The 124,131-nt window shown below is 40.3% G+C and overlaps 4 protein-coding genes and 1 long non-coding RNA gene across 7 annotated transcripts; 1 reads left to right on the forward strand and 4 right to left on the reverse strand.

Annotated features, from left to right (window-relative positions):
- Nucleotides 1-38,460: 38,460 nt before the first annotated feature.
- On the reverse strand, nucleotides 38,461-45,669 carry RGS13 (regulator of G protein signaling 13). The gene is made up of 4 exons (XM_071435601.1): nucleotides 45,334-45,669; nucleotides 42,684-42,745; nucleotides 41,270-41,436; nucleotides 38,461-38,583 (listed from the first exon to the last, which is right to left on the reverse strand). Exons 1-4 carry the CDS (start codon nucleotides 45,408-45,410, stop codon nucleotides 38,461-38,463), a joined length of 429 nt encoding a protein of 142 aa, XP_071291702.1. The 5' UTR covers nucleotides 45,411-45,669.
- A 10,070-nt stretch (nucleotides 45,670-55,739) lies between these two features.
- RGS1 (regulator of G protein signaling 1) lies at nucleotides 55,740-59,223 on the reverse strand. The gene is made up of 5 exons (XM_071435655.1): nucleotides 59,062-59,223; nucleotides 58,604-58,687; nucleotides 57,906-57,967; nucleotides 57,166-57,329; nucleotides 55,740-56,503 (listed from the first exon to the last, which is right to left on the reverse strand). Exons 1-5 carry the CDS (start codon nucleotides 59,163-59,165, stop codon nucleotides 56,318-56,320), a joined length of 600 nt encoding a protein of 199 aa, XP_071291756.1. The 5' UTR covers nucleotides 59,166-59,223; the 3' UTR covers nucleotides 55,740-56,317.
- A 31,831-nt stretch (nucleotides 59,224-91,054) lies between these two features.
- Nucleotides 91,055-97,674, reverse strand: RGS21 (regulator of G protein signaling 21). 2 transcript variants are annotated; one of them, XM_071435656.1, is made up of 4 exons: nucleotides 95,629-97,674; nucleotides 94,129-94,205; nucleotides 92,715-92,881; nucleotides 91,055-91,732 (listed from the first exon to the last, which is right to left on the reverse strand). In XM_071435656.1, exons 1-4 carry the CDS (start codon nucleotides 95,742-95,744, stop codon nucleotides 91,529-91,531), a joined length of 564 nt encoding a protein of 187 aa, XP_071291757.1. In that variant the 5' UTR covers nucleotides 95,745-97,674; the 3' UTR covers nucleotides 91,055-91,528. The 2 variants fall into 2 exon arrangements, with proteins under 2 accessions (XP_071291757.1, XP_071291758.1); XM_071435657.1 differs by lacking the exon at nucleotides 95,629-97,674 and having other exon boundaries at nucleotides 94,129-94,801.
- A 4,812-nt stretch (nucleotides 97,675-102,486) lies between these two features.
- Nucleotides 102,487-111,766, reverse strand: RGS18 (regulator of G protein signaling 18). Of its 2 annotated transcripts, none has more exons than XM_071435659.1 (5): nucleotides 111,421-111,766; nucleotides 110,643-110,744; nucleotides 107,596-107,657; nucleotides 106,401-106,567; nucleotides 102,487-104,101 (listed from the first exon to the last, which is right to left on the reverse strand). In XM_071435659.1, the coding sequence occupies exons 1-5, from the start codon at nucleotides 111,537-111,539 to the stop codon at nucleotides 103,847-103,849; spliced, it is 705 nt and encodes a 234-aa protein (XP_071291760.1). In that variant the 5' UTR covers nucleotides 111,540-111,766; the 3' UTR covers nucleotides 102,487-103,846. The 2 variants fall into 2 exon arrangements, with proteins under 2 accessions (XP_071291760.1, XP_071291759.1); XM_071435658.1 differs by having other exon boundaries at nucleotides 107,596-107,660.
- Nucleotides 111,767-112,675: 909 nt separating this feature from the next.
- On the forward strand, nucleotides 112,676-114,979 carry LOC139594005 (uncharacterized). Its single transcript, XR_011680486.1, has 3 exons — nucleotides 112,676-112,819; nucleotides 114,379-114,543; nucleotides 114,761-114,979. It is a non-coding gene; the product is annotated as an uncharacterized lncRNA (long non-coding RNA).
- The last annotated feature ends 9,152 nt before the right edge of the window (nucleotides 114,980-124,131 follow it).

Raw genomic sequence — 124,131 nt, forward strand, 5'->3', positions numbered from 1 at the left:
AAAAGCATGCATTCCAGAAGCTCTGTGGAGTGAAATTGCCAAAGCAAAGAGCGGGCAGGCAGTGCCAGGACGATGAACGGGTGTGTGCTGACTGCCTTCCAGCACTTCATTCTTCACTGGCGTGGAGATCCAGGGCCAGGTGAGCTGTGAGCGTTCCGGGGCTGCGGGACCGCCTGTGACAAGGAAAACACTGCCCGGGGCTGCGGGACAGCCTGTGACACGGAGGAACACCGCCCGGGGCTGTGGGACAGCCTGTGACACAGGGGAACACCGCCCGGGGCTGCGGGACAGCCTGTGACACAGGAAAACACCGCCCGGGGCTGCGGGACAGCCTGTGACACAGGGGAACACCGCCCGGGGCTGCGAGACAGCCTGTGACACAGGAAAACACCGCCCGGGGCTGCGGGACAGCCTGTGACACAGGGGAACACCGCCCGGGGCTGCGAGACAGCCTGTGACACAGGAAAACACCGCCCGGGGCTGCGGGACGGCCTGTGACACAGGAAAACACCGCCCGGGGCTGCGGGACGGCCTGTGACACGGGGGAACACCGCCCGGGGCTGTGGGACAGCCTGTGACACAGGGGAACACCGCCCGGGGCTGCGGGACAGCCTGTGACACGGGGGAACACCGCCCGGGGCTGCGGGACAGCCTGTGACACAGGGGAACACCGCCCGGGGCTGCGAGACAGCCTGTGACACAGGAAAACACCGCCCGGGGCTGCGGGACAGCCTGTGACACGGGGGAACACCGTCTGCACGTGCGGGCCTGGCACAGGCAGGCTTGGAATAATACCGGGAAACTCAGCCTTGGCCTTCCCCACGCTGTAGCCCCTGAAAAGGATCAAATGGTCTGCAAAGCAGAACAGCACATCCCCACCTGCCACCTGACTGCAGATTTCCCCAGTTTGGATGCTGGTTTCGAGTTTCTTTTACCTGATTCTCAAAGCTGAAGGGGGGAAAATGTGCCAGCTATTGGGAAGTGGGAAACTTCAGAATCTAGCAAGCTACAGTAAGGTTTGGTCTAGCAATTATATTTTGGGAGCTTACCCGTAGCACACCAGAGATCCAAAAGATGTTTAGATCCTGAAAAAATATTTTCTTGTTGGTCCTAGAGGAGGATTGCAAGGGTAGAGCTGGAATATTCCCCACATCTGCCAAGTTGTAAGTTGGCAGTAGTGAGCATATGGAAAACTGCAGCATGAATCATGTATTTATCTGATACTTTCTATTTCAAACTTTAAATTGCTTCTTTTAGAAACACGTAAAATGGAAGTACCAGTTAAGGAAGGCAGTTATAACGTGTAATATCTTTCAAGTGTAGAAAAAACAGCTAAAACATTAAGCTGAATATGGAATTATGGGCTTAGATGACCTTATAGAAAATTCTTATTGTAACATTTGGTTTAAAAACTAGATTGAAATTGTCAGCTGTGTTAGATATATTTTGGTTTATATATTTATTATACTTTTAAAGAATGGATATTACTGCTTTTTCCAGTAAAAGAGACACTTTACAAAATACTTTTTCACTTCACCATGGTGAGTTTTCTGGCTGGGACAGTTACCTTTGCAAGGACATAAATTACACATCTGCATGATAAAATGTGTTTTCCATTTATGTTCAAAGACCAAGAAAAAGCATCTGACTTCCGACAATGTCACCAGTGTGCTGTGCAAGGACCCAGTCAGGGCTGGGATGAAGAAAAGAGGCGGCTGGGATGTGGCCGGCTAAGTTCTCTCCTTGAGAACTTCTCTAGGTGCTGTGGGCATGAAGTGGCCCTGCATGGCTGCACTGCCTGCAAGAGTGTTTGGGCTCACTGAGCAGTTTTAAAGGTACCAAACCCAGGCATTACTTCATCTTATCAATTTCTGGTTTTCCAAAGCAAGATGACAAAATTGTTCGGGTTGTTAGCTTGCCTTTCTGAAGGGGCGTCTGTTTCACACCAGAGGTCCCATGCATTGACTGGGCAAGGGAGATTTGGCATCTCAGCCTTGTCCTGCACTGTCTTGCAAAAGGATATTGAAATATTCCAGGAAAATTAGGAATTGAGGTCGTAAAGAAAAGCCCTGGGTTGCAAGTGCAATACAGGTTCGGGTGTGTTAGCACAGCACAATGTGGAGTGCTGCTGGAAAATCTGTGTCTCCAAGGTGTGATTCCTTTCGTAGGAACGGGGGTGAGTGGCTCCAAGCAGTGCCCAGGGCGGCACTGCAGATCTGCCTCTGGGTATGCTGACCTCTGCCCTTTGGAAAAAGGGAAGCTCTTGGTGGCTGAGGACAAACGCAAACATAGTGTTCAAGCGTTTCCTTTACATCCTCCTTAAGGCTTCCATATATTTCTGTCCGATTGATCTCATTGTCAAAGGGCAAGGCTGAGGGAAAGCGGTGGGAGAAGAGAGCCCAGAGCCCAAACTTTGCTATTGAAGTCGGTGACAAATTTGCCATTGCCTGCAGCAAAATCTGATGTCAGACATTTAACGGCACAAGTGCTCACCCTGGAGATCACACTTTGCTTTTCAGAGCCTTTCTTGAGAATGTTCTGTTCTTTTTCTGCTTATACAATTCCTACAGGCACCAGGGATGGCTGGATGTACATGGGACTGTAAAACAGGCAATAAACATCCCAGGGAGAAGATTAGGATTTTTCCATCTCGGTCATGTTCTATGTCGCAATAGCTACGCTGATCTTTTGAAGTCGTCAGCAAGTTGTTCTCACTGAATGACACTTAAATCCATGTCTGCATTTTGTGAAATGCCAACACTTGTTTCTTTCTTTTACTTGGCTGGTAGGACACAGGAAAAGTGGTCCAGAGTTTATAGCTGAGTTTCATAAAGCCAGGAGGATAGAACATGCTTTTGCATGGTAGTTCAAACCGTGCATGGGAATTATTTGAGGGATGTCTTATTGAACCCTCAGCTATAAGTAGCTGAAAAATCATATTCAAAAGAAGGAACAAGATGTTGAGCCATGTCTTTTTGTTTTGTAATGCAAATTGCAAACAACACAGGTGAAGTTTCCTGGTTTTTTATTTTCTTGAATGTACAGCTGTATAATCCTGTGCTGTGCTGTGAGATGATTCATGTAAGCATCAGAACAGGAGATCAGCAAAGCACACCACATTGTGCCCCACTGTTCTTACCTCCCTTTCAGTCTGTGTCTTCTCTGAAGTGCAAGGACTGATCTGCATCAGTGCAGAGGAGCACAGATGTGCCCAGCTACGGTGCTGGTGAAGACTTTGTGCTGTACATTCCTCAATAACAGCAGCCAAGCTCAGGCTGTGTCAAAGGGCACAAATTTCTAAATGAATGGTTATGAATATTAAAATTGCCACTCTTTCTCATTTTTTAATAAGTCAAGAAGTTCACTCAAACCTTAGGTCTAATACTAATCCTATTCATTGCATTCTGCCTTTCTAGCTCCTGTTAGAATTTGAATTACATGTAGTAGGAGTGTTGTTTTCTTTGGATTTTTTTTCCTTGCGTTTTAAATTTTTGTTTGTTTGTTTGTTTTGTGTTTTTTTAATTGCTTGGAGAAGTCTCTGACTCTGGCCCTGCAGGCTGTGCCTGACAGGCAGTTGTACTTCCCCCAGTATTATTTTCCAGCCATAAAGCTCAAAAAGTGCAAATCACTAGAAGCCATTTCTGGATCTAAATTTAGCACTACTATGGATTAACATTGGACCAATCATATGCTCAGCCTTTCCTAAATAAAAAATAAAATATATCTCATTACAAATGGATCTTTTTTCACTTAGCAGCAAAATCCTCTGAGTAATGTATAAACTAGACAGGGTTCTCTGAGAGCTCATCAGTCCCAGCCCTCAGCCACCTTGTTTTACATAAACACTGACATTAGTTTATAAAAGTTTTAAAAATAGAGCTGAAATTTGTCAAGTGGATCAGCTGGGACTGGGTGTCTACATACAGGGTTGCTGTTGTGTGGATGTGTACATCTCCATTTTACTGATGCTGCGAAAAGAATATGAATTTAGGCATTGAGCCTAAATTGTGATTCACCCTCTGCCCCTGGGCATTTGGAAATACTGGTTTTGAAAGAGATACTGGACAGCAGCAGGCAGGAATTGGAACAGCAGGTTCCCTGGGAAGCAGGGATGGCTGTCGTGCTTGTATCAGATCTCCTCTATACCTTCTGCAAAAAAAGCTGAAAAGAGACCTGTTAATATAGTTTGCATTCTAAAGAACAGGACATTCTCAAATTCCTTATGCTTTTTGTCAATCCAGAAAGCAAGCAGCTTAGCAAGAAGCAGGTTATTTTTAACCATGAAGTTTTCTTAGCAGATAGAAGCTGGGACACCATCTCGGGTGAAGAGACATGATTAATCTTGTTTGAGGTTAGCCAGGTAATGCAGAACACTGACTCCGTGTCCTTTTCCACTTGCAGCCTCTTTTGCCCCCCTGCCTTTACAAAGATTGTATTTGTTAACCTGGGTGTACAGAGGGACATTAAACAATCAAATATGTTTGTTAAATCTGGATGTGGGCACCATCTTTATCATGTTATCTGCATGTAACACAGTCAGCACACAGCCCTTCTGATGACTCTTTAATCCATGTTAATAAAAGTCTCTGCAAATACCTGAATGGCGTTAGTCAGACTTTGATTCAGAAAGTCTCTGTGGCTTAGAGAATCACTCCCTTTTACAACTTCCACAGGTGGATACTGTCAGGAGCATAGCAGCAAGAAAGCTAGAGGTCAGAGCATAGGAGTATAACTATTTGTGCACCACCTTAAAAGTTCAAATTTAGATAAGCATTGAAAATAAGAAGTAAAAACAAGTACTTCTTTTGAAATGAGATAAAATTTCTTTCTCATTTTGCAATGGGCAAAAAAATGTTAAAAAGCCCACTTCTTGGGACACCCTGATCTCCATGCTGGATAGAACTAGCAGAAGTTTAATTACACTTTTTAGTGGAAAACAAAAACAGTAGCAAAATTTCAAATGTGTCAGTGGAAATTTTTTCATTTCTTTCAAATTATTTTAGGGTGATATTTTCTTTTTATCACTTTCAGCGCTGCTGCATAGGCTTTTCGGTGAAGAGTAGAAAGGTAATGAATGTCTTTGAGATGTGATAAAGACTGCATGGCAATGGAGAGGAAACACTGTCTGAGCAAATCTGCTTATCAGAGTCAGGAGGCATCTCAGGAAGGGCAGCCTTACACCCTTTTTAGTCATCATACTGACAAAAACAACTTCCAAATTTGTAGGGCAAACTCTCTGGAGTCAGAAAAGGCCAGAATGAAGGTTCCCTGTACAAGGCTATTAATCCCACAGTGGCACCCTGTGGGCTACTCCCAGAGTGAAGGCTAGGAGAGAAAGGAAAGACAGGATGAAATTTGTCCTCATCAAAGTGTGGAAATTCCCTCCCTGTCTCTGACACTGGGGAGGTCGGAGTATAACCAGGGTGTTTTAGGGGCAGTCTGGGAGACAGACATAGCCAAGTACCTTGACAGATTAGTCATTCCCTAAATGTTGCAAAATAATGTCCCAATCCTCCAAGCCCTGTAGGCAGGTACATGGTTCCCCAATAACTTTTTTTTTTAATTAGTTCAGCATTCTAACAGGCCTTCAGAACAGAGCAATTCATAGATGACTTTAGGTGAATCATTCAATGTGGAAAATACAGGTCCAAACCTATACAAATATGTGGAGAGAGTGATAAAAGAATTTCTTCTGTCTGAATAAATGTTAGGTAAAATTCCACAGAAATTAGTAAAGCTGTCCTTGCTGATATTGCAGTGCTAGATGTAGTCAGAACACTTATTGTCACAGCAAACAGCAGTGATAGGTAATTTTGCATTAAAGAAATTTTGCATTTTCTGGGCTGCTTGCAGTGCTAGAAAATGTCAGTGCAGGACTGTACATCACTACGGGTTGCACTCAGAATTTTGAAAGGCTGCAAATAACTTATTGACTGTTCTGGCAAACTCGTTTTTACAAGAGTCAGACTGTGACACGGCCTCCAGTTAGGAGCTGTGATGAAATCTCTACATCAAGCACTTGGTATTTCTCAAGAAAGCTCTTCAAGGATTGCTTGATGCGTCATAGAGAAAAGACAGCAAGAAACCTGTTTTAATAAAAGAATCAACAAAAATGTACCATTTTTTTCCTCTGGCTATAAGTACTAAAATGTACCAAATAGATAATTTAAAGGGAAAAAAGGAAATCTTGCCAGTTCTTAAAGGATGGGACAGGTTAATTGGAGGTGACAGAGAGGAGAGTTGAACATGTCTGTTCAGCCCTTCTCACCTCGCAGGTTCTTTTCCAAGATGCACTAGTGCAGAGGAGGGGATGCTCTGTGATGTTGGCTGTGATTTCACCTGCTCCTTCCGGGAAGCTTCTCTTAACTCTTTCAAAAAAGAAAGCAACTGTGTGGCAGGTTGTAAACGCACACTTCAAAACAGGATCTTTCAGTACTTTTTCTGATGCATGTTGCTGTGAGGTGTGGCACATGAGCTGCAGTTCAAGCTCTGGAATGGTGAACTTATTTCACATTTAACATTAAACTGGTGTTTAGTTGCTATGGGTTTTTTTTTTTTAATCAAATTGTTTACCTAATGTCTTTGTTTTAAGTAAGTTTGTTTTTCTGGTAGTTTTCCAACAGAAATGGTTATTTGAAGAATGGGACAACATTCCTGGCAAGTTTATGACTGAGAAAGATACCAGGGGACAAGAGGGCTCACATTAGCTCTCTGGGATATATGTGAACATATTAGGAATCATAGGATGCATAGGGGTTTTGAATTGCAAGGGGTAATGAAAAGAAGAACAAAAGTTATCTGGAGGAAATTACCTTCTGCTGTGTCCTATACCAATATCCATTGAATAACTAATGCCCAATGTATTGATTATGTTCTGCTTGCTTTGCCTCCAGGAGACATGAGGACAATTTTTTTCTGTGTATTATTTGAGGGATACTTCTTTGCATAAGTATTTTCTTTATTTCAGACAACTACTCCAAGCCATACACAATAAGCAGTGAAGAGAGATTTGGAACTGGACACAGAATAAACACAGGGAAAGCTTCTTGAAGCTAGAAGGTATTTTTGCATTGACAGTTTCTCTGCAAGTAAATGGAGAATAAAGAAGGATGTGGTGAGGTTCTCTGCTGGGTTTGCAGCAGGTATTGCACAACTGCCCTGTGTGCATCATATAGGAATAGTACTTTGAATCTTTGCTAAATATTCTTCTACTAGTACTATCTGCCAGTATTATTTAATTTGCTTCTAATAAAACAAATTGAAACAAGACGTTATTTTGTTACAACTCAAAATGCACTCAAATCGAGCTACTTTGTTTTCTTTGCCAGTTTGCATTTACATTTATAATGCATTACTAGACAGCTCATTTTCTTTTTTTTTTTTTTTGGTGCTAAATACAGCTGAGAAATCAACAGGTTTCCATTAAACTACATCCCCACGTTTTTTTTCCTCCCTCATCGGAGGAAATCTAGTGAGACTGGGTTTTGCTTGCCTGTCTGCTTTCTTTTAAGTTTCTGAGTGAAGAATCAACATATATTTGTAATGTTGTTACAGTGAGTCCTTTCTGACCTGGGGAAAGTGGATCAGTGTCCTGGTTTAGGGCAAATTTGGGAGAAAACCTCTAAATGGGTTATTCTGTTAAGAAAATTCAAGTGGCCCCTCCCCCAGCTGGTTCAGGAAAAGATTTCTTTGGAGGAAAGTGGAAAAAACCTGTTTATTTAGCAGGCAAAGCATTCACCAGCACAAAAAAAATGAGCAATATAAAACAATAAAACCTCTTGCTGCTCCGAAGAGATTACAAACTCAGAAAGTCCCTCTGTGGGCTGTAGCTCGGCTCACTCAGTCTCTTATCAGGCCCTCCAGGGCTGGAAATGTTGTGGCCCAGGCCCGGCCCAGTGGCCACAGGTGCAGCTGCCAGTGTTCTGCTGGGTGTTCAGTCCAGAGCAGGTTCAAATAGTTCCAAGAAAAAGAAAAAAACCACAGTCCAGGGAAATTCTCTGCTTCAGCAAGCTAAAACTAACTAAGAGCAAAGGAGAGTTCTGTCCTGCTGTCTGCCCATCTGCCGACAGCATAATCCAGGAGGAGGAATGTGGAGGAGTGAGTGCAGTGTCTGAAAACAAACTGCATGCTTCTTCTCTCCCCTCTTCACTCTCTGGAACAAGTCTTAAAGGTGCAAAACTTATTATTCAGCATAAAGAGAACAGATGACTGGGGATACAAGCTTCATATAGCCAACCCGGGACAATCAGGAAAGACCATGTACAGTCAGACCTACAACATGTCTGCTGTAGTTTGGGCTGGCTGTCTTGTCGATGGAGCTGGGTTACTATGATGGCTGTAGAGGTGAAAAGCATTATTTGTCAGCTGTGGCACATGTGTTTGTGTAGCTTTCCTGCAGGATCTAATCCAGCCCGCTGGCACCTCTGGCAAAACTCCTACTATGACTGGACACCCTCTGAGCAGAGTAGCCCTCAGAAGCATGCAGATTGTTCTCAGAGTGTGATAACAACATTTTGTGCCCTTTGGAATTTAAGGTAGTTTTAGGGAGAGAGAGATTGCAAGCTTCAATGATTCTGTTTCTGTAACCATTTTGAGACAAAATCCTCTCTAGGTAGAGATATCCATTTGTGTTGTTTACTTTGTCACAGTCAGCCTTTGCTCAGTCATTACCAGGCTGAGTTTTCATCAGCTCCTGGATAAATTGAGTTTCTTTTCTGCTAGTTCCTTAGTTACTCCAATGCCATTTTCAGGGCTCCACAAGACACTCCATTTTCTAGACATGCATTTTCACATGCATTTTGTGAACTACTGAAACATTACTTTTGCTCCTGTTGCCTTTTTTCATTTTTCCCTAACCAGATTTTGGTGAGTAGTTGAAAGTGCATGCACTTAAGAAATGTTGCAAGTGCTCAAGACGCAAGACAAAAAACATTACCAGGCAATTAGAGTTTGACACTTAATTGCTGCCCTTTTTGGAATGTCACGTTCAGAGCCACTAGAAAAATGTGGTGATGGTAAATCTTCCATGGTTTTTTTGCTATTTCCTGCCTAGTTCTTGCTGGGAGCGGGCTGGGATGTCCATGGGCAATAGGTCTGTACTATGGGTACTAAAGGACAGTAGTTTGGACTTATCTAACATGAGGAAGGAGACAGTGCAAAGAAGGGAAATTACAATGACTGAAGAGATGAAACCTCTAGGGGATCACTTGATACAAGCAGTAAGAGAGCAATTAGAATAAAAGCAAACCTGTCTTCAGCCAACAGGTAGTGACCACCTGGAACTGGCTTCCATGGGAGGCTGTGGGGGTGGGCCAGTCACTGTGTTCAAGTAAATTTATAGACAACAGATCCACAAAGAGATGTTGAAAAGGATGGGGATGCTCTAAAATCCCTATTGTAATAGGTGTGAATGCAGAACCACTGTGAGTGGAACAGAGCAAGAAAACAGTTGGATTTTTGTGCTTTCCCTACCTGCTTACTTCACCACCACTGGAGACTGAGTGCAAGGATAGAAAAGGCAGTCCTCTGCCCCACTGTGGCATTTTCTGTGCCCTTATAAGTTTTATTTATTGCTCAGACCACCATAAAATTAGAGGTTAAACAAGCATTTACCCTTGAAAACTCTACAAGTGAGGAAAGGAACTTGTATGTGTGCAAGATTTTGCTAGACTCAGACCCTATACTTTATTTGGTTAAAGAGGACCACAAACATTCACACAGCTGTATAAATAATCACGTCTAGTTAGTCCTGTCAACTGAGCCAAAAGAGAGATTTTAAGTGCCAAGGACTTTGAGCCAGGGTAAAATTAGAAAGAGATGTTCTAAGTATGTTTAGAAGATGAGGCATAGATAAAATCAGATAAGCAAAATTATTTAGTATCCTGTCACTTGTAAAATGTTTATCAGTTAAAAATAAAAGAAGTGAGAAAAATAAGTTAATCTTTTACAAGAAACAAAGCCACATCTGATGGCTGGGTTAGGAGCCTGTGTTTAATAAGCAGCAGGGGATGATGACAAACAGTCCACAGCAACTGCTGACAGCCATCCTGTTTTCAGCAGTTTGTGTACAGCTCTCCAAGAGATGCTACCTCAGAGGTAGAAAATCTCAATGTGTTGTCTTAGCTGGGGGTAATTATCTGGAAGATGAGTAGAAAAACATGAATGACTCAGCTGGATACTGGAGCTGTTTGGAGGTGTTCCAGCTGATTGGTTTTCTGATAGAAAAGGCTGATTCTTTCAAAGGATAACATCTCACTAAGATATGTAATCTCAATAAGAATGTCTTTTGTGCTGTGCCCAGACTATTCCTCAATTTTGCCAGGCTCTCTGACAGTCACCAGGCAGGTGGTACAGAGGTGAGCTCTTCCCAGCTTCCTCTGCTGGATTTTCAGTGGCTCCTTGCTGGTCTTGCAGTGAGCATTTCTGTCCTTCCAGCCACATCAGCTGACTCTGTTGTCTGTCCAAGTCTACCATTGCAGATGATATTTTTTCATATGTCTGAAATATTTTGCAGGCTGCATAGAAAATCTTCCTACATTAATATACAAAGAGCCTGGAGGCAAGAAAAGCCCTCAGAGAAAATACAGGAGATGTTTTTTTTCCTCCAGCAAGAAAAATGTCAATAGGTTCTTGTTTATTCATTTGGACATCAAGAGGGATTTTCAGTGTTATTCTGAAATATTGCCAGCTGCCCTTAGCAGTACACTAATATCTAATGGCGTATGCTAAGCTTCACCCTTATTTTGTTTATGAAACGGGACTTGTGGCACAAAAGATCTTGAGGAAGGTGCCTATACAAAAAATCTATTAGTGAGTTTCATAGCTTATGGCATTTATCAAATCTAATGATTCAGGCTACTTGTGGGGAGACAGGGGCAGAAAAGAGAAAAGAAAAAGCATCAGAGGTGACAGCAGGGCAAACAGGGACGTGCCAGGAAAGCACCTTGCAACACCAGGCTCCTGCATTTCTTCTTTGCCAAATCTGCTAATCTCTTTCAATACCTCATTTTTTATCAAATACGCCTCTTAAAAAATCACAGGATTGTGCCTAAAGGCATGTCATAAGTTGGGATGATTTTGAGTGTTTTCTGAACCTAAAATGTCACTTTAGCTGAGTGTTTTACTGCTTTTACAACCATGAGTATCACTGGAATGACAGGGCAGGAACAATCAACCATGTGTTCTTCACTGGGAAACAGTTCCTTATTTCAGTTATAACATTTGTAACTTCTTTGGCTCCGAGGTATACAGGTTCTCCATCAGAGAGATTTATTTTGTGCTTGGTAATTTATTATCTTTGTGTTATGGAAGTCAAAACTTTGCAACATATGAGGCAATGAAAATGTTGAGCTCAGCAAGTCATATTCTGGGAAAAAGACTGGAAGAAATGTCAGCCATGGATTTGCCATTCCTGGAAGGCAAGGCAAGATTTTACCTCAAGGAGAAACAAAGAAGTCACTTATGTTTGTTTATCACAGTGTAAGGACTAATTTACTCAGAGGGTGGAAAGTTTGGATTCATCTTTGTCTTTTCCATATGAAAACTACTGTCCTAATAAGGAAGGAAGAAGAAAAATGGGGCAATTGCTTGACAATTAATTCTTGCAAAAGAGAAAAAATATGTTTATAGAACCATGTTTCTATTATGGGATGGAACAACCAATTGTGAATTCAAACATGAACCATTTCAGCCTCTATAACTCCCAGATGTTTCTGCTGGAAGAGGCCAGCTCAGCCTTACTCCCTGTGCAGCCGAAAAAGGGATGTAGAGGGCTGGGGTTTCACCTGACAGCTAAACAAACCAAATGGTGATTTGTTTCTGCAGGGGGTGGTCTTGCTTCTCTGGGTCTGACCTTCATGTAGCCTCTGGATGTGACCCAGCTGGCTACTCCACTGCCAAACTGGTGCTCTTGTCCCTTTCCCAGTCACTGCATCTGACCTGAGAGGAATAATGAGAAGAGGGTTCAGGGTAAAGCTCCTGTCAGTGCATCTTTATGTCCTGCACTGCCTTTGCTGGATGACATTATACCCTAAGAAATGTAAAGATTACTCCTGTGCAAACTCATTGCCTGGAGTTTGGGACCTACCAATGATATTCTGAGGGGCAGACATTTAGAAGGAAAAATAGGTATTTTGTTGATCAAGTGACTTCTTTTTGGTGAATTCAATAAGAATGAAGCCAGTTTTCAGAAGCGTGTTTTGTAGCAATGAAAAACAGAGTTGGGTTGAAAGATTTGAAGTGGTCCCATGGCACAATGTTTTGTTTGCATCTGGATTAGGGAAAACATTTAAAAAAACTTCTCTGCCCTGTGAAACATTTCCTTTTAACCCTGAACTGATGGACATTGGAGAAGCTGGTTATTATTTCTTTCCTTTACAAGCAGAAAACACCAGTCTTTCCATATTTCTGATCAGCAAATTTCACCATGGATACAGATGACATAAAATACTCTTTTTTCTTTTCATTATGTGCACCATTAAAATACACTTGGCACAGTTCAGAGTACTTGTGAGATAGCCAGGTTTTAACCTTCAAATAAAAATATGCCTGTGTTTCTGATTTATTTGTCCTATTTATTAACTTTTTTTTTCCAAGATAACAAACTAGCTCTTGGGAATATAGCAACAGGTCAGAAGTGCTGTGGCAGGAATCCCAGTGCAGTGCAGCCTACACAGATGTTCCAAGAGCAACTGTCAGCCTCAGTGGGGGCTGAGCAGAGGGGTCAGCACAGGCAGGCGACAGCACTGCTTAGATGGATCCTGGCTGGCCAGAAAGCTGTCAGAGCAGGTGGTGGTGGTGACCTCAGCTGCATTTTATTAAGAGATGGAGCTGGGGACAGCGGCTGTAAATATTATTGAAGGACTTGGCATGGCTCAAAGGCATGGCTAACAGGGTCCAATATGAAAGGAATGTTTTTGTGTGCATGCTATATGGGCTGAGCACTACAGACAGGATTGCAGGTACATTTCAGAAAGCAGGGGCTTCAACAGCACATCCCATCTCTGGTGCAGGGTTTGAGCTTGTCATGGGTTCTGCTCTGATCAGACTTCAGGGGCAGTGGCTTAGTTTTAGTGCTGGTTTATTATAATGTTTATCATACACAGGGCACAGCAAGTTGTATTTGGGGTGCTTGTTAAAAATACAAGCAGTCTACTTGTGCAGTGAAGATTTAAGTTCTGAAGCTCTCACATTCCTGCAGTCCCTGGGAAGGAACAGGAGAGGCACAAGCTCCAAGAGGCACATACATCTTACATTTTTGGAAGATACTTTGGAGAACATTAATATTATTTTGATCACATGCATTCCAAAAAAGAGATAAGGAGTCTCACTGCAGGAAGATGCTAAAATAATCCAATCTCATGTTTAAAAAGTGGAAAACAAATTTCCCAGTATGATATTTAAAGGCTCTTTGGGCTGCTTGAATTAAATGTTCCTGTCTCTCGCAGTGCAGTATTGAAAGGATTGACAACAGGTAGATTTAAAATAGCAGAAAAAAGGAAGGCAGCCAGAGCTCCTTTTCCAGAAAAGTTTCTTCTTGCAAGTTTGATGGGAAAGAAGGAAGAAATAACAAGGGTGTTGTCTTAACTTCTTTTCTCCAAATATATTCTAAGAATGACTTGAAAAATATTCCTTCTCTAAGCAGGCAGTGAGGGTGCTCTTGCATCTCCAGGCTCACTCTAACAATGTGAGAATTGCTACAACTGGAATAAGATCAACTCCTTGTCAGGGCTTTTTTTAAACTAGAAGTTCCTCATTAGAAGAACAACTTGACACCAAATTTGCAACCCAATATTTTGTGGAAGTGCCAGCTTTGTGGGATGTGTGTAAAAGTTGTAAGAATATGATCTATCCTCTAGAATTATTGCTTCCTAATTTTAATAAGGCAGCAAGTGCCTCAGAAGGTATCAACAACTACCTGCAGATATTCATGCAGGAAGGTTTTCAGTGCCTGCAAGAGTGTAAACAGCACTGTATAATCTGGTTTCTACTGACTGTATTTTAGCTTGGCTTTGGTGGTATAAACATGGGAGTTTTGGTTGGTTTGCTGTAAATGGATGTCATGGGGATGCTGAAAATTAAAAAATGCACTGTTTCTGTCATGTGTAATTTTCTTCTCATTGTGTAGGATCGCTAACAGTCAAACCTATTATGCTGTACAGCTTTGCTGCTTAGAGTTATTACGTATTAGTGGCAAAGTTGCTTAAGGAATCCAGGAGGGCCTTCTCCTAACAGGAGCCAACCTCAAGGACCAGATTTCCAGTTCTCAGGAAAAGATAACTGTTGTCTTATTTCCAAAACATTTGTCTTCCATTTCATCTATGATTGTGTGGTACTTCTGATAGTATAAGGATAAAATGTTTCTAAAATCATGGGATATTCAGGGGAGTTGGAAAAAGGTTGGGCCTGATAGGCCCTGGGAAAATGTTAGGGTAGGCCCTGGGAAAATGTTAGGCTTTACTGGATCATGCGAAACTGCACCTGTATAACCATTTAATGACTATGATAAATGATATGATTGTTAAATGCAATGATTGTTTGGTAATTGGATATAATTATTGTTTTATTGTAACGAGAATCATGAGAAACGATGTTTGGGGGATTTGATGGAAATTACAAAATCCATGCTTGGATGAAATCGATGTATACAGTAGAACAATATAAGTTTAATAATTAATATGTAGTTATATAATGATAAGGGTATAAAAATGTGTTCATCCCGAACCCATGTTGGAATTAGCTTTGGGTCTGTACCCCTGACACCCAGAGTTCTTCAATAAAAGCACCTGCATATAATCATTCTGTGATTGTGTGTTCCTGAACACTTCTAGGAGACATTCTGTGTCCTGAACCTCAGCTCATCTCATAACCAGACAGAAGAGGCTTTATAAAACCCTATTCCACAGAGATATTTTTTGAATAACAGCCCTCTGATACTGGAGTAAAGTTGAAAACTAAAAGCATTGTTTAGTTTAGCTTATTTTTGCATAGTTGTTTAAGATGGTTAGATAATACACTTTTGTGCAAAATCACGGTGTTGACCAGAAGATTTACAATGGTCCCACTTAACATCTGCATAGTTTGTCCGTAAACAGGGGAAGCAAAGGAAAAATTATGCGGAGTCGCTGGCTTGTTTTCTTCATGCAGCTCTAGGCTCAGTCTGAGAGACATCTTCCTTTCTGAAACACAGGGAAGGACATGAAGAGCATCATGGTGACTGTTTGGAGAGAAGAAAATTCTTTCGTATAATCTCAGAAAATTCAGAAGTGCCAGGTAGACAAGAGAAGAGGACACACTTGGACTGCATTAAAAAACCAAAAAGACAAATCCCCCCATGCCAGCAATAAGCCAGATTTGAAGAACTGACCCTCAAGGAAAGAAATTTTAAAAAAACCAAACAAAAAACCCTAACAAGACTTCCAAAACCCCACACAAACATAAAAAAAAAAAACCCCTAAAACCAACTGTTGCAGTGTGTCGCAATTTCCTGTTTCAACTATCCAAACCTCCTCATGTGCGCCAACCTTTCCTCCTCCCCCTTTTGCCCTCCTGCCTAAGAGCTGTCCATCAATCTTAGCATTCCAACAGGGCATCCTGTGGTTGGCAAAATTTCAAAAGATGCCCCCAGGTCTGGGCTCATTGGCTTGTCCAAGTGTCTGTATCTCGGGACCCTTCCCCCGCTCACACCTGGTTGGCCCTCACCTGTCCCTCCCTCCCCCTGTCCCCGGGGCTTAAAAGGACACGAGACCATGTAGCTGGGTGTCTGCCTGAGAGCTGTTACCACGTTCGGAGGCCTACCATGCTGAAATAAAACTCTGGATTTAAGCTCTACGGCAGAACCCGCTTCTTTTCTCTTCACTGTCGTCTGATCATTTTTCACCAAAGGTAAACTGAGTTCCTATTTTTCCTGGATTTGTTCTGGGTGCCTAGCTGCAGCACCCAGCTGGCCAAAGGTATCTTTGCAGTGAAAACACCACAGCTGCAGCCTCTGGTCCAGCAGCGAGGCCAGACAAAGCCAGGCAGGACACACCCAAAACATTCACGGTCTAATATTTAATACCCAACCCCCCCCCCCCCCCCCCCCCCCCCCCAAAAAACCAAGACAATGACAGGATAGTTTGCAGGCAGGAGTTGTTCTTCTGTTCTGGAGGAGGGTAGAAAGGGTGCGTGTGGCAGAAATTATTCTTCTGTCATTCATGAGAGCAAGCATTCACAATTTGTCATTGTCTAGGGGGAGAACTGCTTGTACACCTAGTGACAAATAAAAGCATATTTAACTATAGTAGTAATAATAATAATAAGCAAGGTGGGCTTTGTTGTTTTCCAAGAACAGCCTCTCAGACATGACCCTGCCACACTGGCTGAGGATTTAAAGCCATTTCAAAACTTCTACAGTCCAGAGGCCCAGAGTCAGCAGCTCCTAAGCTGGAGGGGCAATTCCCCTGCTGGAGTGTCTTCAGGGAGGTTCTCTTATCTGCCAATATTTGTAAACATTTCCTTACTCCCTGTGGATTGAATATAGAGCCCTCATGAATAATCATTGCCATAGAGATACTGAGACACAAAATGCAACCTGTTCACAAATATTGTTGATGACTGTAAGGAACTAATTCCAGGAAGACCATATTGTTACAGCCCTCTGCTTGCTGTCTAATTGCAGTCCCATTACCCTGTGGCCAGAAAAGCATTGTGCTTGGTCTTTTAACTCTCAGAGAATGAGTCAGAGGACTTGTTTAACCCATAAAATATAACAACTTTTTCCTGTTTGTGATTTCCCGGCTTTATCTTGGTAATCATGGTGTAAACATTGGCCATTATTTCCAGGTAAACTTCTCTGATAAATGTTACATTGCATAAAATTAATATTTTTCATTATTAACCAAAATATTTATTTAATCCTCCGTTCATAGGGATGATACTAGGAATCTTACACAGAAGGATGCATTCAAGGTCTGAGTGACTTCCTCTAGCATGTGTGACTAGCTTTACTAGCAAACTCAAAACAAAAACATGGAACTGCTGCAGTCCTGTCAAAGTCTGTGAAAAAAGTCCTTCAAATGCAGCTGAAGAGAAGAGACCTCATTTTCTGGATGAATACAGCAGCTCCTGCCTTCAGCTGTCTGCAGGGATGAGAACTCAGCTGCCAGCACCCAAGACTCTATCAAGATGTGCAGCGTATCAGGTCAGGATAAACTAAAATTGCTGGGTTAGGCTGTGAGATTTTAGCAGTTGTTTCATTATCAGCTGAGCAATCCTTGCAATAGGAAATGAAAGCCTAAATAAGTTAGGTTGCAGGACACAAAATGGTCCTTCTTCTAATAGGGGAAATATAAAATTTGGAGGTAATTTATTTGAGAACATAACTGCAAGGCAGCAGAATGGTAGCACCAAAATGTAAGAGCTAGAAAAAGGAAAAGAGACATTGAGGAGATCAGGAAGGATGCTGGTTAAAATGTGGGCTATGGAAGAGTGCCATAACTTCTTGTTTTCAAGTCTGTGCATGTTTAGAGTGGAATAGGAAATGGGATGCTGGTTTTGGACTAGTAAATTTGGCAAGCAGTTCCTTTGAGGATGAATTGGTTAGTTTTATAATGCTTACAGCCAGGGTTTGCCGCAGAGTTTTGAGCTGTACATCTAAAAGGAGGGCTGTAGGTCTTATGTAGCAATGTATCTGAACCACTCAGACTACAGGGTGCACCAGCCATTTCGCTTGTAACTCTTCCTTTTCAGAATTTTATCAGGGCTCTCTGGAATTCATCAAGGTTATTAGGACATAAACTGTGCTAAAGTAAGAAAGAAGAAACTGAGAAACTGAATTCCAAGATCACAAGAAGGAGATAACAGAAAGCTGTGAGCCACCTGGACTGTAACCAATCACATATTCTGAGAATTGCATACAGAACATGTGGACAAGCAAAGGCTCCAATAAGAAATGTGTGATCACTGTATGCAGTAGGCTTAGAATTTATAAATAAGTGCATAATGTAAACAATAAACAGCTTCTGCTTAATTATGTTGGTTAGTCATATAGGAGTCCTGATTTCCCACAGGCTTAGTGTGCTCTTGCAAAGGAATTTCTTTTTTTCTCCACAGAAACATTTTCCCTTCCTTTTGTGAGCTAAAAGGGAACTTAAGGAATAGGGGCAGTATTTACGGATTACAAAAATACTATAAATGCTACAAATACTGAAGACTGAACTAAGTGAAAGATAAGCAGGAGAAAGTATACCCAATTCTGTTTGTCCATCTCCATGCAGCTCAGACTGTAGGTAAGACAGTTCCTTTGTGTAGGACACTCCTGAGCTGAGCAGAAATTGCAATAAATCTGAAAAATCTGCAGTACAAACTGAATGTACTGAACCACAAAATTTATGAAAAATAGTGCTATCTCATGTTCTCTTGTAAGTTCAGGCTGTTTCTTAGCCTGATGCCAGAATTTAATCAACAAGGCATATTTTAGAGACTAATTGGATTTGAAAGAAAACATTTTCATGGGCATCAGATGCACTTTTTGTTCCACCCCCTTTCTTAAACTGATATTGAGGATGTACTACTATTACTGGAAATAAATACACTATTTTTAGACAAAACTATATTACTATTTGGCAAGACATACTGTAGCAGTCACATGTGATGTAAAAATCCCAGCAGCTCCTTAAAATCGCTTTATTACCAGCCAGTATTGACTCAACCATGTGCACACTTGTCAGTTAGCTGCTAAACTCCAGTTTTTTGGCAAAGGACTGCTTCCTCTGTAATGATTTCTTATGCTACCTTTCTGTTTCACTCTGCCTCCCTAAAAGCTTCCAGCTTTGTGTATGAGCAAGTAAGAAAATGGCTGGAATTCAGGAAAGAGCAGAGTGACCAAATATCTAATTAAAACGTTGTGCAGTTGTGATTCCTGCCTCTAAACCAAAACAAGTTGGAGCTAATCAAATATGGGTCATACAACTATAAACACAGACAAGAACCCAACTTTTGGCAGCCGGTTTTTGGAGAAGTTTGGCACAGTTTTCTTGAAGTGAAGTGTATGAGCCATTGCTACTTGATGGATTCTGTGATGGCTGTCCTGTGATGAAACTTGTATAAAGAAAACAAGGACAGGCTCAGATAATCACATTTTAATCTCCTGTTCTGTATTGTCTCTGAATAGAGAAAGAATTTGGCCAGGGCTTTCCACCAGTTCATCTTTACTGAAAACTTGTGCTGAATTAATTGGCAGGCTCTGTAATGCTTTTCTACTTTTGCTGATAGTGATTACAAATCAGCAGAGAAGTGACTACAAATCTTCGCAATTGCAACCTACAGATTACTACAGATTGCTCAACTGCTTTACAAGAAGAGCAGAGAGCTGTTTTCCTGGAGAGAGAGACTGCAAGCAGGAAGTTCTCCTTTAATTAATGGTCCCTACTGGAAGGGCTGGTTCAGGTTTCTCTAGTATTTCAAGTATGTTGTTATGTCAAGGAGTCTTGCAAACCCAAGTCTAACACCATGTTTTCTTGGCACACCAAGGATATGTACTTGTAAACAAAATGCAGTTCTTCAAACTAGACAGAAATATATGTTGGAGAACACCATAGACAGGAAATACCAGGAAAAATATGCCATAATTTTGTGAGGATGTACTGACATCCAAAATTGGCTGTACAGGTAGTTTGAGTAACGGTAGCCTCATTGAAACAAGTAGCAGTTCCTGCCCCACAGCAGGTGGGGTTAAACAGCTCATTTAGCAGCTGCTGCTGCTCACAGTCTTCGTTCCCCATGGGTTTTGGGCTGTCCTAAATGGTAAACAGGTGATTTGATAACTGCTAATTGAGCAAATAACTGCTGTAATATAAAGATGCTGAAGGTGGAGGAGGTTTTGTGTGGTGGATGTATTTGGAAAATAAGAAAATTTTTAAGTTTTGATGTAAAGGGTTTATTTAAGCTATTGATAAAAAATATAGTGTTTTAAAATTTGAAAGCTATACTGAATTACTTTTCTAATTCACTAAGAGGCTATTTGCATCAAATCATCTGAGCAGCTGAGCCTAGAGCATTCCTCCAGTACAGAAGGCTAGGTATAAAACCTGCAGGTGAGCTCCATTGAATTCTAGTGCCATGGCTTTAAGTAAATATGTTGAGTAGTAAAATACAATTTAAGTAAATAGTTAAAGTAGGTGATCAATTGAATGATCTTTCAGAAGTTCCCTGCAGTGTGGGCTTGAACCCCTTCAGGGAGAAGAAAAAACAGAACCTGATTTTTGTTTCGTACATCCTGGGTGGATGTCACGTCCCTCAACTCTGAGGGAAGCTGTACTTATAACAAAGCTTGTGAACCCAGTTCAGCCCATTGGAGGTTCTGAGCAGCAAAGTCTAGGGAGTACTGAGGTGACATTGGTGTGGGTATTTCAGTGCCTAGAAAACTAGCACTGGTGGCAGGCAAAAACCACCTGGCTCTGCCAATGTGCTGAGCTGCTGGCAAAGGGCCTTACACAGACCCCTTGGGTTCAGTGGGTCTGGGCCTGCTGCAGGGCCATGAGTCCGTCTTTACCTGTTGCTTTATAACTTGTATATCTTCTAGCACAGGCAAGAACTTCTGTCTGCTTTGGTAATGAGCCGGTCAAGCTTATTTCTGCTGGCAAAATACTCTAAGGTTTCATACTTAAGGCTCAGTACAATCTGTAGGCTCATTAGAAGGCTAAGGTATGTCCAGCCAGAGTATGCAAAAAATACCTCTTATCAGTTCTGTTTCTCTTGTGCATCTCTATTCACTTTTAATAAAGCTTTAATTGTCATGTCTCTCATGTCACTGAGAAATTAACTTGGTGGGCAGGGGTACGGATTTGAGCTACTACCTGGGAGACAGGAGGTACTTGCTGCTCAGTAACTTATTAATGATAGTTAATAAGTTAATTAATTAGCTAGTTGAGCTCAGGTGAGTTTACAAAGCTGATGCTTTGAGTCTAGCTAGCAGCATTTTCCAGCACTACACAGACCTGTTTTAAATTCATCTTTGTGCTGTTTCTGCAGAAAGGGCTTTTAGCCATGTTCTACGTGTGCTGCCTTCTGCTGTGTGCCCTGCACCCAGGGATGTTCAGCAGAAGACAATGACACTAGATGTGAGCCCATACCTGCTCTGGAAGCTCCTAGAAGTGCCCCTTTGCTCCTTGGCTCTTAGTGAGCTGCACTGGCTGCTTACCTGTGGAAGGCCTTATGTTCCTGAAGCTGTTTACCTAGACCCTGTCAAAACCAGAAATAACAGAAAACAAAACCAGGGAAAATGTTGGTTCTTCACTTTTATCATCTAATATGCTTTCAAAATCCAATCCAGAATCTGGAACGGTCTCACTGAAGAGCAGCAGCTCTTTTGATTGCATCATAGTCTACATGCAATGATGTCTATCATAAAATGCAACACCTGCTTTAGACTCAATTTGGGATGGGTTTGCTACAGATACCACTAAATTCATCACAAGGCAGTGGGAATTTTATGTCATTGTGTGAGCTGTTATTTCTACAACTACTCTGCACAATAGGAGCATCTACCTTTGGGAAGAATGCCATTAATATTCTTGTTTCATATCTTTTCAGCTCTACTTTCCAGGCTTGATTATCTTCAAATTTGTGCATCACAACAGGTAAGTCAGGTTAAGCCATGTTATGTGTTCTTTATTTCTGTCTTCCTTTGTCTTTAGTGTTTGCATTTTGTAGCCATAAAGAAGGAGAGTGGAGAAGAAAAAGAGAGCAGGTTACACCACATATTTTCTTGCATAAAAATTGGGGTTTTAATGACTTTGAAAATCCTTTTACAGATTACACAGTTTAAAAGAAGCCGTTGGGATATGCTATTTAGAAGTATGAGGGTCTTTGGTTGTGAAAAGTCACCAATTAAAATGCTAAAATTTTTGTCACTAAGATTTGTCTTGAGGAAAATGTAATGTTGGAGCACATTGGAGTTGGAAAACTAATGTTGGAGTACTTTAATCTGAAACATTATATTGGAAAGAATTATAGAAAGGGGATGTAGATGAAATGGTTTTTGATACTGGAAATATATACAGAAGGAGGTTGTGGTTTTATGTCACAGAAACCTAGCTTGGCTTAATCAATTACCCCTTCTCATTAACCTTCCTTGAGGGAATTTGGCACTTGTTTCATTAGTTATGGTTGTGCATAGTTATGTTTTTTGTTATATTGCTACCATGTTGCAGAAAATAATATCTGTAAAGAAAAACAGGGCAAAAAAGTAAGTGCCACAGAGGATTGATGTCATGCTCATAAATCTGCAAGCAAATTTTAATTTGGTCTAAACTATTTTGTACTTCTGGTTTTGGTAGAAAAGCAATGTTGGTAAGCTGGAGCAAGTTTTGTGTTTGTGAGATTTTTTTTTTTGTGTGTGTGTTACATCTGATAAGATCTCTTTGGCCTGCAGTCGGTACAGCTTTGCTTGTCAGGACCAGGTCACTGAGAAGTCAATTGCTGCATTTACTTTTCTTCTGGAGACTAGGCTTGGTACTCCTATCTTGTTCTCTATGTATGGATTTGTGTGAAAGTTCTCTCATAAACTGCCTTTAATTTCTTTGTTTACAATATAAAACCAAAGTATCCTTAATCTGCCAGGAGTCTGGAAGGATTTAGATCAGTAGTGGCTATTAGTACCATGTCCTGGGTCAAGGTGACTAAAGCCTATTTGTCTCTTAATTATGTCTTTCTGAATGGCATCACTCACCCTTTCAAACAAATCTTCCTTTTCTAAAATATATTCAAATATATTTTCGAAGTCTTTCTTTTCAGAAGCTAGAAGGGAAACATGGTTTTAAATGTAACCAAAATCAATTGATTGCAGTGGAAAGCCCCAACTCTTGTCTTATTTCAATTTTACTGTGGTTTTGGTGTCTCAATCTGACACACATTGTAGCCTGGGCAGAGTAGTCAAGGCCCTGTCTTTCCCAGCTCCTGCTGCTCCTGGCGTACTTCTGGGCAGGAAGGTGAGGTCTCTCGTTCAGGAAGCTTTGTCTGCCGTAGGGCCATGAGATGCAGCTGGGCTGCTGGGATCTTTCACAGGGGAAAATAGGCAAAAATTTGCACAGCAGAGTTTTTCCTCAGGATGCAATGCTGGTGCAGAGTGGAGTGTGATTTTTACATCATTACTCCTGCGTTATTTTACATCTTTTTGCAGAAGCTATCAGCCTCTTGTTCCTTTCCCCTAGTAAGAGGTTTTCTGTAGGGCCAAGCCTGTTGGGCATCACCAGGTAGCTAGTGCTCTTTCTCCTGCAGATGAGGCTTCAGGGGAGGCAAAAAAAAGCCAAACAGAAAACCTTAGAGGGATCACATGAATAGTGTTCTGAAGAAACCATTGAATAAATGTTTGTGACAGAGTTCTCTAAATGTGCAGTGCTTTTCCAAGTACCCTGGGAGGAAGCATGCCTCAATGACTAGGGACATTCATGGCTCCATTGAAAGATGGGAGAATGAATAAACAACACTTTATTTAAACAAACAAAACAAGAAAAAAGCAAAACCCACCTCCGGGGAACTAGGAAGCAATGGTGTTTGCTTTGATCCTTTATTTGCACAGTGGGTAGACATTTTAATCTCTCTTATTCCAATTACAGTGGCAAGTACATGCTGCCCATTTCACTTTTGTTGTTGGGTTTTCTGTTCCAAGTATTGTAATTCATGTAGGATTGCCTGGAAATGCAAAGTTTGTTCTTGATTTAACTGACTTTGCTCTCAGTTGCTTTTCGATAGGGCTTTGGCCTGTATCTGATGGAAGGGACAGAACAGCCCTGTGGTGTGCTGTGCATGATGAGGAGATAACTGGGGCAGTCTTTACATCTCATCTAAAGCCTCTGAGGATTCCTGTGGTTCAGCATCACAGACGTTAAACTTGTGAGGATGGATTTATTTCAATTACACCTGTAATCTGATCTGTGCTTCTAAAGGAGCATGATGAGTCCATGTAGTAATGGTGCTCTTTTTTTCCCCCACTTTGGGGGGACTCGATGATATAAGGATTTGAAGCTTGACATAAAGGAATTGAAGCTTAGCATCAGAGTGTTCACCAGATCCACATGATAAGTAATGGAACAACTTGCTATGGGAAAATATCTCTTGGAGATATGTGGCAGTTAGAGATGTACCTGATGAACCTCAACTTTCTTGCCTTTCCTTCCCTCATTGGTTTCTCACCCTGCTAATAAGCAAGATCAGTAAATTTGGTTTCCTGTGTTATTCTGATTCTCTGGCATAAACATATCCACAAACCAACGGCAACATTCCTGTGGATGTCTTCATTACTTGCTTGCATTCTTATCAGAAATGAGTGTCTTTGCTCAGCTGAGCCCTTCAGTGGCTACAGGCACTAGGTATATTAATGCTTTCTCCTTATCAGAAGCTGTTGGTAGCTTTCTTTTGAAAGACGAAAATGGCAATTTCAGTAGTCTTACTGGTTTTGATAAAAATCAGTGGTATCTGAGCTGCTGCTGGTGAAGATTTCTTAGCTCTTGTGGTGAAATTGTTTTCCAGAGTTGAAAGGAAAACACTTTTAAAGCCTGTTGCCTGGACACTGGGGTGGCTTGAACCCCCAAAGTCCTCCATTTGGTTTTTGGAGGTCTGTCTAAAATAACAGTTTCCTGGCTGTCTCAGCTCCCTTCTGTTCAGCTGTGTGTAACCAAATTTAACAGGGACTTTTTCTTCCACATAGCAGCTGAGGATGAAACCATCATTTCACCAAGATTTTATTATCTGGAAGCTCCCTGTGGCATAGCCCAAAGCTGTGTATTGTGGGGATTTAAGACATCAAGCTCTGGCTTTGAATGAGCACAGGATGTACTGGTAGCCTGTTATTTAATGTGATTGGCTCCTGGAAACACAAGTGGGTATCCAAAACTGATGGATGTCATTCCCAGCCTGTACTCAACCTCAATTAACACTGTTTCAGTATTTTAAATGCTTTCTTAATGAAATTTGGCTGGTAGTGATTGCATCTCATGAGATCCCCTGGAGAGCTTGTGCTTGCAGGAGAAATCTTTCTGCCATTGACAAGGGGATTACAGGGCTTACCATGGATGAAAGGGGGGGGGGGGGGCTGGAGGAAACTGCTGGGGAGATTTTGAGGGCCTTCCAGAGGTGAGCCCTGGAAACATTGCAGCTGAAATTAAGCACAGCCTCAGCCACTACCAGCATCCTGAGCAACAGGCATTTTATCTGATTTTGAAAAAGCTGATCATTTTGGGGCCTACAGAAAAACTCTGCTTTGTAAATGCTAACTTTTTTGTCTGATGCTAATAATCCTGGATCTGTCTTGGATTACTGCCTAACAGACCACAACTTTGGAGCCAGTGTATCATAGCAAATTAATCGAGATGTTTGCTTTGTAATAGTCACACTTTCTTTCTTGGATTGATGAGCCAACACTATGCAATTTCAATTTATTGGAGGATATGTTGATATATTTAGTACTTTGATAACTTGCCAAGGGTTAGGTGACTGAGTTTTCCAGCAGCATTAGCACGTGAAACTCTGAATTCCTTGGTTTTGTTCCTTTGAACTGTTATTCCATGTCACTGGCGCACTGTGTTAGCTGATACACTGCAGCTATTTGGTAATATTCCTGGAATATGGTAGAAGACAGTTTATTCTGAGAAGTTACGAACTAACAGTGACATATTCTAACTCTGCAGTCCTACTTCTCTTACTCATTACAGCTTATTCCAGCTGGCACCAGAGGCCACATGCTTTTTGCTCTTTTTTTTTTCCCCTGGGAAGTTTTTGGTGAAATGTGTCAATTCTCCAACCTGTGGTACCAGCACATCTCTCAGGAGATGCTGTCAAAGCCCCTGCACAGTTTCATGAGGAAAACGTGCTCTGTTCAGACCTCTGCATGAGGAAAGGGATCTTTGATGACAGTGGAGCAAAGGTTGACCTCGAAAATGGCACACACTAGAGGCAGGGATGAAAAATGAGATTTAGGAGACTGTGGGCACATTAGAAGAAAAGTGAAACATTTCAAATATAGAAAAGTCCACTGTATTTACTGACAGAGCTCCCAGCGATGTGTGGAGACACCAATAAGGAATGCTTTTAGTTTTACAAAGCATATTTTGGCTGGGTTTTTTATCCTGTCCCTGCTTCCTGTGAGCAATGCAAGAGTGATTGACTATGTGAAAAGCTATGGAGTAGGAATTCCTTGGATGAAAATTGTTTGGTGGCAACAACTTTTGCCAAATTAGACCCCTGAGTTTTATATACCCTCTGAAGGGGTATTTAAATGCCTCTCTTTAAATCATAACTAGCGTATTGTGGCAGTGAAAGGCATTATTTTAGGATCAGCTAGTTCTAAGCCTGTGTGCTTTTTGGAAGACATGTAACCTCTGGAAAGGAAAGGATTACATCTGAAAATACCTCTAAGACTGCTATCAGGACAGAAAAATGCTTCCAGGCTCCTTGCCAAAGCCTGGGGTTGCATCTGTCCTTTTAGAGTATGTTTTGTTATGCTAGGGAGATGGTGTGCTCTTGTATGTGTTGTCTCTTCTAACTGGAGTAAGAGAAGTGACCTTTCAAAGGATAATTAATTGCATTTTCCTTCCTATTTTGTTGTTAGTTTCCTACTGAACCTAAGCTGTAAGTGCAGATATCTGCAGGCTCAAATTGCACCTTCATCTTCTCAAGGCAGCAAATTACAAATTTAAAAGCTAGAATATCTATTGATAATAAATAAAGGGTTAAGTGGGAAGTTATTTTTCCAAAATACCTAGGTATTGTGCACTTGTGGAGGAGTTCTGAGTAATAAACAAACTTATAGTTGCAAAATTTCTGTACCCAGTATATAATCAGGCCATAGCAAAGTCTGAGAACTCATTTTCAGGTCATTTTAATGTGGGATTTTTTTTTCTTCCTTGTTTATTCTGGCAGCAATGGATGGAACTGGGGAGAGGCCAGGAATTCAGGTTCTATTCCAGGCACTAAAAGACGCTTTCCCATATGATGATGGAGCAAGCTGGTTTCTGTAGCAGATAATTGGAGCACTTAGGAGAGCAGGCAGCCAGTGGTGTGAGTGCTCAGAGGAGCTCTGGTGCCACTGTTTGCAGGAGCAGTGACCAGGTGAGAAGGGCTGGAATAACTGGGTCAGAAACACTGTAGAGTTTCATGGAGAAGGAAATGGGCACAATTGCCATGCAAGAAATAACTGGAAGAAAAATCCACAGAATATTGAGCTGACAAGCGATCCAAATGGAAATGATAATGGTCATGGAAAGAAGGCCCTAAACATCTAGGGAACTTGCATGGGAATTTTGAAAAGTTTGCTTCCAAGCTTCTCCCTTCAAATATGGGTCCTAAATTGTCTTAATATGCTCATCAGTTTGCGGTGTTATTTCTTTTTGATGCTGCCATTTTCTGTATGACTTCTCAATTTCTTCAGAGAGTTGAGGAAATGTATCAATGGAGGAGCAGAAGTTCAGTCTGTGTTTATAGAAAATTTCAATACATGCCATTTAGACACAACACTACTCTGACTCTTACTGAGCTTTCTTCATGTTTGAACTTAGAAGTTTTTCCCTTTTGCACATACATATCTGTATTAATACACTTATTTATGAGTAATAGCTGGCAAGTTTCCAGCATGTAGAAGTGTCTGAAAAAACCTTATGCAGAGCTACATTCCCTACAGTGGTGAGAAGGCAGAGATAAGCTGCACTTCTGATAACAGCACCTTTTCAAGGAATTACTAAAAGAGAATACAAGTGACGCATCTTTGTACTTATTTGTGTTAGAACTGAGTGAGGTGCTTGATTGGCTGCTGAGCATTCTGCAATGTGTACCCATTAGGGCTTTGGCAACGTCAGCTGTGAGCTACGTCACCTTCCTCTTGCTGAACAAACTCTTTACAATATTCTCAGAGGGAAGGTAAACACAAGTTTCATTCCAAACAGGTTGGTTTGGCTGCCTTATATGGATTAAACTGTGACAAAACCAAGGACAAGCTGAGCTTTTGGCAGTATTACAGTCTAAGAGGGAATGAAGAAAAAAAAAGAATTTGGCTTATAAGAGTTTTAGGAGTCCATTATCAATCACTGGAAAGAATTTCTATAAGGAAGTTGTGGAGGTTTAACAGATTTTAGGTCATCAATGAGAGTCTATGAGCAAGTCTAAGAATTAGACTTAGATGATTGCTTGGAGAGTATTTCCAAACATTTTTGGCTTGGTTCATTAACTGAGCCCTGCACAGTCCTCCAACTTCAATTAAAAGCAGAGACATCAAATGTGCCTATAATATTTGAAGTCTTATGCCATGCAGAATATTAGTAGTTGTAACAAAATGCAGACCATTCCCTGTGCTTTTCTTGCTTAACATAAATATTTGTGTGGTCTCTGTATAACACATGTATAAATATTAAGCATGTTAAAAATCAGTCTTGCTAATGGCATGCCTAACAGCTCTGATTCATGCCTTGAAGACTAACAGTTAATTGTCTATTATTTAAGCAGCTGTTGAACCATCTTAGCATGCTGAAGCCTTCTGATGCGCTACATATTTGTAATAACAAATAAAGCTGCACTGATCTTCAAAGCAGGTGGCAGAGATAAATGGTCTCTCTTGAAATTTGAACACTGTAATAAAATATCAGATTTTTCTCCAGGCAGGTAAAAGTAACTTATAAAAATTAAGGCAAAATACATGACTACTTGTGTTGAGAATCCAGAAAGGCACACACAGGAGCAAAACAGTGTCAATCAGCTTGAATTAGCTGGACTATTCTGGACTTTTTTTTCTGAAGATAGATGCTTCTAATGGTGGGGAGTAGAAAAACCAAACCAGAAAACAAAAACTTCCCCTAGATCCTTGAGAATGTACTGGTGGGTGGAGAAGTTGATGCAGTAAGAATTTGAAAGGTAAACAAAGTGTGTGGGCTTACTGCTTTTCTTTTCTGGGTTTTTTTTTTTTTTTTTTTTTTTTTTTTGGTCCACATACAGTACCTATTATACATTCCCACTCTGGACACAGTTCTGGGAATGCTTTGACATCGTCTTCATTAGATGGAATTGTTTTCATGCTTTTTTATGCTATATTACTCACAGGAAGAGGCAAAAAGGTTACAGTAGCAGGTTGTGCAGGTGTGGTCTGGTTATAAAGATACAACTATACTTGAAGTAAAACTTCTCCCATGGAAGATGCTGGATTTGAGAACTAAATTCAGAGTTGTAATTAAACAAGGAATGTTGCATATCTTTAAATGTTATCTTCAACAAGGAATGAGAGGAGAAACAAGAAAATTGAGTTGAAACAAGTACAGAAGCAAATGATGGTTTAAGAAACAAATAACTGTTTATCTAAGACAACTACATCTTTTTATACACCAAAAAGGCTGTGATTTTTGTCAATGCTCTTAGTGAAGTTACTCATTTTGGGAGTCCAGTTGGGATTTTTGTGTGTGTGAAATTAGCCACATGTTCCTTGGGAACTGCTGTGACAGCTGTTGTCCTGCTTTAAGCAGTGCTGGGTAATTACTTTCTTTCTGGGAGCTGATGAGGCCTTCTAAGTGCCTTTGGGGGCGTTCAAACATATCTCTGACAGTAGTGTTACTTTTAAAAGCATGAATTAGAAAGGGAGGGAAGGGAAGCACAAGACCCACAGCTCTGTAACAGAAATCATGAGCTGTGTCTAGCTGTTGGCTTTCCCTTCTCTCTGGGCAGTTTGGGCTGAACAGCAATGACTACAACGGCTTCCAACTGGACTTAATATTAAAGCAACTGAGAGATATAACTGGTCCTTTTTGCATGTTGCAATCAAGCTTTGCAGGGGCTGGAAAGGAGAAATGTGAAAGGGAATAACTTGCCTGTTTCCTGATCTTTTCTCTAAATGCTATTCTCTTTGTGAAGCTACCTTTCAAATCTTGCTTCTGTATCACTGTATTCTTCTTTTGCTCTACCATTCCATGTCAGGGAAAACCTCTTGTCCATGCTCTTTCCTGATCATTATGGATCAGTACCAGTGCCAGGCTGATACAAGAATAAAATATAGATGTATAAATGATAAAATTGCTACAATATATAAAATCGCCTAAGAGAAGGCTCTGCTCTGCCTGTCCAGGCAGGTCTGCTTTGTACATCCATTAACAGAGCTGTTTGGCCAAGAAAAAGAAAGAAGAATGGTGCTTCAAACAGACTAAAAATAGCAACAGTGGAAAACGGACCAAAATCAATTTTACTTCATTGAAAACCAAAGGAATGCTGAATTTCTATAATGGTATTTTCCATTGGATTAAAATTGCACCCTTTGCAGCATTGATCCTTAATACTGTTTTCATTGCTTCAGTGATATTATTGTACATCTGGACTAAAGGTGAGCATTCTTGGATATTACTGGTGCAATGTGTGCTGGTGCATTTGCAGGAATGGACTGTGCACAAGCTGGGAGGGTGAAGCAAATTTCTTCTATCCTCCACATGTGCCAGTTTTTAAATTGTTTGAGAAAGTTTTGTGCTAGGCTAAATGGGAAGCAAGGTCTTTTTATAGTTTTGTTTCTCTGCTTTCTTAGCTCTTATTTCTGGTCTTGCAGGAGTGGTATCCTAATTAAAACATTCTGCCTTCTGAAGCCTGTTGAACATATGTCAATTGTGTTTTTAATAAAAAAAAGGTCAAATAAAATGGAACGAGGAAAGTCTGTTGGAAACTTTAAATTTCTGCTTTCTGTTTAGATGTTTGGTGCAGTTTGCGTCTCTAAATGCCTCTGTATAATTAAATGATTAACTGTTTTATGGGTTTTTAAGCTGCACACATTAAAAATAATTTTCTAGTAAAAAAATACAGAATTATGCCCTCTTACTGAAATAGAAACTGGAATTTAAGATGGCTTGATGTGGTAATGTGGATATTGTCTTTAGATGGAAATCTTAGAAGTATCTGTCTTAATAAAGAGCTTTATTTATGTGTCCTAATTGTTAACCTTGTTTCTTTGAACATTAACAATTACCATTAATGTCATGGGAGTAACCCCTCAAGCTTTCCTGTAGCTGATGGATTCACTAAATGCAAGACTCAGTTGCCCTTTCTCGTGGGTGCAATGTTTGTCTGGTTGGTAGCAGGTAGAGCCCCAGACTGCTGTGGCGGCTTTTCCATTTCCACTGTCTTGTGAGTGCTGATAACACCCAGGTGTCCTGCCTCTCCTGAGATATCTGGAGGGGCTCAAGTGTTTGTTGTGGCTTGGAGTGTGCTGTCTAAAGGTGTGGCCCTGGCCAAAAGGAAGGTGGAGGGGAGAAGGTCAGGTTGGGGTGAGCTGGCCTCACCCTGACTCCTTTCTGCTGTTTATTTGGGGCAATGTTCCCCTAGGAAACCCGAAATGCCCCTGAGTCTCATTGCTTCTTACCTCTTTTGATTCTTCTGTGTGTTGGTTTTTGTTTTGTTTTTATTTTTTTAAAGCAGCATGTACTAATGGCCTGGGGCTTTCCATGAGGACTACCAGCATTAACATAATGTAAATACATGACAGTTCAAGTCCTCTATGCCCAGAAATCCTTTCAAGTTACATCACTGGTAAAGCCTGACAGCCTCAGAATTGTGAGTGCTTTAGTCAAAGCAGCTGCTCAGAAATGGTTGTAAACTTCTGCTAGTGGGGTCAGGTAGCTCTTGGCACTGGAAATGATCTTTCTTCTGCTAATGTGAAGTGCAGGTGGAGTAGATTAATACCTTCCTACAAGTGCAGGTGTACTCCAGCTGGCTGGCTTTGCTTGCAAACCACTGAATGCTGGGTAGAAAACCTTGGTTTTCAGCCAAAATGGCTGGCACACCCAGTGCAGGTATGAAAATTGGAAGAATTCTTTCAAGATCTGTGAAAGAACTACTATCTGGATCATTTAGACAATGAACTTCATGCACCACTGCACAATAATAAGTAATTCCAGGCTAAGCTGGTAAAGGCAAAATTATTAGCATAATCTGTTAAACATTTGCCTATTGAAACATATAAAGTCTTTGCTAGAATTCATCTTCACTGTTTAATCTCCTAAAAAAAACTCCCTGAAGATTTTGCAATGCCATACTTTGCAAGTTTATTAGAGAAGCAGAGCTAGACGGAGCATAATTATCTTGGTAACTTTTTTTTGCAACTTCCCACTTCTGTAATTGACTCTAGAGGTAGATTCTCCCACTCTTCCATACTTAGCAATGTAAAATACCTGGTTTAAATGTCAGTGAACTGACATTTAAGTGTACTGCAATTGCAAAGACAATACAGGTTTATCATCCTCTGAGCAATTTTATTCTGCTCTAGCACAAATTGTGCTGAAGGGAAGTAATTGCCGTACTGAAGCAGCAGCAGCAGAATTTTCACCAGAGTTGCCCCACTGTAATTTGGTTGGAGGAGCTGTGGAACTGAGAGCTTTGCTGTGCACTGTTTTAGTGGTGCTTTGGGACACGTTACCCAGTCTGATTATGACAAAAATGTGGTGATGTTGGAAGGATCTGTAGGGTTAGAATGGAGAGAGGTCTTTAAAGTAGCATCAGGTTACTCCTGAGAGAGTATGAACTCATCCAAAAGAGCTGTGATAGATGTTCATCTGGAGCCAATGCCATGTGGTTCCAGAGTTATTTAAAAGAAACATCAAAGCCTTTACAATCCTGAAATATGTGACTGTTAAATATGCTTTTAAAAAGGATGTAAAAATATAGAAGACAGAAAGGGAAAGAATTTGCAGAGATACTGAGATAAATATATAAATATGTTCTAGGAAACAAGAGCAGGGTGTCTGCCAGCAGAAACTGTTGTAAAGGTACAGCTAAAATGAAAAACAGTGAGAGTGTGAAGAAAGTAATGAGGAATAAACAAGTAATGTCTGCACTGGCATGTGAACTGAAATGAGATTATATGTATTAGTTATAAAATCCTCTTTCATTATTAAAAAGATCATTTCAGCAACAAACGCAATTATGAGTAAAGAAAACATGGGCAATGTTTCACAGGCTAGGTATTTCCTCCTTTTGAAGTTTTTTCATTAAATGTGGAGTTTTTTTGAATTATTATATTAAAACTAAGTAGGTATTCACTGGTAAAGTAATTAATAGAAAATGTGAATGGTTACTGATGTTCAGAATTAATGTAATCTGCCATGGTCCTGAAAGACTCATTAAGAACTGACTGGGTCATATATTGTGAATGAAAAATCTTTAAGAATTGCAAATGTCTGAAAACTGCTTTTACAAATTTTGGGAGTTCTTTCCTTGAAATTTATGCAAATAAAGTTGCAGCCCTGTTCTCTTTTTCTTTTCAAAGGCAAAGTAGAGCATGTCAGGAAGGAAATAACTCCATGAAATAGTTGAGTACATAACAATTTCTTTGGGGGTCGGGGGTGATGTGTGGATATCTCATTCTTGTTGACTCACCAGTTTGTTTCTGAGGTGATTACTGGAATCAACACTTGCATGTGAGGAGTGTGGGAGGAAAACCTATTTGCCATGGCTGGTGCAGTGTGTAGTGACAGCCCTCGTGATGGATGTTCTGGGCAAGTTTTGACGTAGCAGCCTGAGACCCAAGAGACAGGCAAGCCAGGACACTAGACAGGGGTAGTAAACTAATTCTGTGAGGAGCTGAACAGATGCAGAGGCCGTTTGCATTTCACAAGCACCAGGAATGCCAGCAATCAGAAATGCAGTCTCCAGCTGGGGTTTGGTGTTGAAGCTCAGGCCTGGCACCATGCTCTCACTGCCATGGCAGAGCTGGGCAGGAAGACAATGCTCACACCAAACCTTTGGTACCCTCTTTTAGGGTTTGGCTTCTGCATTGTTTCCCACTGAGAAGTACAGGCTATGGACCCGTGGGATCCTGCAACTTATGGGGGAGTGGGGTTGTGGAAGAGGAACTGCAGCCTTGTTCCTGGCCTCATGTAAAGCCTCAGGATTTCCCCCTTATCCTCAGGTCTGTGTACCTAATGCAGAAATCCAGAGAGGACATGGCATTGGAGAACTGTAGTTGGGAAGGATGGCTGTAGCTCATTGGTGGAGGTTTGCCATGGTTGAAACCCCCTGTTTGACTGATCTCCACAGTGTGGACCTACCCCATTTCTCAATTTTGTGAGGTGCATGTCCTTACAGTGAGGAGTGGCTCCTAGTCCCTGCATAGTTGTGTCATATTTTAAGTTCAGTGAAATCTGAGGTACGGGAATCTTGAGACAATTGTCATGGCAGTTTTGGAGAGAAAAAGAAGTTTATAGATGAACCATTCATTGAAAGGCTGCTGTAAGATGCCAGTGGTAGGTAAAGGCTGGCAAATGTGAAACCTTCAGCTGATAGATTTAAGAAGCAGGCTTGATTCAGTTGTGTAAGCACAGGCCTCTGGTCCTACAGAGATGCTCTAGGACCTCTTGTGGCATCCACTTACTAGCAGGGCATGCACAGGATGTCCAGTGACCTGTGGCAGATGTCCTGGTCCCAGGAGAAGCCCCACACATCCCAAGGAGTTCACACACTATGAAGCGTTAGTGCAGCTCAGCCAAGGCAGAATGTGTGTGCTCGTAATGCTGAGCAGCTGCAGAACACGTCACAGCATCCCATTTCACATCACAGCTCTCACAAGGACATGTAGGCACATGAAAGTCAACAGAAAGGCACTGCCTGGGATCCAGAATATGACATGATTGTCATAATGTCCTAATAATTTACATTCCTTTCTGAAGAACCCATTGCACAATTTGGCTGCAAGTGGCTGAGATCATGTTTTGGGTGTAATGAGAATTCACAATTCTTAGAATCTGTGTACATATGATGTGTAGTATCTCAAAGAATGCTGGACTGCATTATTTGCTTCCTCAAGACACAGTTTGCTCCTCTTGCATCTTTTTATCTTTCTTTGTTTCATCCAATTATTTTTTCCTTTTTGTTTAAAAAAAGTTAGAATCTTTTGTGTATTCTAATCAGACCTTCATTTGGGTCTGCTATTTTAAATTTGAATTTTTTAAGTTTATATTTTCTAAAGCCTTTTTAAAATTTGAGATTTAAAATCTTAATAGCAAAGCTTCTCAAAACTACTGACATAAATTAAATGGTTAATTCTACTGAGATGACCGTCTCTCTGAGGCTGCATCCTAGGAGACTGTAGGTAAACCTGTGTCAGGATGCAGTCTTTGCCCAAACCAGCTATGTTCTGTAGCCATGGGTTCCAGCTAATCAGCACATGCAGCAAAATGTCCTTTTTGGAGGACTTCTTCCATTGCTCTCTGTTAATGAGCGTTAGCTCAAACATCAGTTTCTGAAGGGCCCTGTGATTGCAACAGTACGTACATTTGGTAATACTTGGAAATGCTGCAGTTATTTCCCTTTCCTGTGAAGATGTAAGTTCCCAAACATCCTCATCTGGCCTGTAATTGGTGATAAACATCTCTGTTCACAATTTGTTTAGATTGCTTGTCTACTGTACCAAGTTCTGTGTAATGGCTCATTGCTGCACTTAGAGTGAGACTGCCTAACATTCATTTCTTGTGAGTTGAAAGAAGGGATATCTAGAGTTAGTATGGAAGTACAAAAATAATGAGAACTTGAGAGAAAATCCTCCCAACAACTTATTCTCTGAAATTGTTGGAATGCACAGTGGAGAGACATTTTATGTTGTAATTTACTACCCATCTGTACCAAAAAAAAAATAGGCTATGTTATTTCTAAAGTTTTATTTTGGTGACTCTAATTATAAGCAGATTTTTACTTTGTTTTATAGACCTGATCTACAATCTGCATTTTTAATTCTACACTTAATTATCTATACACAAAGAGTTGATGTAAAATTCATGGAAATAACAGTATGATAGAGTATAAATTTCACAGCTGTTATTAAGAAAGTAGGCCAACATAGCTCATATTTACAATGGAAAAGAGATCTAATTGTCAGCTCTTTTGAAAACAAAACCCAAAAAAGCCCTAGACCATCTGTCCAGTATGGGTTGTTTTTTATTATTTTCTTAGGGAGCCTCCATTGGTCAACAGTTTCCAAGGTTGAATACGTTTAATTTCTGTAGTGGTTTTATTAATCTGCATTTTAATCTTGCCAAACTTAATATTTGAAGACTCACCTCTTTGATTTTTTTTTCATTCTTAATTATATGAGGGAAGAAGGAGAATTCTGCCAATTTAGCTATTTTCAAGTTTTTTATCTTTTTTAACAGTAGCTTTGAATGATTAATGTGAACAAATGCCTTTTAGGTTTGTCTGCCAGTGGAAAAGTATACCTGAGCTCGTTCAAGTGCTGTTAATGAAAATGACAAAAGCAGTGATTTGTTATTGCAGCTGCCACTAGTTACTGTTTTATAAATCATATGACCTGATGAAATACTGTGTTATTGCCCTTCATCTGGTAACCCAAAAGAAAAGTCAAGCAAGAAAAAGATCTCTGGCTTTTAACAACAAATCTATTTTGGGGAAAAGACCCTCTTTTTTTTCCAGCTGGGGAGTGTCGGATAAACATGGGGGAGAGGAAACCAAGCCTCAAACCCCAACAATTTTATTTATTTCTAGAAGGAAATATAGAACTAATAAGCCCACCAAGAATAAGAGTTGGTAGATTCATGATCTGTAAGATACCCACTAAACATTTTGTGCCATAAAAACATGTTTGTGTGTCCCTCTGTGATTTCCCTCAGTATTTTCTGTGGGTAGGTTTTTTCTTCCTTCTGGATAATCTCCTTTCTGCAGAGAGGAAGGGTCTCTCTATCAGCCTAGGACCTGAGCAGCGCTTTGAGTGACCCCTTTGGAAAGCTGTGCATGCTGAACCTGTTTGGGTATGCAGAGTTATTATTCTTGGTCGCCACGAGGCTCTTCCACTTTGACACAGATATCAAGGTCTTCTTAATTTCTAAGTCAAACAGAAGTGGGAAGCCTTTCCTTCATGTGATCCTTGTGTATTTTGCTGAGGTATTTTTTTTTTTTACTTCTGCTCAGGCTGGCTTTTGTCACCTATTTACTTTCCTGCAGGAATTTCTTTTTTTAAGAGATCGTATAATTTTTTTATTTTGCTGTGGCATCTTGCAGGCATAATCAAACTGAAGTCCAATTCTCTGTATACCCATCAGGAGTTAACAGCAGCAAAAGCTATGCTATCCCCAGCTGGATTTCCTGGGGAGTCTTTTCTTGCTGAGTGGTTTTATGAGCTGTATAATCACATATTTGTATGATAATCCCTTTATATGGGGTCACTGCAAAAGGAAAGGATTATCTGTTATAGTAGCACTCCCTTTACTTACAACACCAAATTCTCTTAAAGCTTTCTGTTCTGGTGGAGGTTATGCTCAGACTTACTTTGTATTCTGCTGTGGACATATACATCAATCCTGGCTTGAGAATTCAATAAAAAAATGACAGATGTTGAGGCCTTAGATAACTGATAAGTTAAACATGTCCACTTCCATCACACGTTGTCATTAGGGCCCACATATAATTACAATTTACCAATATAACTTCCTGCAAAGCCAGACATCATATTGTACATTTGATATTTATTGATTAACATACTTACCTGTCATCAGTAAATCACTGTGTCTCTCTGCAGGAGTAGCCTGTGCTGTGCACCACAATAATAGTGCTGCTTAGAGTCCAATTTTAATGAGGTTTGAAATTATCGGATTAGTTATTGATGTAAAGCAGTGTGGCATTCACATTCTCTGAACAGAGAGACATAATTCTCTCTCTCTGGGTTTTTTCCTAAAGAAGCACAGAGAGAGAAGATAAAAACAATTCTTATCTCTATTCTCTACTCCTGTAATTTTACACATGTCTGTGTTGCAGGAGGATGTTTAAGGGTCAGGCTTGCTTGTATCTAATTCTCAGGGCGTCTGAAGGGAAAGTAATGTGTTTGTGTGTCCATACCCAGAAAAAACAAGCCAAAATACCAATGCATTTTATCTGTGAAGAAAAACCCAGAAGACACTGGTATTATTTTAGTATACTGTAGATCAAGTGCCTTCATAGCACATGTTTTACATGATAATCAGCATAAACTTCACCCTACACCAATGAATACACATGAATACTATACTCCATAGTTTAGGCAAACAGCTGTATTTTATATTTATCTTTTTACTTTGAAAAACTGTAAGACTAAAACAACAGCAAATGCAGCAATGCAGATGATTTTTTTTCTCCTGCAATGCACAGTCAAATAAACATTTATTTCCCAACAGCAAAATGCTTTTAAAAAAATATTTTTAGTTTTCCCTAAACCCCAGTTTTTAGGGTTTCATTGTGGGGCAAGGAAAACAAAACAAGGAGACTTCCTTGGGGATGGGGGAAGATAGTGCCTTGTGAATTCTAACATCAACAGAACAGTTTAATAATAGGATTCCTCTGCTGCCTGATTTCTCCTGTCTTCTTTAAACCTTAAACACTTGGGTGCCAGAAGAAACCCTTTTACATTTTCAACCATTCTCTTCAATTTCCCATTGAATTGTTGCCATTAGTTTGAAGACTGTGTTTGAGCTTTTGGTAGAACTGTGATTCAAGCAATCAGGGGTAGGAATCTCTTTCCATGTGCCTGTAGAATATTCTCTGTGCTCCATCAAAGCAAGACTGTGTTGGCTCTTGAACAATCCTCATAATTGCTTTCCTTGCAGGACTGTCAATGTTTGTCTGAAACAAAAGCAGGAAGGCCAGTTCAGTCCTGACTACTGTGGTTAGTGGAGGTCGAGAGCAGCGGTGGAGTCTGTGCTGCTGGGCCTGTATGCAGAATATGGCTCCAAATGTGAGGGAGTTTAGCAGGATGAGTTTGGTTTGCTCACTACTTCTAGGAAGAATAAGAGAACAGGGACAATTCAGACAGGAGTTGTCCTGTCAACATGGTTTGGATGGAGTGGCTGCAGTGGAAGGAGCAGCTGAAAATTGCTGGTATCCAGCCCTGCTTTCCTCTGCTAAGAATTGTTCCTAGAGCTAGTTAGGTTCCAGAAAAAACCTGATGAGTCCAAGTGCCTGGAGGTATACAGTACCAGTGGGGAAAAAAAAAAAAGACTAAAAGCGTTATGGCCTGAGATTAATTGCATTTATATATTGTTGAAGATTGCAATGCAAGAGGTTTTCAATTACCATCTGTATGGCAGTTGTCTTTTGTCAAGGGGGCAGTTTGCCTTCTCTCTCTCTTTGAGTGACCACATTCACATCTCCCTCGAGAGGGGACATCTGCTGATAACAGACTATTGAATATTACTGCATGACTGATAAGAACTAAAACATCCCATTGTGAGATGCTCCACCCAGAGGGAGGAGCCAAGCATTGCTACCCGGATATAATCCAGAGGTTTTTGAGACACCGACACGGCTTTCTCCACTGGATTTCCCTGAGGAACAGCATCTGCCTCTTCTTCCACTGGATCTTCAGAGGAAGAATACACCTTTTCCTACAGGACCCTCTTGCTCCAACAGAACCACACCTGACACTTCAGGAGGACTGCAGACACATTTCCAATTGGATTGCTACCAACACCCCACAGGGTGTCAGGTTGGGTTCTCACTCTGTCAGTGATGTTCTAGTGTACTGCATTGTTTATTTTATCCTTTTAGTTTTTTCTTCCCTATTAAAGAACTGTTATTTCCTGCTCCCATATTTTTGCCTGAGAGCCCCTTAATTTAAAATTTATAGCAATTCGGAGGGGTGGGGAGGGTTTACATTCTCCATTTCAGGGGAGGCTCCTGCCTTCCTTAGCAGACTCCTGTCTTTCCAAACCAAGACATATATCAACCTTTTTTGGGAAAAGTTTTCGTTCCTTGAGTTTTCCTGCTTCAATTCATGGTCTGTAGCAAATAAATTGAAGCTCTGCAGGTGTGTAACAGCAGAAAGGTCTGGTGGTCAGCATAAACACCAGATAAAAGGAACCCTTTGAAAGTCCATCAGCTTATGATGAGTTCTATTGGTTGTGTTCAGCTTGACCTTGTCTGTTAGTGTGGAGAGGAGACCTCTAAAGATTTGGTTGGTGCTGATGTCTTTCATGGGTTGAGATCTTCCTCCTCCAGAGGTGTCATTTGAGTGGCCCCTTTTTAAATGCTGCTTTAATTTGAATATAAACTGTGTTTCATATCCTCATGAGCATGTAGTTTTTAGAGTGGTACATAGTTTTTGTGTTAATAGTGAATATCAAGAAATTGTGCTGTCCTGAAGCTCTAGAAACCAGACAGCCAATAGAAAGATTCAAATACACACTATTTTAGAAAAAATTGCACAGCTTATTTATGACTGTCCTGATTTAAGCCCTTACATTTGATTAATGAATTTGGGGTTGGCAATATTGACATTTCTCTCTTGTAAATGCAACTGTGTTGCTGAGTTCCCTATAGCTGCACGTACTAAAAAAAAAATACTGAGAAAAAAGGACAAGAATGCATTGTTTTACCACTTGGCACTTAAAACTAACAGAGGGAACTTTAAAATTTGCTCAAGATTTGGGCAAGAGGGAGTGGTTTAGTAATTTAAAGCAGCAACTGCTCTCAGCCAACATTTGGAAATCCAGCTGATTTGGGTTTGGCTTCTCCTCCAGTGCCAGCAGGGAGGCTGCATTTTGAGACTCTATAATAATTTCACTGTTACACATAAACCAGAAAATAATGAAGCATGATTTTTTAGTTATGTCAGCCTGCAGAGGCAGTGGCAGTAAAAGCCAATGTTCACTTAGTTTTGCAAGGAGAGTAATAAGCAGGAATGTTTAAGGGTCATAGAGCATGTTTGGCTGAGCAGGAATGACTTTTTTCTATAGCCGTTTGTCAGGGGGAAAAAACCCAGATACTTTACATACAAATTTGCTTTTTTCTTAAAAAAAAAAAAAAAAAAAAAAAAAAAAAAAAAAAAAAAAAAAAAGTAACGTGTCTTGGAATCTTTCTTTTCACCCATTTTGCAAAGGGGACAGCACTGGGTACAGTTTTTACTTTGCTCAATTATATTTACTCTTGCAAAGACCAGACTGAGATATAGATATATAGATAGATATAGATATATGTAGCAATGGGATAATCCAAAATATAGTGAAGTGATATCAATGGCTTCTGGATCTGATGTTAAAAAAAGAAAAAAAGAAAAAAGAGATCCATTAATTTGGTTCTTAACTGAATTGTGCATTTTGCTTGTGTTCTTGGTGGATGTAGTTGAAATATTTGCCTGTAGGTGAGATGTAGATTCAAATACTAAAATTCTGTGTGGAAAAGAGTTTGAGGGGAGGATGGATGCAAGTTTTCACTCTCTTTGGCGCAAGAGGAACTAGGCATTTCTTGTTGGTCTGCCGTGTGACACTTCAGGCATTTCTATGAAATAAAGAGCTCCTGATCTTGTAGTCACCTTTTTGGGAGCCTGGGGTTGGATGTAACTCGTGAAGAGCTTCCTGGCCATGGAAATCCTTTTCCTCTGTGATTTTATCTTCTCATAAGCTTCACAGACAAGCCAGAATTCTATGTTTTCATCACTGTGTTCTGTCTTCAAGTAGGTCTTATAGATTATAGGCACATCTATAAATATTTCAGAAGCCAAATTTATACTGCCTGTCTACATGCATTATCTTTAGAGTGCTTTGGAGGTAATAGGGACACTTAAAAAGTAGTGCCTCGGCCCTACACTTCAACCTTGTATTTTCCTGCACATGCAGGGCTCCCTAGTAAATCTAATCCCACAGTAAATCTAAGGTAGGCAAACACTTTGTCTACATTTCCTGAAGAGCTGCAAATCCAGTGGGTTTAGAGTATCTGGCTTTTTATGTGAATCCACCTTTCCATTTTTGGTGTCATAGAGCTTTTAAATTAATTAAAATTCAATGAGTAGTGTTTTTAAGTGCAGTGAAGGAGGCATTTTAAGAAGGACATCATTCTAATTACTGCTGGAAGCTCAAGGTGTTTTATTTAAAGCAAACTTTGTTGCTGGTGCAGCATTCTGGCCTTTCAAATTTCTGAAGATATTGAGCATAGCCTGTCATCTGGCAGAGGGGGTGATCACATGTGTGCCTGCTGCTCCTGCTGTCATTTTGTCTCTTTGAACAGTTTTCTGTTGAGGAGTTTCTCCCTGTGCTGTAACATACTAGGTTGTTTAAGATTTTAACAGCAAAATCTTTTAAGTTAAAAATGCTGTTAATCTTCTAGCTCTGTAATTTTTCTACAGTAAAATACTATAATGCCAGTCCTCAGGAGTAATTTTTAGAGGATTTTGCTGTGACTTTTTCATCACTATTTTAAAAAATGTAATTCAGCAGTGATGTTCTGGACTGCTGCCCATACGAGAAATCTGGGAGAGCTCTGAGTCCCATATGAAGCAGAGGGGGATGGAGTGGGAAAGTTCAGAATTCCTGCTGCATCTACAGTTCTTCCCATCTGTGAATATTGGACCTGCCTTCCATGGCATTTCCCTGAATAGATATGCCATTATCTGGTCTCTTTGGTGTATGCAGGGTTTCTCAAGTGAACTTTGTCACTTTTCTGCTAATATAAGGTGCTACTCAGTATTCTAAGTGGGGATGTGGCAGACAAACCATGCTCTCATTATGTGTCTGTACAGAAATTACACGATTGCAGAAATGGCAAGTTTGGGAAAGCATTTGCAGCATGCTATGTTTATTTCCAGTGTGATGCGTGCTAGGCACGTCACAAAGTTGTTTTTCATTAGTTGTGTATAAGGCAGCATATAGTATGCAGCATGAGTTACTGATTTTGCTTTGTGGGAACTTGTCTCAGCAATCCATCTGGGACACAAACATGCAATTACTTACATTTGATTGTTACCAGATTTTCAAAAGACTGGGACCACTGTAGCACTTCCTCCAAAGACACCCTTTAGAAAAAAGGAGGTCATTATTGCAGGGTTAGCCATGGCTCAAAATAAAAAAACCTAATAACCTTGTTGAAAATCTGTTCCCTAATTTAAATATGAGGTTTATGAATCTTACATTTTAAAAGGCTTTCTTGCATCTTCTAGTTCTTGTGCTTACTATGTTGAGACAAATATTTTTCTTGATGTAACAAATGCAGTTCCATTTCAAGGTCCTCCGTGTAATTCCTCTAGAGATGGCATTCACTTATTTAAACTGTGCTTAAGAGAAACACAAGAAAAGTACTGCCCTTCTAGACAGCAACTTCTTTGGAGACAGAAATCATCATAGAATTCAGGAAATATTGATGTTTGTATTTAGTAGCCAAGTCTTTGGGGACACAAGATCTTATTGTAGTGTTTCAAGGCCTTTAACATCAAAGTTGACTTATCATCTGAGAGCTGAATATAAGGTCCAAGCATAAGGTAAATATTGAAAGGTTAATGCAATCTTAGCTGGAAGAGACTTCCTTCTCCCACCAGTTGTTTACAATGCAGTATGACACATTATTACTAATCTACACAGCCCTTGGAGGTGACTAGAGTCAGATTTTACTTTCATGTTTGCTATTAAACAGTAAGTTCATAAGCTTGTGGGAGTCTCATGCCTGATTCTGGGAAAGAGCATGGAAGTAGTGAGGTGAGAGACTAAACAATTTAAGGAAAAACAAATGTTTGAGGGCAGTATCTCCATTTGAGTGCATGTAGTTCCATTTGCACCAACATATTTTCAAGCATTGAAGTTTTAGGACACCAATGCTGGTAACTTGGAAGAGATGCTTATACTTATGTTAGTAAAAGAAAGGACAAGGGATGTATTCCAGTGGGTGCTTTCCATTATGCCTCAGCCAAATTTGGAGTACGGTCCCCTCTCATTGAGTATTTGCTTTTCATGGCAGCTATAATTTTTGTCAATATAAATTTTGTCAACAACTGTTTAGTATCATAGGGCTTTTTAAAATTTAAATCAAAATTTGCTTTGATATGAGTGCTGCATGATGCTTTATAGATTTCTGCTGCAGAACAACCATTACCTGCTCTGTAGCTTTTTTAATTGGTAATGATTTATAGTTTATTTATAACTTGATACAATTCCCTCTTTCTCTGAAAAAGTACATGACTAGGTGATTATTTTCTCAGGCTTGTGTCAGTTTGACATAGTCAAAGAAATATAGAGTAAGAGAAATGCTACCACTATTGAACTGTGGTGTCAGTAACTCTCTAGTAGCTCTTGCCACTAAAAGATTTTTTTTTTCATTCTTGTGAGCTATTAGCCTTCTCTCTGTAAAAACTCATAAAGCATGTGGTTATGGGGAGTGAAAATCTCTAGATCTTTGAATCATTTTTTTTTCTCCTTACAAACTACTTCTGAGTCATATTTGCTTTTCCTGATGCAGATAATTTTTCACCTGAGGCAGATAATTTTTCACCTGTCAGCAACAACGCTTGTATACAATGAGTGACAATCTTGTCTGTCTCACTGAACATCATCAGGAGAGCCATCTTATTTCCATTTCTGATTATTTGTCTTTAGCATTAATCTGTGAAGCAGAAAAAACCCTGCCTGATGGAGCAGCTGACACAGAGGAAAACCTTTTTTTCCTTTTTACTTTCCTTTAACAATCAGGAAAATATGAAGGGCAGCAAGGGAATAGGTTATGATGATCTGTATTAATGCCCTTTTAGTAGCTGTTGCTCTGATAGTAAATGTCTTGCTGCTCTGATTTAATCTGCAATGTGATTGGATTTGCTGAAGCACATCTATTACACTGAAAAAAAAGCCAAAAAACCTCTCCAAAAATAACTAAGGCTTTGTAGCTGGGACTCAAAAACTGAAACTGTAGTGTCCTGTGGGAGCTATTTCTCACTTATCCTACACCCTCCACTGTGAGTGGCTCCCCTCCCCACCATGGTGCAGAAATCCTCATCCAGTAGTTGAAAACACTGTCTGCATTTCTACTCCTGACTTCACCCAAATGGCAGTTTCAGGGGTTGTCAGGTACTCCTTAGTATTGCCGTGGGGCATGTGTGTCAATAAATCAATTCTGTGTCTGATCTGATAGCAGCAGAAGGCAGTTTGGATGGCAGTACTCCACCACCCCAATGGGACATGTCCCCCAAATTCCTGGCAGTGCTTGGCCCCCACAGAGCCTGGTGGCACCCAAGGACTTGCAGGAGCCACTTGGCCATGTCTCTTATGCTCTACATGAATATTCAGCCTTTGTCAACAGCCTGAATTCTTTTAAAAGATGGACCAAATATTTGGCTTTCTAATTCCTCCCAGGTCCAAATCTGGACTTAATCCGGAGGTGAGTTTGGGCTATGCCTATGTAACATTAAGGGAGTTCCTGGTGGGATATGCCAGTGTACATCAGTGTGCTGCTGAGGAAGGGGCTGCCAGAAGCTGCTTGGCTGGGGCAGCTGTGAAGGTGTTGCCCTCTTTTGCACGATCCTAAGCTTACAATGAAAATCTCCACTGTGAATTTTGAGGGGTTTGTTTCTCCTACTCAGCTGCATGGACTGCAGAACATAAGATTCTTATCCTTACTTACTTAGAACTGATCCCATTTTCTTCTGGTCTGAATATCTTGCAAAGCCAGCAAGTATTTGGACTCATTCTCCTAAACATGGAAAATACGTGGGTTTTGAATCTGCTCTGCTGAGCTGTGGCTTTCTTAAATAAAAACTTATAAATTATACATATAGCAGTGCAATCAGTTCTAGCAGTATTCTTATTTTGTACATCTGATCTTTATCTGTGAGTCATTTCTGAAGCATTTGACAAAAATATATTTTGTAAGATGAGAACTTAAAAAAAAAAAAGGCAAAATACCAGGCCGTCCAGTGGATGTCTCTCGGGGAAAAATAGAAATGTTAATAATTTTCCTCTTTGCTTCTCCAATTATGAAAGGGAATTGAAGGTTGAGCCTGACCCAGAGGAGAATGAAACTAGAAGTCTTTTTTTTTCCCTGAAAGCTCTGGGTGACCAGGATGAAAGATCAGAGCTCAATGTAAACTGGACAATGCTGAATAAATTGTTAAGTGTCTGAGATTAACATTGATATTTGTCCAACATGTACCTCAAAGTCAATAAAAGTCATATAAAACTTGCCTTTATATAGATATGATATCCATAAGAGAGGGTGTAGTTTATTAGGATGAGGCAGTTGTAAATGTTTGTCTAAAAAAGACAAAATAAAAAAATCTGTTGTGACATGGGGTATGTTTAGTGCTTCTCCTTTGGCTTTCAAGCAATGCCAAATGCTGAATTTACATTGGACTGTAAGTTTGTATAGGCCTGCCTGAAATCAAAATAGCCTTATTTATTTAAACTTGGAGTTTCTTTCAGATTTGGGGTTGACTGGCACATATTATAACTCTGACCAATTTTTTCCTTCCAAATGAAGCACACAGTAAAACATAGGACAAGGTTCTATCTCCCAGCTTTCTGAAACTGTGAAATACTTCCTTTGCCTTTAGTATTGTTTTCCTTGTTTCCCTGAGGTCTATATTCAGTTTTATATCAAATGAGGGTCTTGCCTAGTACATTTACTGCAGGGTATTGAAATGTCATAACTTTGCCCAACTGCTACATTGCAACTCCTGCTCACATTATCTGCAGCCCTGTGGGACTACCAGTGGCTGCTGCCTGCTTCAGAATTATCTCAACTATGTTCTCTGCTAGGTCTCCGTGACTTTTGAATTGTTCCACTAGAATTTACACATCTCACCCTCTGCCTAGAAGTAACTGTCTAAAACTACACAATATTCCGTATTTAAGATGAAATTATGCATTAAATTCTGGTATATGGTTATTATTTATCACCTTATTTTAGGCTATATTGTTGAATGCCCTCTATTTTGGGTGTTTCCACGTTGCAATCATTCATCTTCTATCCACTGAGATGTAACTGAAATGCAGCCTTTTTGGCTTTTTTGAAATCTGGAGAAATTAATGTAGGTTTCTTACTATACAGAGATTCTGAAGAAATATTAGATGAAGCAATATTAAGTAATCTAGTTCAGCTACTTTCTGAATTCAAAGGGACAATTATTAATTTTTTTCTCCAAGTGATGGCTGCATGAAGTGACTCTTGTGTAAGGAAATGCTCTTGTTCTGAGGAGCCATTTTAATTTGAGTTAGAAGCTTTAAACTTGTTGAGAACACACATTTTCCAAGCATACACATCCAGGGCTTTGTGGTTCTCTTCTTTTTTAGTCAGACTCATTCCCTAATAGACCAATGAACAGAGCATGCTGATTTTATCTTTGCCAGTGCTCATTTGGACCATCTTTCCACTGAGCCATAGTCTATGTTTCATTAGTCTGACACTGTGTTTTTGCTGACAATGATCTTAACCCTAGAACAAGACAGGAGCAGTACAAAAGCTACATGATACCCTGGAGCAGGGTGCTAGTTTTGGATCATTGAACTCCCACAAGTGCAGCCTGTTACCTGTCACAGTCCCTGTCAGCTGTTGTAAATGGTAAATTACATCTTAACTACTCCTTACAGCTTTGCAGGGTTGGTTCACATAACTTGACTTGGATGGTGGAACTCTTCTCACCCAATATTTATGAAGCGTAGTGTCGTTTCTCTTTGCTTGTTCTAAGATACTATTGCAACAAGGCCACAAGTTCTTTAATGTGTAGGAGCTGTGTGTTACCTGCAGGACTCGTAATCAAACAAAAAGCCACATGGCTACAACTCTTTTGCAGAAGGAATTGCCTGACTGATGAGAAATTGTTCTAAGTGCTGGAGTTATTCATGTCTGTAAAAGATATAAGCAGTGCTGATCTGGAAATGACTGTTTAACTGTTTTTATATTTTATATTTGAGAAATCTCAGGAAAACTGATGTGGTACATTTAAAAAAAATCTATTTGCCTTTTAAATTACAATGCACATTTTGATTTCTGAGCACCCTTGTTCTGTGCCAATGAGTCTGTAAACTACTAAATGCCACAGCTTTTAGTGTACAGCATAACTTTCATCAGAGAGTACTGCTATATAAAAGTTCTAACTGATTGCCCATGTAGAGTTCACACAGAATTCACAGAATCACTGGGTTGGAAGAGATCTTCAAGATCATCGAGTCCAACCCAGCCCCCAACATCTCAACTAAACCCTGGCACCCAGTGCCACATCCACACTCTGTTAAACACATCCAGAGATGCTGACTCCACCACCTCGCTGGGCAGGCCATTCCAGAACTTTAACTCCTTCCATGAAAAACTTTTTCCTAATATTGAACCTATATTTCCATTGATGCAGCTTTAGACTGTGTCCTCTGGTTCTGTCAGTGCTGCCTGGAGAAAGAGCCCAACCCCACCTGAGCACAGGCACCTTTCAGGAAGCTGTACAGAGTGGTAAAGTCACCTCTGACTCTCCTTTGTCCAGGCTAAACAGCCCCTGCTCTCTCAGTCGTTCCTCACAGGGCTTGTGTTCCAAGCCCATCACCAGCTCTGCTGCCCTTCTCTGGACCTGCTCCAGCGTCTCAACGTCCTTCCTAAACTGAAGGGCCAGAACTGGACACAGCACTCCAGGTGCGGCCTCACCAGTTATTCAGATTATTTTGCACTTACTATTACACAGAATATTCACCTATATAGGGCTAAATCTGGGTATACATCAGAAACATTTCTAACATGAATGCCTTTGCTATGCTGAGAACTTTACATGCCAAGAGAAAAAACAGGTGTTCCCCCACCTATGCTACATTTTCCTGATAATATTTCAAAATGCAAAATCTCATACTTAGGAAACAAGCCAAAAGAAGTTTCTGTTTGATTGAAAAGCTTCGTTTAGTAGTGGCATTTGCCAGGGTAGCTTTCCAAATTCCTTGACCTGCTTTTTTGTTTTGTTATTTTCTTAGTGTGCATGGTCTTAGTACCCACTCTCCGTATCTGTGCTGCTCATAATAGTGCCTGACTCCTCTTTTATACATATCATAGGTAAACATTGGCTGTGGTTTCCATCAGAAAAAGCTCCTTTGGGCTCGTATGCTCCACTGATAGAAGAGCCTGTTTACAACAAAATTATCTTGACATCTCTACTGATCAGCTCTAATGGCATGAAGCTGTACTTTATTTAGTTCATTGAAATCTTGCATGAATTGTCCAAGTCCTGTGACCAATGTTTCCATTCTTTTATCAAAGTTCTTTTTATGAAATCTGCAGTCCATGTTGAAATGAGTCAAAGAGCATGAGTACCCTTGCACTGAAACCAGCTTTCTTCTTACAGGCAGCATTATGACAGCACTTTGGAGTGCTCTGGGAGAACCTTTTTCTGCTCGGACCCATCAGTGTCAGACTTTTGTGTGCTCGTACCTGGCCAACCTGCTACTGCACAGCATCTAAGGAATGTTAAAACTTTTTAAACTTATGTGAGCTCCTCTGTCATTTTTCTTATAGCTGTTGCCCAGGTTCTGGCTTCATTTTCAGTTGGGGCACATCTATGTTTTGCTCACTCTTCTCTAGCCAAGTGTTTGAAAGGAGCTGTGCAGTGCAATAGCACTGAAGTTGCTGTTTGTCAGTGGGAGACTGATGCTGACTGACAAGATTTACAGTGATGCTGGGGCTTTGAGAGTAAGCACTGGCTCAGCTGCTTGCTGCAAATTAGTCACAGCAGGGGATCTTTCTGGAGGGCTTTCTGTCCTTCCTGGGGTGGTTGTGACTTGGGATCTCTGGGAATTCTCCATTGCCTACAAGGCGCAGAGTGACCCTGTTGGGAGAGGAAGGTTGGTCATGTCCCTGCTCCCTCTGACAGCCCAGCTCTGTGCTGTGATATCCTTCAATCTTATCTCTCTGCTCTACACCATCTTTTTTTCCTCTTACAGAGCCTCCCAGGCAGAGCATGAACCATGTAGGACTGGAACTTAAACTGAGGAACTGAGGTTGAGCCTCCAACAATGCAGTACACTCATTTATTTTATTGCAGCTCACCCTACTGGTACACAGGCTTTGTGTATGAGATGTGCATACCTTTTCCCACAGCACTGGTTCTGCTGGGGAGGAAATGTGTGTGGTGTGCTCACCTCCAGCAGAACGTGGTGGCAGAGCGGGGCGGCATCACATGAGACCTTGGCCTGTCCTTAGGGAAGGGCAAATATCACTGTGGTCTATTTTCTATTGATTGCTATTTCATTAAATCTCATTCTATATTCATTGCAACTTTACACAGGATTTTGGAGTAGTTTGTTCCATTTCCCTAATGGGAATGGGCAGGAGCAAATTAACTTGAGCTGATTGTTCAAATAATCACAACAGTGAGATGTTTCAAGTTTGTTCCATGCTTCCTCATACTGCTAATGCTTCATATACAGGCAACTATATACTAAAGTATCTGAGGGCCAGAACTTGACATGTTAAAATGTCTATAAAGAATCTCATTTGTAGAACTCCTTAAATTTAAAATAAGAAAAAAGCACCTTATTAATAACTGTGACTCTGGAAAAGTTACAGAATGAAAATCCCAATTCTGTTAATAGTCTCTCATGATTTGTACCAGTATTTAACTATTTGATATACATAGATTTGAAAAAACCTTACATGGGCTTATGCACATTCTTTTGCAAAAGCCTAATTATATATTATTTTTTACTCTAAACTTTATTTGCATTAAAGGAAAGGTCATTTAAAATCTCATTTTAAAATGAACAATAATGAACTATTTAGGATTTTTTCCTATCTGCTGATGCTCAGGGGACCACATACAAGATTATATCTTTGTGAAGTTAAATTGTGCAGTGACTGAGAATCAGTAACCAATGACTTTGTGTTCAAACGTTTTCTTTTCTGTATTACAGGCATTAAAAAGTGCTGTGATACTGCTTAAATTGAAATAAACTCATCCTGGGGTTTTCTCCCTAAGTTTATTTTTTACTATTAAACTGAAGAAAATACTTCTGCAAACCTCTGGTGCCTTGTACAGAGGGTGTTATTTAGGTGCAGGATTTGTTGCAAATTTCATGTTTTGTTGTATCCTTGACCATGCTCTAAAGAAAAATTTGAAACTTAATGGGTTCAAAAACGATTTAGCAATGTGTTTCTCTGTCAGCTCTTACCACTATGATCACTTATAGCTTGATACCCAGAAAGTTACCCATCTACTCCCTTTCCAGAATATTTGCAGCCCATAAGAGTGGATAGTTTAGTTTTTAACCAGGTGTGCTGCTGCACTGTAAAATTACACGATTTAACCTAAATCCCACCCTTCCTTGTATTGCATGCAAATTCCACTAGATGTCATCTGGTGCCACACTGAAGGAGAAGGTTTGAACCACCGTGTCCATCAGCTCGGCCTGGCCTTGGGGAGGGTGGGTGCGGGTGCAGGCTCTGGGCGGGGACACTGCAGTGACACCTTTACAAATGGTCCCTTCTAGCATGAAAGATTCCTGGTGAGACTCTGAGACCTGCAGGTAACTTCTGATGGGGCCTTTTCCCTTTGGATTCCTTGTGCTTCCGGGTGTAGGGCACAGAACAGCCCTAGGATCATGAAGGGATGTGCTACACAGGAAGCAATTATTGCTTAGTTTATTCAGTGGTTAAGCTGGATGTACTTTCCAGAAAGAAAATAAGGGAAATGGAGAAGTATCAAAACTGAGAAAATGCTTTCTTGCTATATATTTGAAAATAGCCTCATAAAAAGTTAGGTTATCTCTGCAACAAATTTTGCTCACAGGGATGCAGGGAACAGTGTTCACAGCTTCAGTCTTTACAGTAGGTCAAAACAACCAATAAGTTGTCTGCAGATATAGGGATGATTAAGTGGCTTTTGTTTCTGGGTAGAAGTTGGCATTGCCTGCTAATAGTCACTGCCTGAGGAATTTGAATAATTTCTATATTTGTGGCTTTAGGTTTTATCAATAAGGCTGGACAAATCTGACACTGTGACCCATTTCTGTAAATTCTCTTAACCATTGCCCTGCTGAGTGAGAGCAGAGTGGAATCTAGATAGCACTGCTGGAAACCTGACCTCAGTTGTTCTCTGTGACCTTTCTGTTCCTTTTTTTATTTCTAAAAACTGTCAAACTGTCATGTCATTGTGTGAGCCTGATGGTCTGTGGCTATCTCAGTAGGAGAGGAAATCATGCCATGAGAAGCTTGGACAGTTTTTACAGGAATTTTCACCCTACCCCTTCAGTCAGGCTTCTCGGAGGTGTGCTGTTGTTTGGATACGAAGCACTGTGTGCCCTGAGACTTAGCATTCACACTTCCACCACAGCTGAGCAGTGAACAGGGCTTCTTACACCCCCTGCAGGTGTGTTCTCCTTTGGAAGATGCCAGTTCTTCATCTTGTCATAGTTCAGTGACAAGATTCATTACTGATTATAGTGTGGGCCAAGTCAGAATGTTTGTCCATGTTAGTCCAGGGCTTCCCTTTCCTCCCGATGTTTGCTCTAGTGCCTGGAGAGTTCCTGGCTGGACTTTGGGCTTTGTTTGAACACCCAGAGTGTGTCCACAGTTTCCTTTAGACTGGCATAAACAAGAAGTATGTTTCCAAACTCATGGCTGTTCAAATTCTGTTCAATATTTAGTCTCTCCTCTGTATCTAAAGCTGTCTTCTTGACAATCATGGTTGACAAACCATTTACCACAGTAAATACATTACAGACTTTTTCCATAGGTAGTACAGAAATCGTAGGTTACTGAGTTATTAGTGTTACGCAGAGAGTCTTGTTTTATTTTTAAAGTTAGCCCTCTAATAGCAGAAGCCTTCTGGCCACAGTGACTTGAAAAAAACCCCAAACCTGTTGTGACTCCAGTGATGATGAGTTTGTAGGCAGTTGCTGCTGACACTTTAGTACTTTGGCTGTGTCACGGACATGAAGAGAAGCATTGCTAATCTGCTCTGTTTCTTTCTCTCTCTGAGCACAAGACTAGAGCTGTCCTGAAAGGTTTACATTTCTGCATTTCATGCTCTACTCAAGGTATTTTTAATTTCATTAGTGAAAGGAACCATGTTACTTTCACAGGGAAGGTCACTGAAGTCGTTTAGAGAAGTGCTCTAAGGCAGTGTGGTGCTTAGGCTGTGTGGTGCTTGAAGAAATTGAAGGGAAGTGCTCAGCAAAATCTAAATGTTGATCATCTTTGGCGTCTTTCAAGAGGGTAATTTCTGGGGATGTTTTGAGAAATGAGGAGGAATGAGTTTATTTTCAAAATAGACACACTGGTTCTTGATTGATTTAAATCCTCTTAATGATTAAAACCTTTGAGGCTTTATCTACCCAAGAAAAGCCAGGAGATAAATTTAAGTCCCCTCTGACTTTACTTCTGAGCATCCAAGGCAATTTTTAATCATCCAATTTATATTAAGCAAGAACTTGTTTTTTGATTTCTGCCTCTGTTTAATGACTAATGATTTAATTTCAAAAAGCTTCATCTGTAGACATTACACACTCTGATACAACAAACTCATTTCTATGAAAGGAAGATGAGAGCATCTAATTTTGTCTTTTCAAACTCATTTCACAACCATAAAGAAGGTGACATGTGAAAAGCCTGTTGCTTCAGTGTGGGCAGGGATGGGTGGCACTGAGGAGTCTGTGGTGGTGAATTTGAACTGTTCATCATGATCTCAGCTTTAATTTCCTTCCTGTTTCACTGTTCATAATAATGCAATGTTTCCATGGGTGGCCTGTTCAATATATGGGAGAGATTTATACTATGCCATACCATATTTTTATTTAGGATAATATTAAAAATATCTGTTTTGGGTAATTAAGTCTTCCAAATAGGAGAGTTCAAAGCTAGTCTGCTAAATACACATTCAGGGTCTGCTGGACTCTTGAGTCCTTCCATAAAGAAAATTGAAACAGAGAGGAGTTAATTCACTTCAAATGTGTACCTGAAGATGGCACAGTGATTGATTTTTCCACTGGAACACTAACAAACAATGAAAATGTTTTTTCAGGAGTAAGATAGAACACCTAAAGAAAAGTCTGAGTCAATACTGTTAAATCTTTAAGCTTTCCATGTACTTCATCCTGTTTTCCTGCACTGCTCTGTAGCTGATGGCTTACCTGATTCAACCGTTTTTTTTTAGAGACAGTGAACAGAACAGCAGATTTCCATTCTCTCATGGTATATCTTTTCCAAAGAGGGAAAGTGAAATCCAATTTAAGAAAAAGGCCCAACCCACAGCTGTGAAACCAATTTGTGATGCTGGGGCTGTTTCTGAGCATGAGTGGACGGACGTGAGTGCACCCACCTTGTACATGAGCCAAGGTGACAGAAAGCATCTGTGTGTTCTAAGTCATCCACATCCCTCAGACCTTGTAAAACAACCACTTTGGACAGGCCTGCTATAGAAACAGACATATAATTCTGGGCTTCCAGCATCCTAGAGCCAGGCCTGAATTTCTGCTGTTACTTGTTTGGTGAAATGCGGTGATGTTGTATGGGATGCTCTAGTGGGCTGGAATATCTCTAGAGTTAACAATCTGGGCAACTGATTTTTGCTGTTGCTATTAGGTTTGTATTGCAAATAAGGTGAGAGACTTGAAAACAGGCAAAGTTATTGGGTTGTGCAGAGTGAAATAGTTTCTTTTTGAAGAAGAAATAAATCTTTTTGCTCTCTCACGCTACCAGATTATGAAGTAGGGACAGATGCTTGTGGAAGAAAGTCAGAAGTCCGTTCTTCCCTCCTCAGAAACTCTGGTCTATCCTGACTGTGTAATACATGTTGGTGCAATTGCTATGACAGTCTCCTCTCCTACCAACAAGCCATTCAAAAATACTTAAAAACCCTAACTATCCATGCTATGAAATATTATTTTAGCCAGAAATTTCATATGGGTGTTTGGCTAAATCATAGCAAAACTATGAAACCACAGAGGGGAGCAAAGGAAGATCAGGGCCATAATAATTTGAGGGATTTACAGTCAAAAGAATAATGTTACTTGAATGCAGTGTCTGTTTGGAGGGTAGCTGATATTTCAAAGGTCTCTTTTATCTTCTATGAGCTTGAAGTTCTGCAAACAGAGGCATTTGGTCCATGTAAACTGTGTTAGAGTAAACATGGTGATGCACCTTGTGTGGGAGGCACTGTTGTTATTCCTACTTCACATCAATTAGATTTATTCCTAGTGATCCTGGAAAATTAAATCATTTAAGAGTGCCAACTGGAGTCTGGTTTACATTATTACAGGAGCATCCAGGTGTTGCAGTCAGACTCTCAGGAACACGTTACTTAAAAATAGTACTGTGAGTCTGGGGTCTTTTCTTCTGTATTTATAAGCTTTGAAAGGAAGATGTAATTTCCAATGGCTTCCAGCTACTACAGTAGGTGATAGTGGGGGTTGACGCTTTTCTATGTTCCTTCCAGCTGTTTTGCATCTGACACAGATTTTGGTTCTCCCCTAGAGGTCCAAAGTCCCCAGGGGGTGGCAATAAGAACATGGTCTGTTCTGGCCAGGAGGTGATGTCTCTGAATTTATAGCTTCTCCCTTTGGTACAGAACAGAGTGGAGCTCACAAAGCTCATGTTATTCTGGAAAAATGGAGAATTTGCATGGGTGAGATAAAATCTTGTGTTGCCAACCATGCGATACCAGTGTCTCATGATGGGAACTCATAAAACCAAGACATTCTTTGACTTATTTTCATTATAAGCTCCAATGTCACAATGGTCCCAGCACTAGAGTTTTGGGAGTGCTGATGCTCTTAGTTACATATTTCAACCATAATCACAACTTTTCTTTTTTAGGAGTTGTGAGGATGGATCTGTGTAAGTCAGTATCAGCTGCAGAGAGAAGTGGTGAAGGTAAAATTAGTATTTGAATATGGACATGAGAAGTAGTAATACAGTGAGACTGAAGGGAATTGTGTGTTTCGATATGTCAGTAACTACAATGGAAAAATCACTTCAAATAAGATGTAAAACCAGTATAAATATTTATTTTAACTGTATTTTAACAAAGAGTTACTTATTATTTTTCAATAAATAAAACAGCAAAGATGCTACATACCTGCCTGTTGAATACCAACTTAATAAAAATAAAGCTTATACAAACCTTATATAATTTAAACCATATAGATTTTAAAACATGTCAATTTAGAATATATTTGCATAATACAACAGCATTGTGGAACTCACACCTATTAACACTTCACAGATTTTTAAAAGAGATGTCATTGTCTTGGCATTTTCTTGTTATGCCAAAAATTGTCAGTCATCTTAGTTTTTCTTCTGAACTTAATAATCTTTTCCCAATGCTCAGCTCGGAGGTCTTGCACTTTCTAACAATCAGCAGTTCTTTGGGATCTAAGACACGGTTCAATGTTCATAGTGCAGGTCAAACCTTGGTTTCCACATCCTGCCTTGACTCCGTGGCGTGTAGGAGGAGGGGATTTTCTCCCTGTGCTGCTCTTACCCTTATAACAACCTCACCAGCTTTAATCCTGCATCCTGTTGCCTGTGGAGCTGTTTGCATCTCGCAAGACAGGGATTTTCCTTGGCAAGATCCAACCACTGTGGAGGATCTCTTCACAGGATATTTGACAGAGTCTACTTGGCTCTTGATGCCTCAGATACTTTATTTTGAAGTGTTGGTTTGCAGCTGGTTCAAAAGATTCAGGTAGGATTTGGATTTTAAAAATCTGGGATACGAATCTCTTTCCATAAGGATATACACTGTTTTCTGGGCTTCATCAAAACTTGTGTGAGTTGGGTCTTGAGCCTTTTTGGCTGTTGCTTCCCTCATCTGATAGTCAATATTGATCTGGAATATAAAAAAAAAAATGTGGTTTAAAACCTAACTTTGAATGTAGTCTCTTTTCTATATCTCTTTGTCAATACATGCATTTGCAGCCTTAGAATTCTATGACAGCTCATTGTCAGAATAATTGTAAATTGGGGGAAATCAAATATCTGTATCCCAGTTAGGCACAAAAGTTGTTGCTCACTATAGAAATGTAGTTTGTTCTGGAGTCAGAATTAATACAACTCAACTTTCAGGAACAACCTCCAGTTAATAAAAGAAATCCTGTGTTGAATGTCTCCAGTTCAGATGTGATCAACATACAGAACTTTAATTTTTCCAGAAGGTCAGCATATTTTGAAAGACAAGAACTATTCTGTGGTGCTTCCACTCACAAACACAAAGCATCTCCAAATAGCATCAGCAACTCAAGCTGGGCTGGCTCAATGAAGAGCATCATGTGCTGAGGCCTTTGCTGAGCTCTGCTGGGGGCTCTCCCAGCACTGGCCTGCTGCCTGTGACTCTGTGTGAGGTTTGAGAATGTTACACTGCAAGTAGCTGTGATTCAAGAAGGGACCTGAAAGTGTGTCTGTGTCTTCTAATGCCACTGAGTGAGTGTGTGAGCATCTCGATGGAGCTATACTGCTCCCTTCCAATTCTGCACAGGCTGGCTTTATACATACCTGCTTAATGGCATCTGACTGAACAAACTCCTCGTAAATCCTCTCTGCTTTGCCATGTAAGTGATCAGACTTGGTTTTCTTGTAATCCTCACAAGCCAACCAGAACTCGATGTTTTCCTCACTGAACTCTGATTTCAGGAATTCCCGAAAGACACCTTGGCCACCTAAAGCCAACACAAATAATGAATCATTTACTGTATGACACTTGTGACCAGGGAGGAGAAAATAAATAGCAGGATTTGTATTGAAATCTGATGAAAAATCTTGCCAAAATACATTGATCTTCTCTTCTTCAACATACAACTGACATTCTAATATTAAGGCTGTTGGGAGTCTTCATAATTATGTTCAGTGTTTTTAGATCTAGACTGTGGGTCCTGATCCTATAACAATGGATTGTAGTCCTTCCTAAATGAATTGTCTTAGGGTATAAGTGGAGAGAAAATTCCAGATTAAACTGATTGTCCTAAATTGATTAAACTGATTATCCAAGGATTGAAGACTGATCAAAATGAGCTATTTGGGGGTTAATAGCTATACTGAAAATGGAAAAAGACCCCAAAACCCAACTTGGAAGCCAAGCTGTAGCAGTGTCCAAGTTACACTAGAGTTGCAAAAAACTAAATGTACCTGCCCATTGTCTGACTCTATACAATGCTACAGCTTTACCTGTTTGGTGAGATTAGATAAAACTTTGTCTTTAGAGTAAGAACCAAGTCATACTGAGGTAACGGACTTACTTTGGCTGGCCAAGAGCTTTTCCAAAGACTGTGACCACTGAATAACTTCCTCTGCAGAAAGCCTAAGGTGACAAGAAAAAGAAAAGGCTTTAGGGAAGAAACCATGGGATTTTGTTTGTATGTCGGAAGGAGTCAAAGTTTATAATTTATTATCCAGGTATTATATTCCAGATATTTTACTAAATTTATGTCTTTGTCATAATCTGAGATCCTGGAGACAGGCCATGTCAAGAAAAATAATCAGAGATGGAAAAAATATGGAACTATGATGTTATCTTGAATTCTATTCCCAGGAAAATAGTATTTTACTGTAACGATGATAAAATTATTTTGTACGTATACTTCTGTTTCCATATTTTTGCAATAAGAATGGTAATACCCTTACTCCTCATTTAAGTGAGCAGCATTTTTTCTTATAAAACTTTAGAGAACAGTTACAATGTCCCTCTGATAAAAATGGATTTAAGTGAAGTGTCTTCTCCCTCACTGTTTGATGCAAGCAGATCAAATCACTAATTAAAAATCCTTAACTCCATGAGTAGTTTCTAATTACTAATGTTCACCTCTCTTGTATTTTGAAAATTCTAGATGCTTTTACAATATTTGTTGTTCTAGAAGTAGTTTAGAAATGAAGTAATTTACTATGCACTAATTTAGCTATGATTGTATTTTATAACTCAGTGGGTTTCTGTACTTACATGACATTTCTAGAGCTGGAAGTCTTGATCCCAGATTCAATATGTGGCACCATGCACTTCAAATAACTTTTGAGATCTGCACCACTGAAACAATGAACAGACATTTTTTAATCCATTAGAATTGCAGTAGCACTTAACTTCTATTTAAATTTTCTTCAAACTTTCAGAGAGAGCTCCATTCTATGACTGAAGTCTGGGAAGTTACATATCCAAGTAATAAAAAAAAAAAAGACAGAGGGCCCCAATTGTATCCAAATTCTGTTTTGGATTACTTAAAGTAATCAATTAATTGGTATGCCTCCACTCAAGCTTTTTAAAATGATGTTGCAGTCCTGGGCTTTTAGCAGGTTTTGATCATTTAGCCTGAACCACAGCACTAATTCTTAATCTCCAAAATTGGTAGATTGTTATTTGCACTTCTAATACATTAAGTTTTATACTAAGCTGTATATACTTACAAAGCCTTTTGCTTCTTTTTATGGACTTTGCCTTTTGCAAGCTTGCAATCTTCTTTTCCATTTAATTCAGTCATGTTGTTTTGGAAGAAAAAGAATCCAGGCATTTTCCTTGGCTTTAACGTGAAGCACCTCTGGCCATGAGGATCCTCCAGCCCCAAGTGACAGCTCCCTGCCTCTGCTGCTGCCTTTTATTGACGCAGGCAGCCCTGGGAGCTGGGGTGAGCAGAGCTGTTTATCATGTATCTTCATCACAAACTCTGGAAGTTCCCCTTTCAGTGCTCAGTGACGTGAGTCTTTTTGAGAAAAAAAACAGACAGCAGTGTCTCGTGGTTGAGGTTATACCAGATGAGGCTGAATTGCTTTGGGGTTGTTATGTGTCACTGTGTATGTCTGTTACCAAAAAAAAAACACCAACAAAGCCCTCTAGAACTTTGAATTCTTGTCCCTTTCTGATGGGACTTGCAAGTCAGAAGTATTTTTTGGTTTGATCAACAGAACTTGCAAATACTGCAGTTTTTTCTTGACAAAATTCACTTGTTGCATGCCTGTGTCCTGCAATTTCATACTTGTCAGTTGGTTAGGTGGGCTCAGCAGAAGACAAGGGGAAGGTACTTTAACATACCCCAGTAATAAAGTTCTATATGCAACAACCTATTTGCAAGTCCCCTGTTGCTCTTCAGACTAGAACATTACCTTAGACAGGTTTGGTTGGACAAGATGTGTGAAAATATTTCAATGTGATTTTCTCAGGAAGGGGTTTTGAAGCAGCAAGAACTTATTTAATTTGGTTTAATTTTTGCAAGTCAGGTTCTTAGGAAGCACAATGCCATAGTTCAGGAATATGTCCCTAATTTTAAGTGACTTGGCATGTATAAATATTAATTCGGTTAGAGCTATTGTTGTAAACACAGTGTGAATATTACAAGCTGTTTGAGGGAGGTGTGAGTTGTTTGTACATACTTAAGCTCCACTGCATAAAAGCAGCCATGGATATAAAGACAAAGAATTAAGCATAACTCTCTATCTGTCCAGGATGGTGATTTAGACGTTGAAATACTTAATATGGCCCCTGAGCATCTCAATTTCTGGTAGTTTGCTTGGGTTCTTTTTTTCTGTGATGTTTCAATTTTTTTTTCCTTTTTGGTGTTTTTTTTTTTTAATTGTTGGTTTTTTGTTTGTTTTTTTTTTTTTTTTTTTTACTAAATAACATGGGCAACTTCGATTACTTATGAATAGCTCGTGAATGATGTGTGCAGGGCTGCATATGACGGTGATAACTGCTGACACATCTCCAGCTTCCTCTAGAGCTGCGGTGCCAAGGGCTGGGAGCCCGAGAGCCGCCTGCAGACAGATGTGCAAGGACCGCCAGCCTCGGGCTGGGTTTAACCACAGCAGCTGCTGGTCCACTGAGTGCTGGCAGTGACACAAATGTGTCTGCAGGAAATATTTATCTCCGGGTGAACACTGCCCTTTGTGCCAGGGCAGAGGTGTTTACTGACTGCTCTCACCCCCCAGAACAGGGCGCAAAAGAAAGGAAGGAAGAGATGTTATCAGTGCCGGATTTGTTTTCGTATCTAACCTGCTCCATTTTCACGTTCTGCCCCCCTCAGCGTCTCATCGCGCTCCCTCACTTAGGAGCTGTCCTTGGTGGGATGTTCCATTGCTGGCAAGGTCAGAAGGATGATGCATCCAAACCCTACTCAGAGGAGGGCAACAAAAGGGTAAAAAACATCAGGGAAAATAATTTCCCATCTCATCTTCCAGAGCTCTGGAGCCTCAGACTAAAAGTAGGGCAATGTCTTGAATTAATAGCAGCCGGTCATTATAAGTAATCCACCAGTGAAGTTCTGTGAGAGTGAGGGTACAGGATGGCTTTCTTTTTTGTACCTGTTATCAATGATGGGCTGTTGACAGTTCATTTACTAGACGAGGAATGTCTTTTCTCCATTTAAAATAAAATTACTGTCTTTAACTTTGGGATTTGTTAAACATATCAATGCATGCAACAGGTGCTGAGTCAGACCTTCCTGTAGAAAGGAATTCTCATGCTACTGAGTCTCATTGCACTTCACCTTCTTGCAATAAATATTGTCTTGAATAAAGGAAAAACAGCATTCTTGTAATTTGCATCAGGGTAATGCTGCTGTCCCACAGCATTTGAATTGCTTTCCAGGTCACACAATACTTGAATTGCTTTCCAGGTACTTTATTTGTTGGAGGAGGCCAGTGGTAGTATGGGATAACTCTTAGGTGACTTGTTGCTTGCAGAGATACCACACCACTGGACCCTAGGGGAGGTGGTAACCTTTGCTTTGCAGTCTTGGTGCTACTGGACTCAAATACAGTCAAAAGTGAAGTAGGAATAGGTTGAATGCTATACTGTGAATAAGGAAAAAGTTGTGCCTGCCAAGCAGACCACCTGGAATTAGCTGATGTCCTTATCTTCTGCTGTTCTCATATCCCAAATTAATAGTGCTCTTAACACACTGGGGAGTCCTCTCCAGTATCCACATCACTCTACCCCAATCTCTGCCTTGCTGCTTGCTCTCCTTATCCCTGGACAAATTCAGTAAAAAAAAAAAAAAAAAAAAAAAAAAAAAAAAAAAAAAAATCAGTGCTGCCTCTCTGGTTTAACCTAAGCCAGATCTATTTGTAAACATATGTAATAATTCATGTAGAAATGTACAAATGAAGAAAGAAGACTGGGTCTTGTGAGTGTCTGCTTTGGAGAAAGGATGAACATTTGGCACATAAACTCCTAGCTTAGGGTCCTAGAAAGTGTAAAGACAATGTAAAACCCCAATATCCTCCTACCTTCCTGTAAATGCTGCTCAAACTCTGCAAAACCAAAGCCATTAGCAGACGTATCAATATGGGACTATGATTATCAGTCCCTTTTTTCCTATATTGTGGACAAATCCTTTCTTCCTCTGAGTAACTTGGATCTTCAGGCATCCTTTTTTTCTCAATGGAATATTTCATTGACTCTGATTCACTCTTTTATGCAAAACCTACTCATCTTTAAGGTTTTACTTGTAAAGCCCAGTGCAAATTTCCTAATCTCAACAATGGGAAAACCTGTGTATGAGACTGACGGAGAGGGAACTGAAGTGAGAGGGAAAAGAGGAACCGTAAGACTCATAGGGCTGGCAAGAATTTTTGTTTTATTGCTGGAGTAACATTCTCCTTCTACAGACCACAGAAAAACCAGGAAGAGACCTGTATGGAGTTTCCTAAGTGAAAAATTCTTTGCTAACTCTGACTTTGTTAAGTGGTTCTGCTTTATGAGAGAGTTGGACTAGGTCACACAGGTGGATTAGGTGTTGACTCCCTACAGTTTTCATTATTCTATTGTCCTGAATACTCTGACTTGACATTTCTAGTGACAAAAGTGCTGCTTATTGGAACTTTAAACTTTAAAAATACGATGCTTCAAACCCATATGCATTCATCCATACTGAATATTGGGTCACTGTCCTTGTTTCCTGTAGACAAAAATGTCTAGTGGGATTTTACATGATACCATAAGGAATAGTCATATTCTGACACAGCAGAAAGTTTTTCATGTAACTTCTTCACTCCTAATTTTCTGGATTTCTTTCAGTTTCATCATGGGATGGTTGGTAACAGACCTGCCTTTTTCATCTCCCACAAACTTAATCAACAAATATACTTTTCTCTGTTTCATGCATGATAGCCAATTGCTTCTTGAAATACTTCCTCACTTAATAACTGTTTTCTTTTCCTATTATTACAGGAAATTGCAAAAATATTTTAAGCCTTACAGTTTTAGGGTTTATTAGAATAATACCATTATTTGCTACAAAACCCTCTTTGTCTTAAGGCTGGCATTGTCTTAGTTGATTCTGTCCAGTAAAAGGACAGAAGGAAACTTTTTGCAGGAACAGCACCATAACTGGCTGTCACCAGCTGGTTTCTACTCTTTTCCAGATTTCTTGTAGGTTTGTGATGAGTAATTACTCCGATTTTATGTGCACAGAATATGCTTACAAATATTTGCTAATATTTGGCCTGTTTCTGTGCATCGTTTTCTGTTCTTTCTGGAGACCACTTGGTAGAGTTGAAGTGAAAAAAATGTGAGAAAATTTCCGAGGTTCAACACTGGACAGGTTCGGTTAAAGCAAAGAGGGCAAAAAGTTCCATGAACTCCAAGTCTCATTTGCTGGTCAAAATTATTTCTAGCTTCTGCTTCTGACTTCTTTTTTGTTTCTTTTTGGTCACTCTTGTCTGGCCTTACCCTCACTCATTCTCCATTTCAGCCCCACTTTGTTTCTGAGTTGATCTGTTTTGGCTTAGGCACGTTGTTGTCTTCCATGTGTGGCCAATTTTCAGCTTTGCTGCACTCTTGCTGTTGAGCACAAACTTCCCTGGAGTTAATCTGACCCCATCTGTGCTGAGCTCGAGTGCCCAGTCAGGCAGTGCTGCCCCACTGCAGAACTGCCCTTACCCGTCATGTAGCTGAGCGTTAGCTTAGCTGTGAAAACAAGTGATTTCTCTGAAATGTATCTGTCTCTTATGTGACCTAAAGAAATCGGCTACTGATAATCCATCTCTCTAGCACTTAAGGGAAATAGAAACTAGTTTCTGTGGGAGAGGAAATAGCATGCATTAAAAAAAAAAGGGTGGTGGGTGCTTTTGAGCTGCAGTGATATTATTTTGAAATGTTAACATTTTCTCTCATATTATGTAGTCAGTCCATAACAGAGTAGCCATTGTAGCCATCATGAATTATTTTTAGAATTAATTTCTGCTACAAGCAAAAGTTTTTTGGAAAGAAATCCTGAAGCCGCCAAGATCAAAATCTTGCTACTGGTTTTAGCAGACTCATTTTTGGTGTTGGACTGATTTGATTGAGAATTGGATCTTTTTGAGGGCTATTTGTTTGGGGGTTTTTTGAAGTTAAGGTGTTCCCCATGTTAGATTTTGTTCCTGATTAATTCAATGAGTTCTAATTTTGCAGCCAGTAAGGCATGAGTAGGGCTGAATGGCATCAGACTCCTCAAAATTCAGGAAGAGTTCTGGATTTGAAAAATAAGTGGAGCCTAATGCCATCCTGCATCAAGGAATGCCACAAGCTAAACATTGAGTAATGATCCACCTCCTGAGAGTGTCTTGTGGCACTGGGTCTATGAGAGACCTGACTCTGAAGGACAAGGGACCAGAGCTTTGCTGAAATCTGTTTTTAGCTCTTTCACTTCCTCACTATAAATTGGCAATGCAGGAACATTCCTGCAAAATTCCAGTTCAGCCCAAAATTGCCCCATCTGTCTCTGAAGTATCTGCAGAATGCTTTTAGGGGATTTTTTTTTGGTAGGGTTTCCCCTAGCTTCTGAGGGAACCTGTGGAGTTTGGGGGTTTTTTTCGGTACCAAGACAGTGAAGGAGAAACGTGGCAGGAGCCAAGTCATTGTGGAGAGCACACAGTGATGTTTTCCCTGTTTTTATGAATCACATGGGGATTAAAATACAATCCAGTCCCTACATCCATTCTTGTAGGCCTACTGGATCTGTAAAGAGATGACAACAGGTCTTTCCATTGTCTGTCTCAACCTCTAAATGTCTCCATGGGTGCTGTGTTCTCAGCTTTTGTGACTTTAGTTGTGTCCCCAACCGCTCTGACTGCTTCACATGGCTGTTGTAAGTCACCATTACATAGTGGAAGCCTTTGATTTGAAACTTTGTTGAAAAAAAATTTTCTTATGGTTATTATTTTTTCTATGACATCTTTGCAAACTTTCATGACTTGACTTTACAGAAAAATGTTATGAATATTTTATGATAAATGTTGTTGGCATTAAAGGTTGTGTTTATATGACAGTCAGTGCAAGGAATTAGATGTGTATTTCCTCACCATACTAAAGCACATTTCACTGACGTGTATATCCAGTAATTCCCTCTTTTTTATGACCATTTCTTAATTAGACTGTAGCAAGCTTAAACAGTTTATCAGAAACCTGATCCTTTTCTTTCTGGGCTTTTCTATCTGAAATAAATTAACTGTTGAATTTCTGTGAAATCAGGGGACTTTTGGTTCTCACCCAGACTGGCTGACACCTGGATGAAGAAAGGAAAAAAAAAAAAAGTGAAAAATCTGCAGTACAGAGACTTCTGGGTGCCGAGGGTGATGCTTCCTGTATCTGCTGTTCGGTAGGGCAGGAAGCGTTCATCGCTCACCATCTGGGAAATGCACACATTTCTCATTATCTCCTCCTTTTCATGAGTCCCACACTGCACTGAACCAGCACTTGTTTCTCATGTCTTATTAAGCAAAACAGACTGAGACCAGGGCCTGTGGCACTGGGGTGTGAAGCAGTTTGCTGAGTTTCCACTGTCAGCATGGAAATGTGATATGTGAGTACAGTACAAGCTTAGCTTTCAAAGCTGGAAGGCTTCAGTTACATCTGAATCTTAATGGAGAAAAATCAGAGGCTTTTTCGCTCTGAAATGGTAAAATTCTGTATCGTTCAGTATTATAATAACAAACAATTTGATTGAACACAGGGAGCTGAAATTCAAGGTATCAGTTTAAGAAATGTTTTTAAGAACTTTTAAACAGTAGAAATATTACTTGAAGCTTTTAGTGGAGTTATGCTGATAAAGAATTCTCTGAAGAATTGCACTTTTAAGTGTCTGTTTTATACTTGGTGTTATGAATTTCCTGGTTGAATTTTCACTTCAGTGCCCAGATATGGCTCCCTTTAACAAAAAAAAAAAAAAAAAACCCCCCAAAAAAAAAAAAACCAGAAAAAAACCATCATCACAAGGCTGGGTTCATCCAAAGATTGCATTTTTACTGGACACCATTTGAGACACAAGCAGGATCTGTCCTGATACTCAGGAGAACAAGCAGATGCATCAGGGGACTATCTTGGCAAAGCAAGGAACTTATGATGGTGCTCAGATGTAAAAAAAAAACCCAAACAACAAGAACAAAAAAACCCCCACCAAACAACAACAACAACAAAAAAGCCTCAAGCAAACAGACAAACAAAAAAAAGCACCACAAAACCACACAAATTTTAAAAACCCACCACAAAAAAAAATCCCAATAAAACAAAAACCCAAAAAACCCCACCCAACAACAACACCAAAAAAAACCCCAAAACAAAAAAATACCTCAAACAAAAAAAATCCTACTCAAACGCCAACCAAAAAACTCAACAGCATACAGGGAGTGGAAGAATGGATGTGCTAAATAGAAGGGAATTTGAAGCATTTTCCAGATCATGGATATACAGAAAATAATCTTCCCTCTTCAGGGCAGTGAAGCAGGCAGCCTGCAGTGCTGGGTTGTGTCCATCCTTGAATATTTTCCAGACCAGACTGGATAAAGCTGTGAGCAATATGATCCAAGCTCATAACTGATCCTGCTTAAAGCACTTAAAGCAGGGGGGTTGGACTAGAAACCTCCTCATTTTGTTCCCATCATGATTTATCCTGAGATTCTATGTATAACTAATGAATAATGGCTAGCATATAGAAGTCTAATTCAGTTAGAGGAGAACTACTTGGGAAAGAATGGTAATTGTAGAAATAAATACAGGTTTCCTGATTGACTTTTTTGGATGACAGCTACACACTGGAAGTGCAACATTCAAATCACCATTTCTTCTGTCTCCTTCTGAAAATACTTGCCTGGTATATAGGTGAAGTAGCAGAAAGTTGCTTCACGAAATGGGAAAACTGAAGATGGGTATGAGGTCTCAATTTAAATCTATAAAGATTTAAAAGCTGCATGATCTCTGAGAACTAGCTCTTCTTGTGATGAACCAGAAAGGAAGAGAGTTTAGCTGTATTTCCTGTCATTTACTTTGAATCTCACCTGCTTAATTTCAGTTCTATGGAACTGGAATATTTGCAATAGAAAGACTTGAATTTCCTTACGTTTATTTTATTTGCAGTTTTCGTTATGTCACAGGGACAGACCCTATCCATCCTACTGGTGAACCTCCCTCCCTTCCATATGACTTGCACATGACACCCCCTGAAACACTGGGATGTCTGGAAACACTCAGGCTCAGGCTGAGCAGGGCTCTGAGGTACCTGGTCCAGTTGAGGGTGTCCCAGCTTATGGCAGGGAGCTGGACCAGGTGGCCTTTCAAGGCCCCTTCCAACACAAACTATTTTAGGATTTTATGCAATGCCTACACTGGACTGGCTGTGCTATTGGTGAGCTGATGGCACCTCTGTGCATTTGGGGATGTTCCAGCAGCTAACTTATCGTTCCTGGGAAGAATGGGGGCAAAGGCTTGTTATTAAAATGCAAGTCTACTGTAGTTCTTTGAAAATAGAACTCCTCCTGGATCATACACCATTTAGTTAAAGACAGTTATTAGTAAGAAACAAATGTTTGTTTGTGTTTGTCAAACAAACAAATGTGTGACAAGACAAATGTTCCTGAATGTATTCACCCATGTCACTAGTGCCTGTGCTTGGCACCTGTGTTCAAGAATGAGTGCGTGCTTAACAAAGCCTTTAGTGTCTGAGTTTTATTGAGAACAGCCTGATCCTTCACACACCTTCTCCTGGCAGGGTTAGGAACAGAGTTTACGTACGTGCCCACAGTTTTGCCAAAATAAATATATGCACTTCTTTGTGTCCCTGTCTTCTCTATAAAGTATGTGGGAAATGACTGTGCTCTAATTTACATCTAAATTGCAGGACATGGGCCCTTGTAATTCAGAACTACTGCTCAGTTCCTTGTTAATTATCTATCTGGAAGCCCACAGACCTTGGCTGACAAAAGTAATGAATATAACCTTTGTGCAAAAGAGGAGTTGTCATACACTCAGACTGGATTTTCCTAGTATGTGTCATTATGAAAAACCAAACTCCCATGTCCCACCAGTTCCCCACCTGTGGTGAAAACTCCTTATTTCAGCCTTGTTTCTCTGACCTCCTCCACAGACAATTAAAACTGCCATTCCTGCAGTGTGGGCTGCCTGGTTTGGAATTCCCCACCAACTGTGTTCTGTACATGTCAGTAAACCAGGTGAGCTTTGATAGATGTGACCACTTCCCTTTAATTTTGAAATTAATTTGAAGACGAACACAAAAAAAAATTCAGTGTGCAAAGCAAGATAACCAAATCTGGAGGGAAGGTTTTATATGAGCAGCAGGAAACAGAACCCACTGAGTTTCATGACAATAATAGTTCTGAGTTACTCTGAAAGAGTCATGAGACACTGATGTACATGTTCTTCCAACCTCAGCTGTGGGGCCTGGAAACCACAGGCTAACAAACATTTAGAGAGATACCTGATCTGCTGGCTGGCACTGCCCAGGCAAGTGCTAAAAGGAAGCAAGAAAAGACCTCTAAAAATATTTTTCTTTTTTTTAAGAATGTAGATACTTGTAAAAACATGTGTGGGTATTGATATGTGTATATAGAACTTGACATTATCTCCAACAACCCTTTAAACATAATATTAGAATGGTTTTTCTCTTTCCACATGTGATATATAACACCAGAATGCTTGCACCAGATCTGATTAGTAAATACCTGTTAGGAAGTATCTGTAGATATTTACGTGTGTTTTATCCATATTAAAAGCCACTTTGTAACTTCCAAGTCACAAAGTTTCCTCTCAAACACAGTTTATTCTTGGTTTTCATTTAAATCATGTCATGTTTTACACTCAAGCACTGAATTGGAACACCCTGTGTTCAGTGATGGACAGAAGGACAAAACCTGTTGATGTTAGAAAATAAAATGCAATAGAATTATTATTGTTCTGTATAGAAACACAGGTGTAATTTTTTTTTTTTTTTTTTTTTTTTTTTGCTCTGTTAAACTTTGTGTGGGAAAGATGTGTTCTAGACTTTTCTTAATATACAGGTTGGGATCTATGACCAAAATAAGTAAAGACAATGGTAAGAAATAAGAAAGCTCCATTCTGATCTGAATAAGACTTCACTTGCCTCAGGACACAGATAAATAGTGGGAAATTAATTATAAAATTTCTCCTATCAATACAAAATGGGCTTTGCCTTCTTTGTTTGCCTTTTTCTAGTGAATTGGCATGCCCTGCCACTCATTTCTCATGTAATAATCAGTTATGAATTATTAGCTTATTTCCAATGGGAAAAATTTTCCTATGGTAATGTTTTTGTTTGGTTACATTTTGCTTAGAATCTTGCATGTGGCAGCTTCCCCCTCACATAAACAAATATTGCTGCTTGGAAAATTACAAAATAAGGATGTTTAATGACTACTGGGCAGGGATGAAATGCTTAAAATGACATTCTGCTAATGGGGCCATTCTAACTTCAGCCCTCTATGAGAGTATGAACAGAACACACTAAACAGAAAGCTACGATGAACCTTGATGAGCATTTAAAACATCATTCTGTGTTCTTATGGCTCATGCAAATAACCCTGTAAAGTCAGCTGCTAATAAAAGAGAGACCTGACAACACCAACTTGCGTCATTTGAAACTCAGAATACTGTTTGCATATTCTCTTTTTATAACTTGCTTTGTCTGCTATTGTAGCAAGATTTGTATTTTATAAGCCAACCTCCTTTTGACTCCTCTTACGTTCATTGAATAACCAGGACCACTTTCACTTGTCATCTGCTTTAGTCTCTCTGTGGGTTGCTATGGAGCATTCCAAATATTAGGGAACTGTGGAACTGCATAGCCCAAGGCTCCATGTGGTTCCAGTCACAGAGCAAAACTACTGGAAAATTATGATCCCTGAACCCAAGAGCCTAAAACTGGCCCAAGGCCTCACAACACTACAACACATGGATTATATATTTTATGAAGCTTATGGCTTACGATGGAATGAGGATGCTGTTTACCTGACCTGCCCATTGACAGGCTCAGGTCAAGACCAAACATGTTTTCAGACCGTTCTGCTATTTCTGCAAATGCAATTTCTGTGAATTTTGCTTTCTTGCTTTCAGTGACTCATACTAACACCTGTTTTCTTTTTGCCTAACTTGTGCTATGCTTGGACTCACAAAGCAGTAGGGATTTCTTGCCTGATTTCCCAGTACTGTATATGCTGCTTGCATTTTCAAGGGAAAAAGTGAGGGCTGATGTGAAGAAAAAGCATAATTGCCTAAAACCTGTATATTTTTATGTATCACCTTGGACTTGTAGTTTATCTGTATTCTTGTCCCCTTAGACCATCAACTTTGGCTTTTCATTCTCTTCTTTCTATGAAACATCTCTTCAGTGCTCGAGATTATTCAGCTCAACCTCTCTCTAAATGTCAAGATAATGGCAGTGTTAAGAAGGGCAGTGGGGGAGGTAGGGCTGAGAGGGACTGAAACAATGGAGATGATAAAAAAGAAAAAAGCAAAGGATTGAAAGACTGAGAGGGCACTTTTCCCATACAATCTGCTACTGTGCTGTGGAATGAGTCCCAACCCTGTACTTTCACAAGGCAGTAATTAAAAAAAAGCTCTCACATTGATTTCTCTCCCCTAGAATATATAGAATATATATTCTTACTATTTTTTATATATTCTTAATAGAATATATAAAAAAACCTCTCAGTTTTAAACTCCTCAGTCTCCTGAGCAGGGCAGTGAGATCTTGTTCCCATCGCCTGGCTCCAGGAGTGGTACAGAAACCCCAGCCTGCAGAAAACTGTTTGATCCAGAGTTTATGCCAGAGCTTTAAGGCACTCCTCTCGTGCATGGTGCTTCACCTGGAGCAGCTGTGGCCACCAGAGCATCCGAGTTGCTCTCCCCAGGGGTTGGCAAAAGGAAACCACTTCAGAATGAGTGGTTTTCCTCTGTCTGGGCAATGTTTATCAGCTTTTTACAAAGATAGCTGATTTCATTGCTACAATGGCTGACAAGATGTGGTAGGGCGGGCATACCTGAGGTTTAGGACAAACCCAGTGCCAGGACTCTTTGGAATAAACTTGAAAATCTGTCACATACACACAGTGCCTGTCTAGCAGTGGCCCATTCCCCTTCTTTACTTCCTTCTACATAAATGAATCTGCCTGCCTTTGGTAGGGTCTCTGCTGAGTATTTGTTTATTGCAGAATATATTGCAGAGGCAGATGAGGAAGTTTTATGCAGCATTCACAGAACTGTAGGATGCTCTATAAATACGAATACGTGACTGTTGTGAGCTTACCCTGACCGTGAAAAAAATTGATCTTATTTCAAAGCCAGATAAAAGGATCTCTAAGAAATCTGTGATGCTGCTACAGTAGCATTAGGAAGTGTATTAATCATTCTTACTAGACTTGGAGTTTTCCAGTGTATTTAATTAAAAAGCTCTAATTTAAAAACAATACTTGAGTTGTACCTGTATTAATGAGAAAACTCTCTCAACATAATTTGAGATAAATTTTCTGGTTCATTATCAAAACTCCAGCTCAGTAGTTCCATAATCACGGTGGAACCTGTCTAATGGTGGTTTTTCACTTAAACAGGAACAATTTGGAGTTATACCATGCAAACACTCTTATTTTAACATGCTATCCAGCCTGTTTGCCAAGGGTATAATTTTTTTAACACAGAGTTCTTATTAGTTGTTGGCTATTTATATAGAGGTATATTCTGCATAATAGAGATTTTTATTTCTTTTAATTTTGCTGAAGTTTTACTCTAAAAATTTAAAAAATCCCAACACTAACAAAATTACAGCCAAGAAATTTGGATGCTCTGTTCTGGGGTATATTGATCTTAAGTCCCAACTTGTATACCACTCTACATTTGCAGTGTAAAATGTGCTTTGTATATTCTTGGGACAACTGTTGAGAGTAACACAGGACACGCCTGGTGCCACTGATACAGGTTTAAAAAAAAAAAGCAAACAAACTAAAAATGGTAGATGGTGCTAAATTCTTTGTGCCTTGGGCCTGCAAAAGTTGAATCCATGTGTTTTTAAATTGTAATCTGTTTGAAGATTTGTGAAGAACAAGTATCCAAAAGTGGAGATTCTTACACAAACTGCCTTGTGAACCTGCCTGAATATCAAAGCACATTAAAGACATTTGTAATTGGTGACAAAGCAGCCTTGTGCAGATATGAGAGAAGAAAGCATGCCAGTCTGCTCCTTCAAAATAATTAAAGGATTGGGAAGTTGTGTATTTTGAATTCAAATCCATTTGTCTGGTTTTATTTGTAAGCTAGGGTTTCCTGCTATCTGCTGGCCCCAGTTTCCCTGCCAGAGAGCACACTGCATGTGTGATGCTGCAGAATTACATTTGCAGACAGGAAACCTAGAGCTTCAGAGGGGCTGAATCAGTGTGCTGGTCACACATCAGCATTATTTACTGATACAGCAGTGAGAACAGGACATGACACAGAACAGAACATGATGGAATAGATCAACTGTTGGGTGCAAAAATAGCTGAGAAATGGTGTTGAAGTGATTAGAAGATAGAGTGTGGGGCTTTCGGTGTTAGAGCATATGTGTAAAACAAATGAAGTTTCTCACCACCAGAAAGGGGTGATCGGCTTAAAGTTTCATTGCAGCAGTACCAGAGGTCACATAGTTCTGGGCTGAAACTTGAGTAAGCTGGGTCTAATTCCTGTGGCTACCATGGATTTCCTGTGTGAGTTAGAGCAAAAGTTGCTCTTGCTGGGTTCTCATCAGTCACTGGGGCAGGGTGTCTGGAAAGTCTGGGCAGCACTGGCAAGTGTGACCCAGCACCTGGGGCAGCCCTGTGCTCTCCTGAAGTGCTGAGTGAAGATCCTGTGTTACATGGGGGGTGTCAGGTGTCAATACACCACTGTGTGGGCTATGGAATGGAGTCTTTGATCTTTTTTTGACACCAAAATGAGGGAAGGAGATGTTGCTTCTTGTTCCATTTAATTTCTGTCCTCCCTACTGAGTTTATTAAATAAGCTTTCCAGAGGCTGTAGAAGATATAAAGCGACTGTGTGAACTCAGTAGTAGTCTTCCAGTAGTCCTTTTCTGAGAATTCACAAAAATAATTCAGTCTCTCAAGTAATAGCAGAGAGAAAAAAAAGATAAACAACAACCAGCCAACGTTGTCATTGTTAGTAGAGGTTTGAAAAATAGAATAGTGATGTTATATTGAGGAAAAATTAAATTTAGAGTATCAGGGTATAAGCATGGGTTGCCACTGTATTCACTTACAGGGGAGGGTGTTTTAAGCTCTTCAACAATTATCAATTTTTATTGGTGGCATAAAAAGGAGCCAATTTTTTCTCTAACTTAGCGGGTAACAATTTGCCATCCTGGCCCTGTTTCCATACACCTTAGACACTCGAGAGTTCCTTTTACAAGCATGGAATGTTTCTCCTGTGAGCCATGGAGGAACTTGTCTTCCCACCTTGTGTCTGGGAATGGAGGCACAGCCCTAGATCATGTACACCACTGCAAGGAAGGCAGAACCTGGCATCATTTGTATACAGGAATGAAAAGTTAGAAAGTGCTTACACCTGTACTGGCTATCCATAAGCTAAGGGACCAGAATAGAAATTGGAGGAAAAGGATTTGTGTGGGGTTTAGCAGCTGTGCTGCACGTAGTAGAACAATGCAGATCCAACAAAAAACTTGTTAAGGAGAAAATGTGAAATGAACCTTGGCATAGTTTAATGTAAGCAAAGACCAGGTTTGAGTTTTACTATCAGCATATTTGGATGTCTGCATTTCACACAACCCCCAGGCTCTGAGCTGGTTTTGTTCAGGATATAGATGTCTAGCCTGGAACAGGAATGCTGAGCTTAAAAGGCTATAAATTCAACTTAATGTGGATCTGAAGTGAATTAATAAGTTTTGTGAGGTTGCCAAAGGTACTTGGCCTGGGTTTGACTGGATGTTTCAAAGACTTTAGGTAGCCTCAGACTGACAGACCCTGCATCGCAGCTCACTATCCTCTCCTGTACCTTGATTTTGGGGAATACCTTTTAAAGTGTGTTTTCTCTCTTTGCTTTATTGCTCCTTAGATAATTAAAAACACAAAAGTACTCTTTTTCTTTCCTTCCTTGTTTCCTTTTCTAACGTAAAACATGACTATAGTTGCTTTCCTTAATTTACACTCTCTCCTGCCTTATTCAAGAGGTGAATGTGGGGGGCCTGTGCTTCCTCTGTGCTGTTGCCATGTCCCATCAGTAAAGCAGAGCATCAGAGAGCTCCTGGAGCTCTTCTGCCTGCAGAGCTTTTTTATAAATCTCACCACGAGGTTACAAGCATCAAGTGCAATGAGTAAGAGAGTCCCTGGCTGATTAGTCAGCCTTTTAAAATGAAAGCAGACAGCTTCCACCCAGCCCCATTGTAGGGGGCAGGAAAAAGGAAACTGGGGAGCAGAAGTCTGAGGCAGTGCGTTGGAGGCACACATCCCACAGAAGCACATGCTGCTGCCAGACAGAGCCAGCCCATGCTACCCACCGCCATCCCCTCGTATGACCAAACCAGGGTTTGCTCATCCAAACTATTTATTTATCTAACTGAATGCATCAAATAAATCCATTTATTTATTAAATTGATATTTATAAACCCCTCCCCTTTACATGAATAAAGTGACAGCATATGTTCACAGCAATAGACCTTCATAAGACCAAAAGATGTAATCTTTTCTTCAATTACGTTGTAAGTCATTTTCCAGAGGGGGGAAAAAATTCTTAGGTTTATTAATAGTGTGGTGGACTGTAGTTCATGCTAGATACTAAACCAATAAGAGTGTGTATTTTAGGTATGTGTAATTCAATTTTTAATGACTGACTTTAACAAATATTACAGCAGTTAATCCTGAGAAAAAAGGTTCTAAGATATCTTAAAGACCTGGTCTACTAAATTTCTACCTCACTTATTCTAGTGTTTGAATCTGAGAATGAAGTAGATGTTAAGCCTGACACTGAAGGAAAGATCTTTATTATATTTAAATGACGTTTCTTTAAAATGCATCAATTATGGTACTATGACTATGAGCCCAAGCTCAATCATGTAATTGTGATTCATGAACACAAAAGACAATTTATCAAAGAAAGTAGGACTGATCAATTTTTAATTTAAACTTCTGTGATTCCAGTGTATGTGACATTTAGTTGTGCAGTGTGATGTGAGTTGTGTCTGTTTGGACTGTGGAGAGGGTGAGGAGGGTTAGGTTTATTTGGTTTGGTTTTTTTACCTGACTGATATTTGCCAAAAAAAATCATGAAGTCCCCCTAATACCACTCATTGTGGGAACAAAGGTTTTGGAAAGTGAAGCATTTTAATAAAAATAGTTAATGAAAAAACAAAGAAAATCTGTAGACAAAGGATTAAGGGGATTTTACTCCTATCAAAAAATGAAGCAAATATTTGCCACTGCCCCACAAAGGCTTCCATCTACAGAGCCCTATCTACTTCCACCTACAATTTTTCTGGGAAAAGTGACATCTTTTGGAGAATATTTATACAAGACTATAAAAGGAAATATTTTAGACTGGTCAATGCATTTTGAGTGTTCACACAAATCCATAATTCCAAGAAAAAAATAATTAGACCAAAACACTGCAGCATCAGTTCTTGGACTTTGAAAGCTAATACCTCCCTCCTAAGTTTGTTGTGTCTCCCTCCCCACAGAAGTATGGAAAGGTTTAAAAAATACATATTCACCAAGTCACAGAGGCTTTGGAATTTCTCTGCTTCCCCTTTCTTTAATGTTCGCCATGCACCAAACCCCAGGGAAGGGAATAAAGCATTTACCATGGGCAGACTTGCAGAAGTACCTGTGAAACATCTACCTCTGGTAATACCAGAGGCTGAGAAAAGAGAAAAGGTACTCAGCACACTAAACTGACACAGGTTTTAGTCTTATAAATATGTGTAGACACAATCAGGTTTATTAAATTTTGCCTTGGACAAGACTACGTAAAAGTTTAAAGGAAATGCTAGTCATTTTTGATATTTATGGCTTGGAGTTTTTAAATTAGACACAACGGGAACAGACTGTCCTGGTTCAGAGAGCTATGACTCCAATTGTAAGTGAACTTGTAAAATTTAGATGCATTCATATGTGTTCCCTTCCATTTTAAATGCATCATAACCTGGTCATCTTTACTTTTATATTAAAGCTATAGTTTAATTTCACACTCCTGATAATAAGGGGAAGATAAGATGAAGTCTCTAAGAAATAAAATCCCCTGGTTCGGTGTCTGTAGTTGTTCAGCCCTCAGACCTTCAACTGACTTCACTGGGAGCTGCAAAAATGCTCCCAAGAAATGCTCCCTAAGCAAGGCCGTGAATCATTGGCATGATTTTCATGTTCTTACAAACCCTGCTGACAATGAAACAATACAGCTGCCAGAAGCTTAAGACTGTTTCTGGCTGTTAACAGCAACCAGTACATATCATAGAATGAATGTCCAACAGCCAGGGTGTTCTGTGTTCTCTCTTTTTGAGTATTATTTGATTAATTTTGGTACATTCAGCTTGCATGAAGAAAGAGGGACTCAAGGGAAAACAGATGACCAGCACAATGCTGCAACTTAATGTACCTTGTGAATAGCAATAAACCAGCAACTGGTCCTGCTAGTGCTGAAGTCCATGTGACGAGCTCTGAGATTCATGGGATTTATAGTACAGTGAGACTAGATGTCAGATCACAGAAGTGTTGAGAAGATTAAAGGGCTAAAAAATAGGGCTAAAGAAATCCATATAGTAGATTCAAAGGTTTTTAAACCCCTGAAAGGCCTAGATGACCTAGTTTGACATGCTGCAAAATAAAAGCTTTACAACTGTATGCAAGTAAAACATTCTTTAGAATGTTATCCAATTTGGATTTAAAGCTTAGTACCAGTCTACTGTGTCTTAACATGGTTTTGTCATTAGACAGTGTCTCATTCTAGTTTGAACTGGTCCTGTTTTTTGTATTTCTATTATAGGCTATGATCACGTCATTTGTTGATCTATTCCATGACAAATTAAATTGATTTAATTTCTTTGTTTCTTTATTGGTAAGGAGATTACTGGGCCCCAATTCTGGTTCTTTTTGTAAGCCTCCTAAATTTGGAAGTGATGGTTTTAACACATGGAGATCAAAACTAAGCATGGTATTTATGTCCCACTTGATATGCAAGGATGTTAATGTCTCTCTGCATGAATAATCAAAGTACAAAAATGAATTCCATCATCACATTTGGAGTGCACATACACATGCTGTATTGCATTTGGGGATGTTCTCATTCAATTTTCCATATTTTGAGATTTTTACAGAGTAGTTCATGTTTTTGGAAAATATTTTTAACAAAGTTAAAATGTCTTATTGAGAGTGTTTCAAAAAGGATGCTCCTTATTTGCCAAGGTTGAAAAGAAGAACCCTTGATTTCCCCATGTCTTTTAAAGAAGAAATCTCTTGTCCTGATTTTTAAAGACACAATAGAGGTTTTTGTTAATTTTTGATGGGGGACTGTGTACATGTTGTCATTCCTTGGTGAGAAAGCGTCATTAAGTCTTGTGGAATATGAAGTCATGGAAAAGGAGAGCTATGATCAAAAATTACTGCATGCATTTCAAAATTTCTTCCTCATTCCAAGAGCCGGAGAGTGTGAGGCAGCTGCCTAAATATAGGTTCATACTGTCACTGCCAAGTGCCCTAAAATTTTGAAGGTACAGAGTTGTCAGCTGTGACATTGAACTTGCAGTTTCTGCCCTTCTGAAATAGCAACTAGAGGCAAGTAGGAACCCATTCAGAATGTAAAATAGCACTAAATAGCTTTAGTAAATAAAAAATAATTCTCCTCCTGGATACTTTTGGTGATGTAAAATAGGGTGTTGTGTTTCTAATCCAAGATTGGGCCTTGTGATCTGTATTCCAGGTGTTTATTGTTGTTATCCCGCAGTTCTGGCTGAATTTGAGCCTGGCACTGAAGGCAAACAGGATTAAGAACTGAGGCTTTCAGTATCCAGATGATGTGATAGCTGTGCCAAGTGGATGGCTCCATCATTTCTCAAGAGGTTTTTACTCCTGGAGCACTTTTATGTACACTCTTGACTCGTTCTCTTTGGAAGCTTTTGCCTAAGGGTATCTGAACACTGACCAGTCACTTCTCCTAGGACAGAGAAGCAAATCAGTCTCTCTGCATGTATAAAGCCTTGCTGTCCTCTGCTGGTAACTAATACAAACCTTTAAGTTTTTGAAAAAACCTTTAGGCTTATCTGAGCCCACTTTTCTACAAACTACTGTTTGTTGTGTCCCTTTAAACCTTGGTAAATTTGGTGTTTGTTTTATTTTTGTGCTTGTGCTTGAGTGACTTAGGTCAATGAGGCCCCAGTGCATCTCTGACTCCCCTGCTGCTATTGCCTTGCCAGAGGTCTGCAGGCAGCAGGGAGAGAAGGTGTGAAGGAGAAGGGTTGTGGGTGCAAGGAATGGAACCTTATGTAAGGGTGAGGTGGTAGGTGGAAGCAGGGTGAGACTTTGTCATGCTAAGAATAGAAGGCGCCAGTTTCCACAGAGAAAGGAGGCTGCCCTGGCCTCTGGGTTCTCACATCAGCTTGTTAAAAAGGGTGTTGCAAATGCTGTAGTTAGATATTTTCTCCTAGAGTGGGAAGGAGATGTCTTTGAGCAGCAAAGGGGATTGTGCCCCTTTGTGCCTGGGCCAGGATGGGCAGGTGAGGAGTGGTGAGGAGGAGATCACTCCAGGATGACTCAGGCCTGCAGAACAGCTGGGCACGTTGGCAGAAATTTTCCATGCAAGTCACCACCTTCTTTCTGTTTTTGCAAGATGGCCCTTAAACCCTACAGTTGTGGAAATATTACAAGTATACATCTATATATAGATGGAGAGGCTCAAGTGTGGGCCAGAGTGCTATCTCCATCACCCTCCCCCAAGGCAGATAGACCAAAAAAAAGCACATGAGGCCACAAGTCCACCCCCAGGCTGAGTAACATTCACCCTCTGTGGGCAGAGCCAGGCGTGGGATCGCATCACCAGGGCCTCAAAAACCAAAGTGCTCCAAATCAAGGAAAAAGGCAAGAGGGGGCAATGGGAAGTTGGGGGACAAAGGGTTTGGTGTAAAAAAAAAACCCAAGCCAGAAATGAAAGTGTGTTCACAGAGGAACCCACACCTCTCAGACAGGTACCTGTTAGTCACAAGATAAGCAGTAGCTGGAGTGAGGGAGACTTGAGATAGCTGTCCTGGGCTCTGGGCTCCACACATCCCAGCTTAGTTTGTTATCTCTGGTTATTTCCAAAAGAGGGAGGAAATATTGCAGTCATGATGAAAATTATTTTTATTCTTGTTCTTTCCTCTCCAACCTTAACCTGAAAAAATCTCAGGACAGCCCTTTTGTAACATACACTTTTAAGTTTTTTTTAAGGAAGTCTGGGGGTTCACTCATTGTTTTCCCATCAAAAAGCTTTTGTTGAAAAATCCTGGCCTTGACATTAAGGAACAGAAATTTTTTCAGACTGTTCATTCGTATTCTAGGATCTGAACTTATCAGGCTCTTGCTGACAAATGAGGTACAAATAAGTTGAGAGCCAAAAATATTCTCTATTACAGCAATATCTGATGAAATATCTCTGCGTCCCTGCCACCTTTCTGTGCCCCACTTTGCAGACGGTTTGTGCATAGTGTTTCACAGCTTCCTTATCCAATCTACTGAGACAGTATTGAGCCCAGTCTGTAGCATGGGAAAAAGCCCACCCAAAAATGGTGTGTTTTCTCAAAATGTTCTCTCTGTTCCTCAGGCTTTTTCAGTGAGGATTGACTTTCTGCTCAGCAGCTGGGAGGTGAGCACATGTTTAAACACTTTCTGAATTGGCCTTCTTTCCTGAGGAGAGGACATGTGATGTGGTCTGTTGCGAGAACAGAGTGATAAATGGGTGCTTAGTGTGTAGAGGTTAAAGAAACTGTTTAAGAAACCTTCCTTTAATTAGCTCGATATATCTTCCCTTTCTGCTGCCTCTCTTGCCATGAGTTACGAGTTATTTAATGTAGCATCAAGGCACAGGCTTATAGCTCCCATAAATTATGGATATTTTGGGAGATTATTTGACAGGTCACAATCAACATTGCCTTATAGAGTATGCAGGAGAGTTTGAAAACCACGAGTCCCAGGTACGTGAGTGCCTCCTTAGTGGAAAAATGTTCTACTGCTGTAACAGCCTGGGACACTGGGAACACGGTGGTGTGAGCCTTCAAAGGGCAGCTTCTAAAGTGAGAGAAATAGTCAAAAAGTACACATCTGATTATTCTGGCAGGAGCCAGTATCCACCTGGGTGCTTCAGGAGAAAGGAGGTTTACTCCCTTAATGGCTACCTTGGCACTCTTTTGTGATCTCTTCAAATCTGAGGCAGAGAGGGGACACAGGCACGGGGCTGGAGAGATTAGAAAATGTGACAGGAAGGTACCTACACAGAGAATGTTCTTGAGGGGATGTAAGAGCTTTTGTTCACTTCTTCTCTTACTTTGTATTTTAGTCTCAGGCTGTACCAAACTCATAACCATTTGGTATTTTCATATTTCATCGCTAACCTTAATCAATAGCTGCAATGCACAATCCCAGTGCTTCTCCCTTGGGACTTCAGCTGGGAATGGAAAAGCAGGATGCTGAAGAACCAGCTCTCACAGAGACAAAAACCTTTGCTTCAAATTTCATGGTCATTCATGCCTGATTTCTGTGCCAGTTTTAGGGGTTTTTTACACTAAATTTGTGCTTACTGGTTTGAAAGAAACAGAAGCACACCTGAGTTTAAGCTGGGATGTGGCTAGCTGCTTCATATTTGAAGCATTAATTTGAAAAGACACAGAGCTTCCCTGTACACATAATAAATAACTTGTGAATTCCTGTTTTCAAACACAAGAAATTCTCCTTCCTGCTCTGTGTTTTCAAATCAGTCAAAGCTGTAAGAGATTAATTTGTCCATAAACTTCAATACCCTGAGACAGTCTTCAACCAAAGCACAAAGTGTAAACAGATGGTTCATCTTGTTTAAGGGAAGAAATCTCATTTCCTGCGGTGCTGTGTAAAAGAAGGCTAAAGATGGCTGTGGGAGGGGCAGCCCAAAAGGTCCTGGAAACAGTATTGTTTGTCACACTTTGGAGTCTCTAAAAGGATGCAAAAGCAGGAGAGTACAGATGAGCTAATTAGCTGCTGCCTCAGCCAGACCAGCTAAAATAAATGCTTTTTCAGTCTGGTGCCTCCAGTTAGCTTAGCAGTATCTGGATTTCTGTGTTTTGCTTTCCACAAGATCATATTTACCATGGAAGCTCAGTTACACATCTGTTCACCTTCCAGAGCTTTCCATGCCATCCTCTAATTTTCATCATGAGACCAGAAGCTGCTGTCTTGTTTGTGTCCTCCCTCTGTACCTCATACTGGCTTCCTTCTCCTTGAAAATCTGTGAGACTGTAGGGGCAACATGGGCTCCTCTGTTGGTTGCCTCTTGTGTTGCTGTTACCTGCAGTCTCTCAGCAGCTTCCTGAGCTGTCAGTCCTACCTGACAGACAACCCTGGAGTCTTCTCCCACCGTGGTGCCTCAGAAAGAGGCTTCTATGTCTCTATAAATGTTTTTACATAGCGTTGCAACATTGATATCCAGTATTCACTGGAATACATTTAAAATTTTCTTCGAATGCCAGGTGTTCTAATTAATAGAAGGATGCAGATGGTTCAGAACACAGCTCAAAACCCTAATGAGACCAAATGCTAACTGTTCTAATTTAATTTTAAAAAGTCATTCAGTCTTAATGCCAACAGAGCTATCTGTAAAGCTGCCACAAGGTGGTACCACAGTATTTTATAAGATTTTGACATTTTTGTATTGAAACAACTATTTTCTTAGTGGAGGTGCAATGTAGAAGAGATGAGGATGCAAAAAGATGCCTTTTCTTTGAAGATAATATTCCTTTAGTGCTGCAGAGGGGCTCTCTGCAGAACTTGGCACTGCAGAGGCACCAGCAATTGGGTCTGTCTGAGAGCACCAATTTAACTGGGCGGCAATGTTTGCAGTGTACTCTCCTGCCATAATTATGCAAGATGGATTGTTTAGGTGTTGAAATTTAAGCAGATTAATGTTTTCCTAACAATGATATCTGCCTAAATAAGTAAATTACAATGTCTGTCCTGATTTTTCCCCTTCCTTCTCCCACATGTTAGCCACTCTAAGGTTCTCTGGTTTTTCAGTTAAGGACAGCTGTGCCTGGATTGAGCAAAGACATTCCCCTGAAAATGCCAGGATGTTTAAGTGCCAAGAGAACAAGGAACCTGAATAATTCTTCTGTCTGGGAACGAAACACCAGCTTGGTGTCCATGTCAGGTGGGGTCAGTGTCCACTGGAGTACAGGTAAAAGGGAATTCTTTTGTGGTGGAAGTCCAGCAGCTGTGCCAGTGAGGATTACTCCTCTGGTCCATATCTGAGTATCCAGTCTCATGGGAATTCTGTCCTTTCCCTTGGAACCAACACTAACAATCTTTACAAAGCTTCAGAATGTACTGTGTAGCTGTGAGCCCATTCCTCCAGTCCCTTGAAACACCTTCCATGTGACAAGACACATCCTGTAGTTTGGTTTTAAGCTACTTTAAAACCCATGCTTCACATCTCCTTGACTGAGACACCATATTTATGCTCTTCTCTTTAATGTTTCTTCATAAATCAAACCTCTGTAGCCGTAATTACCCAGTCACTGACTTCCTGCATCTCTCAGATAACTGAGGTGCCTCCGATTTAAAAATGCCAATGGTATGGAAATTTTAGATAGCAACAGTTCTCTGTCTGTTGCATGCTGATAGGATTTTGAAAAAGAAAAGAACCCTAAATAGTTCCAAACTGCAGCATTCTAGATATGTATTGAATTGTGGGACTCTGTGTGGTTATGTACCTGCAGATCCATCTGAACTGCTTTCAATCCTTGAAGAGAAGCTCAGTAGGTTGTTCTTAATGCAAGGCCATGTCCCTCTAATAGGATTTCTGGAGTCTGTGCTCTCATTGAAACCTAAAAGGGCATTGTATAAACGTTATCTATGGGCTCAGATTGATAGCTTTGGTAGGAGTTAATACAAATACGTGAATAAACATAGTTCCTACACCAAGGCACAAAATGTCTTTCAAGAACATTGCTTTGAGCTAACACCTGCCCAAGGGGCTGCATTCCAACTCTATGAGGTATCATTCTGCCCAAGGGGCTGCATTCCAAGCTCTTTCCTCAGTTATATTGGCTTAACATTTATAAAGCATTATAAAGCATTTCTATTTCTCTGTCATTATCCTGCTGCCACTGTGCAGCTTCTCTACAATTACATTGTACCCACCTCCCTTTTTAATGCCAGTGGATTCAATTTGCATATGAATTTCCCTCGCTTTTATATAATTGAAGAATTTAAGAGATCTCTAGTGAGCTGTAATTCCTTTTGTCATTTCTCTTTTGTTCATATGGTCTGCCAACAAAAGATCAATCCCTCAGTTAATTTTAAATACACAATTTTTTTAAAAAAATGAGTAGTAACACAAAATAATATTGAAATGCATTACAGAAATAAAACACGAGATACAATATTCTTGTACAATAAAATCAGACAATTTTGTAGCACAGACTGCAATGTTTTGTAACACTTTTTGAACACTTTTGCTCTGTAAACACTTTGGTTAGAAAGAGCCCTTTGGAAAGTAAATTTCATCAGACAATTCCTATGCATAAAACCCTCCTTATATAGAGGATAACAAAGTGTGAGTTAATTCATATTTCCACCCATTCTAAAAGGAAACAAACCACACTGCTCCCTTTAAGAAAGAAGCAAAAGGGTTTATTTTTGTAATTATTAAACCCATAGGTACCGTTGCCCTGTAAAATACATTTTTAGGTTATAAAGTAATAATGGTGGTAGGCATGTGTTTTTATTAATTTGCTTCACAGAAACCTGGGGAGATTTTTATGAGCTTTTTTTAAGAACCAGAATCTTCCATTTGTGCCCTCCTTTACCATTCCTCTAATTCTAATTTCGGTCCAGTATACAGACTTATTACCTCACCATGCATGGCAAACAAAACCCAGTGTTAGTCCTAATAAAAATGGGAGAACAAGCTTGGAGGATTACCATTAGCAGGCGATTGCAACCATCAAAGATATTTTAAAAACATCAAATTATTCTCTATTTAAAATTTATGCCAAAATGCAATATTTCTATGAAAACAAATGTCTTTGTGACAAAAAAAAAAGTATTGTCACTGCAGAGGGATCCACATAAAGGGTGAGAAAAGTTGGAAAAAGGGATAAATATCAGGAAGTATAAAATAGGATCCAAGTACAGTTTGTTCTGGTAATTCCTGTCTCAGAAGATATAATTTCCAATACTGAGTCACTATCAACAGTGAAAAACATTTGGGGCTATAAAAGGTGTCAGCATTAATGAGTCTGTCTAGTTTGGAATATGTTGTACTTGCCGTTTGACATGAAAAGATACTATGTCACAAAAAAACCCCTTTTATGCCATTTATCAAGCTGCAATTTTCATTTTATTCCCCTAAAAATCTCAGCTCTGGCAAGAAATTCAATAAGTACAAGAGGTTTCTGCTAGGGCCATTTTATCCTATGACAACAGGCAAAATGACTGCACAGAGATCAAAATGTAGTCCGTTTGTTCTGGAAATTAACTTCTAATCAGTTTGAAGCTATTCCCATCATACAGTTGCTGATGAAACTTCAAGATGAAGTGGTAGCACTGTGCAAATTCAAAACGGGCTTGTAGTGAGATCAGTCCCTTCATGGTGAGGAGCCTGGGTAAGAGACCAGGAAACAAAGTGCAGAACTTAGGAAAATGCTGGTGTTATGAGCAGCAGTGTCCTACTACCAGGTAAAATGCCATGGGCTGACATCTCATTCATGTGATGTCACTTTACAGTGTCAAGAGCATTTCTCAGGTTCTCTGTTGTCCGCCCATTCAGCCTGCATTTGCCTATGCATTTTTTCTCTTGAATATAATGTTTTACATAACAAACTAGTTCAGCCTTTCAAAGGAGCTTCCCCTGTTCTGTGACGTGAAGAATGAGCTTTCTTGAATTTGTAATATTTCCACTTCTTCGTGTTCTTTCTGTTTTAGATAATCAATCTAGAAGTAATTGCCCCTGGAACCCTGGGTATTTCCCAAGGTTGATGGCAGAAATATCTATAAGCAGATGAGAATAACTATTAATAACATTGTTTATGAGTGGTGGGGGCTTAAAGATCAAGGCCTCTGTAGCCTGTAGTTAATGCAGGGCAGGTATTCTATATTTTGGCAGGATAAAACATAATGCATTTTAATAAAAGTTTTTTTGCTGCTGGAATTTGGTTAAGAATTGAAAGGTGAATCCACTGCAGCTCAGCCTTTGGGTGATTAACCAGTGTGGGAGACTGGGCTGGGAAATCTCCCAGTATCCTGTCTTGCTGTATTCCCCATGCAGTTGGAGTCATGGAGGGGTTTCTTCAACATTTTTTTGTCCAAAATACCAAATCATTTAACTTCATTATTTCTTCTATTCTCTCCATGAAAACATGACATTTAGAAGCACAGCATATTTAAAATTATTCAAGAAATAATTTATTTATGGATTGCCCTCCTCCTTTTCTTCCCTGGTTTATGAGCCTGTAAGTTGTAACCACTGTATTAGGAAAAAAATGTTTTCCCTACAGTTTTTACTGAGTACTTGCTTTTGTTTGTCTTTCCAGGACTGTTATGCATAGTAGGGAAACTATTCATAGAAGTAAAAATAACCTCCATGCAAACCTAAATGGAAACAGATATGGATTGAGAGACAAATCCAGCTCTACTCATTTTATATGCAAATAACCTAACCCATGCAATACAGGAAAAAAATTAAAAGGCAATGTCTCTTTTAGTACAGAGAAATTATGATATTGCAGCTAGAAACCATAGCAACAGTATAAAAAAAAGTAAAGTAGGGAAGCATTTGATCTAGTATTGACTCATTTTTCTTCCTAAAGATCAAAGCATCCAGGGCCTTCTTTGAAATATGTAATAATACATTGAGTCTACTTTCCAGGGCCTAATATTGTAGAAGTTGAAAAGCTGGGAAAAAAAATGGAAAAGAAACTTTGCTGGGAGGTGTTTTTTTCTCAAAATGAACAGCTTAAGAATACTTAAAGTAGAGCTTTTAGTGATAATTTTAGTGCCACTTGTCAGTTTGCCAAAAACACTTTCTGTTACTAAATAAGTATTTCAAATAAAATTCAAAATTACCATATCAAACAATTACCCTCTTCGGGCAGCACATTGTTTACTGAATGAAGGTGAATATGCATGAGGATCTCTTTTTCATTACTCCATTTCATTTTGTCTTAATGAGCACAGGCTACTTCTTGAGTTACATGAGACCTTTAATTGGTGTGAACAACTGTGACAATGCCTCTCTTCATGGTTTTCTCCCTGCCTCGCTTTTCAGTAAACCAAAAGGCAGAAAACATGCTTCAATTCAGATACATAATGTACTTTAAAATTCCACCAGCACTGCAGAGTGTAATTATCCTCCAGAAATAAAGATACTAAAGTGATTTCATTAAGTTAATTCCCCTGTATTGCCTTTGCAGGAATCAGATTACAAATGGTAGGTTTCCCTTTCTATGACATAGCAGTAAAGTCTAGATGTAGCACCTGCTCTCCCCAAAATCCAGGGAGTTTTTTAATAAAAAATGGTTAATTTTGGCATGTAGTCTTCAGAATTCCTGGAACTTTTATATACCTAGTTCAGGTTGGATTTTCTTGTCTTGTGTCTGATCTAACCCCCGCAGAGGTGAGCAGGGGCCCCTGGCTCATGGGCATCATTCAGATGATTTCTCACAAGCTGGAGCATCTCTAAAGGTGTGTGGTGCAGAGAGAAGATAAAAACCAGGAAATCACTTGCCAACTTTGACATGCACATGTAGGGAAGTTGTCAAATGGAACGTTTTGTAACTGCTGCTCACTGGAATGGTTTGGCCACACCGGTGTCATTCATGTTTGGATAAATTGCAGACATTGCTGAAGCTGTTTCTGCCTCTTTCTGTGACTGAGGTTCATTTCAAAAGATGGATCGTTCAGAAGGGCTGGACCAGGTCAAGAATCAGCTGCAGACATCTCACCAAGAGAGCTTTATATACAGAAAGTAAGGGCAAAATGAGAATGGCGATGTTTTCCGGTGGAGAGCTCCGGGAGGAAGAGGATGAGCAGGGTGTGGGTGAGCCATGGGGACAGGGCCCTGGGCTCTGACATGGATCCAAACACCTCAGGAGCAGAAGCCTATTAAAATGGCTCACTGAAAATCCTCCTCAAAGGTTAGGAGCTTAGGTTCCTAGAGTGATGGTTGTCTTGCTTAGCAGGAGACACTGCTCCAGGAATTCCACCTCCTGATCTTTTTTGTTTGGATCAAGATCCAAACAAAAGCCTAAGAGGTTTCTTGTGCAAAGCCTGTAATTATGTGTGTCTGTTCAAGTACATTTTTGCATTACAGTGTTAGTAGAGAATTTTCTGGCAAAAGAGGAAATACTGAGTTTTCATCTCCAAAATTTACAGAAATGTGTTGAATTTAACAAACCTTTGACAAGACATATCAAAGAGTATCATATAATCCTGTCTGCAACTGGAAATATAACTACCTGCCTTTCGTTTGTGGTCCTGAGCTTCAAAACAATCCTGATATCCATCCTCTGTTGAGGGCTAATTTGCATTTATTATCTTGATGTACATGTCTATTATTTTTCTATGCATATTTTATAAATATAAAATATATTAATAGAATGAAAACATAGACTATATGCCTTAAAAATTAAACCTGGAACAGTCCTGTCATGATGTAAGCATGATGAATATGGTGGGATCTCTGAGTCTAGATGCTGTTGGATCTTTAGGATTGGCACTGTGTGAAAAAATTGGGATTTTTTTTTTTTTAATGTGTGGTATTCACTTTGCATTTTTTACTCTCATTTATATTGGTAGGATTTTTTGGTAAACCCGCCTTTTTGTGCTGACCAAGATTGAGTCTTTTTGGCAAAGTTCAATCTAAATCCTCTAAATCACACTTCTGTCCTTGGCCTTTCATAAGTCAAATTATCAGAGCTTGAATGCTAAGCTGTGACCTTTTTTTGGTGATGTAGGAGTATGAAGCAGCAGTTTTAAATCTAGGAAATAAAGAGAAATAAAGACTACTGCCTCCCATCTTTCACAGGTGGGTGTTTTCAAACACTTTCTGAAATAGATCTTTTATAATGCTTAATAGATAAGTTGCATCACAGAAGTTTTCAGAAATTTGATTGCTAAAATCCAAACCATTTCAATATGCTGTAGATGCTTCTGTGTAATTGCATATGATATGGGCAGATAGTTCTCTGAGAGTTTGAAAAATTACTTGTGAATGGCAATCAAATTGCCTTTAAAGAGATATGAATTTATAGTGATAATTTCTTTAAATTCTCCAAGTTTCATCTCATGTTTAGCATCTGAAACAGATTAATAAAAATGTTGTGAGGCTTGATCAACAGCAAAAGTTTCATTAACTTTGTGAATTAGAAGTACCAAAGTTTTCATTAAGAGGTTATGAAAGAATTAGTACTGTTAATTCACCCTTGAGTCAGGGATATACCCCCTAGAAGTGCCATTCCTTTACATTTCTCATAAAAACATTATAAATTAATTGAAAATTTGTTAAAATCATTAATGGTTCTTCACATTACCAGTGTAATTATTAAAATTAATGTCATATGTGAAAATGTCAAGAATTATCACCTCTTTTGACAATAATGGTGCTGTTGATAACAGAGGATCAGCCAGACATAACATGGACGTCATGTTTTGTGATACTGTTTTTATGCAATTATCAGAATAATGGCACACATCATTTTTATCATGTTTGACTATTTTATATATGCTTGTAACTTCTCCTTAAGCTGTGTTTTCAAATGGCCAGGAGCTGGAGCTCCATCATTCTGGCATTTTCTATCTCTGCTGTAGTAGAGCCAGAAGTGGGAGGATTTATAGGGGCACAGATAGAATTGTGAGATTTCATTACCACCCATTTGTTTTCAAGCACTTTTTTATCCTCAGGTTCCAAAAGATTGGGAGCACAGAAATTTTGGGTTTCTACTTGCTTGACCTACAACGAAAAGTGGTGTGATCCCACCTCTTCCTTTCTGTGGGAATTTTCTGTTCTGAAAACACAAACGGGATTTGTAGGAAGGGAAGATGACTTGCAACACTTTTGAGTAAATGCCATAATTTGGGCCCTCCTGGCTGCTGCCTGTGTTGTGACTCCAGGCAGCAGAAATGGCCCTGAGGCTGCAGTTCAGGCAGGAGGGGCGATTGTCCCCAGAAATGTCACTGTGAGATCAGAGGCAGCTGTGGCACGGCCAGAGGAGCCCACATCCTCCTTGCAGCTTAACCTCAGCCTTCCTATTCGTTTCTCTACTAACCAGCAGTACTGGGGAAGAAAGAAAAGAAGAGAAAAAGAAATGCAGACAGCAAAAATTAAAACTAGGTGATAGACTAGAAGTTGGATGTCAAAGAATAGATATTTTTCACCCTGTCTGCTTAAGATGTGTCAGGATTTTAACCTCAGTTCATAACTTGAGGAGTGTATTCAGACTTTCAGGGTACTTAATATCCTTTACGGTCTAAATAACTTGGTTCCTTAATGTAGTTTGATAAAATAGGATATTTTGCATAGAGGACTGTTCTGGTTCAGGGCAAATTAGGGAGAGAACTTCCAAAGGGATTTCTCTAGAAAAGCAGATTTAATTGGCCCCTCTCCCAGCCAGTTCAGGAAAAATACTTCTTTGGAGAAAAGTGGAAAAAACTGTTTATTAAACAATAAAACCTAAACAACATTAAACAATAAAACCCCTTGTTGCTCCAAAAGAGATGACAAACTGAGAAAGTCTCTCCCTGGGTTGCAGTTCAGCTCACACAGGCTCTGATCAGTCCCTCACTGCTGGAAATGTCGCGGGCCGGGCCTGGCCTGGTGGGCCACAGGTGCAGCTGCCAGTGCTCTTCTGGATGTTCAGTCCAGAGCAGGTTTCAAGAGGTCCAAAGAAAAAGGAAAAAAAGGAAAAAAACACAGTCCAGGGAACTTCTTTGCCTCAGCAAGCTAAAACTCACTAAAGCAAAGGAGAGCTCTGTCCCGCTGTCTGTTCATCCACAGACAACACAGTCAGGAGCAGGAACGTGGAGGAGTGAGTGCAGTGTCTGAAAACAAACTGCACACTTCTTCTCTCCCCCCTTCACTCTTGGAACAAGTCTTAAAGGTGCAAAACTTATTATTCAGCATAAACAGAACAAGACGATTGGGGATAAAAGCATCACATAGTCAACCTAGGACAAGGATGTGGTGGTGTGTAGAAGGTATGAGCAGAGCTCCAAGCAGGGAAAGATTCCTGGAGATTTAGAGCACTCAAAAGCATCTAATTAAAATTAAAGACTTTTTTTTTCTTCTTGAAAACTCTTATTGCTGTCTCTTGTATTTAGAATATTTTTCCATAGCAAGGATTATTTCTTTTAAATATTTTTTCTTCAGTACCATGACACAACTCTCTTCCTTTCATCTAAATATGTGCAATAAATCCTCCAAGAGCAGTGAATTTGATCAGTGTGTGCATCTGTAAGTACCTGAAGATTGCAGGTTCCAATCATACCTTGCTGGTTTGAAAGATAACACCATTACTAAATCCTGATTTACATGTTTACTTTACAGCCTAAAACGATTTCTTATGCCTACTTTTCTACTTACCTGTATTTTATTGAAATGAAATTAGTAAATGAATTTCATTGGTAGCAATTAATGAAATTATTCCATCGTATGTGGGGGGACAGTACCACCAATATATTTGGAAAAGCAAAGAAAATTAATTAATTGAAAATGCACAAAGGAAGATTTACTCAGTTGTAGTTTTCTTCCCAGATGCCTATGCAATGACTAAAAAAGACATTTCAATAAAAAATTAAATTAACACAAAGAAACTTGAAGACCTTCTTATTGAAGACAGCTGTATTGTGAAACAATAATTTGCTCTGAATGCCAAGGACATTTGTTATAAAGCAGCTGCCTATTTATTAAATATTATCATAGTGTGTTATCGACCATATTTCTACATCTCCTATTTTGAATTAGCATAAAACAAGTTTAAAAGAGGATTTAAATATTTTTGCAAGCTTCAGATAAGGTGACAAATGAAGGAGTAAATGTATTCAGGTCTCCTGAAAGGGATTTATTTTGGAGCCTGTACTTCTAAAGAGGAATCAACAGCAAACAAAGAAACCAAAACATTATGCTTAAAAATCTCAAATTGCTTTGAAAAATGAAGCAAACACTGGAAAAAAACAACAATGGCAAAGTTTTTTATTAGGAAGGTAGCTCAAGTGTCTAGCATATTCCATCCTGCTTCTTGAATATTTCTCTACTGTTATTAGAAAGCATCATGTGCAATTTGTACTTAAAAACAAGTTGGCACAGGTGATTCTTGAAAGTGGCTTCTGCAATCCCTTTAATAATGAACAATTATCTGTACTGAATTGCAATGGGAGACATTATAAATTCCTAAAGCCTCAATGTTTTTCCTCACAGAAACGGGAGCCATCTCTTCTGATTTCTGTCCTGGTGCTTCTTCACCAGTTCCTTGTACACTTCTGACCTCAGAAACCTGGGAAAAGAATCCTTCGCCATGAGACAGTAGACTGAGCTCTGAGCAGCATCAAAGCAGCTGAGGGTGGGCTCAGAGATGTTCTGGGAGATGTCATTTTTGGTATGGAAGTCAATATTTATCTGTAGGAAGAAAGGAGCATGAAAGTAGTGTCAGTTTGCTCAGAAAGCTGAGGTCTGTTTGTGTCCAGGACACAAGCTGCATTTGAATTTCCTCCCAAATAACCTGACTGATGCAAATAAACAGGAAGCTCATCCCTTCCTTTTCTAGCAGACTGAATTCTTCATTTCATTTGGCTCTTAAAAAGATGGCATCACTGAAAAAAATAAGGGAAAAACTTGCTTTTCCTTCTCATCTTTCTGCCAAGCCAAATCCTATGAAGTACTGATTACCAAAGAGTAAATTAAAGGCAAAGGTACTCAGCATCATTTTAGACTTTGGCCCTATATATTTTTAAAGGATTTTTTGTTTTTAACAATAATATCAATCAATCATCTTATTATTGATTGATATGATTACATTTCAATCATCTGTAATACGTGGGAATGTTTAAAGCACTCTTGCTAGCAAATGCAAAAACATCAGTGTAAATGTTTAAGGTGCAGAAAGTGAATAATGATTAATAAGCAATTTATCTTTCACAGTAAGCCTTTTGAAATAATTACAAAATTGAATTCTATGATGGAAATTTTTGCATTCTCTTCATGTCAAAAATACCTACACAAAAGAACAAATGCAATCATAAACCTATTAATGTTCTGGTACATTGAATACAGAAGAGATGGTGCTTACTGCATTACAAAAAATGATTAGAGAAAACAAATTATATTGAGCATAAACTTCCTTAAAACTTCTGGCAGAAATTTCAGAAGACGAGGTAAACTTATTCCCAGTGTGAAGAATGTAAAGAATGTGAAGTGTAAACCATAACATCTTTGCTTCATGGAGTTGCACAAGGTGTTTACGTGGTAAATAATGGACATTAAAATGGGAGTTACAACCAGGATGAATTGTATTTTTGGTCATTCTTTGAGGTCTGGATCTGAACTTTCCACTTCATCGCTATCCTCAGTACCCAAAGCACACACAGGAAAAACTGTTTACCTCCTTTGGAGCATCAGCTTGTATAAAGTCAGAATAAATCTTCTGGGCTTTCAACGCAATCTTAGTGGAGGATTTGGTTTTCTTGAAGTCCTCACAGGCTAGCCAGAACTCCACATTCTCCTCACTGAATTCAGACTTCAAAAATGTCCGAAAAGCTGCCAGGCCCTCTGGGGGAAATGCATCAGATAGTGGATGGAGGAAAACTGAAAGGCCAGTGCAATTTATGTACGTGCATACTCACATGTGTGTATGTACATATATATTTTTTTTTTAAATTTTTTTTTTTACAGTATGTGTATAGTGTAACCTATGTTTCTGCCACTCTTTTACATGTCAGGCAGCAATCAGGTTTGAGAAGCCGCTGCAGGGGAAACAAATAGGAGATTAAATTACAGTGCTGATAAGAGGACTACTAAGAGAGTTTTTCAGTGAGTTGCCAACCAAGGATTGCTCCCAACAGCTGCCTGCTGTGGTTTGGTCTCTTTAGCACTGGTACATTTGTTAAAAGGGGATTCCAAAGGATTTGTAGTGGCTGGGAAATCAGATATTTGAGGCTGACCCCTTGGCTGAGAAGCAAATAGAAATGTAGGTCACACTGTGCTAGTGTGCTTCCCCCACGGCTGAGGTTCCCTGCCCAAATGGGGCTTCCATCTCCTTTCAAGGAAAGATTAAGACCTGGATAAAAGATGGACTCCATGTTACTTTTGTTACTTCTTTGTTCCTCTTTTTTCTTTTTTTTCTTTTTTATTTTTTTTCACTTTGAAGGGGAAAAAATGAAACAAATAAAGGTTTGTTTGGAATAAATGGTTTTTAAATTAATCCAAATCAGAACCTCTGAGTAAAGAAAGCTGACAGTACCTAAATTTAGTAGTGTTAGTCAAGTTAATGCTATCCAGGAACAGGGTGGAGGCATCCCAAGGTCCAGGCCACAATATTACTGCTGGGAAATGGGGCAGGGGCAAGGAAATTTCCAAGCTGCATGTGGTTTGTGGTGTCAGGTATGTAGAAATGGCATTTCTAGGAGAAGTGACTTTAGACATGTCATTTTTTGTTTGACTAGAAGTCACTGCACAACGCACATATTTCTCAGGAATATCTAAGGAAACGTTTGTAGGTTTTTGTGAAAAAAATTATTAAAAATGAAACCTCTGCAAAGGGAATTTAGCAGTTACTTTAATAAAAACTATTTCATAGCATTTCTGCCTGCCTTTGAGCCCTGGACAGAAGGTATGTTGTGTTTGCAGCTTGGACAAACCTCTCAGGACAGCCGCTCCCCCACCTCCATCAGCAGCTCTGGTCAGTTCAGTGCATGTGGGGAGCTGAATGGAGAGCAGTGTGAAAACCTGGCAGGAATATTTGGTAAATGGGATGACAAATGTTTTAAAAACACATATGTTTTTCCATCCCTTCTTACCTTTATTGGATAGTACTGTATCCACAGACTCAGACCAGGCCATGGTTTCCCCAGCGTTTGACCTGTGAAAACAACATCTGCCCTTGAAAATAGCATTGTGGTCTCTGCCCTGTGCAGCCTGGGGTGGCTGAGAGCCTACAGTGGTGTGGCTGGCTGCTTGGGAGAGGGGCTCAGCCACTCCTCCTGCCCTACACACAGCAAAACAGGGATATTGGCACTGCTTACTTGACTGTTCATCCTGGAAATACTCGTAGTGCTTGCAGCTGGTGGAGCTCTAATAAAGCATAGGAGAGGTAGGAATGTTCTAGAGTGTGCACTGAATTTCTTCTCGAGTTCAAATGGATTAGGCATTAATTTATATGGCATTTTTTTTGCTTGTAATGACAGGAATTATCTAAAAATATTACCAAGCTAACACTAATAGGAAACATGGGCCTCATATGAGCTTCTAGGGGGCATAAATAATTGAGTAAATTCATAGCTTTGACTCTTCCCCTGCAACTTACTGTAGGCTTCTGCTAGACATGAGGGTAAACACTTTCTTCTGCATAAAATAGTGCCAGTTTTCTTAAAACAAACAAACCCTACCAAAAAAAACAACCAACCAAAAAAAAAAAAAAAAAAACCAAAACCCCAAAAAACTAAGTGTTAAAAACAATCATAAGCACTCTCAAGTTCCGTAAAAAACATTTGATATTCTTTAGGGGGCTCTGAGAGCTCAGCTGTCAAAACCCTGCACTCTGAATTATAGAGGTTGGTTTGAGAGCTGTGTTCCACAGCTGCTTCTCAGCATCATCAGTAATGGTATTTTCTAATTGCAAATTTATAAAGAGATCATATAATAATTTCAGGATATTATGTGGCTGTAGTTATAATTATTACAAGGGATGGTGACAGTGACACCTTAAACAAGCAAGCTTTCTTGTAGCTCTCCACTTGTATACAGAGTGCAAAATCTGTATTTAAACAAGAAAAAAAATGTGCATATTTATAAGTATATATAAAGACATACATGAGGGAAGCTGGAGTGCAAATATAGAAAGTCTGTGAAAACACAAATGAAAACCAAACATAGCATTATGTTGTATTTTGTGAGACATCATGTGATGATAGCATTAATCAGCAGAGAATTTGTTTTAGCAACAATAAGAAACTTTTATCAAATATATGATAAATTTTCAGGATTTTTGTTAAATATTTACTAGCTTTCTTGTAAAGCAAAAAAGCAAAATGAAAGACCAGGATAAAGCAGACAGTTTTGCTTCTTGTTCTTATGGGTAATATTAGTTGTTTTAATATTTATTCACCAGTCAGAATGATCTCACTGACTGTGTGGGATTTACTTGAATGGAAATGGCAAGCAGAATTGACAACAAGGAATCAGAATAGTCATATCCCCTTCAAAGGGTGAAGGAAAATAAAGCTGTACAGATTATTCAAACTTGGTCATCCCGTCACATAAATTTCCTACCGTTAAAATAGCCATAAACAGCAACTCACTTCACTGGCATTTTTTGTTCCACTGTTTGTCTGTCTGACTGTCTCAGGGAAGGCAGAGTTTTGTATTCTGACTGATCTTCAAGCTGAAGATACTGCAGGAACAATACAGTTAGCATGTGAATAATCAAACAGGACAATGCACACTGACAAACCTTCTCAACATTTTCTTTAAAACTATTTCTTTCAGAAATGTGGCCTATTTTTAAGCAGTGCCACTCTCACCTAATAGTGGCCATAGTACAAAAGGAATAGGGGCAATGGCAACACATTCCTGCCCAGGGTCATGGGTGGTGGAGCAAGTCCAGAGGAGGGCAGCAGGTGGTGAAGGGCTGGAGCACAGGTCTGATGAGAAGCAGCTGAGGGAGCTGGGGTGTTTAGCCTGGAGAAAAGCTCCAGAGGGGACCTTATTGCTCCCTGGAACTGGCTGAGAAGGGATTGTAGCCAGCTGCTGGTCTATGTAATTTGTCTCTTGCTCTTGATAATTATTCTTTCATCCCCAGCTCTTGGCTCCCTCTGTATAACCCTTGCTGTCCCTCACTCTCCTGAACAAGCAGGCTTACTGATTGATTTCTTGCCTCACTCCAAATCTTGTCCTGAGGCCAAATCCTTTACTCAGATTACCCAGATTCCTGGTTCTTAATGTCTCCACTTGGCATAAACTTCCAGTGGTTCAGGAACTGGGATCTCCGCTCTCCCAACTTGCAGATTTAGGGATTTTTGTCTTCTCAATTAAAATATTTTACACCTAAAAATATTTTATACCAGAGCAGCCTTAGGAGTTTAAGTCTCATTTGATTTTCCTCTGTGGTACAATCATGAGCAAAGCTGACTCCTGCCTGCCTGAGAACATCTTTCTTATTTTTGCCATGTTCATCTTCTAAGAGCAGAAAGAAAAACACAAGCACCACATGCCATGTTTCACCCTTAGCAATGTTAAGAGGTTATTCCTTATCCTTATCCTTTGTAGATCTGCAAAAGAAGTTTCGGGCCAATCTATTTTATGAACTTCACATGGAACAAAAACCGGTGAATCTGGTCAATTGTGCTCCAGGAAGATGAAATCAGATGGAAACAGATACGGAGAGGTGGGACAAGCAGGAGAATTGAACTGTCTTGCAGGAGAAGAATGAAAGATGAGTTTGTCTCTAAGATGAAAGCAGAGAGGAGCTATGATTGCCCTCTGAATACAGAGAGGTAACCTGCTGAGAAAAAAAAAAATATTTCAGCATAATGGTTATACTGACAAAAGAAAAAATGTATAGAAGCAGCCAGTGAATAAATTCAGACTGAAAACCAGAATAAGACTTCACAAACTGTTGTTTTTTGCAGTCTCCCAGTAGAACCTTTTTCCCTTTCTATTCTTCTGTACTTTGAAGATAGAGATTCATATAATTATGAGATTATTTTAAATTGTTGTCTTCATTAATAGAACACTAGAAATTATGACCTAAGATGCCCTTTAGTCCCACATATTACTAAAAATATTCTTGGCAGCAAAATATTAATACTTTCTGTAATTCCTTAGCTTTGCATCTGCTTGCTTCTAAACATTATAGCAGAAGAACAGAAATGTTAATTGGTCATTTTTTCTTATTTAGAGAATATCTTGTGTGCCAGAGTGGACCAAAAGCCTTTCGTGCATTGTGCTCATGAGACTAACTTCAGCATCTTACAGCTGGGGAGAAAACTTTCAGCATCTGCACTGACATCAAATCCTTTGTGCTTGATTCAGTCCCAGGTTTGAGCTTTGGCAAAAGGAAATAAACATCATATAAAATCCAACTGATATTTATCTGTGGAGCTTCTGACTGGGCAGAGCGTAAACAGCTACAATTTGAATTTTTTAACAGTGTCATGCCAGAAAAGTCAGTCCAGTCCAGTTGTTGAGGACAGAGGTGGCACTAAATTAGGCAATTCATAATTTATGGCTGGCTCTGTTGATTTCTCTGTGTTTACCCTGTGCCTAATCCCAGTGGTTCTTCTATTTACCCACCTCAGAACTGTGACAATAAATTAATTTTTTTTTTGCTTTTTTAAAAGCTGTATTAACATTGTTATATCATTATTCCATTAACTCCTGTGAAACTATGAGAGAGAAGGTTGAGGACCTGTGCCTATTTTTAATTAAAATCATCAGATAATATACATTTATTTCAAAACAAAATTCCAGATAGTGCCACACATGCATTTTTAAAATTTCTACCTGATAGCCTGTTATCTGAATGAAGCAGACATGAACATCTCTTCAAGATTTTTCAGGACTGATGGATATTTTTGAAGTCAGTCTTAGCAGCCACAGGCTAAAACCCAGTAATATTTTACACACACAATAAATGGATGGATGCAGTCAGATTGCTTTTGCATTTTATGGGGTACTGCTCAAATCCACAAAACCACAAAGAAGCTGTGAGGGACTCTCATCACTGTGCAACATTCTCAGCAGTCAGTGACTGCTCAGTCTATGCAAGCTGAAAATGTTTTAGGTACGCAACAGGTTAATAGAATTGTTGTGATATTTGTACTGGGGCAATGAAAATAAGTTCACTAACCAAAGTTAGGCACAGCCACTTCTTCCCATAGAAACCAGATGGTTGTATTTTTCTGTACTTCCTCTGCTTGGAACTTAATAGTGTCTGGAAGGAAACTCTAATATTTCACTGAAATGTCATAGGAGAAAAAATGATCTTAGTATTAAAACAAATGCATCATCTGCTTGTGCAAGTGTTTTGGCTATTCATAAAACGCTTGTGCAAGTGTTTTGGCTATTCATAATAAACATCAAGGAAACAAGATGAAATACATAGTAGAGATGGGCTGGAAATTGCACATAGAATTAGTGCTAAACTTTTTGTGAATCTGGACCCAGCTGACATTGCTAGACCCAGCTGACACACACAGTTATAGCTGCAGTTCGGTCCTAGCTGAGACTGGACCTCCAGAGTCACTCAGACCCTTACTTGCTCAGCTAATTGCAAGACATTTTTCTCTTTATCTGTCAGGCCTGTGGCTTAACCTTCCAGTAACTCTGAGGACTGGGCTATGGATTTCTGAGTTCTCTGCCTTTGATGACATGGGAGAGCTGAAACTCTAGAAAAGGGAATGTGGATCTGATTTAACGTTCCCAACTTTGCCAATATTACTTGCTAAGGACCCCACATTAAATCCTTAGAACTTTTAGGCTCACAGCTTGACTTTTACTGATGCTCACCTTTTGTTCTTTAACTGTCTTTAGTTTCGCTGAATTATCTTCCTTTATGAAAAGCTATTGGCTGTTGCAGGCCATAAGACCTGTCATTTTTGTTCATCTGACTTGGATACTAATCACAATAGACAATCTAAATCAATGTTACATATTCAAACCATTGCTTTATTAACCTAAGTAATCATTTCCATTTACATATGTTCCTAAAAGGGCTCTGCCTTGTACTCACCCGAGCACAAAGTGAGAAAAGCTCACACTCCCCAGGGGATGTGCTGGTGTTTCCCAGCAGTTCAGTGTGTTAATGCTCCTCAGCACTTGGCCTCTGTTAATTCCATTCCATTCCATGCAGAGATTTGCTTGGATAGTGCTGGCTTGTACAAGGTAACCTCAGCAGAAAAAAAAAAATTAATATTCTGCTGCCCTGAGCAGTCAAAGCCCACGGGGACTTGGGTGCATCCCTTATGTTGGGAGAAGCCAATGTGATCCAAGCACTGCTGGCATCCTAAGAACATGGAAATGCCTGTCCCACGGGGATGCAAATACACCTTAATCAGAATACTATGTAAATGCCCACCTTCCCACAGCACTGCACAGCATGGGCAACTCACAAAATAATTGATATTTTTCCATGTGAATAACTCTGTGTGCCTTCAGTATGCCACAGAGTTGTTTTGCATAAGAAAATGAGCTGTTATTTTCCACCCAAGCAAACTATGCCCTTCAGGTGAAATGTTTTGATTTCAAGAACAAGCTGTCAAAATATTTTACAGCACTCTGGGCTCCTCATATTCATGATTTCCAAGTGCTGTACAATCAGAAACCTCCATTGGAAAAGAACTGAAAACAATTCTCAAGAAAATGTACAACCAGGAAAAACTGGAATAGCATTAGCTGCAGAAATTTAAAATGAGGCCACTAAGCTGTGAAGAAACAAGTGTGTCTTCATTACAAGCAAATTTTATGGTGAAGAAATGAGAGTTCAGAGTTGTCCTTTTTTTAGGCTTCAGCCTTATCTTCTGTCCTGCTTGAAAACTCTCAAATGACTGCTGTAGGATTGTGTTTCTTGATAGTTAATTTTAGTTACCCTTCATGGAGAAGGCAATGGTAGAGGCTAGACTGTAAATCTGGGAGTCCAGATAATTTCCTGTAAAGTATAAGGGAGAATTAGGAGGAGGTTACACAAACAGATTATATTTAGGAAAGAAGAGAGAAATTCACTCCTTTGATATGAAACCAGAAGGAGCTTTTATGAGACCAGCTCTAAGTGATAAGAGCACAACAAATGGAAGATAGCAACACATTAACAAGGAGAAAAGTAAAAATGGAAGCAAGCTTAGGTGGTGGATAGAGGAAATAAATTTTTTTCTTTGGCACAGAGCCACACAGGAGCTTAAAGTGCATTTGATTGAGGCATTTGACTAAAATGCAAAGAACAGAGTGGGATCTGGGATAGGCAACTGAGTAAGGTGTAAGTTCATGAGCATATGAATCATTGATGAGAGGAAGATGATTTTCTGCATTTTTTTTTCTCAGCTGATGTGTTTGGCAGCATGTGTGAAAAGGAGAGGGAACTGCATGCAAAGCAGTAGCTATTTAAGGCAGGCTGAGCAGCTGGGGACAAAAGGAGAGGAAAATGATCTGCTGTTTGTGAGTCACTTAAAAGTTGTAGCATGTAAAAGCACGTAAGAGCCGTGTTATTGATTGCCTGCTTCACTGGGAAATGGAAATCAGTCTTCTGTGAGATTCTTTATCTTTGATTTCATTCTTGCTTTTTGTCAGTTGAAAAATCAATCAAATTGTCTTTTGTTCAGTAAGAAATCCACAACCAGAAGAAGATATTTGGTCCTGTGTATTTCTACCTCCCTCAAATTAAACAAGAACAGCATCTTCAGCCAATTTAAAGCATCTAATTAGACTGAAGTGTTGAAACAGGAGAAAAACCTTGGTGCCACACAAGTCAGCAGATTGCTTCCCTCATGCTTTGTGTCTTGAGACTTCACCAATGTAAGGAGAAAAGTGCAGTGTTTGGGTAGGGTAAATTATTGTGTTGACAGGAGGAATATTTTGGGAGCTCTTGCTGAACCCTGAATGGCACATATAAAAAGCTGCTACATAAAACAATCTCCAGTAATGGTACTTGCCCAACTTAGTATATGTATTACTTGCATTAGAGTGGCTCAACAGGAGGATTTACATAACTGTGACATGGATTCTGCCAAAACTAGAGAAGCCTGACTGTGTTCTCTGGTACTACCCAGAGATTTGTGCTGAAAATCCATTTGTGCAGGGCCAGTCCTGAGTCTGATCAATCCTGTAACAGCATCACAGACTTGTACTAAACCCATACCTAGTTCATCTTCAGGACTGCAGCACAGCACTAAATAGTAGAGTGCTCATTTTCCCTCACTAAAAGGAGCCTCTTCTAGAAAAAAACCCATTGCCAGATAATTATTTCATTTTGGTTTATCTTTGTGTCCTTTGCCTTCCTTTCTCTGAGTTTATCTTGGCTTTCTTTTTACAGTAGTTCTCATGGCACTAGTCTGCTATAAATTCAGCTAGGGTTCATAATTATCTTTGGAAAACACACATGCATAAACAGCTAACAGGAATATCTTATTTGTTTGTTTTCATTATAAAACTCATAAGAGGGACTCGCACTGTCAGTACCGCAGACTGATGGGTTTGAGGAAGACCTCCCTGGAGATAAGCAAAATTTTCCATGTGTCTGTGAAATGAAATAAAGGGCACCTGCTGACTTCTATTTATCATTGCAGACCCTTCTGCCTAGCAGCTGGGATTTTGCTAACATGAAAATGTCTTAGATACTATATTTGTAATTCGGTTGGATTTTGGAACAGTATTAAATATATGTACTTTTTTCATTACTTTCCTTCATGGCAATCCATCCAAGATATGGATTCTCCGCGATTATGAAGGGACATAATCACACCAGGGTAGAATTTAGCTGCAAGTGTGCAGGTTTTATGTCTGTGTGGTAACAAGGCCAGTGCCAACACTCAGGTGGGGCTGTTCTCAAATCTCTTCCTCCAACACGGATCTTCGTACAGGATACAGGAACATGCATATTTTAAATATCTGTGAACTGGCATTCAGACATTGTTGGTGATACTAGAGACTCCCTCATCACAGAATCCCCAAGGCTGGAAGAGACCTTCAAGATCTAATCCAACCATTAATCGTCCCCAGCCACAGTCAGCCCTAAGCCATAGCCCCAAGCACCACAGCCAGAGGCCTCTTGAATTCTTCCAGAGACCGTGACCCCATCGCTTCCCTGGGCAGCTCATTCCAATGCCTGACCATTCTTTCAGTGAAAAAACCCCTTCGCCCAGGTTGTGACTGCTTTCACTGTCAGAAAGAGCCTATACCTGGTGTTTTGAGATCAGGGGAGGGTGATGAATAAACCAGCATGGATCATCATTACAAATGTGTTTCCTCTCTGTTCCCCAGGTAAAGGTAAGAGCTTGGAGATGGCTTCTGGGTCACTGTGGCTCAGCAGCATTTCCATGTGAGTTTGGATCTCTGTGCACAGTAACAATTTGTTTAATGTGGCAGTGATACAGCTAGAGTTGAACCCTAGGTGAAGTCTTCACATCTTCTTCATCAATGTACTGATGATAAATCAAATCCTGGAACTCTTTAAGCAGATCAGATTTATTGGAAGTTAATAAAGCAGACAGGGAAACCTGCAGATCCAGCAGTTCTTATACACCCCAAATTAACAATCAACACAAAGTCCCATCCTCAGGAACTGCATCTCTTCTCCTTCACCATTTACAGAAAGGGGAGGGAAAGGGAGAAAGCTTAAATACCATAAGAAACAATGTAGTATACAAGTCATAGTTACAGATAAATCCTGCAGCCCCTTCCTAAACTGAACCAATGTTTAAGATTTTAAGAACTGCCCCAAGCTTCAAGGTATGTCTGCATCAACTGTGAAAGAAAAGGACAGAATGACTGTGTGCTGACTATTAAAAAAAAAAAAAATGTCTCTCTTTGATAGTAAAGAAATAAAAAAGAAGATTTCTTCTTCCTCTTCTACAACCTATAGAGGATATTAATGTCCAATGTAACTGAAACTTGCCCTGCCCAAGTCCAAGAGCTGTAGTAACAAAGTTGGTATACCACGACTATTTATAAATAAAAGTAGAAATATTTTATATTTATATACATAGACATCATCTGGTATTTAAGGATACACATTGTGTTAAAATAGCATTCTTGTCCCCTTGCTGCTGCTCATTTAGTTGCAAAAAATTAGAATACATGCATTTGATGCCAAAGCTAATATATACATCATAACTTAAAAATAGACAGCAGACATGTGGAATAAGAAAAATGTAACCTAAAAAATTAAATAGTATTTTTACGTTCCTCTTAAAATAGGCAATGGCCACATTTTAATTATAAATTTAATTATGCAGTGTCTTTAGTTAAAATAAATATAACTTTGCATTATACCTAATAATGTTCCTGTGTGTTTTACAGTATCAGAAAATACCACAAATTCTCTGTGCTTTGTGTAGGAAATATTGCAAAAACATAAATGTGTGCAAAGACTGGATACAGATATTCTAACTGTGATGAAACTCTGGCCTAAAGGTACAGGCCCAGGATACATGTGGGGCAATAATGAGACATTTTTAAGCAGGAAAATCAACTTTTTCCCCCAAATCTGATCACAGCCTTTGCTGTGAGTTTAAAAAAAAAAAAATCCTATATGAAAACTCCGCATGTTATGACTTGCCAATACATCACCTACTTTTCTATGAAAGTGAGATTCTGCTCCAGAACTCTGACCTGCTGTAAGTGAATTTTCTTTTGCTTCACCACTTAGTTACACCTGCTGAGGGCTTGGGGTTTAAAACACACCCGGGTTGCTGCAGGAGCTGGGGATGAGGAGGGCTGAGCAGGGCTGTCACCACACGGTGACACAGGGGGTGAGGAGGGCTGAGCCGGGCTGTCACCACACGGGGACAGGAGGGCTGAGCTGGGCTGTCACCACACGGTGAGGTCCGGCCGCACGCCCTGGAAGTCGCTGACGGTGAAGGAGCGGGAGCGGCGGCGGAGCGGGGCGCGGGCCGCGGGCCGGCCCTGCAGCAGGCCCAGGTAGGCGGCGGAGCGCAGGAAGCGCGGGTAGCTGTCCTGCTCCATCAGCCGGTACACCGTGCTCTGCGCCGCGTCGAAGGTGCTGCGCAGGGGCTGCCCCATGCTCTGGCTTGTGACTTCCTTGGTGTGAAAGTCCAGATTCACCTGGAGGACGAGGAAAAGGGTATTTGTTTAATGTACATTAATGCATATCCAGTGTTATTATCTACAGCGCTGATACTGTACACCTGATACAGGGAAAAGACTTTTCTGATGAGTGAAGCCTTAAGGTTTGAGCCTTCATATTTTCCAGATTCTGTACTGCATTAGTTTATAACTCTGAACTTCTTATAAAGTTAGCAAGTTCTCTCCACAGCTTAGACAAAACTATCCTTTTCCAGCCCCAGAACCAAGGACACCGTTGCAGCTTCAGGCCCAAAAAGTGCAAACAACAGGGAATGGAGGAGACCAAACTGGGAGGATGGGACTGCATAACCTGAAGCTGGAATTGGACAATTAACCCAAATATGGAAATGGACCAAAACCTAAAAGTGTGAAAACTTGTGACTTGTAGTCCATATTGGGTGTATCCGTGACTGTATCTTGTACTGCCCAAGGTGTATCCTGTGAAGGCCTTTAATAAATCTCTGTTTTATTCCTTTAACTCTGCCCAGCCTCTGTCCTAGTAGCCTCTCAAGGCATGAGGAGGACCTTGAATCCCCCATACAACAGGATATTAACACCACAGAATTAGTGTGTTCGCCTTCAGTGGTGGCTCTCAGAAAGTCTCCAGAAATGTATCATTGGTACCATGGAAAACTGGGGAAACAGAAGAAAAACTCTGATATTTGACTAAAAGTAACTTCCTTACAGTGAACACTGTATAGTCACAGCTTCCCAGCTTTGCAATACCGGACTATTACAGATCTCCCCTGCTCTCATGTAGGATTAAAGTAGAACTTGTTCTAATAAGATAACATTAGTGAATAGTTAAAATTTCTGGTTTCTGTGTATTTTGTGTGGTAGGAAGGTGAAAAAATTCTATTTTTTTTTTTTTTTTAAATGGGTCTCTGGAGGCCTTAGATTGGGAAAGTATGTCAAAATGACTATTTACTCCATGAGCTGCTGCATTCACCCTGGGAAATGTTTAATCATATAAGAATTTTAATGAAGTGACAGGCACTGGTTCAAGCACGTTATTTTGAAAAATAAGGTAGAATATATTTTAAAAATTGTTGAGCCAATCAAAAAGTGACTTCTATAATGTTTTTCTTTTCCTCCCTGAGAGGTGCCTGTCCTATTTCCATACAACTAGTTGGAACAAATAGTCTAGATCTAAGAGCTGAAGGGCAATTAGTGATCAGAAAAGGGTCCACTCATCCAAAATTTTATGATCCCATCAAACTGTAGGCTCAGAAATTTGTGTAAAAGAGTTCTGCTGGACAAGGAGTCAGAGGAGATGTGCAAGCTCCAGAGCTATGTGGTCTCAGCTGAACCCAAGGGAGGAAGTCACACCAAAGCCAAGTGTCCAAGGTGAACCACAGCATCCACCCTGCCTGCACCAAACTCAAGCATGGCAGAGAAAGAAATTGTTATGTTACTATGACTTCCCTTCCCTGTCCTCTCCTCAGCTTTCTCCTGCTCATCTCTTTGTTTCAATCAGTCTCAAGCATTGACAGTGTCAGCACTTGTTACCTGTCCAGGGCTGCTTCTCTCCAAAGGCACACAGCAGGGAAAGGAATGGAAAGGGACATAAGTCCTCAAAAGTAGGCATTTTCTAGGAAAAGCAGATCTGAATCCCAATGCAATCTATGGGAATTGCACGTGAAAACTGCATCGCTTTGCAATCTTTTCACTAAAATGAGAATTACATCTTTTTCACCCTCATTACAAGGAAGCAGAAATTAGTGTTTAACTTCTCCTATTCTGGCAAATAAAAAAATACAGCTATTGATCTACTCAAACGCGATAGATTTAAAGGAAAATGTAAGTCAAAAAGACCTATTCAAGAGGCTGCTTGTGATTTCACTGAAATTTGATGATCTCCCAACCTGTTCATCTCCTTCTTAGGGCAGGCAAAAAATTATTTCTTTTGTTCATTTATGAACCCTTCACAAACTTCAGTAAAATGAATAAGTTGGAAATATGAAAACTTTTTTCATTCTTAGGATATTAAGAAAAGGCCTTAGCATTGGTGAGGATTGTCATATCAACATCATTTTGTGCTGACAGTAACACACCAGGGATATACAATTGGAGGTGGAGGGGTGGAAAAGGGAGAGGGAGTCAATCAAGACAAGCCCATGCTCCTTCCAGAGTTCTGACTTTTATGAAAGTCTTCTTATATCAGGGGACTGTAGGATTAGCTCTTGAAGCTGCTTCTGGGCATGCACTTCTCAAAAGAAAGTTTCACCAGATGCAGTTGTGTCAATCAAACACTATGTATAATGAGAAAGGTCTTTACCTCTTTTGGAGCATCTTTCTGTATGAATGTTTCAAAAATGGTCTTGGCTTTTGGCAGAAGTTCATGTGCACTTTTGCTTTTCTTGTAATCCTCACAGGCTATCCAGAATTCAATGTTCTCCTCACTGAACTCAGTTTTCAGAAACTTTGTGAAGGCATCCAGCCCAGCTACGAAAGGGAAAGTTGAATTGCATTAAAAAATATATCCTTATCAGACAGTTCTCTTTCAAAGAGTCTGTGCAAGGTAGTAAAATATGTTTTGCTCCCTTGGAATAATACCACATTATAGATAATTATCCTAGAATACATAAATGCTGTAAGTAAGTGCAGTTTCTCCACTATGATCCTGTAACTCTCCTTACAGAATTCTCAGCATCAATAAAAAAATGCTACCAAGATCTCATAAATTTAGAAAAAACATTAAGCAAAACATATGGGAGTATGTGGAAGTGGTGGACTTTATTCCAGCTGAATATCAATTCAGTTTGATCAAAAATCTATTTGAATCTCTGCTCATAAGTAAACTACTCCTCAGCAGCAATTTAAAATGGATGGCTTTCAGCATGTCTGTAATTGGCTTTATCCTGCTGTTGTTATGCTGAGGATATTTTCTTTGCCAAGCATGCTTCATCTGTGGAAGTAATGCAATTGTGTGGATGTGAACTGTTCAAGGAACAGATTTGAAAAGCCCACAGTGTCCAGCACTGTAGCTGAATCATACGTGTGCCCCTCCAAAATAAAGGCAGGAACATATGTGCATTTGATAATTATGGGAGCAGCAGGGCCTCTCAATGATGGCCAGCTTGGATCCAATCACTGGCTTAGAAACAAACTGTCAGGAGTGACAAAGTCTTTTCTTAAGTACATGGAGCATATGCAGTAAGGAATATTTGAGGAATATTATGGTTAAATGTTCCTGTTTACTGAAGAGACTCTTTACTGTCTGCTGTATTACTTTGTTCAATAAAACACCAAACACAAAAATTATTTTAAATTATTTTCACAAGTTGACATCAAGCTATAGCTGAAGAAGACAAGAAGAGCAGGAAACACATGCTGCCATAAATAACCCATCATACCTAGTTTAGGTAACTGGCATGTCTATTCAAGGGCATAACTGGATTTTATAATTTTCCATCCTTTACCATCAATTTTCCATTCTAACAGTCTGCATGGAGAGACAAAAAACTACTGACCTTTCTCAGAAAGTAGTTTGTCAAAAGACTCTCCCCATTTCACTGCTTCTTCAGGAGACACACTGCTTAAGAAACAGAAAGGAGTTAGAATAATTGTTCATACTGTGCATTTAGGAAGCTGTGTAACACACATTATCTGTCACCATTGTGGCTCAGGACTATTCCTAAAAGCCTTTGATTAGATCACCTGCTAAGGGAGATCATTCTCTTAGGGGCTTCAGGAACATTTCCTTTAACTCACTCTTGACATTTTTTTCCTGCAGAGTTATATTTCTTTTCTCTTTTTGTAAAAGCATCAGAGCAGAGGCTTTTCACTGTGGTATTTGTGTTGTCCTACTAATCTTTAAGGGAATTGAGACCATGTAGCGTGGTAAAACTCATAAGGGAACCAGGTCTTGTCAGCTATTTAAACTTGAGATTGTCATGCAGACATGTAGTTTTGAATATGCTCATTCTGAGGCTGTTACCAGAGTCTGCTTTTAATGAAATATATAGAATTCTGTAGCCCGAAGAAAAAACTGTAGCACTATGGTTTAGGTGTCAGTTTTACAGGGCAATAGCACATGTAGTCTGGTTTGTTTACCACAAACATTTCAAATGCCATGTTAGACACTGTGCCTCATTTATAAAACTCATGTTCTTCATCAAGTATGTCAAGTTGCACGTGTTTCACGTCAATTTTGAAAAATCTGCCCTAGGAAACAGCAAAGAAAGGGAAAAAAGAAGCAATTTTTATCAGTTGCTTTGTGGCTATGAATGTTTGGAACCATTTTCATTCCAGGACAAATCACAGGACACTGGAAGTACCAGTAAGTGACTGGTCTGGGATTAGTTGATCAAATCAACTTCTTATGGACCAAACGTTTCTGGAACATGATCCCACTTCCTCATCAAGGCTTGCTGTTCTGTTTCCTGATTTACACAGTTTGGGCTCCCTTGGCAGGGAGGAGGCATGTGAAGTTTAGATGAAAGGAAATTCCAATCTCTTTGGTAAGGAATTTAAGCCAATAATGACTCTGGGTTTGCACAAAATGTGAAAGGAGGCATTTGGTTTTGGTTTTTGAAATTTTAATAGGTGTCACATGTTTCATAGCTGAAGTAATTTCTTGCAGGAATGAAAACTTTAACTAGGGAGAAGAAAACAGTTCATGAGGAGAAATTCAGGAAAGCAGGGGAAATCTGGAGTCAGGGAAACGAGACCTCACTCCCTTACAACGTTTTTTAGTTATGAGAATTACAGAAAGTACAGTGAACTCTGCCAGCTGCAGGTTCCTGTACCTACAGAAATTTTTTTGGCCGTAGTGAAAGATAAAGCCTTATGATTCTAGACCACAAATTCCATTCACAAAGGCATGAAGTGCTGGAGAGGATCTTTGCTGCGTTTGGAAACTCCTACTGTGAGTTTCTGGTTTTCCTTCAGCATCTGCAACAACCTGGGAGCCTCCTGAGTGCAGCAGTGAGCTTGTGCAATAATAGAGAGAAACCAAGATTTGCTCAACTTTGCCGCTTTCTAAATATGAGAAGAAACTAATTTAAACTAATGGATAGACATTTAAACTAAAACCAAACTTTTAAATGAACAGATTAATTAACTTTTCTACTATCACCTCAATTTCCATCTGCAGTGTTTTATTAAAATCTCTTTCTACTTATTTTAGTAAGTCTGTGTGAAAAATGGAAATTATAAAAGCTAAGTAAATCACTTAATAAATTTCAAACTATTATCTCACTTTATTATTTGAAAAAGAGTAAATTTATTAGGTTGTTTTTTTTCCATTTTTGACAAATATCATTGTCACTTTAATCCAAATATAAGACCAGCAAAAATCTACAAGTTTCTCTTTCATACAAGAACAGTCAAATCTCTGTTAGTCAGGCACCAGCTGAGAGTAACATGGTAAAAGACAGCTGGCTGAATGAGGAAATGATGTTAAAAGGAGGAAATTCTTCAGAGAATTGTTACTGCTCTGAAAGTGCCATCTGGCAGATTGTAAGAATGCAGTGAATGGCTGTACTTTGCATTAAATACCTGGGGTATGTGAGCCACACAGCACTCTCTGCCTCTACTTTCTCTTTACAGATGCAATCTTAGAATGGTTTGACATGTCTGCAACCAGGACATCTGCAAACGTGAGCAATAAACACGGCCTGGTGACTCAGATGCACCGGTGGGATTGTTTAAATACCCCCTCCCCAGCCACTTTTCCACGGGTTCTGGAAGCAGAGTTTGGGCCCTTAGGTGACCTCTACCACGTGCTTATTAATTAGCACATTAGTGGCTTGTAGAAGCAGCTCTGGTGAAAGCAGGCAGCTTGGTCCAGAAAGTGGGAAGTGCTGGAATAAGAGAAAAGGCTGTGGTAAGCACTGAAGTGTTCTCGAATGATTTGTGGTGGAAAAAAAGGACTGATACATTCTTTTGGCCACAGTGTTGTAGCATTCTACTTATTTCTTCTTCTCAGTCAGGACCTACAAATGCAATTCTTAATATAGCGGTGATGTCTTGGTACTCCATTGAAGTGAGGAATTAAACTCTTATGGAAGTCAGTGAACCCAAGATTGTATCCTGCATCTTTATGGTAAATACTAGGGACAATACTACCAAAGTGTATGAATTTTGGAGACAAGAGTGTTCAACCAATTACTGCAGTTGCTGAGGAACTCTGCATTCACTATTCAACACAGCTATGGCATTTGTGCATCACAGAAGCATTTGGAAAACCTGCTTTGCTGTATGATTTTCCTGCCAGCTGCATTTCTGAGTGGATTATTGCTCTGTACAATCAGTGGACTCACACCAAGGCTGCTGGCGCAAGGTTTAAACCTCTCTGCAAATGTATGGGGACCAAGTGGTGTGAAAACACTGCTGATTACCTCAATGAATACCAGGTAATTCTGTGGTGTTTGCATGCTTGGGTTACACTGAGAAATTTTCAAAGTGTTACTCTGCCCAGTCTGAATGCACACGCATGGGTACAGGAAACATCCCAAGTCACACAGGTGCTTCTTGGAGGGAATCCCCAGCCAACCCAGTCTTTTACAATGTTTACCTTGCTGCTTTCGTCAAGTTTCCAGGTTTGCCAAGGTGATCACTTTCATGGAATTCAGGTTTCTGCAGGAGCAGGCTCAGCCTATTTCTCTTCTGCTTAGCTCTACGACAGAATTGGAGTAGCTTTTCAAGAAACGTTGTAGAAAGTTGGTTTTTCCCTCTCAAGCATTCTCTCCTTCTGCTTTATAGAGCTCCCTATTTTCACTTACAGTAATGTTGGTGTTACTTCTCCTACATATATTATTCACATTAATGTTTTTTTCTTCATAGCTTAGCACATATTTTGCACTGGCAAACAAAAATGGAAATCCTTTAATTTTCAGCATCCTTTTAATTTATTTTAAAGGTGAGGGGCCAAACTTCCCATTAGACAATGTAAACAGTTGGCTCAGCGTCTTCTACTTTTAATGTTTCACAAAGAAAAAAGGAAGTATTGTTTCCTGTCATTTGAAATTTTTGAAAAAAGCTTTCCCGGATCATATTCAGGCTTTAGAGAAGCATTTCTCAGAACTTCTTGCAACCTCCCTTTCTTAGTATTTTTAGATCATTAATTTGGTATGTTTCTTGTCCTCAAAAAAAACGAGAGTTCTTTGAGATAACTCTCTTCTTAAAGAGTTAATATTTTACACATACAATTTCTAGGATTGCAGTTCATGAGTTCTCACATATATGTCAAAAATGAAATTAGCTGTGCCCTAAATTCACCCCCACGGACTGTGCTAGAAGAATCCTCCATGTAAATAGAACATGCAGAAAGTTGGCATGACCTGAACACTTACCCAGGCTTGCTTGCCTTGTTTGGCTCTTCCTTAATCACTGGTTTCATGACTTTGTAATAGGGTTTATCCTTTGAAGCAGAAATGTTGAGTTGGGGGAATAAAAGAAGTGGGTTCTCCATCTTCCTCTAGAGAAGCTTCCAGCAAGGTTCCCTTTGCTCTCTCGTCCCTGGTGTGTGCTGGCTCGGGCTCTCACATGCTGCAGCAGCCTGGACTGCCCTGGCCAGCCCCAGCCCTGTGTCCAGAGGAGGTGGTGCAGGAGGTGGCTCTGTACTGGCCACTGCAGCTGTGCCCACGCCGGGCTCTAAGGGCAGCTCTGGTTGTGCCCTCGTCCCTTGGGGAAATGACACTGCAGCTCTGCAGGGCTCACGCTACAAACCGCAGCCCAGAGCAGCAGCTGCTCCGTGCAGCTCAGCTCCTGCTCAGGGTAGGGTGACACCAGCCCATGCCCCCAAACACCTGTACATGCCCTAGGCTCCTAAAATTAACCTTAATGACAGTAATGTCGCCTGAAATAACATCCAGCCTTCTCTTCAGCCCCCAGAAGCACCCATCTGCCCCTAAACTGCCCTCTGCAGCGTCAGTGCCATGTGCTGCACACAGCTCCATCCACAGTGCCCTGACTTCAAACTCAGAGTTTCTCAGTGTCTCCTCCAAGCTTTGGCTGATCAATCATTTTGCAAACAGATACTTTAATTTTTGCACCATTCTTCAGAAATGACAACCACCCACTTCTAATTTCCAGTTCATCCACTAAATGCTCCCTCTTTCACTTCTCTGTCTGTGGATTTGTGTTTACTTGCAATCTCCCACCCAGGATAGAAAGTCTTTAGTTCAGAAAAAAAAAAAAAATCAGTGTTTTTTTAAATCTTATTTTGTTACTAAATAACCCAAAACTTCTCATTTCAGTTTACATAAGGTAAAAATATATTAATCTTTGAGGTTCATCAGCACAAGTTATCTCTTCACATACAAGTCTGATGTCAGTTAATTTTCTTGGGTTTAAATTCAGTTTCTGTTGGAGGTGTCATAAGAATAATAAATCCAATAAAGAAACATCTTCAGTGTTAGCTGAATGAGGCACTGGAAAGGGTTAAAATTACTGCCATTAATTGATTAAGAATTTAATAGTTCTCATATTTTTAATGGCAGTGTCTCATTTTGATTTCTCAGGTAGGACACAGAGCTTCGAGGAGAAGACATGACCTCATTACCTCCCATAATTTTGTTGTGTTTTACTTCCATAGGTACTTCTGGTGAGAGTTCCACTGTGGCCTTTTTCGTGCGGAGCTAAGGAGAATGGGAATGGGAGATTCTTTGAATGGAATATTCAAAAGAAATGAAAAAAATCCCAACTCTGCTAGGAATCAAAATTTGTGAACCATTAAAAGAAGAATAAGATGTAATCTATCGTGATTTTTTTTCAGAGTTAACTGAAAAACTCTCATGTGCCATATGTGTGATACAATTTTTAAAATCATACTGAATGAGGAACAGTGCACAACTGCCTTTTGTAACCCAAGGGACTTTAGGAAGCAGAGTTACAGTTTAAACCTAATTTTCAATTTCAGAGAAGGTTTATATCATGCATATTTTAAACTGGCTTTAACCGCAGCTGTGTTTAATAATTTATTCTGCCTTTAACAGATAAGTAAATAAAGATAGACTGCATAATTTTATTTCACTTTTCTGCAATAGTGGTGGTCACATGAGCTTTTTTACCTGTTACATAAGTATAAAATATTGTCCGTGCCTATCTGACATAATTTTGTTATCTGCTGATTTCAGCTCATGGAAAATATTTGTAATTGTAGCCTCCACATCCTATCTAAGCTGATTTAAGGAAGATTTGGAGATGGAATATAATTCAGAAGTGAATTATGAGGGGCCACTGTGCCAGGCAGCTTCTAGATGGGGATGAGCAGCTGTGTCCCCTCTTTCAGCACCCACCAGCCATGATCTGAAGGGCCTGTCCAACTCACTCTTCAATGACCCTACATGGGTTTTATGCCTTAGATGATTGAATTATTCCTGTACTACAGTGCAAGCAATTGTGTCAGTCCTGACTGCAGCAGTGTGCTCTGCACCTCCTGAGAATTCACTTAAAAATCTGGAGTGTGGAGAGGGGGGAAATAATCACAAACAATTTTCCCCTACTCACCCACACTTCCCCCCCCCCCCCCTCCCCCATTAATAGAAAGCTTATACTAAATCTAGGCCATGAAGTAGCCAAATTACATCCAAGTCAGTCTGTGTTTTGTCAGCACTGCTGCTGGTGCTAATGAGCATCCCTGTTTTGAATTGTAAGCTACAGTAGTTATAGTAACAGTATTAATGACCCTGTAAATGCTTCTGGGCCATTTTGGGTGCTGCAGGATGATGATACAGGAAAATGAATAAGTTATTTTAAAACCAGATAAAGCACACCTACAATATTATGTTGATGACATGACTAGAGATCTAGAAAGTTCTAAAAAAATTTGTGATGAGAACTAAATGTCCTGTTTCCCAACCGTTTCTCTAACCACTGAAATATATTCACAAATCTATTGGGAAGGAGGCTACTGATTTTTAAGCCCTCAAATCAAGATTCTGAAATATGAGAACAATATTGAGTTAATGTTCTGTTACTTGCAGAAATACATTTTTCAATGGTTGGATGAATACTAAATGTATTTTCATAGCAATCTTCATGTGACACAAAAGTAAAATTGAATAGTGCATAAAGTGCAGGATGATGAGGTCATGTCCTGATCCTTTGGGCCTTCCTGTCCTTTGGCTGAAAAGTGTCTGTGCTGGCTTCTGTTGGTGTTTGATAAGGTCCTGTCACAGCTGATGATCAGATCATGCTTGATTTGTATAGACACAGTAGCTGCCCTCTGTGAAAGAAATATTGACTGACAGTGTTAACAACAAGGCCATTGTATTGTACACTGAGAATGTAATGTTTCCTTTTTACAGGGAGTCTCTGAGAGATTCAGGCTTTCAGTCCAGCTGAATAGAAGTGCAGCCCCAACTGAGCAGTTCAGCTCAGCACAGCACAAAGAGCTGGAGCACAATGGGAAATCCTCCTTTGTCAGTAGTCCCAGAGCATCTCTCTCCAAAGCTGTTTTCCTTACTTCCCAGGTAAATGCAAACTTTGCCTCCTCCATTTCCATTCTCATGTTCTGGCACTGCACAGGCTCCTCCACAGCCAAGCTCCAGCACTGTTCTTATTCAAATCTAATCTTACCAGTATGGCTTTTCTTGGGTTAGGTTTCTGCCGAAGGGAAGCAGTATTTTATTTGTGAGAAGAAAAACAAAATACCCAAACCAATAGTGTTTTTACTGCTTTTTCTTACAGGAAGAAATAAGCATGGAAAGAAACTTCACTGAAGAGCATGGGCTGAAAACATGAATTTCCATATTTCGTTTTCTTGTAAAGACATTTGAGGACTTGAAAACTAAAATTATGTGTTTTGAACTAATTTGGTTTTAATTAATAATTCTGCTCTTCAGTCACTTCTGACCAATTTATCACTCCTCAATATTTATGTTGTTTATTCCTTTTTGGAAACAATAATTGGACATAAAATTTAATAATAATATGATCCAACCAATGGTTGTTTTTTTTATCTCTTCCCCATGAAGCAAATCCAGAAGGAAAGGAGTTCTATTGGAAATGTCGACTAGAGGATCTTGCTGTTTGCTAATTCAGGGAATTTGTTTAGTGGTGCCCTCAAAAGATGCGTCCCAGGGGTGGGGTTGTTGTGTGGGGTTCTTCAGTTAGATGAGAATCATTGTGACGCCTGCACGCAGCTCACGTTGAAAAATGTGTTTTTCTCCTTTGTTGCTGCTGTTTAAAAGGAAGGAAACAAAATTGCATTGTTTCAGATATGAAGCACTGACAACAGGAACATAACACTGCTTTTGGGGTCTACTAGCCAGGCATTGCTGAAGGACTTTTTTAAGCCATCCGTGATGAAAACTCAAGAGTGGCACAGGCTTGGGAGTCTTTGTAGCTTCATCAGAACTTCTGCCGGGGAAAGTGTTTACATCCATGCTAAACTGAATTAATTTATTTGGTCTTTTGAAAGGTCAGAATAAGAAAGTGAGTCTGCAAAGTTGACAGCTGTTTTCATTTCCTGCCTGGCCCGCGGTTCCCGGCCGGCATCTCTGATTAGTGCTGTTTACAAGTGACATACATCACTGTCACCATTTATCTTCAGGCAGTCGTTTCCTCGGCTGAGCCCTGCGGTGTTTGCAGCCAGCTCTGACATCAGTGCTCATTAGACAATGGCGTGTTAATGACCAGCTTCCGGAAAGGCTCACCTTCCACACTCACAGGCCTCTTTTAAAATGTGGTTTTTTCATTGTGCTGTTCACCGGAAATGCTGAAGGCGGGAATGTTCTCTAAATCCTGCCCAAAATATCCTTCCTACTGGAGTTCTGCACTACTGGATTTATTTCTGTCTTACAGAAACCCAGAATGACTCCTCACATGACAACCTGATCGTGAGGGTTTTTTTCGTTTTTTTTTTTTTTTTTTAAGACAGATTTTATCAACCCATGGCATTGGAGCAAACAGTGGCAAGTTTTGGGCTGAGAGTTTTCTCGTCCTTCTGGGAAAGATGTGGGACTGTTGGTTGGTGATGCACAAGAGGGCTGTGACTCCTAATCCACTGACTATTAACCGTAATAACCATAATATCAAACTCCCTACAGAGCACAAGGGAATAAAATCTGTGTTGCATCAGGACCAAGTCCACTATCGCTGAACCACTGGGTGGTTTGAGCAGAGCCAACATGCTTAATGCCAGGCATCTCTGCTCTTCCAGTCAGACTATCAGGAACATCTCAGGATGCTGCAGCCCAGGCTGAGCTACAAGGGCAGGCATTGTCAAACCTCCACAGTGATTCTGCAATTTTTTTTTCAGCTTATATGTTATTATATTTTATTGTTACTTCTTCCTGATAACACTTTGTTCTTGCATCCTGAATTTAGCTGAGGTGAATAGTCCAAGGGCTTACAAAGTGGTATGGTGGATTTCCCATCAGAGCAGTAAAAAAAATTGGTACCCAAAAAACTTGAAAATATATAGCTAAATTTCCATATGAATATGTTAATATATTATCTTCAAAGTCTTTCAAAAGCATCTGAAGATATAAAAGCTACATGTCAGTCTGATCTTTCTCTTCAGTAATTACCCAAAGACGTTCATCATGAAAATTAGGTAAAAATAATAATGTTACGTCACATTTCAGTGCAATCTTCAGAATGACTGAGAAATTTTCCAGGAAGGTTCAACTGATTTTTGAGGATTGAACAAAGTTGTATTCTAAAATGGAAGCTGGAATAGTTTTATTTCTTAGATTATGGAAGTTTTGCAGTTGTAGTTTTCTTTTCCTCCTCCTAAACGTAGAAATCTAATGAGGAGTTTGGCTTCGTGGCAGGGACGTTCCTTGTCAGCCTTTACCAGTCAGTCATAGTCTCTCTTCTTCTTTGCTAATACCAGAATTTCCAACAAAAGCCTTCTGTCACCAGGCATCAGGGTACCAGCTTTCCCAAAACTGCTATCCAGTTTTTTTCAGATTTGCAGGAACTCTCAAGAAAACTTACTGGTTACCTAACACAGTGAGAGGGTGAGGGCTGTGAACCCTACAGAACCTTCAGGGAAACTTCAGGCATAGCAGAGACAAGGCTTTGCTCTAGTAAAGTTCTTGTGTGAGTGTTTAATTCCAGTCATGCAAGAAATCTTATCTGATTCGTTCGCAGTGTTGTGTCGGAGGTTGTGTGATCTGGCAAAGATCTGAGACATTTGGGACCTAGCAGATGTGAGCAGCAACAGCAGAAACAATTGAACCCATTCTTCATTCTGCTAGGCAGCAGGATGGATTTTATGAATTCCTCACTGTCACCCTGTGCTGTTATTACCATGACAAAAGATCTTGCCGTTTGGGCACTATCCATTCCTCGAATTTTTCAGGCTTTTAGCCTGAGTCATGGCATGCTTCATGATTATTGTGGGTTTGATGATACACTTCTTAGCTTTTGCACGAGTTGTCCTTGGTGACCTCTGGTCTTCACACCAGATTCTCATCAGGCCCAATCTGCTGCTCCTGTCTTTCTCCTCTGTGTTTTTCTGCCACAGCTAGAATAATTGGAATCACAAAAATAAATTTTGCAAAGCTTGCCAAAAGTGCTTCCTCAAAACAGAGGAAGCATGATATTTGCAGTTTCAGCATGCACACCAGAAAGGGAGGTATCCTAGTCTCTCTGTTGAGTGAAAACAGGTGATCATTTATCAGCTTCTGCTGTCAACTTGATAAACATGAATCTTTAATAAGTTTGATATTGCTGTGGTCACCAAATCTAATACAAATGTTGCACTTCATCTGTTGCTGATCAGCCTAGATTGCCTGAGGACAGACCGTTGATCTGAAATGTGTCCTTGTGGCATGTATGAAACAATTTCCATTCCAGTTTGCAGTGACCATAAGCCATTTTTTGCAATTCCTAGGGAAGGTCTGCAGATCAGAAGACCTTTTGCTTTACTTGATCCACAAGCACCTTTCAAATCCTAATTTAGAGATCTTCACTGAGGCTAAGTATTTATTTGTTTTTCAACCCAGAATGATCTCCAAGTTTAAAGTGTTTGCTTTCTGATTATCAAATTCCAGTCTCATCCTGACCGATGTTACATGTTGTAGTATGGACACATGTTGCCCACAGAATGGATCTATGGGCACCAAGCCCTTCCAGCACCAAAATAAGGCACCTCAGCTGGTGGCTGACAGTAGCCACGGCTGTCCCGTTGCTCCCTCTGTTGGAAAAGTTCTGACATGTCTTTTCTCTCTCGCATAAAGGGGGCATGAACACCTCTGCCTAGGAATCAACATCCCACACGTTCTCCAGTCAAACCCAAAAGAGCTGTGTGCTGTGTCCCTCTGCTGCTGGTACCTTCCATCCTCCCCAGCTCATGCTGGTGAGGGGGGCTTGGTTCCGCAGCAATGAACAGAGCAGCCTTTCTTAAGAGCTAAGAAATAATCATTGCAATAGTCTGATCTTTTGGAAGTTTTCTTCCCAGGTGCTTCCCTGGTGAAAGGAGTCAGTTGTTTGGGTTTTTCCAGGAAACACAGAGCCTGATTTCCAGCACAGGGCACTGGCTAAGGCACAGCCATGGAGGGTGTGGGACTACAGCTCCTACAGTCGCCCTGGGCACAGCTCCTCCCAGCCCTCCTACCTTCCTACCCTCCTCCCTTTCGTTAGCACGCTCTATTTCTTCTCTAGAGGTAGTTTAGCTGCAGCTTGCCTCGCGTTTCCCCCGAGGTTCAGAGCTCTCTGTGAGAGGATCAGACCTGCAGCCAGCAGAAGGAGCAGCTTTGGTATCCCCATGTGTCCATCCCACACCTCCAGCAGATCCCTGCTGAGTCACACAGAATCACAGAATCAGTTTGGTTGGAAAAGACCTCTGAGATCAGCGAGTCCAAGCTCTGATCCAACCACACATCGTCACCCAGACCATGGGCACTGAGGGCCATGTCCAGTCCTTAAACACCTCCAGGGGTGGTGACTCCACCACCTCCCAGGACAGCCCATTCCAGTGTCTAATCATCTTTCCTGTGAAAAAACTTCTTCCTAATATACAACCTAAACCTCCCCTGGCACAGCTTAAAACATTGGTCATATCACAAGTATCCTGGGAGGAGAGGCTGGACCCCACCTGGCTCCAATCTCCTTTCAGACTTCCCTTGTACTTGCAGTTTTGCTGCCTAGTTCACACCAACTCATCCCAGACATGTGCCACGATATGAAGATCCTTGTCAGCTGCCTGGGGAGCAAAAGACTTGGCCTTCATGACTGTGCAAGCTCAGACCATCAACTCTCAGTTTAAAGATCATCTGTACAGACAACCCTTCTGTTCCTGCTGAGAAGGACCTGTGGATGCTCTTACCACCTGCTCACTTCTGATGGGGATCTCCAGTATCCAGAGCTGAGTGATCATGCACTGCTGTCCTGGTCACCCTCTTCCAATGACAGACCCATCAATGACAAATCTCCATTTGTGTTGATGGCACAGGCCCTGTTTATTTCTGTTTCTGTTACTTTTGTGGCAGGGCTGTGCAGACGTGGCCAGAGACACAACTGTTCTCTTGATGTTTGCATCTGTAGTCATTTTCTGGCAGCTGAGTGCATGTGGGAACCCGCGTCATCTCAGCTGTAAAAAACCAGGTGGGCTGGGACCTGGGGTCCTTGTCTGGCTTCTGAAGGATCATTTGGCACTGCTTTGCCCCAGTGCTTGCCATGCTGTACTCATTTAACTGGTGTGATGGTTATCTGAGCAGAGCTGAAAACAGGGAACCCCAGCAAGCCCTAGGGGCAGAGTCAGAGCAGATACTTCAAAGCAAAATCCCAGGCTTGTGCCTAGGACATGTGAGGGAAAGCCTCCTTGCACAAGTGAGCCTCTCTGAAGTCTCTGGCTGCTGCAAAACATGCTCCTCTTCAGGTGCCTTATTTATCTCCACTTTCTGCTTATCACTTAAGGGCAGTTAAGCTCATGACAGGTCTTGCTCTAGCCAAGTGTGATTTGATCAAATGTTAGCATTTTAGCTGTTATAGTAAAACCCAGCAAAGCCAAGGAAAAAGTCATTGCTTTGGGTCTGACTGTGTCCAGGTTGTGCCAGGCAAACTGTAGCTGTTAATCACCATCTTCCTGGGTGGGAGAGGATGCTCTCCCTTTGCTTGAATACAGCCTGCTTCAGTAGATTGCCTGGTGGCCCCTAAGATAAAAAACGCTACGTGTGAGATTATCCTGCAGCATTTCTTGACACAGTCTGACCTGTGTAGGGCTAGAATTCTTGGCAGAATTTGCTAGAAAACCATGTTAGTCATATGAAAAATATTGTGGTCCAGTGACCAGTGTCCATCTCTCAGTGTGTAACTACACATGAATGCCACAGCAGTGACAGGAGACTGAGTAAGTCCGGCTAAAATCAGTTTCTTAGAGAGCATGGTAAATTTCCTATCTCTCATTCCTGGTCTGAGTGACTCGGTGGCTTTGTATGGACACTGTGTAGGGTGTGTGTTGGCACATGAGAAATGAGCACTGGAGCTCTCCAAAGAGAGGGATGCAGGGTCCAAGAGGGAAGGCCAAGATGTGTGTAGGGCCATGAGCCTTCAAATCCCACAAGGTATGTGGTGAAAACCAGTCTGCACCGAAGTGATGCTCAGTGGTGTTTATCTACCCTACAGCAGGCACAGCTGACTGCTGCCTCCTTGCTGCCCTTCTGGCAGCCTTGGTAGTACCTGTGCCATCCCTTCGCCTTCCATACGACACTATTGGAATTTTTCTCCTGAATTTTTCCTCTCCCTGCATTACCAGCTGTGAGCTTTGGCAACAGAGGTGTGGGTGATGGACACACACAGCTCCAACCCTGGCCTTAGTCATAAACACTGGGACAAAATATAAGGTGAAGTCTGCAGTGTGATCTGAACTGATACTGAAAGAAAAAACAATGTTCCTTCGTCCCTGCAAAGCTCTGAGTAGGCTAATTAGCCAGGATGATGGCATGGCTAATTGGGCAAGGCTGGGTGTGGTGCTGGTACATCTGTTTTGCTCATATATACAGGGAGGAAGCCTTCTTGATTGAACTTGATCTGCCTGTGGATCCTTCCTAACATTCCTGATTGAAGTTTTCTTTTGGTGGGACCAGGTGCCACCTGATCTATAGAAAGGATATAGGATGTCCTATCTCCCCTTGCTCTTTGTGAGTGTTGGACCAGATGGGTTCTGACTGCCTTCCAGACCTCAGTTGCTCTGTCAATAAGACTTGAGAGTCTTCCTGAAAACAAACAAGCCAACAAATTGCCCCAGCAAACCAGAAAATCGTAGACCAACCCAAACCCCCTTGATCTTTGTCTCAGCCCAGCTGAGGAGCTGTACCTTGGGCTCTCCATCAGTTTGCTCTGGGACACATGTTCCAGGGCATGCAACTCCATGGTTTGGTATGGAACATGCATGGCTCTGGCTGAGCCAGGTGCTACAGATGCTGCTGCTGTGCCTGAGTAATGGGCAGAGGCTTGTGTTCCAGGGAGCAGCTGTTAAAGAGAAATCAGGGAGGCCATTTAGCTGAAGTTATGGCAGAATCAAACAATAAATCCTCGCCAGATCAGCTGTGTTGCTGCAGACAGGGCTGTGCTGTGCACACCAGCAGTGGGCAGTCAAAGTCCATCCCAGTGTCTACCCAGTATTCACCCCACTCCCGGGGGTGAGGGGCCTGGAGGGGTGTCCCCCACAGCCAGGAGAAAGCAGAAGTTTTGTCTTGTGTTAGATTTCCCCTCGGTCTTAGCACTGCCCTGGAAATTAGCACCTGACAGGAGTCTGCTGGCCAGGCAGGAGCTGGGAAGATTTCAATGTAAGAGGAAGGTAAAGCAGCTTTGCTTTGTTTTCTGAAATGAGTGATTTTTCCCCTCCATGTCCCAGTCCAGGCTCTTGTATTTTTCATACTTCATTAAAAGTGTTTGTAATTATATGAGTGGCTTCAGAGGCCAATTAAGCCTTCATTTGGAGGCTGCTCTGGGTGCTGGAAGCCCTCCATTAGGCTGGGCTTCTGCCAGGGAAAAACAGTACATAGTCTTTAACAACTGTACCAGCTCTGATCTGCTTAATGTTGATTTTCCTATTAAGTTCAGCTAATACTTTTCTAATTGTGTGAGCTGGACCTGAAGCCAGGCCCAGTGACTTTTGCCAGCTGCTTTCAAGGCTGAATCAGAGATGAGCAGAACCCTCCCAAACACTCCCTGCACATGTGCTCGGCCCCGTCTGAACAGCGGCTGCTCTCCCCAAAAGTGACTCAGGCTCGGCTTTGTGCCCCAGGTGCTGTTGCCCAGGGCAAGCCCCATCCAGCCACGAGAGACATGGATGCCAGGAAGCACACTCAGCAGAGCACCAGGAGCCTGGCACTGCATGGAACTTGCCCCAGGAGGTGCCAGAAGGGATGCCATGGACTCAAAGACCAGCCCCTGCCTGTCGATTAGCCATAGAGCAGGAATTAGTGTGTGGGCTTTCTGAGGCAGGTGATACACTACAACCTGCCCAAGAGGGGGTATTTGCAAATAGAAGGACATTCACAGCTCTTCCACAATGTGGAAGGGAGGATGCTGGCATGTTGGTGGGGTAGGAGACTGCAGTCAAGGAGCTCAGGGTGCCACTCACCTGCTGTGAATCTGCTGCTCACGAGGGGGTGGTATGACAAACCTTCCAACCCAAACCATTGCTTGATTCTGTGAAATTCAGGTAGATGTATAAACTCATTGCTGACCAGCAATGAACCTAAAAACATCTGATTTTATTTAATAATTGAATTGCTTTCTTTAATTAAAAATGGCAAGGCAATTAAATAATTTAATTTTTAAAATCTCATTTAATGTCAATTAGCTCTGATTAATGGCTATTCCTTCAAATAAAAATATCAATATGATAGAAAACACTAGTTTTGAATTTTTCATTTCAGGAACATTACTGTCTCTTAACTTTAAAACCCCCGCAGCTCTAATACAATTATCATGTGCTAGTCAAGTTTTAATGCCTTATTACATCCTAACACTGACAAATGCAAGAGACTCTGAGCTTGTGTTTGGAGCTGATTTGTTTCTGCAAAGCCCCTTGCAGGGAGCCTGGGCTGTGTGACCTGGTGCTGGCAAGGGCCCTGGGGTGACAGCAGGCCACCAGAGTTCACTGGCAGCCACAGCACTCCCACGTACTTTGACTCTGCAGATCTTCTGGAGCATTTGTTTTTCAAGAGTTTATTCCTCTACTAAGGCAGGATTAAGAACTACATGTTTGAATTAAGAAATAAGATTCTGGAAGCCAAAATTGTATTTCTTTTCTTGACCATAAAAATTAAAATTTAAAAAGCAGCCATATGACAGGTTCAAAACCCAATTCAACATGGAATTTCTGGCAGCAAAACATGGCTTCTGTGTTAGGTGTTTGGTACACAGGGAGGGAAATTTAGAGAGCTTGTAATTCACAGCAACACAGCACTAGACATCCAAGGAAGTCATTATTGTAGATGGTTTCCTGGTAGCATAAAGAAGCAGGAGGGAACCAGGCTGTTTCAGAGCAAAGTTGAAAACACTAATTGACTTTTACTCACTGGAAAGAAGATGTAGCATGACAAATGGCTTTGTGGTTTGAATCATTAAAGACTGAGGAGAGAGCTGCTGGCTAATGGGGCTGTACTGGGCAGAAATGGCTGTGCTGGGGTTGCTGTGAGCAATCTGCGAGGTGTGCTCATAAAGCATTGGAGGAGTCCGCAGGACCCTGGCTGGCACGGCGTGCCAGGGGGAAGAGGGGCTGAAAGGATCAGAAAGGGACTGGCCAGCACCTGATGCTTGCCATGGCCTCTGGGCAGAGCACAGCTCCTCATGGGAGGGCAGAGATGGCTGTGCCCTTCTGGGAACAGGTTCAGGGTGCAGGGCAGTGTATCAACCCCTAAGGGCACTGAGAGGCCTTAGCTGCCCCGACCAGCCCCAGCCACACCCTATGCTCATGGACCAGGAGCTCCGTTTAAACTCAGGTCTTAAGCTCTGCTGTAGGCTGGTCTGTCTCCAGCCCTATCTCCTGCTAGACCTCTCTAAATGGCCCCTACTCTGATCCATCCCAGGGCTGTGGATGGACACTGGTGGCTTCCTGTTCCTGTGTAACCTGCTTTGCTCAGGTGCTGTGGGAT

The sequence above is a fragment of the Agelaius tricolor genome, unplaced genomic scaffold (assembly GCF_023055355.1).
Source record: "Agelaius tricolor isolate 1412-34295 unplaced genomic scaffold, bAgeTri1.0.p SCAF_11, whole genome shotgun sequence".
Taxonomy (NCBI): Eukaryota; Metazoa; Chordata; class Aves; order Passeriformes; family Icteridae; genus Agelaius; species Agelaius tricolor.

Excerpts from the sequence above, each read along its gene's own strand:
- RGS1 (XM_071435655.1), bottom strand. The coding sequence starts at position 59,165 with ATGCCTGGATTCTTTTTCTTCCAAAACAACATGACTGAATTAAATGGA. Across the intron at positions 58,688-59,061 it reads AAAAAGAAGCAAAAGGCTTT|TGGTGCAGATCTCAAAAGTT; the intron begins GTAAGTATATAC and ends TCATTGTTTCAG. Across the intron at positions 57,330-57,905 it reads AAAGCTCTTGGCCAGCCAAA|GTGGCCAAGGTGTCTTTCGG; the intron begins GTAAGTCCGTTA and ends TGTTGGCTTTAG.
- RGS21 (XM_071435656.1), bottom strand. The coding sequence starts at position 95,744 with ATGCTAACTGTATTGTTCCTGCAGTATCTTCAGCTTGAAGATCAGTCA. Across the intron at positions 92,882-94,128 it reads TACAGTACTATCCAATAAAG|AGGGCCTGGCAGCTTTTCGG; the intron begins GTAAGAAGGGAT and ends CATTTCCCCCAG. Across the intron at positions 91,733-92,714 it reads AAGCTGATGCTCCAAAGGAG|ATAAATATTGACTTCCATAC; the intron begins GTAAACAGTTTT and ends TTCTTCCTACAG.
- RGS18 (XM_071435658.1), bottom strand. The coding sequence starts at position 111,539 with ATGGAGAACCCACTTCTTTTATTCCCCCAACTCAACATTTCTGCTTCA. Across the intron at positions 107,661-110,642 it reads AACTTGACGAAAGCAGCAAG|CAGTGTGTCTCCTGAAGAAG; the intron begins GTAAACATTGTA and ends CTGTTTCTTAAG. Across the intron at positions 104,102-106,400 it reads AGAAAGATGCTCCAAAAGAG|GTGAATCTGGACTTTCACAC; the intron begins GTAAAGACCTTT and ends CTCGTCCTCCAG.
- RGS13 (XM_071435601.1), bottom strand. The coding sequence starts at position 45,410 with ATGTTTAGGAGAATGAGTCCAAATACTTGCTGGCTTTGCAAGATATTC. Across the intron at positions 41,437-42,683 it reads AAATCTGGTAACAATCAAAT|ATGTGCCTATAATCTATAAG; the intron begins GTAAGTAATTGC and ends AAATATTTATAG. Across the intron at positions 38,584-41,269 it reads AACCCCAGGCTCCCAAAAAG|ACAAACATTGACAGTCCTGC; the intron begins GTGACTACAAGA and ends CTTTTGTTTCAG.